This window comes from Tachypleus tridentatus, chromosome 10 (genome assembly GCF_004210375.1).
Source record: "Tachypleus tridentatus isolate NWPU-2018 chromosome 10, ASM421037v1, whole genome shotgun sequence".
NCBI lineage: Eukaryota > Metazoa > Arthropoda > Merostomata > Xiphosura > Limulidae > Tachypleus > Tachypleus tridentatus.
The window spans coordinates 143325373-143469551 of NC_134834.1; the positions used below are offsets into that span (position 1 = coordinate 143325373).

Here is a 144179-nt window from a genome sequence, read left to right on the forward strand (position 1 = left end):
TCATAAATTATACATTTGTTTTAGTAAATTATATTCTCTATTAACACAAATAGCTGCAAAGTTGAATTCAACAACTGAATACAATATTACAAGCTTCATGTATAATATTAGTATGAACAGAACCTAAACTAAACTAAACTAACGTGGCAGGGGTTCAGTTTAGAGAGAGAGAAATCCGAAGAGTTCTCTCTCCAACTGGGGTGTTCAGGAACTTTGTAGTTCCTCTTCGTCCCCTTTCGTGAATTGTTATTAGGATTAAGTGGTGGTTTTTTTTTTTTATTATTATTATTTTAATAAATTAATTATCGTTATTATTCTTGACTTTTTGGGTGGGGAATGTCTCACTAAATGGTCTTTTGGGTGGAGGCAAAGGTAGCAGTGGAAAGAAGGAGAGGTCGGGACCTGTCTCGAAAAGAAAAAGTTGGGTAGATGTGAACATGAATGTAATTCATTCAAGTTCAGATCAAATCAAACGGCCCGATTCTGGGTCGGGCAAAAAGGTTGCCTGGGCTGGGATCTAGAAATCCAATGCCTGAAGATTTTGATGTGGGGGGAAACGGGAGTACCCCGAGAAACCCACTTTCACACGACAGGCGCCGAAAGTTTTGCCTGTCGTGTGCCCTGTACCTGAAAAAAAAAAAAGGAATTCATGTTAATAACATAGTTTTATGTATTTAGACTCTTTGTTGATTGATTGTGATTCTTGAAATATGTTGTATGGTGATATGTATTTTGTTGGTGCACTTGATAATTTGTGTAGTGATGCCGTTAGTTTGTTTCTGTTTTCTGCTTTTCGATAATATTTCATAGAAAGTTCTGTTATTCTATCTCTTATAGTTGGTAAATTACTAATTTGGTGTAGATAATTTGTTGGTGTAAAAGATGGTAAACTGAATGCGGATTTTAATATTTTGTTTTGTTGCACTTGGATTTTTTGGAGTGTGTTGTTTGACATGTTGTATAGTTACTTGACATCCGTACTCTATTAGTGGACGGATGTAAGCCTTGTATATTTGTATAATGGTGTTCGGTGCGCATTTTGATTGTTTACCAGTTATAGTCTTTAGATATGAAATCCTTTTCTTATTGATGAGTGTATATTGTTTATGTGTTTTTTTCCATGTTAGTTTTGTGTCGAAAGTGACGCCAAGGAATGTGATGTTTTTGCTCATGTTGATGGTTGTGTTTCCAAGTGATAGATTTATTTTTCTAGATTTTTCTTTGCTTCTTTAGTTTTCTATAGAAGGTGATTGCTTGTGTTTTGTCGGATTTAACACGACCCTCCACTTGTTGCTCCATGTTGAGACGTTGTTTAGTGATTCTTGTACGCGAGACATGGCCATTACTGGGTTTCTGGAGGTGCTCCAGATTGCGATGTCGTCTGCGTATTGTGAATTGTGTGTGTATGTTAGATTTGGAAAAGGTATGTCACTGACGAAAATTATGTAAAGAAGTGGAGAGAGGACTGATCCTTGGGGCACTCCTGCCGTTATATTAAACAATTTGGATATGGTTTTATTGACTTTTACTTGTGCTGTTCTATTGGTTAAAAAATTTGAAATCCATTTGACTATCGTAGGATTTATTTGTAGGTGGTTTAGTTTGTATATGATGGCATTGTGCCAAACGCTGTCGAATGCTTTTTTTGACATCTAGGAATACCCCGATGGTTACTTGATTGTTGTTGTAAGCTTTGTATATTGATTCGGTGAGTCGTGTGAGGTGATCTGTTGTTTGTCTATTTTTCTGGAGGCATTTTGAGATTCTGGAAGGATGTTGTTTGATTCGCAAAATGGAGGAGACGGTTGGAGATAATTCTCTCCATCAGTTTGCCAAGGCAGCTTAACAGACTGATGGGGCGGAAATTATCTGGATTTGTTCTGTTAGTTTGTTTCTTGGGGATCGTTGTTATGATGGCTTTTTCCATGTGTCAGGGTAATACCCTGTCGCTAATGAAATGTTCATGATGTTTGTGAGGTGTTGTAGTAGGAGAGTGGAACTTTTTTTGAGAATAATATTTGGTATTTGGTCATGTCCGGGGGAAGTGTTCTTCAAGTTTTTGATATTAATCTTTAGTTCGGTTATGGTTATTTTTCTATTGATTGAATTTGAGTATGCTTCTAGTGTCTCTCCGGGAAATCCTGGTGAGAATGAAGCTTGGTTTGCATTTATGTAGTTGTTGACATGGTGTTGGTGTTGTGTGTCGAAATCTACTGAGTTTAAATCGCTAAAAGCGGATTTGTAATAGTCAGCTAATAAGTCAGCTTTCTCTTCGTCCGTCCTTGCGATTTTATTGTTGTGTGTGATGTGTTGTAACATGTGATTTGTGTTTTTGTCTGAACAGAACCTGCAGGGCCATATTTTTTTATAGCTGACTAGGCACTTAGGCTTAAATCCACCCCTGGATCCTGGAGTGTGAAAAGATGTGAAAATAGATTAATACTTGGTAAAAAAGATTTTTCCTTAGGTTTTATAGACAGCACTTATGTTTCAGGTGAACTTGAGAAATCCATCAACTGGATAAAATAGTTATATAAATAATCTCAGTAAATAATATTGTTTGTTATCTGTTGTCATTATTTGTAGTTTAATTGTTCTGTAATCTTAAACAATTCTACAGTAAACAAATACCAAGGTGGATTTACTTTAGGCTCAACACTCGTGTATTTGTTTTTATCACTGTATTAGTCATAGCAAACTTGTTTAAAAACATAATATTTATCATTTAGTTTTTCTCAATGAAACTATGAAATTCCCATAAAATATATTTTTACAGTGGAATTGAGAAGCAATATCAAGCCTTGTAGTCTTCCTCAAAATATAAGTGATTATATCATTCTTTGAAACTGCAATTTGTAGCTATATATATATACACTAAATTTTAGATGGATAAGATGCTGTAAATGCATCACCTCTTCAACAAGGGATGGGTAAGAGTCCAGCAAAACTTGATTGTAAATTCAGACATACAGACAGAAACTTGACTGTATCTTTGATGACACAATATGCTACAGAAATGACAGTAAAATCCTACTAGTGTAGGCTGAATGAACTCCTATTTTCTTTCGCTTGATGCACAAAATTGGTACAAATAGTGTCTACCAGGTAGTTTTTTTAAGTTGATTAAGCACTTAGGTTTAAGTCCACCCTTTGAAACTTGGGTGCGAGTGTCAAAAGATATGAAAATGGATCAATACTTAGTAAACAAGATTTTATTAAAAACCTTGAACCATCTATTCTGTAAAAATATATAAACTGTTATAATAAATGACAGTATAAAACTGTATACCTTAATTAAAATGATTAAATGATAGCTAAACTATACAGACAGGAAAATGCAACATCTGTAAAAAAAAACATTTTAAAGAATTTTAGAGGATTTTAGAAACAGAAACTAATTATCTGATTGTATATGTTTTCAAAACATTAGTCTTAATAATAAAAGATGTTCTCATTAAAAAACAAAACCAGTTCTACAAACATGTTCTCACCTCTTTATAATGGATAATAACATTTCATAATATACAGAAGGAACACAGCTTAATACCTTGTTCTTCATCATTAATTTATCTTTATTTTTCTATATTTCAACCTAGGCCCTTGAAGCCACATGGCTGGCACTATGCCACAAGTTTCAGTGTCTTGGATTTCAGAAAAGTATTTTAATTACTGGTAATACAAAATACAAGCCACACACCATCTTAAAATTTACAACATAAACACGTCTTCATGAACAAAGTCATGTCCTGATGAACAACACCAGTAGAAATTGCCCCCTCAAGTGGTAAATCTTTGGATTTACAATACTAAAATCAGGGGTTCAATTCCCCTCGTGGACACAGCAGGTAGCTTGATGTAGCTTTGCTAAAAACACACACACATACACACACAAAATAAAAAAAATATAAAGTCGTGTCTTGATCAGCAATAATGGACAGTACACTCACTTTACAATATTCAACACATAAAGTCATATCTTGATATGTAATGCTAGAAAACTTGCCACCTAAAAACATACAATAAAAAGTCATGTCTTAATGAGCAACTCTGGGCAATACACCCACTTTAAAATGAAATAAAACATATTTTTATGTCACATCTACGTAGTTTAGTATCAAATGTCATCATATTCGGTGAATAAATAACAAAGTTTAAAATTAAAAGCCACAAAGTTAGTAGCAAAACTCACCATATTTAGTAAATAAATAACTTTAAGTTTAAAATCAAGAACCACAAAGTAAACTGGCATGTCACCATATTTGGTGAAATAACAAAATTTATGTATTTTCAAAGCCAAAGTAGTTGCTAGAATCACTGAAATAACTGAAACCTGTTATTTAGTTTTGTTCTTGTATAAAGCCAAATATTTAACAATTCGTTTGTTTCTTTGCAATGTTCAGGTAGTATATTTTTGTAACAATTTCAATTTTTGCTGAATTTGAATGTTTTAAATAGAAAAAAATAGAAAACTTTGGTTATTGCATCACAATAGCATTAAATCTTGTTGTAAGTTTACTAATTTTAATTAATTTAGCCTTTCAGTTAATTGTTAACCAAAAAACAAACTTTATTCAGAACACATACAAGTTTCCTTGAAAATACACAAAGTATCTTAATTTCTTTTGAAAGACACTGAAACATGCAGCTTTCAAAAACACATACAAATTACATCTTCAACATTAATTAATTTGGAGTATTGTTTGTGAGTTGAGTTTTGCCTTTTGTTCTGATAGCTGTGTGGACATTTTTCAACAATGGTCAATAGAAATTTGTTGATGTAAATGAAGGAATGTTTTATAGAGTTGGTTTGTTCATCTATGTGGTCAGTTGTGCAGTCTTACAGCCATGTCTGCTTTTTAATGCATTCATTTTTTTTTGTTAGATTCATGGGCAAAATTCCAGTGAATGAAAAGAACCCTGGGTGAGTGATTTCAGTTTTAACTATGTGTTGGAGCTAATAATGTTGAAGTTAGGAAAGAATAGCTGTTTGTTACTTTCATGTTCGATAGTGAATTTATTGTTAGTATTAATGGAGTTCTTATATTCATAAAGTGTGCGTGTGTGTGCATCTCAGAAGGGCTGGTATGGGTATCAACACTTTTATTGATAAGGAGAGAACATTTCAACCCTCCTAGGCCATTTTCAGGTTAAGAAAGAGAAAGTTTGGATGTAACCTATGACAGACACGTCTTAGAGCCAAGAGTATAAATGGGTATCATGTTGTAGGGATCGTTGCAGATGGATGTTAGGTTATTAATAAGTATAGGTATAAAGGTGTTCCTTTATATTGGTTTAATTTTGGTTTTAATTGTTGTATATGTGGGGTTTCTTTGATTTTGCATTTATACTTGTTTCCCTACTTAATGTCTGGGTGTTTTCTATGGTTATGTTGTTTATTTGATTTGCAGTGTTCAAAAACGTGTGAAGGTGTTTATGTGTGTGTGTGTGTGTGTGTGTGTGTGTTTCTCTAAATCTAGTTTCCATTTTTCTACTTGTTTCTCCAAAATAGAAGTCATAGCAGTTGTTGCATTGTATTTTATAAATTGTGTTTATCAGTGTAGTTTTTACATAGTATGGACATTAGTTTTGTGCCTGGTTTTTGAATAAATTTAGCGTTTACTGGAATGTTGTGTTTTAAGTTTTTTTTCCAAATGTTGGTTATTTTTTCGTAGATGTCGAGAACATATGGTATGCAGCAGTATAAGGTTTTGTAGTTTGTTGTATCTTGAGGTTTATTGTTGTTTGTTTGTTGTTGGTATAAGTGTATAATTTTTTCCACATTTCTTTTGAGGTTTATGTTGATGAAGTGTTGTTTTATTTTAGGAACTTAAATAAAAAAAATCATCAATAGAAGAAATGACATTTATTTCATCCAACAGTGAAGAAACAAAAAACTATTCCCTAATTTTGTGAAGATAAAACTTTCAAAGAATTTTACCCAGTGTACAAACATTATCCATAATTTACATGTTAAGCTTGAAATATAAAGACTAAATGACTTACAGAAAAAATAACAAAAAAACTAGACTATCAACTGGCCTGCTGCATTCAACCAGACATTTATGGACTCATACAATGCAACATCAATCAACTCAATGGTAAGAACGACAAAGAAAAGGTCTGCCACCACAAGAAACTAAATAAATTAAGGTGCCAACAACAAAAATGATGCCAACATAACAAACCACCAACAAACCTTGTAATTAACAAATCCAATTAAAAATTAAGCAATGAAGAAATACATCTACTCAAGAAAGGACTCAACTTTGCAGCAACACCTAGAAAATTCCATCTATTGAAATGAAAGCCTGCCTGGTAGACCTAGCTAGAAGACTGGTGATTCACTCTACACAAACTAAAAACACCAACAAAACAATGAAAAACAACCACCAGAAAGAAGGCACATTTGACAACAATTCCACTGACAACCAACAACCTATCTTTCCAGGTAGAACTAAAAACATCTATTTCCCTGAAACACCTCAAAACAGTATCTTTAACAACTTTTTCAGAGAAAAACTATCACACAAAACTATCAACATAATTTCACAGAAAAGAAATCTAAAAAACAACCTCACACAAAAATATATGAATTCTATAAACAACTTAAAACAAGACAACAACATCAAAATTCTAAAAGCAGATAAAGGCAATGCTATAGTTATAATGAACACAAATGATTACATTCAAAAAATGAACATCTTATCAGATATACACAAATTTAAACTACTAAACACAAATCCAACAAAAACACATGAAGACTAGTTAAACAAAATACTACTAGAAATGAATAAAACCAACATAACCTCGGAAAACATTTATTCTTACCAACAAAAGACCGACCCATGCACATCACAACTATACAGCACCCCCAAACCTCACAAACCTGATTGCCCATTATGATCCATAATGTTGAGTACGAATTATTTAACTACAACCTTGGTAAATATATATCATGGGCATTTTTTAAATATGCAACATCAGCCAGCTCCTTTTTCAAAGACTCTTTTAACTTTAAATATATTCTTAATCAACAATATCATAAAGCCTTAAAGGCCAGTTTTAATGTAATCTCCCTCTTCACAGAAGTCCCAACAACTGAAGCCTGCAGGATAGCTTTATAACTTTATATCCAAGACCCCAACTCACTGATACACATCCCAAGCAACCAATTAGAAACCCTTATAGAATTCACTACCACCAAAAGTAACTTTATGTTCAATAACCAAAACTACTACAAATAAATGGCCTATCTATGGGGAATCCTGTGTCACCAGTTCTAGCCAACATTTTTATGACACAGACTGAATCACAAGCAATCAATTCAGCCTTACACCCAACACTATACTGGTACAGGAATGTTGATGATAAATAGGGTAGAGGCTGGCTTGTTTGTTATGGATATTAATGCATCTGTGAGGGAAGTTTTTAAACTATGACTAAACATTAGCAAGGGCCAGGAAAAACAAAAGCATAAAAAGTGACAGAGAAAAGTTCACCATAGGAAATAAGAATGGAAATAGTTATATGGGTGTTGATTAATTGTTACTATTGTAATGCTAGAAGTATAAGAAATAAAATAGATAAATTTAAGAGTACCGTTAGGAATGGGGAATTTAATATGATTGGAATAACTAAAACATAGTTAAACGTAGATGATTTTGTTGACAAATGTCTTTGAAATAGGAGGTTACAGGCAATATAATAGGGTTAGATTAGTAAAGCCTGGAGAAGTGGCTTTATATGTGAAATGTGAGTTACATCATGTTGAAGTTAAGGACATTAAAGATAATAGCAACAATATTGAATCTATTTGGGTTTCTGTTAGCAATTATAAAGTGAAAAAGGCTTTTAGTTGAAATTTGTTAAGACCACCAAATGACATTGATGAAATTATGGAGAAAATTTACAAGGACATTAAGATTTCACCTCTTAATGAAGTCATAATTATGAGGATTTTAATTTCAGGTACATAGACTGCAAAATGTTAAAGTGAAAGTGTGAAGGAGAAAGGTTTCTAGAAACTATTCATGACAGCTTTCTTCACCAATTAGTGAAGGAATCTACTAGAAACAATGATATTTTATATTTATTGTTAACTTTAAATGCAATAATGGTTCAGATGGAACCATTTGGAAATTGGGGAACATCTGGGTGCAAATAATTACTGCTCTATTAGATTAAGTTTTGCTGCATATGGAGATAAGAAATAATTATATTTTGATTACAAATATAAAAAATGCACATTTTGAAGGTATGCAACAAGAATTATCTGTTATAAACTGAGTAACTGAGTTTTTGGAAATACCAATAGGATGTGGAAATTTTTTTACTATTCAAGGTAAGCATATTCTTTATGGAAAGAAAAGAGTGGCAACAATTAAAAAAAAACAGGTTGATTCACAAAGAGTATAAGAGATGAAATTGAAGAAAAGCATCTTAAATTCGAGAAATTTAAATTTACTAGTATGACAGGAGACTTAGAAAAAGATTATAGAAGATCATGAAAGTTGGTGAAACTACAACATTAAAAAGGATGTATGAGAAAACGTTGGCTGAAAAAGTAAAAATTAACAACAAGGATTTCTTTAAATACATTATGGGAAAGCAAAATGTGAGAAATGGGTAAGGACCCTTGAGGGATGATAAAGGAAGGCTCATATTTAATGATTATGGGATGGCTGGGTTATTAAATTTTGCCTTTTCTTTAATTTATTTTAATGGATATTTACACAGTATTCCCTATCTTGAAGAGTTGATAGATGGAAACAAGATTACTTGACTGATTCTGAGCTGGCTAAGAAAAAAATTGAGAAGTTTGAAGGATGTTAAGGCTCCTTGATAAAATATTTCCCAAAGGTTTTGAATAAAACAGTAAAACATTCTCAGTATAAAACAAACCCAGTTCAATGATCATGCTTTCAGTCCTCTGTAATGAATTCCAAGAGTTCATTACCTTGTTCTTCACTTATTTTATCTGCAGGTGAAATTAATCTATAATGACTAACTTTAACTACATAAATAAATTAGATCATCTTTATATGTATATGTATACATATTAGAAGTACAAAGGAATTTAAAGTGAATTATTGCCATCTTTATTTAATAGAAAAATTAAAACTTCATCTGAAAAATCTGTTTCTTATAAAATGAACAACTGGAAGGCTGAATTCAACATTTGAACACAATATGACATGTTCAAACCATATACACTGTGGTATTTAATGGCACTGGTTGTAAGGATGAAAGGGTTTTGGCAACACTTGCATATTACATCATCTCTGTATTGATTATCTGCAGGAATCAATGGTTATGTTACTATGAAAATCTGTACCAACAATAGTTTCTCAATACACACTATGGAAACTATTCTGACTTTTATTCTCTTATTCATGGTCATTCATCAGAAATAAACCATAGATGTCCTTCTTAACTTTGTCACTGAGGGTAATTAAGATGACCTTGCAGAAGAACCAGATACTTTGATCCTTACGTAAAATGTACATTTTTTTGCAAGACTCCACCCTTGGCATATACCTAGAAGAAATGTTATGAATAGGTCAACTACAATATCAGGATACTCAAATACTGACTCGCAAATCTTTTGATATTCTTTTAAAAGATTACTGCATATGTAGATGAAGATAAGGGTGTAGCATATAAGATATGGTGTATCTGGACTTTTGGAAAGCACATGACAAGGAGCCACTTACAAGGCTTGTAAAAAATATATCTCCATTGGGGAGGGGATTAAGTTAGCAAATTGGATAGAAGAAAATAGAAGGTTGTTACAAATGGGGTTCAGCCAAACTGGACTGATGTCACAAGTGAGGTGCTTCATAGCTCAATCTCAAGATTTTTGCTCTTTTGATTTACATCAGTGACATATGTGAAAGAATGGTCAATAAATTACTTACGTTTGCAGATGATATTAAGGTCTTGGATTTTGCCAGCTGTGAAGAAGATACTGTTGATTTACAAAAGGATCAGTTAGTAAGGTAGGCAAATAAATTGCAAATGGGTTTTAATTATAATCAATGTAACATAATGCACGTGAGTTATCACAACTGAAAATATAAGGATAATTTGAATAAGAATAACATTAACAATGTTATGAAAGAAGGGGATTGTGTCATAATGTTAGATCAGTCTCTAAAGCTATCCAAGCAGTGTTGTTGTTGTTGTTGTTAGTGATAGGGCAAACAGAATTTTAGATTCTATCTACAGAAATATTGAATACAAGTCAAGAGATATTATAATTTCATTATGTAGGTGACTGGTTGGGCCACATTTAGAATACTTTGTTCAGCCTTAGGCTCCTTACCTTCAGAAAGCCATTGAATTGTTGAAAAGTATTGCAAGTTACTAGAATGATGGCCGAAATGGAGGGAATGTCAAAGAAAGAGAGGTTGAAATCTCTAAAATTGTTTTTTATTGAAAAAATAAAGAGTTAAGGAGAATCTAATTATGAAGATATTTGATAGTGTTAATGCATCACCTTTTTCAAAAGTGAGAATAGTAGGAACACAAATGTACATTTTGGCAGGATAGGAGTTATCTTCAGCTCAGTTTCATTTTTCTAGAGAAAGTTTGAAAACTATATGAAGTATAAGGGCTGGTTTTAAAATTTGGTAAATTTATTTACTGATAGTTTTAGTTTAGAAGCTGGAACAGCTGAATGAACCAATGGGTTGGTCCCATGTTGTTTCATTATAAGCACAATGTGATGTCATTTTTGACTTTCTTAATTAAATGCTTCATAACAGGATAATCATACTACTTTCATACATCAACACCAAACACCAGTAAATTATACAAGTTATTCAGTTAGAATATTTTTAAAAAATTATACAAAGTTAAATATATTTCACTACATTAAAATTATAACTAAATTAATTTGCTTATTATTTCAAAATATGTGTATTATGTAGTAGAACTGAAATAATCTTGTCAGTCCTCAACACACACACACACACAAAATATCATTACAAACCATAGTTCTATAATAGGGTTTATTCCAGATACCTTTATTTTAAGTACTTCTTTACTTTGATATAAGGAAAAAATAACTTATGAATATGAACAAAAACTTTCTGAATAGTGTTATCTTTAACCTCATTGGAATTAAATAAACTGATGTTTTAAATAGTTTGTTGCCTTACCTAGTTATGAAGCAGCAAAACTGCATGCAGTTCCTACTGCACAAACAGCAGCTAACATTTCACTAGTTCTAGAGTCATTCTAGAGAGACAAGACATAACTTTGTTGGAAAATATTAATCATATATACTCTCAACTATCACAGTTATGCTTATTTATACATTAAACTGCATGGGTAAACAATAACCATAACAAACTCACAAATTCCTCATGTGGTTGTGTTGGGGATGAAATGGTTCTAATTAAGCTAATGTTGTAGTTTGATTATATAACCAATCATGTATAACTTTGTTGACATGAATTTTAAATATTTCTTGTTAGTTTATCAAACAAGAGTTTAGATCTTACAAGCAGTAAATTTGGTTTATTATGTAAGCCACATATTTCATCAACAGTATTTATCATTACTTTTGAACTAAATTTTTATTTTTTGTATATAAAAAGTAAGCTTTGTGATTAGAATTAAGTACGATATACCTTCTCTGAAGCAGTAAACAATTTCATAAGAAAGCACAACTATTCCATATTCCATTTCTTCTAAAGATCATGTAATCTTATTAACACTTGATTAGATTGTTTTATAACACACAATCTGCATTGGAAATGTATTACCTTAGGCAGGTTATTTTCAGTTAATTTAAATTATTACTTTGTTATTAGATCACACAACTGAATTTCACAAAAATTCTGCAAGCATTTTATTTTTTCTCATATGATCTTTCATTAAGAGGTTACTGCTTTCAATACAGGCAAAATGTGAGTTGTTTTCTGAAAAAAAAATTAATTTGACATCTAAAAAATATTTTTTATTCCCTAATAATATACATCTATTAACAAAAAAAGCTTAAAAAACTTTTGAGTTTTATTATTACTTCCAAGTGATATACCATCATATATTACTTAAAAATTCCTCATGATTTGTAGACTCACTTAGTTAACATGTATTATATAAATTAATCAAATTATATTTTTAATTTGTTTTGTAGTGTGTAAAAATGTAAGTGAAGAAAGCAATACAATTAAAATTATTAAAATGGTTTACTTTTCAAACATTAAAAGCAAACAATAACATAAATACATTTTTAAAGTTCATGATGTTATATTAATGTTACTTCCATAAAACTTGTGTTCCAAAAACAAAACCATGCAAACTAATTTCATAGATACCTTTGAAGGAAGTCGCAAGTTTACTAAGTAATGTGGCCAAGTGCTTGCTACATGTACAAATGGTCCCTGTAAGTTGACAAGCACAGCAAAATTACATAAATATATACAAAAATGGATGTTGTATTCAACTGATAATAAAATGGAATTATTTTCTAGCACAATTACAACAAAATTTATAATTCAGACTCAATCAAAGTGAAATGTACAAATTTAATGTCAGCATTTAAAATCACATAAATAAAATAACATTACCTTTAAAGATGTTATAATTCCATTGTACAGAATACTGTTTTGGCTTCAATTGGAGTACTGTGTTCAGTCTTGGGATACTTACCTCAAACAGAACATTTTCTAACAAAATTGTTGGCCTTGGAATTAGTTGCCTTTATAAGTAGTATGTGTAGTTAATTTAAGGGAGTAGTTTCCAGGAAAGTTTGTAAGACAAGGGCTGGTTTTGAGTTGTTGGTTTTCCAATTAATAGTTTGGTGGATAGGATGGCCCAGATGACCAAAAGATCCTTTGTTGTCCTTAAATGTTATTTTAATAAAATAATTCTAAACAAACACAAAGCTCTTTGTTTTAAAATAAACATGTACTTAGATATGTACCAAATAAGACACTGTTACTATGTTAGTATACAGCATTCTTTATCTGGGAATTATCTTCACCTTATAAAAGTTTAAGAACTATGTATAAGATTATTAACCAAATCAACAGTTTATTAACTTTCTGTGGAACAATAAGTATTAAACTGTTAGTTTGAACAACTAACTAATGGTGAAATGAAATTAAGGGCAATATTGATTGTGTTAATTGTGAAGATATTAAGTGTAATAATTAACATTTATATCAAATATCTAACATAATCTGATCCCTTTCTCCCTATTTACCTCACAGACTATTCTTCCCACAAGCCTTGTTAACGAACCACTTATAACTAACCTCCTTATCATACACATCCTTCTCTAAACCTTTTGTTTTTTACCTCCAGTAGTTTATGTGCAGAAGCCAAGAGCCAAAAATTGTTGCTCAATCAGTGTGATATTTAATTGACATACATCCTAGCTAATTCTGTGTTAAAAGTTTTTAATAGAAACACTAAAAGTATAAAACTAAAGGATGAAAAAATAAAATATGAATTATTTCTTCTTGATATTTTATATATTATCAACATTAGGAACAGTCAATATGACATATGCTTATCTGTAGTTTTGTAGGTATGTGTAAGTTTATCTTCTAATGCCATACATTGTATCGTTATTGAGTACAGGTTTTGTGGCTGTTTGCTGATAAACTACTAATATCTACTCTGATCTATTCTTCAAAGTCCTTTTCAACTAATAGATTTTTGTAATTGCTACTGTTACTTTTGTCTCTGTACCATAACTAAAATACATTTTTATTTCCTTGTGTTGATAAGACGAGGAAAGTTATTTTCACACATGGGTTAAACTAATTGCTTAAAAATATATAAAATAACATGTACGTAAAAGTAACAATTATATTAAATTAAAAACATACACAGTAATAGTGGCCAGGGTAGTAGTAATCAGTAGGAATCCAATGTTTTAGACTTATCTGAGACTTTTCTTCAGGTGTTCCGGGTTATTTCAGCCTTCAGCAAGGTTGTAATGGAATATTACGACCAAAGCAACAACGCAGAGACAAGCAAAGAGTACCTTAGAGAAAAATACAAAATGTTATCATTAGACTTTCAGATATTAAAACTACAAAGTTCTATTCTGTACATTTATACAAAGAATTACAATCAATGAGAAAATAAAATGTTATAAATTAATAAAAATGATAAAATGCCAATCAAATTATGGAGAAAGTCAATATTGGAATTTATACAGGTAAATTAACATATCAGTTTGTTTAGTTTGTAATAATAATGTCAGAAGATTTTAAAGATAGAAATTCCTTCCGTCTTCAGAATAATACTAAATAAACGATAAGTTGTGATTTTAAAATCAAACCAGTATCAAGGTCAGCTCAGACTCTTACGTAATGAAGAAGGGCAACATTTGATTTAATTCTATAAAACCATAATAAAAACCAGTACAATGTATTAATACTCTCGTAATACTTCACCAACATTTCATGGAGTGTGTGTGTTTCTTATAGCAAAGCTACACCGGGCTATCTGCTGAGCCCACCGAGGGGAATCGAACCCCTGATTTTAGCGTTGTAAATCCGTAGACATACCGCTGTACTAGCGAGGGGCCATTTCATGGAATTAATTTACTTAAGGAATTGGAACATATTTCTCTATGTGTGTGTGTGTGTGTATATATATATATATTAGTAGTACTATTTCATTTTGAAATGAAGGATACAAACCAAATCTTTGTCGTTAGAAATAAGTTAAATAAGTTTAGGAGATGGTTTTCCTTTCACTCTGAATAATTGGAATGTTGAATTCAACATTTGAACAAAACATGACAAATTTAAAACATATATACTGTGATATCTATAACAATAATAATTGCTGGAATCAAAGGGTTTTGACAACACTTACCAATCGCATCCAATGTGGTTCCTTAGAAGGATGCTAAAAATATCATGGACTGAAAGAAAAACAAATGTGGAAGTCATGGAACTGGCAGGATACAAAAGGTCCCTCATAAAAACTATAAGAAAGAGACAAATGGAATTTCTAGGACACATCTGTAGGAAGAATGGGATAGAGAAACAGATGCTATGTGGAAAAATAGAAGGGAGGAAAAGTAGAGGGTGTCAAAGAACTAAATATATCGACAGCCTCAATAACTATGTCACCAAGAACTCAATGAGCAACATCGAGTTGATAAGGAGGATTGACAACAGAAAAGTCTGGCATGCCATGGTCGTCGATGTCTGCCGCAGATTTGACACATGAAGAAGAAGGCCAATCATATCATCTTTGTAGTGATTGTATGTAGAATCAACAGCTAAATTAACAAAGAAATCTGTACCAACAACAGTACCTCGATACCCACTATTCCAGCTTTTATACTCTCTCGTTGACGGTTGTTTTGCAGATGTAAACCATAGATGTCCTTTCAGCCTTGGTCATCGAGGGTCATTAAGGAAGATTAAGTTACATAAAAACAAACATTCCAAACTTAAGTCATCCTATTCGTTTTATTTTTCCCAGGTCTCCACCTGATGGGATTTTTCATGGATACACTTTTTTAAAATATCAGAGCCAATTAATCATAGTTTAGCCTGATGTTCTAGAAGCCATATGTATTAATACAAAGTTTGCTAATTATTTTAAACTGCATGGATAGACCAAGCACAGAAAAGGTTTTGCTTGATTGGTTATTACAACACTACGTCATTAAATTGCTGTGTTTCTTTTACAGATTTCACTAAGCTTTGTTTGTTTTGAATTTCGGGCGCGAGAGCTACACGAGGGCTAGCGCAGATAGCTGCCTTCCCTCTAGCCATCACCACCCACCGCTAACTCTTGGGCTACTCTTTTACCAACGAATAGTGGGATTGACCGGAACATTATACACCCCCACGGCTGGGAGGGCGAGCATGTTTAGCGCGACGCGGGCGCGAACCCGAACTTTATGTAATAACGAACATATATGTTTGTTTGAGAAAAATAAACAAATAATGTAGAAATAAGTGAACTTATTTATATATTTGTGGTGTATGAACTCAAAAAGAAATAACAGTTTTATCTTATGGTTATTATTCAATACAATTTCTAATTTATTTACAATAGACTAATTAAAATGTGTCTTTTATACCGTTCTCTGAAATACCAATCGCCTATTAACTCTCTATGTATATATTAAAATTTTCAACTTAATGGCTCAACAAAATCTTAGCCAGTGTCATACAATTTGTCGCTAGTAGTAAAAAAAGTGTGACAGCCAACAAACAAGTTTCTTACCTAGGCCACAAGTAGTAAAAATCGAACGTACAAAATGTGAAACCTTATAGGAACCTCGGTTGCGACTTCTGCTCTTTAAGTGAACTAAGCTATTAGAAAAGTGGGGTTAAAACTTTTATTTTTCACTCATTCGCCAAAATTTGTCTACCATCAAAGTTTTGAGTACTTTATGCTATAACATATAAAATTGTTTTTCCTTCTTGTATAAATTTTGGTTTTAATATTAGGATGAACCTGTTTTGGAATTTCGCACAAAGCTACTCGAGGGCTATCTGTGCTAGCCGTCCCTAATTTAGCAGTGTAAGACTAGAGGGAAGGCAACTAGTCATCACCACCCACCGCCAACTCTTGGGCTACTCTTTTACCAACGAATAGTGGGATTGACCGTCACATTATACACCCCCACGGCTGGGAGGGCGAGCATGTTTAGCGCGACGCGGGCGCGAACCCGCGACCCTCGGATTACGAGTCGCACGCCTTACGCGCTAGGCCATGCCAGGCCAGGATGAACCACTTTAATTTGTAACTGACAATAAATTATACATAGTATTGCTTAATTCGAATAAACCTGCAAATTAAACTTTATACAATTTTACAGATTTGCTACAGCAAGTATCCTAATAATCCTTACATCATAATCATGTTGTTAAACATAAGAAATAACAGTGTATTTATGGTTTCTTATTTATCGAACTCTCTGCTACGTATCGAGAGAACTTTTAATAAATTGTTCCTAGTTTTAGAGTGAGCCACGCCTTCACCTCTGGTGATGTGTCATTTCTCTTCCATGATTATGCAGATAAAAAAAATTAAATAAATGGGTTCGAAACTTATTTCTTGCTAAACTGCACCTAGATGGCCTTGCAGTTTGGAATCTTTAAATGACGCACTGTCAGTCATTTCTTAATCATAATTATAACTTGTTGGACTAGCCAAGTACACCAACATTTTGTTGTTGATCATTGTAACAAAAAACGAACTTTTCTTGTGTTTCAGTTAAATTAAAAGATAAATGCATTATAAGATATGTTCGTAATAGTGATTATTAGTTGATTTCACGTACGAAGTTTGGTTTTAACTTTATATATTATTACATTTAAACTAATTAAATTTACTTACTACACAAATTGAGTAATATTATATTATAACACTATTTTTAATAATATATACACCTAACCCAATAGTTTCGCTGCAATATTCTTTGCATTGCATAACATTAAAATATTCCAACAAAAATATGAAAAATATCTAGTTGGCTGTGATATATTTTGTATGGAGACAACTAAATAAATTTGTTGGATCGCATTGTTACCAAACCGCATTGGCTTTTCTATGTATAGTAGATGTTGTTATATAAGGAACCACTTGTTTTCTATGTGGTTTAAAAAGGTTTGCCAGCGATTAACATGAAGCACTGCAACGGTAAAAAATTCAAATAGATTCTGATAAAATGTGATAGACATTTGTGATATCAAATATAAATGTGAGATATTTAATGCAGTGATAAAGTTCTTCGATAATAAATAATTCCTAATTTACTGTGCTTTATTTACTGCTTTTTTATGTTTCTTTTATCGTACAATAGGTTCAGAAAACACACACTAACATAATCATATAGATTCCAGAAGGTAACCTGAAGATTACCTAAGAAGGTCGAAACGTTGTTTTGTAATTTATTTTAATTAAAGTTTTTACCAATACCAGTAGTCTTGAGATTACAGATTCTAGAATATATAAACCTAATAGCCCCCCCGGTAGGGAAGCGATAATTTTACAGTCTTAAAAGATAATATCAAGGGATTGATTTCCCGAGGTGGACACAAGCCATAATCCAATGTGGCGTTGTTCTAAAACAAACAGACAAAAAGAAAGTTTGCCTCCAAGTACAAAGTCACACTATGGGCCATTTGCATCACACTCAAAATTGGTAACGAACCCTGAATTTTTGTGTTATATTACCTTAAGCTTATGAGTGAGTCACTGAGGGATGATTCGCTACTTGTGATCACCTATTAGTTAGGACTCATCATCGCGCTATTAAAAACAATGAGATGACTTATGTTACGATTTACTTAAGTGAGGGTTGTAAACTTCAACAAGAGATGTGGCTTTTCTAGATCAATTAGTCGACACATTATTTTAAAAGTTTTAGTTGTAAAGTTGTTGTTTTATAGCCCCTAAGTACTCTGGTAATACGTAACACAAAATACAAAAATAATAATAATAAAATCTCGAAAAGCAAACTCCACTGTTCTACGTTACTTATCAGGACAATCTGTTTTCTAATAATGAGACACTTCTGAGTCTCGTGAACTGATTGTTTTTCTGTTATTTCAAGTATTCTCCAGCTAGATGTCACAAACCTAGAAACTTTCTCATATCTTGTCCAGTTTGTCAAACAATCTAAGTACTTCATTGTTTCACTTTGGTTCTGTCTTAGTTTACCCTTTAAAAAACAAACCAGTATTATGGTCCTCTGAAACTCTTACTTTGTACAATGTATTATGTCATAACAATACCCAGAGCGAAGCTGGGTACTTTTATCATACTTTTATATATACTAGTAAAAGTATGTATATATAATTTTTTACATCTTAAATTGTGAACAATTTCAGGTGAAAATATCTTTATTTCACATGGTTGCTCTGTAAATGATTAATTATGTTGTTACTAGGTGGGAATGACTATGATGTATTTACAGATGTAGTGATTCATTAATACTCAACCATGGTTAAGAGACTATGATGTACTTAGTAATAGTTAGTGCATGCGAAATGTTAAAACATAAGTGTTTTGTAGAATATTCTTTCCTAAATCAATCAAGTATTTACACACCAAAACTTGTTGTCAGTCTAAGATTACAGGTACAAAAGAGAAACACTAAAGGTGATACTGTTTTGTTATGAGTGTGTTTTTGTCCATTTTGTTATGGCAAAGTCACATTGGGCTATCTGCTGAGTCCACCGAGGGGAACCGAACCTCTTATTTTAGCGTTGTAAATCCAAAGACTTACCGCTGTACCAGCGTGGGACTTTGTTATGTGACGTTTATCGTAGATAAACTCAAGATTTGACATGATATGAAAACACAATATAAACTCAAGATTTGACATGATATGAAAACACAATAAATGTTCCAGGCTTTTATGATAATACATTGCATTAAACGGGTTCGAATCTTCGTCACACCAAACATGTTCGCCCTTTCAGCCGTGGGGGACGTTATTATACGACGGTCAATCACACTATGTGTTGGTTAAAGAGTAGCTCAATAGTTTGCGGTGGGTGGTGATTACTTGCTGCCTTTCCTCTAGTGAGTCTAGTATTACACTGCTAAATTAGGGACGACTAGCGCAGATAGCCTTCGGGTAGCTTTGCGTGAAATTCAAAAAGCAATATTATATGTATCTGTGTGTTTCTAAAAACCTACGTTTTCTATGTACGCCTATAAATCTTTTTTTTCTTTCTATAACAGAAGAAATGAAAAAAGGACTTGCGACTGATATAAGGATAAGATTTTTGTGGATTTACATTATAGACATTTATGAACTTTAACGATGAAATATATCTACCAGCTTCATAAACCGGTACAAGTTACAAGACAAATTTGTTCAGTAATAACAATGCTCTTTATTTACAGTTTTGTTATGTTATTGTTAAACAATTATTTCGTAATTAGGAACAGTTAACACGTATAGTTCTTGAGCACTTTGTGTGAACTTTAACAATAACGTACACACGATTTCTTTAAAACTTCGCTTGTACCGGCGCTGTTCCTATTTCATCTCTAAATTGTTCGCATGACGAATAATTCGGATTACAGGCCGTGGAAAGCAGTTCAAAATGGTTACAATGTAAGTCGATAACATAAGCGAACAACAAAACTTTTCATTTCGCTTTCATCTTGTGATTTTAAAAGACATACGTACTCTTGAAAGTAGCGATTAGCCAAGATTCCCATAAATTATGATAGAAACAGTGACGAAGCTTACCAAAACTTTACTGTAGTTTTTCAGAGCAGTAAACCCTTGTATGTTCCAAAACCGATACATAACACTGTTTTCGCTGAAAATTATTTATGGGCAGAACTGTTTTGTTTTTGAATTTCGCGCAATGCTACAAGAGAGCTATCTGCGCTAGTCGTCCCTAATTTAGCAGTGTAAGACTAGTAGGAAGGCAGCTAGTCAACACCACCCACCGCCAACTTTTGGGCTACTCTTTTACCAATGAACAGTGGGATTGACCGTTCTTGTTACTTCTTTCTGGATAGCAGAATATCCAGCCTTCATGAAATCAAGACAATTAATTCTTGGTACAAATTAAAAATAAGATAGGATTTTGGTAATCCTTATTTTTCTTCCTTTTCACATGTACTGAAAGTGACAATATTTTCTTTTATTGAGGTTCCACAAGTCTACTTTCATTCTTTAATTGGTTACTCTCCAAGTTATTAATTCTATTATGTTATCCAGGAGTATATTTCAGTAAATTTAATTTTCAGATTTCCCAATTATTTTTCTCCCGTTTACTATCGGAGAGAGTTCACATTTTGTTATCATTTGTTTTGTTTCGGATATGAGATCAAAACTACGCAAAGGGTATTCACCCTTAACTATTTGTATACTCTAATCAAACACTAGGATTTCATCACTACATTCATAATTCACACACTGCCAGAAAATGTGGAGCGTCTTTTTTGTATATTATTTTTCACAAAGGAACAGGGCCCGGCATGGCCAGGTGGGTTAAGGCGTGTGACTCGTAATCTGAGGGTCACGGGCTTGCATCGTCATTGCACCAAACAAGCTCGCCTTTTCATCCGTGGGGGCGTTATAATGTGACGATCAATCTCACTATTCGTTGGTAGAAGAGTAGCCCAAGAGTTGGCAGTGGGTGGTGATGACTAGCTGTCTTGTCTCTAGTCTTACACTGCTAAATTAGGGACGGCTAGCGCAGATAGCCCTCGAGTAGCTTTGCGCAAAATTCAAAAACAAACAAACAAACAAAGGAACCTCAATGTAATAAACTAAGCAGAAAATTAATGCAACTCATTTTATAGTTTAAAATTTCTAGAAGGCTACGAGATTTACCAATCATATTAATTCCTTTATTAATGGTGTGTTTTATAATTCAAAATTCTTATTGTGTTACTTCTTATTTCGCATATTTTACTGTTATGTTGCCAAAGAATGACAATTGCATCATCATATTGGGGGTTGTCTATCAATTAATATAAGATATTTTTGCATAATCGCTCGATTGCGATCTAGCTTCGGCAGGGCTAGATAGCACACGATATATTATATATCCTTCCTCTAGGAAAATATCTGAAGAATCATTGAAATAATAAAATACGGAATTTAAGAATGTTATTGTTACTCAGGATTTCTGACTGGCCTCTCATCTTTTATGTTATAGTCGTGAGCTCTTGCATAGATCCCAAAAACTATCTTCTACAACATAATTAAACGGCAGGTGGTTAGAGTGTCGCAGGTTTGAATTCCCGTCACAACAAACATGCTCGCCCTTTCAGTTGTAGAGACGTTATAATGTCCCGGTCAATTTTACTATTTGTTGGTAAAGGGGTATCCCAAGAGTTGCCTGTGGTGGTCCTGACTAGCTGCTTTCCTTCTAGTCTTACACTGAAAAATTAACCAAATAAACCAAACCTAATTCTTGTATCAAAATTCGGTTTCTAGCACTCTCTTTAGAATATTAAGAGTTAGTACGTGTGGTAATACCACAATGATTAGCCTATACTCTATTGAAAGTCAGCTACGTAATGTTCTGTCTTAATGTAAATAAATATCATAAACAGTCTGATATCAAACTGCTACAGGATCTGTGATATCTTCAGGTTATGTGATTTCAGCCTTTTCAAGCGTAATCATAATTCTGGTTCATTCAAAGTGAAAACAAAAACATAGTTTGAAGGCCATGGAGAAACACGTCCAAACTAGAACCATATTTTTGAAACAAAATTATGGTTCTAGTTTGAACGTGTTTCTCCATGACCTTCAAGCAGAGATCTCGGCTCATAAACAAAACAAAATGCGGTCAGTTAAATATAGACGTAATAAAGATTACATTTTATTTATTTATTTGTGTGACTTGTTTTTCTTTAATGTCCGTGTTCAGAATATGAACCTGCTTCACTTAGATACCTGTTAGAGATCAGTGTTCCTGTTTTCACACATTTACACATAAATTATGTAAGTTACTCTACATATTAAAATAAACGGTAGGTTTCACAGCATTATCTACACTAGCTTATTAAACAACCATTCGAATTATTCCAAGTATGATATAGCTCATTGTTACAGTTTAGTATCCCCCCATTGAAGACCTAAACACTCAAAACTGTGTTTCGTCAACCATTAGACACCACATAGTTAGATTGTTAGCCCAATGCTTAACTTTTTGTTTAAGAACAAATAAACTGTAGTTAATAAGTGAAATTCAATGAAACTTATATAAATATTTAAAATGTATTAAAGTACTCAGTAATTAACATTCTATAATATATAATTTAAATTTTATTTAAAAACCGATCAAAATGAGATTTTAATTCTATATTATATACAGTTGATCATTATGTATTTTAATACATCTTAAAGGAGTTATATTTTGCTGTGTTTTTTTTCTAGGTCTATTGTGGCGTGCTGGAACACAGCACAAACAGTTGTATATAAATAATTCGTAACAATTATTATACCAACTCGTTGTTCTTATTACAAAAGACACGAAACTTGTGGTAATATTTTTCTGTCACTTTTTCAAGTTATTAAAAATTATTATTGTGTGTACCTTGGAAATCAAAGCTCACGCTCGTGTCTTACTAATACTTATTTCATTTCCTTTATTTCGTTGTAAGACTGATAATAATACGAAAACCAAGAACTATGTACTCAGACTTTATAGTTTTTAATTACGTGTCTTAAGGTACTAATACATATTTCATTTCCTTTATTTCGATGTAGTTGTTGGTCTTTTGAATTAAGCACAAAGCTACACAATGGGCTCTCTGTGCTCTGCCCAACACGGGTATCGAAACCCGGTTTTTAGCGTTGTAAGTTCGCAGACATACCGCTGAGCCACTGGGGGGCATTTCGATGTAAGATTGATAATAATACGGAAACCAAGAACTGTGTACTCAGACTTTATAGTTTTTAATTACGTGTCTTAGGGTACTAATATATATTTTATTTCCTTTATTTCAAAGTAAGACTGATAATAATAGGAAAACCAAGAACTGTGTACTCAGACTTTATAATTTTTAATTACAAAGCCACACTCAATACCCTAAGAATGACAGACTCACTAGTGGCAGAACACTAATCTGATGGCAATATACTTTCTAACTAGTATTACGTAGAAAACGTATGGGCATGGGATTAGCAGTGTGATTCTTCAAAGACACAGAACCAATAGATACAAAAATTCTAAATTCCTCCCTAACTACATCAATACTTTTGTCAGTGGCTAAATCAACAAAATGAGGTGGCCTGGTGAAACTACGTCCTAATGTGGACATTGACGCACTGGATGTTATCTCCTTTTATATTTGTTTTTCAAACACCAACAACCAGGCATAACATGACCAGGTTTTTTACATAAATGCGAGACAGGTTTCGATGAAGTTTACGCTGACTGTCCGAAGATTTCAAACTAGAGGAGCAGGAATTTTTAGAAGAATCATCAACTTTGTGGATTGAATATATATACAGGTTTTTGTTTTGTTTTTCTGCTGAGGTGACGCGAATTTCTTTTTATGAAAAGTTATTTTATGTATTAAAATGTAATCATCAGAAAGAGCAGCTGCTTCCCGTAGTGTTTCAACTTTCTTTTCATCCAAATAAGTTTTGGGTCGTCACTTGTACAGCGTTTAAATTCCTCAATTAGACGTAATTGTTTTATTTTGTCGAAATTGTTGCCATTATGAGTAGAATTACACCATCGATCAATATAAACCTCTGTTTCTCTGGCGAAGTTCATATAAGTTTGACTATCTTGCTTATTGTAACTTCGAAACTTTTAGCGATAAGCCTCTAGTACTAATTCTTCGGAACCACATACGATTGAAAACTAAATTGGAATAAACATATAAATGATGTCAAAAACAAAGCAAAGAACTGTGTAAATTATATTAAGAATCTGACAGGACATAACAAAGGTACATTATCAAAAACATTCTTAAAATCTATACGATATATGTTAGATTAATACTGGAATGCCCTTGTACATCCTTGTACGATGCTACGTATTATCATTTATTTCGGACAAGTGGCCGATTTATTATGTCATGTGCGTTACATATCACTATTTCAATTTAAAATTTTAATTTGAATTCAGTAGGTAATTAAATGTTAATATGTATCAAGTTTATAATATTTGGAAATATGATTCATACACAATTTTCTTTTTTAATATACGAACAAAAAGAACACAATTTATAATAACGGTTATTAGTAAAAGTTATTACAAATGATGGTTTATATACAGGAGGTTTACAAGCTTACAAACAATACTGAGTCTTATATCCAGTCTAGAACTGAATATTTTATCAACGATTAATTCTGAGTTGATATTTTCATACCTCGCTTCAACTAAAGACATCTTCTCTCGGCTAACCTTACATGCTTACTCCTTCCGGCGAAGATATTTAATGTCCTATTAGAAATAATAACGTCCGAAGTAATTCACTGCAGTTGAATGGTTTGTAATATTCGAAATCTATAAATATTTCTGGTCCAATTCTGTAGTTTTCGATTAATAGGCGTTAATTACAGTTATAACTTCCTAGGCCTACAGCACACTAACTGTAGCTAATAATAATAATAATAATCTTTGTCTCTCGGCACGTCAGTTTTTATATGCTACTCACATGAAGCTCTAGAACATTCACCAAAGTTCGCTTCTCGATTGTACTGTCAATCACTAGTATTACATATATACCTGGTACATTGTTGATTCTTATTCAAGGGTCTTCTACAAATTTCGAGAACAGGTGGGACTTTCGCAATACACAGTCAATAATATAGGTCATATGCCAAAAAATAATGAAACAAGCGTAGGCACTAGAATAAACGTATAACGGCAAATATGTTACAACAATTATATTACAGAATATAATCAAAATAAACAGTAATCTACATAAAACAAAATACCAGTTTCAGCATACCGCTTACCAAGAAGCACAGCAGCAAACTTTCTTCACAAATATTCAAACATACCGTACACAACTGAGAGATTTCAGCATATGAAAAGGTTTTTATTTCCATAAACATCCAAACAAGAATAATCTGTTGACAGATTACTTGATGGAATAATACCTCTTTCTGTTAAACAACTGCATTAACTATAATAAATAAGCCACTAGTACTTACAATATCTCATTATAATAAAATATTATGTCTGTGTTGAAGGGTATACATGTAAATACACTACAAGTAAGTTAAACCAGTGAAAAGTGCGCGATTAAATATGGAACTGTTAGAAAGTGTGCAGGACAATAGGACTGATCTGGTTGTTAATGACGTGTTATTCACGTACAGGTGTTAAAAGTGGCCCTATGAAAATGTCCAATGAAGCATACCAATGCATACCCGGCCCTCGTATAAACACATTGGCATTTACTGAACCGAAAACAAACAACTCGACACGAGAGGGTAAATGGTCAAAAATGTACCTAATTCACTGAAAGGTAGTGATTGAAATAACAACAAAGACTTTGATTGACTGATGTTGCCGGCCCGGCATGGCCAAGTGGATTAAGGCGTTCGACTTGTAATCTTTCTGGACGTCTGCTTTTCTAGAAGGAAAGCAACAGAAACTTTGGGAAATATCTGTTTAAGGTGATCATTCCGTTGTAAAAGATGAAAATGCTTTGTTTTTCAGAATGCGCGAAACGTTTCTGAGTTTAAAGTGATAGGTAATAACAAAAGGAATTATATTTGAAACTTTAGTGTTACCCTGTTTTAGAACGTTTTCCCGCCAAGTGTCGTCAGCTTTCTTTATCTATATGTTAGTTTCAGTATCTTTATATCCGCTTTGCAAAACGGTTTGTTTTCGATTGTTGGTGTGTTTTCTGTAAGCTGTTTCATCTGAATAGATCTTCTTTGTGGTCGTATTGAAAAACCAGCTTTTACAACTAATCCCTGTAAAACCTCATACGTAGAAACGTTGTGTAGATAGAATATATTTTTCATTTGGACAGCCGGTTTTGAATCAGTTAAAGAATTTATCTGATATTCAAATACTTTTTTGCAAAACAATCAATTTTACCTTTAATTACTCTTATCTAGTAAAGGATGTGTGCTTGGGTGTTTTTCTTATAGCAAAGCCACATTGGGGAATCGAACTCTCGATTTTAGCGTTGCAAATCCGTAGGCTAAGAACAGAAAATCGGAAGATCAAAGACCTTAGAATGAAGGAAATCTGTTCAGATGAAACTATTTACACATTCATTCTGAATGATTATAATAAATCCCAACATGGCAATCAGAGTTAATATCCTTGTGCTGATTGTCAATTTAAAAAATCAGTTTAGACAGACCAATTTGTCTCTGTGTGTGTGTGTGTGTATGTGTATATAGACAGGCCAGTTTGACAATACATTTTTAAATAGACCAGTTTGACAGTATATTTTTTAGATAAGCCAGTTTGACAATATTTTTATACATAGATGAGTTCGACAGCAGTTTTATACATAGGTGCGTTTGACAGAATATATATATATATAAGTAGATTATTTATATGCAAAAACGGCTCGTTTGGGTTAGTTGGACAATATATTTTCTTCCCTCTAAAAATTATATCCATCGGAACGATGATAAGCCCAAGGATTTACAACTGTAAAATAAGGGATTCGATTCCCCTCGGTGGACACAGCAGATAGTGCGATGTAGCCTTCATATAAGAAAACAAATACACAAACCCATTATGATAAAAATTTAGTGTAATGGAACTTATTTCAGGGCATTTCTTGGCTCATGGAAATACTTAGTAATGTCACGCATAATCCTTTTATCTAATTAAATCCACCATCAAAATATTTCGGACATGGGGTAGATGGTCTCCTTAAAATCCTGATATATATTGCAATATGTTTGCCCAACGATAATGTATCAAACCTAGTCATACCCCTGCCAGAATATTAGTGTTATTAAAGTGCAATATCGGTGAAGCGACCGACATGTGAGATTTGCTTCTTACTTCCTTACCGTGCAGAGGGACTATGAACAAATTAACCTTCAATTCAAAGTAGTGGAGACGTTAGGCTAAGAGAGTTTGCAACTGACAATCAAAATACTAAAATTATTTATAAAATTAATGAAACAACTGTCACGACTTCTATATTGGAAAACAAACAGAAAATTGAAACTAGATTCAAAGAACCAAATAAATCGCACATTTTTACTTCAAATCAAATAAGCACAGCATAACCATACAAAACACCTAGATACTGAGTGAGGAAACAAATATAAACAAATGCAAAATCAAAAACCTCTACTTATACAACAACTCAAACCAATATAAGGGAACAGCTTTATACCTATATTAATTAATAGCCTAACATCTAACTGTAACGCCCCTTCATTCTCTTACATGTTTACATTCTCGTCCCTAATACATGTGCCCAGCAACGATCAGTTGTCACCTGAAGATGGCCCAAGAAAATTGAAACGTATTTCTGTGCTTTGTTTTAATTAAAGTTTTAATACCCATACCAGTCGTCTTTAGAATATACTATTTAGTTCATTTTGTGACTTAATATTTAGCGATTGTTTAGTTTTTGAGACAGGAATGTTAAGACGAATTGTTCTAAAAATGCAAGTTGTTAAAATTTTCGTTACGCCATTTGTACAAATTGTAGCTTTTCTTTGTAATTGCATCGTTGCCTAAAATTTACTAATATTGTTTATTCCAATTTTTACTTATTATCTCAACTCCCGGGGAGGCGTGAAACATTCGGCATAAAAACTTTTTTAATTCATTCATCTGATGAATTGCAGACAAAAGTCTTAACAGATCTATGCCAAACCAGCATTTTACTCTCCTGTAATACTTTCTGCAAAATTCTTTGACATCTTTCATGAAATGGCTCAATCCACTGTTTATTATCGTGCCATTCAAGTCTTTATATTTATCTGTTGCCTTACCATTTGTAACTCGCCAACTGCTTTGAAGAAACTACTCAAAAAATTCACAGGCAAATACTTTAAGTAGCACAATCAGCAACGAAATAATTCGATCACTCATGATTATGTAAGGATGGTTATTCTGTTATACCCATACAATCTCTGTTTTCCTTGTTTAAAAATATCCAACCAATTAATAATTGTCACTTCCATCTGGTTTGTCTTTACAAGTTCAATAACTGGGCAGAAAGAACTTTTACGTTTGTATATCTGTTGCGATGGATTACGCATAACTACAGAATAATAGAAGTATTCCTTTTTCTCTTCTTTCCATACCACCAATCCAACGGATCAATACAGACTTTAATAGGTGGTGCAAGAGACATATACCAACATCTGTGGATGACACAACATAGCTCAGCAGAACACATATTTGTCTACCTTGTCTGCTAAAGTGATTTTTCTGCTTTAGCTTTAGACTTGTAGATATTTCTTTATTGCTCTGCCTTCACAGCTTACCTGTTTAAAAACTATCTCATCTACACACACATTAGTGAACTATTCACTTACGAATACCTTAGAATCTATCTTCTTTAAGTTCGATGTGTGTCATCTTGATGGGCAGTTTCCATAGTTAATCTTTTAAGTTTTTCCTATCATTAGCACGAATATGTCATTTTAGTGTTACACTTTCTTTACGTTTTATTTTCCCCACCTACTGCATATGAACGTCAGATTGGAATCGACAGACAGTGTTACCATTACTATATACTCTTCTGAGGAATATTAGATTCTACCATAAAAAGCTTAGATATTTTCTTTTGTCTCCATTTCTTGGACACTGTGTCTCGTGAACATCAATATAAAGTGGTGATTAAACTTGTAGAGACTTTTGTAATGTAGTGGTAACCATGTACCCTGTTAGTACTCTCTAAGGTGGATCTAGTCTGCTTCTTCTTTTTAAAACATCACCAAGTAGTATATGGTGGCAATGAAACTAAATTTTTCAACATTTCTGCTTGAAGCTGTTCACGTGTTCATATGTCACGGCCCGGCATGGCCAAGCGTATTAAGGCGTGCGACTCGTAATCTGAGGGTCACGGGTTCGCATCCCCGTCGCGCCAAACATGCTCGCCCTTTCAGCCGTGGGGGCGTTATAATGTGACGGTCAATCCCACTATTCATTGGTAAAAGAGTAGCCCAAGAGTTGGCGGTGGGTGGTGAAGACTAGCTGCCTTCCCTCTAGTCTTACACTGCTAAATTAGGGACGGCTAGCACAGATAGCCCTCGAGTAGCTTTGTGCGAAATTCCAAAAACAAAACAAAACAAACAAACATATGTCACATGTGTTTCTGACGTCCCTCTTTCCTAAAATAAAATAATTCATGCCAGATTCTTTCTCTAACCACCTGTTTTGAGGCACCATTTCGCCAAATGGAACAAAACCAGCAGCATCATTCATCCCTAAAGTCGTACTTGGTGTGTTGACAGCGGGGCACAAGTGGTAAAATGACAACATTTTATTATTCGCTTTTTCTGTGGTTGAGGACGAGACTGATGTTTTTCACAATCTGGTCATCGAATTCAGTTACGTGATTTCCCTTAAAAATGTAAGCAATGTAATGCTTTACAGTCATATCCTTTGTGGACAATGGTAGATACCACCTAATACTGAAAAGTTATACATTTCTTTGCGGTTAAAACTTCTTCCAGATCACCAAAGTTTTGCAGATCCTTCAACTGGATATGAGCATTCCTTCCTACAATCATCGTTTTATTTAAAAAAATAACTTAGCATATTATCCATTCCACAGCTGTATCCCTTCAGTTGCTTGTTCGTGAAGCGATCACAGTCAATGGATGTTGTCCTTGACAGAATCTTCAAATTGCTTACGAATGTTTTTAACTGCATCAGACTCATTAAGGGTAATCGTTACTAATGGAATGTTTTGTTGACATCTCTGCTGGTCCCCACACCGAAAACATGTAATGACCTCAGGGGTGTACATTGTGATGATTGGGATCGCGGTACTGTCCATTCCTTGAGTGTTAAAATTCGCTTCTATGAACTGTGAGTAAAATTCGCTAGCATTCTGTTGACAAGCAGTGTATAGGAAGAAGACCCCAACTTTCGTCAATCACCTTAGTGGTCCAATGAATACTGTCAATTGGTTCTGTTACGTTTGAATCAGGGATGTTGAAAAACCTATTCAGAACTTCAAACGTTTCAATATTTCTCCAACATAAGTGACTTTCACTGCTTGTACAAGAGATGAAAACCACCAATAATGTTTAATGTTGGGGATCCCACGCTTTGAAAGTGGCTGACAAGTGTTGCAAATAAACTTTTGGTCCTCTATCGACTGCTTTCTGTCGAGTGATGCTAGGTAACTGAAGTGCTTTAAATAAAGATCATTCTTAGCATTCGTTACATTGAACTTAAGTAACACTGCCGTTTTCCTCTTTGCAAATGCAAAACATTTCATTTTAAGGCGATGTCGACATGGATCTCTTCAATACTATGCCCAGTTAATGAAGACTTAAACAGTACTCCTCACTTTGATCCTTAGATTGGGAGTTGAGCACCCTAACCAACTGGCTATGCCGGGCCGAATTTAATAGAAAGGATTGAACTGAAGTCTAATAGTAATAGTAACATTCGCGCATCTCCATCGATCATTTCACTTCATGAACGTAAAAGTAGTTTATAATATGTTTAAACATATTTGTTGTTGTTTTTTTTAACTTCGCGCAAAGCTACACGAGGGCTGTCTGCACTGGCCGTTCCTAATTTAGCAGTGCAAGACTAGAGGAAAGATAGCTAGTCATCACCACCCACCGTCAACTCTTGGGTTACTTTTTTACCAACGAATAGTGGTATTGACCGTCACATTATAACGCCCCCACAGCTGAAAGAGCAAGCATATTTGGTGTGACGGGGATTCGAACCCGCAACCTTCGGATTACGAGTCAAGTGCCTTGACCCTTGGCCATGCCGGGCTCTTAAGTATTTTTATTACTCAAACTAAAAACTTAACATTCCACCCTTTATTCAAGTCTTATTTATAATAATATCTTTGAAGTGTCAGTGTTAAGCAACTATTGCATTGAAGACAGGCATGCATGTAATACTTTCATCAGTATCTGGTAGTGAAGTAACTGAAAACAGTATATAAGGAATGAAGTAATAAGTCAGTAGAAGTATGTTATGTAAGGCATTGTTTTAACTTTCAAGCATTTTAAATAGTGTTAATTAACTTGGAAAAAGATCCAATTTAGTGGGTGCAGCTTAACATTATTGAAAAATGGTATTGTAACACCCCCCCATTTATCTATAAAGTGTGAAATTGAAAAACATAAGTTTCGAATAAAGAGAAAATTTGAAGAACAACTTCATCTTAAAATAAGGTATTTGTTTCAAGTGAAAATATGATATTTATTGGGGAAACTTGCCAGCCACTTTATATGCAAGATTCATCACTATCAAACACTTAAATTTATAATTTTTAATGTTGTAGCAAATGAAAAATGCTATTTGATTTTTAAAGTTTAGCTTTTAGAAGAACATTCCATTTAAGTATTCATACCGACATAATAATGAAACAAAATGTTTTCTTTTTTTTTTCATTTTTTGTCACTGGCTATAAAACCAACTATATCTATACTTACAGCTAACCGACAGAGAGATGCGAACCTATATTAAAATTCTTTCTGAAGTACCATGTTCCAGTACAAGCAGGAACTTGTTTCATGAAAAGCGATTACATTGAAAGAAGGTAAGTTAATGAGAAAAATTGCTTGAGACGGTGAGATACAAAAATATCCATAAGGGTAAACTCATCAAGAAGATAAAAGAGCAAGGCTTAAACAAAAGTGAATATGAATCCATCAGAAACGATTTTTTTTCATGGTTTCATGGAACTTTTGATAAAAGACACACCTGAGAATTAAAGAAGTGACACAACGTAGTATACATTATTCAAAGAGGTAAATAGTTGTCTATGACCATTTATTTTTGTCCACAAAAACTTACAGATACCTGAATCAGATGATTGGACTGCCTCATTCTTCATAACTATATCCTTGGAAGAACCTGTGTAAAAGTGTGAATCAAATCTTTTGAAGGAAAATAAAATGTTTTAACTTGTGACAAAGGAAAAAGGTAACAGTAAAATCAGACATGAAATATTGTACAGTAATTGATTCAGTCCGTAGCTTTGCAAATGCAAATTGATTTGGATATTGCTATAAGAAATACTTTGGTTTTATAGATTATGGTGGAACTATACTTGATCAGGTTGAAGAGCTTGTTTCAGAAGCACTTGTCTTTCTAATTGTTGGTTTGACTGCTTACTCTTTGTTGTTAAAATATATAGTAAGGTTTAAAGTTAACTTGTTACAATATCATTAAACTTGCACGATATGTTACATGTGATGGAGTTTGAGGTAGTATTTCCAAGCTAAGAATCTTGGCTTGTAAGCTTAGAAATTCTGCAAAAGATACTGATGGGTCATTCCTTCATCTTCGGAAAGGATATATATCTTAAAATTGTGTGGAAATGCTCTATAAGAATAAATATCATTCACAAAGCAAGAAATAAAAACTGAATGAAAGTATTTGGAAAGTTTGTGAAATAATAAAGACTCAATTTCAGTGACAAATGAAGTCTCAGGCATATCAGTTAGACAAAAAGCCAAAGCTTCTCTTGAATACTATAAATTTATATCCTCAGTGATTCGGGCTATTCATTTTTTTAGGGTATGATTTTAAACGTCTATATTTTTATATGTATTTACTAACGGAAATTCAAATAGTTTTATCTATTTTATTACTGATACTATAACATGATTTATTGACTAAGCATATATATATATTTCAATTTTCTTATCTGCAAACACTTAGTTCCTTGTTTTTTACTGTACAGTTTGCTGAGTTTCCCATAAATATCTCTTTCTTTTTCGTTTGAGAGCTTTGTTTTAATTTTAATTATTACAGTTAATTTTTACCAATGTATTTCAAATGTCTCAATTTGAAAATTGTGTGTTGTTTCATTTAACCTTGTTTTTGTAGCAAGTATTTGGTGCAAAGTTACTGTTCAATATATAGCACATTTCTGTCAACACGAGCGTTTTATAGCTCTATTAACGTTAGATGTTTCTTTCTGTAATGACTTTTATTGTATGTAAACTATTTGTTCATAATTTTCAAATATGCTTCGAATTTATTTCATGTTTGCCCCCACACAATTCGTCAGTTATTTTTGACATTGGTGGTTTTTCATTTTACTGACAACTCCCTACATATGGTTATTAAATGGTCGATACTTTTAATTTACCGTTATAATTCAAACAATACTTTGGAAATAATATGTAATTAAAATTCTTAATTTCGAATGAAATGGAAACTGACTTAGGCACTGCATACTCGATAGATAACAGAACTTCATGCTGTCAGTTTGAGAACTTACGTTAAAAACGTTATGAAAAGGTATTATCTTCCATTGATCTATATTATTGAATGAACGTCATGTGGCGTTAAATTCTTATTTATTTAGCTTCGGAAAATTTGTTCTAAATTATTAGCATATTTTCTAAAACGATTAACCATATTATAATAACATATAATAAAATCAAACTTTATCTTTTCCCCAGAATTTCACAAAAACATTTTTTGTATATATTCTAGTATCAGTTGCAAGTGACCCTTGATTAGAATTTGAAATTATACATATTATGTTCAAATCTACTTCTTGATAAAGCCGTAAACAGTTCATCACGTGAAACTTTGGTTGTGGAAGAAATGTTCCTACTCTGTCAAATCCCTGACCACACTATTTATTAATATTGTTGGCAAAGAAATGGAGGGCTAGGGACAAGTCCATACATGTATAACATTTTATAACATTTCATAAAAACTGCTAACAAAAGTTTTTACCAAATGAAAAAAAACAAAAAAAACTTTATCTCTCGATGTGTCGTCAAGAAGTTTACGAACTCACAATGCTAAAATGCGGGGTTCAATTTTCCGTGGTGTGCATAGAAAATAGTCCACTGGACTTTGCTTTAAAACAAGCAGAATATCATATTGCACTCTATCTAGTAGTTTGTAAATATATTTAAGTTTCGTTTTACATAGATGGAAACTGGTATTTATAGGTTGGGTTATTCCTTATTAGTAATAGTTATAAATTCACTGCCTTTCCGATTGTTACTATATACAATTTTGAATATTCGTGACGTTGTCTTGACAACTCGGCATTAGACATGTGCTATACATCTATATTTTTTAATTACAAATGAACAACACTTTATAAAAATCATAAAATGTAAAAGTGAAAATTTGGATATATTTGTGCACATTACGATTACGTACGATTATTCTTTAACTAGGTCCCTCAGGGGCCAAGGGCTGTCTTTACACTATAATTTGTTGAATATTAAAAGTAAGATCTATCCGGAAACTCCCAAGGAAATTTGCTTTGAACGCATCTCATGTAGAAAATTTTTCTGTTGTTAATTTATTGATAATTTTTAAAGTTAAATACAGCATCTTCAAATCTCCATACTAGCCAGTACTAAGGTCTACCCGCTGGAAGTAAATTCAGTATATATCAATAAAGCCACATTCTCAGCATTATTAATTAATTAAGCAGTTATCAACCTTTTATGCAGCTGCTATCACTTTTTGAATGTTTAGGGTCCTATTGAAATACGAACGATTTCACTTGCGATTCGATAGGGAAGATCGAAGGAAGCATCATGAGAGTCAGGAGTAGGATAAGTAAACAGCAACACTTTGAAAGTAGCTACAGGTATAATACTGTACTCAACTTGCTGATAATATCTACCTCCAAAAGAAAAAAATTATCACAAGAGGAAACAGTAAATATAATAATGGAAGCTAATATATTTTTGCATATAGGCGTATGTGTGTGTGTTCTAATGGCAAAGCCACATCGAGCTATCTGCTGAGCCCATCGAGGGGAATCGAACCACATGATTTTAACGTTGTAAATCCGTAGACTTACCGTTGTACTAGCGGGGTGCTACTTATAGGCACCGTAGCGAATTTCCAAAGAGATAAGAAATCTTATCCTACTACAAAATAAAATTAAAATATGCCGTGTTTGCAGTATTTTTGTACACGAGATATTTTTTCTTTGCATGATTTTAAAATTGTATATATGGAACATTTTTATCTCCAACATAACAGAATTATTACAGATCAACTGCGATAACTAAATGCAAGTAAACAGCAAGTTCAGTAGGTTTGTTTGCACTTCACATTAGTTTTCGAAATAAAAATTTTCTTGGGTGATTTTTGTAGTGCAAACTTTGAAAACTAACTTACTTTTGCATATAGACACAATGACGTATTTGCAAAGCAATAACAGTCATACTCTAATATAACTATAATATGGCTTACAATGTACTGAATGTCTGCATTACTATTGTGTATTTTTAACGTAGATACTTTTGTTTTGGGATGATTATGAAATTATATATATGGAGGCCCGGCATGGCAAAGCGTGTTAAGGCGTGCGACTCATAATCTGAGGGTCGCGGGTTCGCATCTCCGTCGCGCCAAACATGCTCGCCCTTTCAGCCGTGGGGGCGTTATAATGTTACGATCAATCCCACTATTCGTTGGTAAAAGAGTATCCCAAGAGTTGGCGGTGGGTGGTGATGACTAGTTGCCTTCCCTTTAGTCTTACACTACTAAATTAGGGACGGCTAGCACAGATAGCCCTCGAGTAGCTTTGTGCGAAATTCAAAACAAACAAAGAAATAATATATATGGAATACTTTAAATCTACAACAACACAACAGAATTATTATAGATCAATTATAACAATTTGCAAGTAATAAATCAGCTTCAGTATATCTATATCTGTTTGCACATAAATTCATTCTAGAAAATAAAAACATTTTCTTGCGCGATTTTTGGAGACCAAATTTACTGATGATATTCTCAAATTATGAGGTATGAAGTTTATCACTCTAAATGTATATAATGCTCAGGGTAGATAGCCTTTCTTAAAACATTTTTTCTCCAGTTTATTCTTGATGACTCTTAGTCCTGAGAATCACCTAACTGTTTGTTTCTATTGGACTCGCAAATAGCCACAGTATTGTTTCTTCACAAGCAAGTAGCAATCGAATCTTGTCTCAAATGATAACTTGACAGAGGTCCTGATGTTTTAAGTGCCCTTTATTTCCCCATCTAGGTTAATATAAACATCTTCAGGATAGTCTTTCATCAGGAACTTTACACTTTCACACAGTTGAATTTTCTGAGGAACTTCCTTACAAGACTTTTTTTATATGGTTGCTTTTTTCTGCAAATTGGTTTCAAATACATTCATCATGGGAATATAGAAGTTCACCCAAATTTGTCTCTTGAGAAAAGTGTTTCACCAACATAAGAAGCATCACGATCATTAATTTCTTTCTGCTTTTTTCAAATTGTTTCCGTTTGTTTACACATTTGTATTCTACCCGAAGTAGGGTTTATTTTGTTTTTAGTACATACATGCCAAGATATGCAAGTTTCTTTTAAAAAATGACACAAAGGTGTGTAAAGTATTGAATACGTAATAAGAGCAATCTTATCATCTTTTAGGGCTTTGCTGGTCTGGTGTAACTGGTTCAACAGACGATTTAACAGTTATAACCATGAACACAAACTTTAATTATTCCATTTTCTTGTGCAGAATGCCAACCTCTCTCCTGATATCACCAATTTCACTGTCATCATCATGAAGATAATTACGAACATTAATAATCAACCATAACTCTCTACAACAGCTGAGATAGCCTTTCCATGTGCTTTCCTTCTAGTGTCAGAGACGTGTTTTAGTGCAGTGGCATTCGGATATAAAAATAATTTCAGAATTGCCCAGAATTTTGTAGGGGTAAAGGAAAATGTATAAGTTTGGTTTACAAAAGCAAAGAAAATTGATTGCATCTAGGTAACAACCAACTGTAGTATAACCAACAAATCTCAGTGAATGTGTGGCACATAGAATATATACAGTATACTTATTTTTTCCACCACCACCCCAGGGGACACAGCGTTAGAATCCGGGTTTCGATATCCGTGATGGGCAAAGCACATATAGCCCATTGTGCTTTGTGCTTAAATTCAAACAAACGAACTTATTTTCCAAAGGTTTTTGATGCATGTCATTGTATTTTCCAGCCATGTTAGTTGTGTTATCGTATGATCGTCCTCCACACTCAATGAAGTCAACTTTTCAATGATTTCTTAAATAATTCACCACCATGTTATCCAAATAGTCATCACTGTGGTTTTCTGCTTCAAGACTGGTTGGTTTGAATTTCACGCAAAGTTACACGAGGGCTATCTGCGCTAGCCGTCCCTAAGTTAGCAGTGTAAGACTAGAGAGACGGCTAGTCATCACCACCCAGTGCCAACTTTTGGGTTACTCTTTATCAACGAATAGTGGGATTGAACGTAACGTCCCCACGACTGAAAGGTCGAGCGTGTTTGGTGTGACGGGGATTCGAACTCGCGACCCTCAGATTACGAGTTTCTAGTTATTATACTTGTAATAAGACATTAGCTTAGGCCTACTACGTTATTGTATATTTAGATTTTTTTATCTAGTCCCTTATGGATTTCCAAGAATTATAAGTGCATAATAATAACAGTACGGATTTCAGCTACAGTATAGTGGGTATAGAAATGGTGAATGTCTTACCATATGATTAATTACAATCATATTTCGCTAGCTTCTAAAAACGGTGTTCACATCAAAATGTACTAGAACATATTAATTTATTCATGTTATGCCACCCATCCACTGCAGTGGCACAGCGGCATGTCTGCAGACGTATAACGTTAAAAATCGGGTTCGATAACTGTGGTGGGCAGAGCACTGATAGCCTTTTGTAGCTTTGTGCTTAAATTTTTCAAATAACTATATTATGCTAATTACGACCACTAGAGTTATCTCTAAAATATTATTGTGCGCGTGACTATTTTGAGTACTGAAATGCTGTTATTACCCTTTATATTTTAAAATTTAAACGGTATGTATAAATATAATTCAATTGTAAAGTTTTTATTAAACTTTCACTTTTTAGTTTACAGTGAATTTAACATATTTCTTAAAATATCAAAGGCAAAACAAACATGACTTGAACCTAGTTTAATATTTAATTTTGTCTCATATTAATTCTAACGGTGACACTTAATCACACCCTTCTTTTCTCAGGAGGAAATATTTTAAATTTAGCTTATTCTCGTAAGATAAGCTTCCACAACAAAACTTGTAGACAGTAGATTTCAGAAAACAATTTCAGAGATCTTAACCTGTTTGGGTGTGACAACCTTTCTATTTCTATTACGGAAAACCCATCACTCATGAGAAAATTAGTGAGTGGTGTTAAGATTATGTGGTTAATGAGGGTAAATTAGGATTGCGTTTGATGGGTTTTAAGTAAGTTTGTTAAAATGCATAATTTCATTGTTGAGTAGTGCGCTTATAATGCTGAAAACATAATAAGATGTGTGATTACAAGTTTATACATTGCTCTAAAGATACCCAGTTTCAATATGTGGTCTGAGGACAAAAATGTATTTATGTTTCTGAGTCCTGAAAAGTAATCCATCCAGTTTGCTTCTGATAAAGAAGAGTCCATCTCTCAATCACTTTAAAAAATATTTTAGAAAGTTTTATCAATAACAGCAAAGCCAATTCTAAAGCACTCACTGAAATCATGTAAACCAAATGAATTATTAATGAGTTGTGTGTATGTGTACTTTTTACCATTGTCTTTTTTTTTCTTTTTTTGTCATTATTTCTATAAAAACAACCCAGAATTCTGTTTGCTCTAACACTAGCAATAACATACTGCTTGGGTGGCTAAGGCTGATGTGCCAATTACCAGTGTCCTTTTCATTCATAACTGTCAAGTTTAGCCCCATCAAATTCATACTTGTTTGAATTATATTAACACACATGATTACTTTGCATTTATCATAAGTAAAAGCTATTTGCTATTTATTTGCTCAATTTCAAAATAACCTAAATCCTTTTATAAAGCAGCAATAGCATCTTCACAGCAAAGAATGGCTAAGACCAACTTAGAGACCTTTCCTTCATAACATACTACTGACATGCAAATCATTACATTTTTAAGGTGATCTGGGAGAGCATATCCCCCTAAAAATTTGGGAAAATTTAATCCTGTGAGATTGAATCTTCAACCATGTGAACTACAAATACTGTATATGCACTAGAAAATGTATTGAATTAAAATAAGTTTTAATCCATACACTGTAACCATACTTGCCATGGCAAAAAGTAATCAGGCCATGGCCTTACTGCTTTCTATGGCATGTCCTAACACTTATTTTTGTGATACTCAACTTGTGATATTAATACAGATAAACTAAGACATCAAATATCTGCTTTCTTACATCGAGACACATTTCTATCCAATAAAACATCTTATGTAAAGCTATTAGAAAATTAAGATAAAACAAATCAACATATTTATAATACCCTCATCTGCAGAAGCAATGACTTCTTCAAATAATGTGAAAAACATTCACTAAGTGAAGGTTTTCACCTAGTGAAACCATGTTGATTATCTAACAAAAACTTTGGTAATTCACTTTGTAGAGTATCTTTCATTGGGGTTTAAAAACATCTTCCCAGTGTTGATTACCATAACAAATTATAACTTCTGCTAGCAATAACATTATTCTTTATTGAGATAATTTATAACTGTGTTAGAATTAATATTTCATGTGTGTAATGAATATGAATATATCATAGTTCCATGTATATGTGGCATTGTATGTAACATATCAAAATAATATACTACAATGTTCTGCAAAGACTAGATGACATAAGTGAAGTTGGGTGGACCCTTTTCTGATTGCCTTGGTAACCAATTAAATAAGTCAAAGCTGCTATTTTTAACTGCTGACCCATTTTCTGATACCTAGCCTAAATGTTAAGATTAATATGCACTGTTATTTGGTATAAATAATTGTAAACATTTTTTTTTCTTGTCTTTTTTTTTCTTATTTGTTAGTTAAGCACAAAGTTTCACAATAGGCTATGACTTTGCCTGTCACCAGTATTGAAAACATTGTTTCTAACATGGTAATTCTGCAGTGGAACTTTATCTGTAATAGAATATTTACTGTGCAAAAGTATTTAATATATGTCCTTATTTTATGTTCATATAAACCATGTTATTTTACTTCAGTATATGAATAATTATTAATAGAAGAATTAGTACATTATTTTTGTAGAACAAAGTATGGAGAAGTGGAACAAAGGATTCAGACAAATAAGCACAGATGTAAGACCACCAGCAGAACTTCTATGTCCCCTTCAAGTGCCACATATGCTTCTGATGGGTCCTGGGCCTTCTAACACTAGCACCCGTGTGTTAGCTGCAGCTTCTCAGCCTCTAATGGGTCATCTGCATCCAGAAATTCTGAAGGTAGAGATTCAAAGAGTATATATATAACACCATTTTAGTACTTTTATTTTGAGATTTTGTATTGCAAAATTACATGAAAGATAACATTGGATATTGAGTCTTTCAAGGATACTGGTGGCAAAGTTTTTTGTTGAAAACTTTGAGATGTGTGATATTTTAAATGATTCTTTCTCTCTGTATTTGCAAAAGATGATGTTGGCAACATTCTTGACCCAGAGCTTCCTATGAGAAGTATTGGAAATGACCTGATTTATTTAGATACTAATCCCTTGGTGGTTACTATGAAGGTTGAATGAGTAAAAATAAATAACAGAGTTGAGGGAAAAAAACAAAGTTGTATTTTTCCCAAAAGTATCAATTATAAAAAGTAAAAATAAATCACTAGATGCAGAAAGTGTTTTTCTCAAAGTTTTAAGAAATGTTAAAGATCAGATATACAAGCCTTTTATTTCTGATAGGTAAATTTTGAACAGGTGCCTGAGGATTGGAAGACTGCAAATGTTAACCCAATTATTAAAGGGTAATAACAATAATTCCCTCTTAAAATTATTAACCAATAGTATTACTTTTGTAGCAGGAAAAATTCTAGATGGTGCAATAAAAAGATCTGCAAAATCTTTATAAGAAATTCAATGCAGATTCATCAAAGAGCACCTTGCTTGCTTGCTTGTGTTTTTTTTCGTTGATGTTTTTTGAATTTTACACAAAGCTACTCGAGGGTTTTCTGCACACCTTGCTTGTTACCAATCTGTTATCTTTTTTTTTAAGGACTTACTTGTTACCTGAATGGTAAAAAAAAAGTGAGGATTTGATGTACTTGCATTTATAATATTTTTGACCAATTGCCACACAGTAGACAAGCCAAGAAGATTGCATCATTAATTACAAGCTATTTAACAAATAGACAACAAAGAATAATTTGGTTCTTCAGGGCCATCCCTTCATAACTACCCTTGAGAAAGGTAAAAATCAAAACACGTTTTATTTTTCACAAAATAATCAACTCCCTTCTTAAATTGTTGTGAAGTTCCAACCTTTACTACTACTGGTAGTAATTCATTACATAAGCCAATTGCCATCTTATAAAAACTGTGTTAATTAACTCTTCTATCCCTGGAATCATCCCAGTAGCCCTTATCTGAACTCTTTAATGGCATGAATGAGTTATCCACTGCAATGCCAAAATCTTTTACTTCAGTTATTCTGTTGAATTTGTTTCCCATTTACAACAGATGTGTGGCAAGGATAAGTATCTATATGATTCAGGTCAATTCCACTATTTCTTATTGAATACTTTTTTGTTAAAACAGAAGTAAGCATCTGAAAGCTCAACTTTCTCACAATGTTCCACAAAAACCTTGTCATCAGCAGGGTCTAAATCTATACATTCTGAGATTTTGCCTATCTTCAACATGCTTAAAAACTGCTTGTTGTTAGTTTCAAACCATCAGCCATCTGTTTCTCACATGCCATTTTTAATCAAATTCCTAATTTTTCTGTTGTTCTGTAAGTGTTAGGTTTAAACTGCTTAAACTTAAGGCACTTGCATATCCTTTTCTCTTTAATGACCTTCTTAAACCAAGTTACCTTTAATTCTCTTCTATTCTTGTTAGTAACATGATTATCGTGAATAAAAGTATTTTTATCAAATGTTTTTACAATACTTTTCAACTCATTATCCCCATTTCTCTAATAATAAATCTTGTCACATGAACTCTAAACTGGCTTTCAGAAAATTGGAACTAAAATTTCATTTACTTTTATCTTTGCATGTAGTAAAACTTCAAACCTGATTATGTTATGATCAAACTATTTCTTCCTCCTCAACTTGTAAATCCACATCATTATTAATGGTTAACAAATAATCTAGAAATTTATTTTCTCTGGTTGGATCTTTTATCATTTGGTATTGAATAAGTTCAAGAAATCCCTGTAATTCACTACTTCACTCCATACAATCCCAGTCACTGTTTCTGAAGTTAACTTTTTCAATAATTATTATATCAAGATATTTATTAGTAGCAACCTGATCTCATTACATGTTTTCTCAACTGTTTGATTAGCAGATCTATAAAAACTGCCAGTTAAAATTATTCTACTTTTCAAACTCATGACTAACATTTATTTGTTTCTTCATTCACAATTGGGGTGTAGTTCAACTCTTATATAACAAGCTAATGCATTTCCTTCCAAAAAAACATATCATTGTTACATAATTTGTACTACAGACTTTCAAAATAATTTCTATAATTAATATCTTTCAAACTTGTTTAAACGAGTTTCAGTAATCCCTATTATATCACTCTCTTCCATTTTAACTGGAGTCCTGAATTTATCTATGTGGTTTCTGATACTCATAGCATCAGAATAACAGCAACCAAGCTCATTCTTAAATATTATAGACCTCTCTCTAAAACTATTATATTACTGGTAATGATTTACAGTAATTTGTTTTTCCAATATCCTTACTTTCCTAGACATCCTATTTACTTAATTACTTGTAATTTTTCCACCCCTATACCAACTAAGTTTAAATTTTCTTTAAAAAATTTCTTCAAAGCTTCACTGGTAATCTTCTTTTATCTGAACTGCTCAAGTGGAATCTAACTCTAGTGTATAATTCATCCTTATCTTGAAAACTATCCCTCAAATCATACCAGCCCACTTGTTGCTTTAAGTATGACTCTGATAATCTTTCACTTAAGCTTTGAAACCCACTAATTAATTTATTTCTGTACCTATTCCATGAGAATACCCCAATAAAGGATCTTGTGTCTTATTTCTGTCCCTAAAATCTAAAGGAGTTCTTTATACTTTAACATCTGTATATGATTTACTACAACTAACATTATTAACTCCTAAATGTACTACAAAACAAGACCCTTCATAACAGCACCAAAACTGTTAACATACACTGTAATAGTGTCTACCTTACCACATTGAAAGCAGGTTTTAGCCCCAGTCTTTCTGTTTTGCACACTATGTACTATGGTATATGAATAAATCATACATTTCTAATTTCTTGTAATATTATAGTATTTATTCTGAATTTCTTCTTTATTCTATATATGCAGGTTTAACATAGTGTGATAGATAAAGTTGATAAACTGATTTTGTACTCTGTTCCTTTGTTATTTTTTAGTAAATAGTACCTGTTCTACTCTAGGGTATATTACTGCAATATTGCATATTGTGCAAGGATGTCATAGCAGTACCCTTCAAATGATAGCTTGGGTGACATCTGGAGGTTACAGTCTTACTTATCTTCAACTGAGAATGACCATTCACATGGTAGCACTAGTTGCTTTTGGTAAATACAACAGTTCTTGTGAAATAAAGAATGTTGAATTTAGTTAGTGTGATACGTGGCTTCTACTTTAACAATAGAATATAGAAGATGTTGTAGATGCAATTGTTCCATGTCAGAAACAAGTATACAGCACTGAATTTGTGTTTTAAGTCTGATATAAATAACTGCTGTTAATTTCATGCTCCATTTTGAGTCCAGTTTCTTTATTTCACTCAATTTCTTGACTCAGTTACTCAGACATGTAGAAGTGCATAATTGGTATTTTGACTGAATCTCCTTGTCTTAAGCAGACCTATTCAATTGTTCTGAAGTTAATTCAGTTTTACCTGGAAATACTGCAACACATCCTTTGAATGATCATCTTCCTCATTGCAAACAGTCAAAGGTTTAAGTCTGTTAGAAACTGACACCTCAATACTAGCTAAACCTGCCTCTGTAGCTAATTGTTTTTACTACTAAACACTTCTGTAAATTTATTTATCTCCTCCTCACCTTCTATCAAAACAACCTCAGCCCTAGCTCTAATGATATCTCATCTTGCTTTCTTAGTTTCTGCTCCTATCCTGTTATTTTCTTCCTCTGATTGTACAGTCTTCTCCAAAGCTGTCTCTAACTGATCCTTAAGCAAGCACGTTCTTCAAAGATAGTGTACTATATCTTTCTGAGCCTTTTGAAAGATACATTTCGTTATCATAACCCAATTAAACATCTAAAATATCCATTTACCCCTGAACAAAATGCATGTACCACGCATCATTGAAATAAAGGAAAATATGCAAAATAATACAGTAAATCTCAAATGTAAAATTCATAATAACTTCTCTTTTAAAAAAAAAGAAAATTTATCAGTCAACTTGTCACAGCAAAACCTAATTATTAACTAGAATTACATACAGAATTAATAAACAGTTTATTGCACCAATACAAACAAGAATAGGTAATAAAGGTTCTGAATAACTATTAATAGAATAATATATTAATAGAATATAAAAATATAAATAAAATATAAAATTCAGTTCATCACTTCTCAGGAATATCTTTTTTTTTCAGATTATGTCTGACATTAAGACAGGGATACGTTATATTTTTCAAACAACAAATCCTTATACATTAGCTATAAGTGGCACGGGTCACTGTGCTATCGAAGCAGCTGTGTTCAACCTACTACAACCAGGAGAAAAACTTTTGGTAGCTGTACATGGCATCTGGGGCCAAAGAGTTGCTGATGTTGCAGAAAGATGTGGTATTAAAACTTTAATTTATTACTACACTTGGCCTAGTATTTATTTTATCATGATACTCATTCTGATCATAATGAAGAGAGGGTGCCTATAAGATAAGGATGTTTAAATGTATCTCGTATTATATAAGAATGTTTCTTCCACTAAATACACTCATTTTGCTAATGGATAAAACAGTGATATCAACAGGGCAACTTATATCACTATTGTAACCAGTTACAGTGCTGGGTGAGTAGTGGTATTTGCTGATTGATTAATTCATTATGTTAGCTTGATAGATTAGTGCATGCACCTCTATACAAATATACACACCTGTGCAAGCAGAAACAATGAGTGTGCAATAGATTCATAATGTTTTCAAATACTGCATTCTTCTATCATACTATGACATATTTCTGCCAAAAAAAACATTTTTGTGTAAAAATATCATATTGACCCGAATTTAAGATAATTTTTTTCTTTTAGGTAAGACTCGAAAAATACAACTTGTATTATCTTATTTTCACAGAACGAACTTCAAGCTGGCATGTTCAGTATTGGCTGTTGCAAAACAGCAAAAGTACATATCCAGTTTAATTCTATGTACATTACGGACTGAACCTCTACTGGAGATCTAATGGTTAATATAATTCATGAAATTTGAGAGTCTTATGGTAAACATGCAAAGCATGTTGTACCATCTGTAACTGAAAGGCATTTTAAGACTGATCCAGCCTTGACTTTACCAAATATAATCTAGAATTTAGCTGACCAGCTTAAAATCAACCAATCTATAAACAAATGGACTATGATTGGAAGGTACCAAGGAATAATATAAAGCGAGTTCTAAATCATTTCCAAATGAAACAAGTGTAACCGTGAACGACAAACCATTTATCTTTGGGCTCATTTAAAAGAACTAGCCTTAACTGAATGAAATAACCTTCCAGCTGAGAATTATAACAATTTGAATCAGTGGTAGCTGCCTCATTTGATATTTGGAATAAAGTACCAGAAAAAAGCACCCAGGGCAAAGTTCTGGAACAGGGTACAGAAAAAAGAAAAGAGACCTCAATCAAACCTGCAGAAAACTTGGAAAGGCTTGCTAAGTTATTTTACCTAGACATTTTTTGTAAAATGATGGACTCATTAGCACATGACCACTTTACAGACACCACAGAAAAACAAGAAGAATATACAAATCAGATTGAAGCAGCAAAGTAGATGTACACCCTTAATTGAAACTGTGGAGTTGGCAGTGGAATTAGAATCCATTGAGGTTGCAGATAAACAACTAAAAATACCATCTTGATGATACTGAATCATCAGATTGAGTAATATTTAAAACATCATCTCACACTGATGAAAGATTTGTTTGACAACTGGTTACACCGAATAGAAGAAATAGACCACAAAACAGTAAGTGTTTCAAGTGAAAATGAAATATTACCAAGAGCTGCATACAAAAGCTAGTAGAAAATAAGAACTCTTAAAGGATACCAGAGGGAATTTTTATAGGTGAGGGAAACCTGACCATTACAGTTGAGACCATAAGGAATTAGCCACCATTTTAATGGTGGAAACAGTACCCTAAGGATGAGTATTTGAGTTCATCTGCTCAAAAGAACAACAAAGGGTTGATCAGACATTGGGAAAAATGAATTGGCTGGACTTGTAGTGCAAAGTTTAGCTGAGAGTACTCCATCTGCCTCAAATGAGATTTATTAGTTGTTTAGATATGCCAGTCCATGGTCATATTGATGGTAAGATTTGCAAGATGTTCTTCAGTGGTATAGTTCCAATAGTTCATCCAATTTCTTAATGAAAGGTGAGAAACTATCTTCAAATATGAAGAAAGAAGGCATAATTTCAAAAGCAAGTAGACAAAAAGAGGAAACTTGGAAATTTCTTGTTGAGTTTTATATTATCAGATGTGTTAGCTATTGCACATTATACCAGGAAGCCAATTTTTTATTTTAATAGATAGTGTTTTTGTAGGTATACGTTTACAAAATGTATAAGTAAGAAAGAAATTAATTTGTTATTGTGATCTGGAGTGTACATTAAATTATTTTCACCAGATAATTTAAAAGCACCCACTAACAAATGACCAAAATTTCAACACTATCATACATGCAATCCAATTGCATTGTTTAATATAATTAGAAACAATATGATATTTACTTACTTATCAGTACTGTGCATAGTTTTTCAAACTTTTTATTCCAAAGAATTAATTATTCTCTTACTTGTTTATAATTATGTATGTTCACGACAATGTTGGGGTGTCATTTTGTTTATTTATTAGACAAATGAATACTTACCTAGAGAATTCTTTGATATCTTCAAGTAGCCTAAATTTACAGTAAGAAAATATTGAAATTAGAAAAGCATGGACTTATTTCATAAAATGAAACTTTTGATAGTTAAAGAAAGTAGTATCTCAGAAAGTTTGAAAATCAGTGGGGAAGGAATAAGATAATACTGTATTGTTGCATTAACAAGTAACAACAGTGTTTAACTTCTTCAAATCAGCTACAATAATATTTCGTTTTTACAATGATAGTGTTACAACAATTAACTTTTAAGAATTTAGTGGTGTAACACTGTAGCCAAATGTTCAAATCGCAAGGCACATACCTTCCTCTCCTATTATGTAGCTTTTTGCTTAACAACAAACAAATATGATAGTATGACAATATTTTGATTATACTGATAGTTAGAATAATCAAAAGCTGTAAATAGTTAAAAATCCTAATTTTGATTAGTTTAGGATTTTCATTACAATAAATTTAATTGCTATTTTGACTAGTTGATTAATTTTGTTACAGTTGACATAATCATGATTAATTGATTGTTGGAATAACCCAAAACTCTTAATACAAATCAGTTATTTTCATGACATTAATTTATTAGTTCATGACACATTAATTGATTAAAAGCTAATTATACCTTTTGGTTCTATCTTTTGTGGTTCCATAGATTTTAGCAAGACATGGGACTTGAGACTAGAAAGACGTACTTCATAAATAAATAGAAACTGTTGCTGAAACAATACTAATATTAGTATAATCTATCAAAGACAAGATAAAAAGGATAGAAAAGTCCCTGATGTAGTACCATTTTCAATACTTTAGAGACTACACTTGCATATTTTTACTTTTTGCAATGTATTTTGAACTTGAAGCGTTCAGAATTTGGGTGCAGAAGATGTCCTTGCAGACAGGATATTTCAGCATGTCTCTCAAAAAAAGTTGGTTTAGCAAAGAAATCAGCTGAAGAAGATAATAGAGATATAAAGATGGTCTAGGAAGTGTGCAATTTGAACCTAAATAGATACAGTTTAACAACTTTACATGCTTATCCAAGATATATTTTACCACTGGGGTATGCCACTTGAGACAAAGGATGTCATTTACTCTAGAGCATGTAAATAATGAGAGTTCTTATGATATGTGTGTACATACCAGGAGCAAAAAAGATTTTGAAGACTCAAATATGATCTGAGTGCATGTATTTTCAGACATGTAATTTTAATTTAGTCTTCAATCTGTCACTAGTTGGTTCTGTCAGGGAAATGCTGTGCACATGTTTATAGCATCATATATATTACACTAGAAACAAAGGTCAAACTTTTGCTTGTCCATCCTACACCTTGATACCACATATCACTGATATCACAAAAATGGCATAAACAGTTCTGATGAGAAGTAGCACTATATTAGGTATATGTGGATCAATGCTAATATATAGTCTGTATTATACATGTTGTTTTATCCTGCCTTTCAAAGTAGATTGTTATAGAAATGTAGAGTGTAGTCAAAACACACATTTTGTTCCTTAGCACCCTAATCCATCAAATAGTTCATAAGATAGTGTATTCAATGAAACAAAACGTGTATTTGTATTTTGAGCTACTTTTGTTAAAAGTGTGTAGTATGAAACATATGTTTAGTCTTTATTTTGGTGGTAACAAATTTATTTGATTTTTATATTGAGATTGTTTTTATTTATGAAAAATTATTACTCCTATAGGAGCAAATACATTCAAGGTTTTTGTCCCTCTTGGAGAAGTATTTTCTCTAGAAGAGCTTGAAAAAGTAAGTACAATACTGCAAGACTTTAATAAGTATATGTTTACACTTTAGGTAACATAAATTTTATTTCAATATAGCAAATCAGTATTTCAAAAAAATGCTATCAGTTTGTGAACAGTGCAGTTATACAATTAACGGCCACTTTATACGACTATCACTGAAACTTGTGTAGAACACTCCAATTAATTTCACATAAGGAGAAGATTGGTAGTGTTGTGTGATAAGCATTTACTTGGACCCTATAAGTGTAGAGACTTACTTACTCATGTTATAAATATGGTGCAAGACTGAATAAAAGTCAGTATTTTTTTGATGATAAAAAAAGGGATGATAGTAGGTGACCACAAAAAAGAACATCATTAACAAAGATTATTTGTATTTAAATACATTTGTGAACAGAATCTATCAACAGTAGCAATCAGAAAGGAATAAAGGAAGTGTGACTATCACCGAGTTGATGATGACGGGGTGTGTTAGAAAATTATAAATAAACTTAAAAGATGTATACAATGTCCCAGTTAATCACTTCCTTGGTAATTAATTAATTGTCTCTAACTTTAACATCTAAAAGGATAGTGCAACAACTATCATATGTGGCAGATATCATATGATATCATATCATATCTAAGAAGCAAAGAGAAAAACTTGGTTTCAGTATTGCACAGTGATATGCGTAATGGTTTTTCAAACTGATACATGTATCACTGGTGGTCATGTAGCTGTAATGTCAGTAGTACGTGAAAAAAATTAATGCAATAATTACACAATTCCTAATGAAACCCATTTGAGGTTCTCATGTAGAAACCCACCCATAATTTCTCTCAGTCACATACATATTAATCTTCCACATTTCTAGCCTCTTCCCTTTTGAGATTATTCCAGAAATTGTGGCTGATATTGAAGAATATTGTAGTTAAACAACTTTAGGAATATTATCCTGATATTTGCTCTGAACAGAGGATTACTCATTCCTTCTCCATAAGAACTTAAGAATATCCTGTACACTTTTTAATGAAAAAAAAGAAAACTTAAATGAGTTTTGAAATGTGTTTTTCAGAATTTCTTTCAATTTTTAACAGTTTTTTAGTTGAAAGATAGAGAATAGATCAATTAGCTAGTATTGATTTAAAATCTTTACAGCTTCATGCCTCTGTGAAAATGCATTCTTAACTGTGTGTTATTCTTCCAGTTTTCATGAACCCCAAATATTTTTTTTAAACATCAGTGCCAGCAGATGGAAGCATGTATGTGTTTGTTCTCAACAGCTTCAGTATTCGGCCAGTTTGTGTTAATTGTTACACTTAGGTGGTATAAAAGAAACAACTTGCAATATTCAATATTCATTGGTTGATTAAGAAAGGAAAAGATACGAGTGTTAGTGTTGTCAAAATAATAGTTTATTATTATTTAAATATTTAAAAATTAAATTTTTATGATTGAGTCTAACCAGACTGCAGAAAAAAGTGTATGGAATTTTTTTACAAAAGACTATGTTAGTGTCAATAAAACTAACTAGAGATGAATGCCGAATGTAACTCAATTAAAATAGACAAAAATCACACAAGGTGTCCTTCATCTCATTTGTGTCAGAAAAGCATTCACATCCTTCCCATTGAATAGGGAAATGTAAAATATATTAACTTTTTAACTGCATCACATTTACAGACATGTCTAGTAAAAATAATTAACACAACTTTTATAAAGTAATTTTTGCTACCAATTTTTTTTAATTAACTCATTGTGGTACTGCAGAAAAAATTCTAATGAAAAGTGATATGCAGGCTTGAAAAACTTAAGAACCTTTTTAAAGATGACTAAATATAGATTGGACCTAAATTATTCTTCACAGTCATGTCCACTCAGACAGTGCTGCATTTCTATCCTGATGGACAGTTTTATTTTTCTAAAACAATAATGCAACAATGATTCCCACTGATACTAGTTTGAAATTGATTCTAAGAACATGACAATGTAATCAGTCACTTTCTCTGGCCAAAATAACCAATGTTTAAATCTCAGTGCTCATGCCATAAGACATTAGAATTAGGCATATTACCTTTTTAATCACTACAATCTTAATCTAGGCCATTAGGGATTTTCAAGAATCAGAAATGTGTATAACAATAGTATTGCAATCATTCTTTATTTCTTTTATCCTTGCTACCTTCATGTTTCGCTCAGTTCACAGTTCTTCTAGCTGGCTTGGGTACAACAAATACAGCAATGGTTGGAACACTCTATATATAAGTTATTTGATACAGCAATAACTGTCATGGTGTGGACACCTTTCACAAACTGATAAAGAATGACTATAATTTGTTGTATGACAAATATAATATTAACATTTTTGAGTCAGCTAGTAAAAGACATTGACACCACCTGGATCTTTTCATTATTTCTTGCAACTGATGTGAATTTCATATTCATCTCAACAGTCCTCTGTAAGCAATTGTGAACACTTTTCAGACCAAGCTTGACAGTGAATAAGCTCTCCCTGAACAAGACAGCTTGTGGCATCTTGTGAAATTTGTCATTTTAAGTATGGGCTGTTAATGCTGCTGCAAAATGTGATCTAACTTTGATAAATGGCCAGTCTGGGTACATTGTTTAGTGTTTTTTGAGAATTACCTGTTTTATTTGAAACTTTTGAAATAACTGTTCAATAATACTTGATTAATGGTTTCAGGATTTACTATTTGAAACAATTATGGTGCCATTTATTTTGTTCTTTTATTTTGAAAGACTTGTGTTTTAATATACAGGTGTTGGTGAAAATGTTAGAACTGACTCGTGTTTCATGGAAATCATTTTTTTTTCTTTAATCTGTAGGCACTGATTCAGTATCATCCCAATGTACTGAGTATTTGTCATGGAGATTCTAGTACAGGAACCCTACAGCCATTAGAAAACTTGGGAGAGTTATGCCACAAGTAATATAAATGGAATGCTTCTACTGTTATTTTATGACTTGGTGCTATTGTTTTTCTTTGATAAAGTGAGACATTACAAAAATGATTATGTAATAACTTCTTATTAAAAAACAAAATTCTTCTATTTATAAATAAAAAAAACTGATTATATCTAATTAGTTTTAAATAATCAGTATTCTGATGAAGAACATTATATAAATAATAATGGTAAGGTCAGTATGAATTACTATAGTAAATCCAATTAGGACTTTCATATTTTTGTAAATAAACAGATAAGTTTAGGGAGAGGAGGGCAGAATTGTTAAGGCTACTGAAATGAAATTTTTGCAATAATTTTGTTATCCAAGCAAAGATAAAATGGTAAACTAACACGTTTATTCTCCCTTCACAAGCTCAGTCAATTTCACCAACCATGTAACCTCTCTGTACTTGTTTATATAGTCTTTATAGTTTTAATACTTCTAACTTTCAATATAATGTGTACATCTTCACAAAATTTCTCAGTCTTTCAGTTAACATTATAAGTATTTCACATACAAAAAAATTCTTATTTTTAGTCAAGCATTTTTAATAAACTAAAATAAAGATTTGTTCATTTTAAATGGTCCATATGCAAAGTAATTTTTATGTTAAGATTAAAAGTACTTTTCCTCATCTCAAAAATCTCAAATTTCCTTTGTAACCCTAAAAACCTCTTAAATTCATTTCAAACCTTCTCAGTAAAAATTTATATTTTGAGAGTCTTTGCACTATATCTCATTGTTAGAATATAAAAGAAAATATGTTTAAACTGGCATCATGATATGTTATATGTTTTTTAGTTTAATGACGTACAGAAATGTAAACATTTCATATTGTGGAAATGTTTAGTTAAAAGTTATTTATTTTTTACAATTTTTAACATTGTATTTTTATATACTACAATGACATCAGCAACTCTTAAGAAGTTGTTACATACACGACATTTTTGTGATAAATTCTGAAAATGATGTATTATTTATAAATAAGTAAGATTGTATTTATTTGGAGTTTCGTTCAGCAAAATACTGGTAAATTATGACTTTTGTTTTTTTATTGAGGAATTCAAAATATACTCCATGAGTTAATTATCTAGTAAATTTCTTTTCAGGCAGTAATACTAATGAGAATGTTTAGGTAAAAATACAGATTAAATTATAATATATTAGAATCAAACATATTGTGAACAATTAAAGAAACTTAAATTTTATGAATATTATGTTTTGGAAGCTTAGTTTTGTAAGAGTTGAAAACAGGGATAAACAATCTGTTACTTCTGTACAATAACAACACTGTTGGTATTGAATGTAAAAATACAGTGATCTCAGTCATTGGACTTTTAAGCATCAGTTTCAAAGATGTGGACTCATACCTGATGAAGTGATTGATAAAGTTTTTTTTTTTTTTTCCAGCAAATTGTGCTTGGATCACAAGTAAATGAGCTGAGAAGAATGTTAAATGTTAAGAAGAACCTCAAGATATTTATCCACATACTTCAACTGAATGTATCTTTCCTTGGCCTTTCTGTTGAATGTAAATGTTTGATAATTTATAGTTTCCCATTTTTTATTTTCTTTTTTGTAGGTATGAATGTCTTCTCATGGTTGATGCTGTTGCTTCACTTGGGGGTACTCCCATCTTTATGGACAAGTGGGGTAAGTACATCACTAATGTTTTATTTTAAAATGTTTATTAGCAATCACTCACATTTGCACATTGATTGATAGAATAAACTTTGTTTACTTACATTTTGTGCCATCTTTACAATCAAGGAGAATCTTCTCATAAGTTAACCAGATCAAAGTTTGCCTTCTTCATTCAACCTAAATTCTATCTAGCTTTCACTCACGTTACCTCTTTAACACGTTCGCTACTATTTACGAGTTACCTTGTAGTTGGCAAAGAGGTTGACAATGCCAAGCATCTTATTTTCTTTTAGGCACTGAGGGTTAACATTTATATTTGAGGCTAGCGATCTTGGTTTGGTTTGGTTTATTTTGAATTTCGCACAAAGCTACACAGGGGCTATCTGCACTAACTGTCCCTAATTTTGCACTGTAAGACTAGAGGGAAAGCAGCTAGTTATAACCACCTACTGCCAACTCTTGGGCTACTCTTTTACCAATGAATAGTTGGATTAACCATCACAATATAATGTCCCCATGGCTCAAAAAGCAAATTTAGTGTGACTTGGATTCGAACCCATGACCCATAGATTGTGAGTTAAGCATCCTAACCACCTAGCCATGCCAGGCTTTCATTTAAAATGAGTAAGTACATGGTGAAGCAGGAGTTACCTGACATTAATAGGTAAATTATAAATACTGTAGTTAGAACCTCATTGTATTTATCACAAACTTCTAAATACAACCTTCCAATGTCTGTACAGACATTGAATTATTAAAACAACAAGCAAAGAAGTAAAGAAAAATCTTCAAAAAGGAAATAAATGTAGGGATGGCTAATACCAGTCCTTCAAAAAACAATGCAAACAAGATAGTAGGGTTGGTATTTGTATCATTTCTACATGATGTCACCGTCATACAGTGTAGTAGAATGTTAACAGACAAAACTAGGATGTATTAAACCTGATTGTGATCAAACTGTCACAAATATTACCATGTGTTTATTCTTGCACAGTAATGTGTATTATATCGTAAATACTCCTACTGTCTTGGTTTAATACATCTGCAAATTTTCTATATAAAATCACGTAGCTTTAATATAAAGTCTATTACTTGATATGGTTATTATACAAACTTGGATTAGCTGGTAGTTAAAGTGCCTTTAATGTTGTTAAAGGCTGGGGTCCACAATTGTTATTATACAGATTTTACAGTTCCAGTTATCTTTTTATTATATTACTACAGGTATAGATGTTCTATACAGTGGATCACAAAAGGTACTAGGAGCTCCACCTGGCATTTCTCCCATTAGCTTCAGTCCTAAAGCAGTGTAAGTTATATTGTTATGTTTTAAAAAAAAGAAAATAGAACAGTGATCAATTATTAAGGTCCTTTGGTGAGATAGTAGTAATTATATGATCTCACAATGCTGAAACCAGTGCTCTAAAACAAACACCATTTTTAGGTCCATAGAGGTTGGTAACTTAACAGTTTACATTTCTGCAATAAATACAAATGTTTTTGTATACTTGCTTGTTAAAGAATGATCAGAATTGAAGGCATTATTGTAAAACAAGCAAAAGTGCCTGTCCCCAGTGATAGAAAATTGTTTAAGTTAATCTATCAATTTAAATTATTTCATGGACTTTAGAAAGGTTAACTGTGTTGCACTCTTGGTTTTACTTAGTGGCAAAGCTCTGAATTACTTATATTGCCCACCACCAAACAATAATAAATTGTTGAACATTTCAGTCATGCTAAAAATGCTCAACAACTTCACACAGCAAATTTAAATGTTTATTGAGTTACGTCACACTTTGAACTTGGAATGGTAATGTGATTATTCCATAACAATTTAGTGTAGAATATCCTGCTTGTAAAATAAAATTTGGTATCAGCATTAGTCATGCCTGTTCTCTCATCATTTCAAAATTGAATGTTGAGTTTTACCTGTGTGCACTCCTTTACAAACGGAAGACAGAGGAATTCTTGGTCAGACAACATGGCTTGCAAAGATATATATACATATAAGGTTACTGTCAATAAGAGTTTATTTCAAACAGATTACATATGTAATCTTTTGGTGTAGTTTTTTGGCTTTAAATTTAAGAAACATGGTTATTTAGTTGCAAATACTTTTTAAGATTTTGCTTACATTTTGTACATTGTCACATCTTTTAAGTTATACATTTTCATATGCTTTGTGAAGCTCATTGTTCATCTCTCTATTGTTCAATAAAAGCACATAAACAAATACCCATTACAGGTTATATTTATTATTTAAAATAGAGTTGACCATTGATGCATCTCTAGAGTTTGTTTCATTTCTCTACTTCTACAAAGCTAGTATTAAATGCTTGATGCAATTTTTGCCTTTGTTTTTATCTTTATTTTTAAGTGTTTATTAAGCATGCAAGGTCTCTGCATGGTATATATGTATAGTAGTAGTCATACAGATGTCTTTTATCAGTGACCTCTAGTTTGGAGTGGCATTCCTTTTTGTGTAAGACTATGTGCAGTATATTTTAGAGGAAATAGAAACAACATGAGCATAGTATTAAGAGAGGTGAGAAAAGGCTTTGTATTTACAAAAAGTTAAAAAAAAAAAAAACCTTGTTATTCAGTAACTCACTTTCTGGGTAATTATTATGAATTTTGTTTTAGGAGAGTCATTACATATAGGGCATGCTGATCTTGAGATTAGATAGCAAGTTTGATTAATATTTACAAAGTGATCCTTAAGTTCTATGTACCCTGAAGGTTTCACACTCGAATGATAAGGCAGATTTTGATAACGGTTTCAAGTACACTGGTTTCTTTGTTACGTTTCAATATTCATGGGGTTACTACCCTAAAAATGTAATGAATATATGGTAAATGTTATGAGAGAAAATGCTACGTAACACTAATTTCTCATTGACAATATAATATCACTAGAAGAGAAAAAAATAGGTTTGTAATGTTTAGTCCTATAAGGAATAGTGAAAAACAAATAGAGCACAAGGGTTAAAACTTGTGTCAGAAAACAAAATTTTATCACTCATTGTTGCTTGTTCTTAGGTACATAAACTCTTTTAAACTGATCACATGTGAGAAGATATTTAAGCTTTTAGTAAGCAACATGTGATGATTTGCCACTTTCAGTTGAGAAAAACATTTACTATTTATACATAAAGAAGGAACTCTGTGAACTTTTATTACAGCAATATGAATGTTAACTCAAAAAAATTATTTTTATACCCAGCTTTAAGTGATGCTGTCATAGCTGTTTATAAGATTACATTTCACTTACAAGAATTTACTGTGTTCATACACATGCAGATGTATGAGTGCCTGTTTAAGGTTCTGTAGAATGTAGTTTTTCTACCAGTAATCCAGGACTTTTAAGTTGGTGGTAAAGTTTACACCAAGAAATGATAGGTTTTAATGTTTGAACTTTAATATATTTATGATGCTAAAAAGATTTAAAATGTAATTAGTTGTTAGCTTGCAGCTTTGTGTTCAAATGATATATTTTCATATTTTTAAGTCTTTAAAATCCCTTTAGTATTCATATATGTTATCCATTTGTGTATAAAATTATTTTGTTCTATAGATCAAAAATTTCTTCTCGGCAGTCACTTGTGCAATCATTTTATCTTGATCTGTTACATCTAGCCAACTACTGGGGATGTACGTCTGATCCTCCAAGGTACAAGAAATGTGGATATGTAATGATTATTAAAATGAGTTCATAAATATGAGGTATTGTTTTGCTATAAGATTCGATTTAAATGGTACAAAATGAATACTTTATTTAATAGTTTCATCAAGAAAATCATTATGTAAGGATATCAGAGTTTTTTTGGGTTTTTTTGTGGATGAAAACTGTGTAACATAAAACTTGTGATATTACATTATAATTCCAAAATGGGGGTATACAAATGTCAGAATAAGATATTTAGAGAAGTAAAAATTGTGCATTTTCCTTCATAATTGAAGAAACAAAATTTTTATGAACTTTGTTTCATGCTTAGAATTTGTGTGAAAGAGTCATATTTTGGTCTAAGTTATCGTAGGTACAGCAAGGATATCACTAGTGGGAAAAACCTTCATATTTCACAAAAGAAAAATTAATCCAGGACAATGTCTCTCCTCCATAACCACTGACTCTCATTTTAAAACTAACTTATGATGTTGCATTCCTGTTTGTAACGAGAAATTTGCAAAAATTTGATGTTACTTTGATAAAGCATAAGATGCATACTTTGTGAATAATTATAACTATTAGACTTGAATGCAGTTGGTAATCCAACAAAATCGACCACAAATATTTATAAAAATTAGAGAAATTTTTAAGAATTCTTTGAATGATGTTTCAGTTGTGGGCAGTTGTTCTAAGTTTTTCTTTCCATGAATTGTATTGTCATATTTCTTTTTTTTTGTATTCAGATAAAATTGTTTTTTTTATATATATTTTGTATTTCTCTAATCATTTTTTGAAAACTTGTAGTTTCTTCTATTCAGTTGAAAAATGTTTGACCATTGTTTTATTAAAATAGAACTATTTCTTTCTAATGAGATGCCAATTTTATGCAACTAAGTGCCAATTGTTTTTTGCAACAATGTGCAATTTCTCATCTTGGAAAATGCAGGCTATAATTACCAAATCACCTACCTAATTAGATTTTCACTTGGAAACAAACACTCTTTTGAAGTAATTTTCCTGCCATAGTTAAGTTCTCACTTTGAAACAAACAAACTTAAAATTGCAGACAAACAATCTTTCAAAATGTTTTCAAAGAAGTAATAAAAAATAAATAAAAAGGTGGAATATATAAAAATTATTTGGGTGAAACATTGTCATTTTTTCCCAAGACCTGGTGAGACATTGTCCACATTCAAAGAAAAATATTCACAACACTAGACGATATGTGTATCTAATGTTCTCGTTTCTGCTTAGTTAAATGCTGTATCTATAATACTCATTAAACCTAACTCAGCTTCTCTGTCATAGAATAAGATCTCTGTAACTTTTAAACAGATAAATTAAGAAACAAACAAAACATTTTCAGGGATTAAAAATATGTGTAAAGAAATTATAATAAAACAAATATCTGTATCTTATTTATTGCTTATGAATCTTATACCTTAATACCATAAAATATCAGATAAAGCACACAATGTAAAGATTTAGAATCACTTGTACAATTCTGTTAACTTGTTTTATAACCTATTTCATCAGTTTTCTTTAGTTTTGCTTTAAATGGTATATATCAGTTTAACTGGTTGGGAAAACATATTTTTCCTTTCTTTTTTTTAAGCAAGTCATCCCAACATAAAACAATAATTTTAATACTTGTTGGTCAAGACACTGTGCTATTATCCAAACATACTATGCATGATACACCAGTTTGTTAATTCACTCAAGTATTAAATTTTGATTGATTTTTATCTTGTACATAATATGGCGCTATTGTATAATTAGGTAATCAGTATTTAATATTTCACCCTGTCTTTCTATAATTTATTAGTGCAATGCTGCCTACAGTAATGTAGACCTAAATAACTTTTTATTACATTTGGAAGAATTGAGAAGGGAAAAAAACTGTTTAACATTTTTATAAATTTCACTTTATTTCTTTGTAGTTGTAGTACAAGTAATTACAGTTTTCTTTGTGATTTATATACCATCATGACAGTTATAAATTTTTAACTTTAGGTATCACCACACAGCCCCTATCACTGGTTTATATACTTTGCGAGAAGCTGTGGCTCAGATAGTAGAAGAAGGACTAGAAAACTGTTGGCAGCGTCACCAACAATGTGCTGACTTGTTGTATGAAGGATTAGAAAACTTAGGATTAGAGTTACTTGTCACAAAAAAGGTTGCATCTTTTAGAATATTAGAATATAAATCCAAATATAAGATATCATTCAGATGTATACAAGGAGTCATCAATATGTGTCAGATTTAGGGCTTGAAAAGTTGCAGCTTATAATGAAATGATGTATAAATGAAACATTCCCCCATAAGAAGAAAGGAAAATGGGGCAATAGGGGCTGTAAAAGTGTAAACATCGTTTAGGTGGTGCAATGTGTAACAGTTTCTCCTACAAGAAATAATGAAATATGGACCATAACTTAAAAACAAAATCTCATAGCCTTCAGTTTTGTTTAGTTATAGAGCTATCAAATAGAAAATCAGACCTCTCCTGTCACATTCTCTGTTTCAAGAATTGTCAACAGTTCTCTCTTACATTTTATTATAATCAATAGAAAGTTATGGTTTCCTTAAATCAAATGATGTATTATATAATACTGCATTCTGAACAGATAAGTATCAATTTCACATATAATACACAGTTCATTTCTATGAGAAAGTTAACCAGATTGGATGAATTTGTAACAGCTCTTATCACATAATTAGAAAGCCAGAAACATTTTGAGAGTTAGAGGAAACTGTTTACTACTTTTTTTATGTTATTAGTGTAGGTTCTCTGATGCATTATTTAACTAAATAAAAATTATTTAGTGCATTACTGCCATTAACATAAAGAAAATTAGGGCTAAGTGTCATAAACACTTAAAAAATATTATTTTTTGTACGTGAAAGACTTAAATGTTCACTGAAAGACTGCAACATTTCATGGCAATATACACACTATGTTGCAGTTTAAAAGTATTAAATTTATAAAGCTTGAAATGAGTACAAAGTGGTCACATGATTGGTCAAATTGACTGAACCCATATTAAGAGAGATAAGCTGAAGCAAGTCAAAAACTGAGTGACATGTGCAGGAAATTGTATGTTTTTTTTCCTTGAGAAGCCAGCAATGTACATCACAATTATCAGTTATGCATAAAGAGGACTCCTTGTGCTGAGTGATTTCTTGTGTGTGTTTTCAGAAAGAAGAAAATTTTTTTAACATCTTTAGAAACTCATTAATGATCAGTATGGTTTTGGAGTAACTGCCTTCAAGAGTTGACATTTTTAAACTTTTTTTAATATAATTGGTCATTCAAGTGAGGTTATTATAAGCCAATTGATGAACCTTTGATTAGCATTTTTAAAAATTTTTATGACAGGTGACTTGTACTATTAATTATTAATTAGTCATCAAAGCTAAACCATTAATCCCTAAATGCTGGGTAAATTAGATTAAACTTTTAAGTATCAAATGTGTGTTAGTATTCATACAGTTAATAAAAGTTCTAAGCATTGTGATTAAAACCACATCGCTTTGACCTGATGAAAATATTAAGTTTTTGGTAATTAGTATACAAGGTAGCTATGGCCAATGTTAAATAGCTAGTTGATTTCACTGTGGCTTGTATGAGCCAAACAATAATGAATACTTTAAATGAGCAATAGTAAACACAAAATTTTAATTTTGTGAATGCTTTAAGTTTTGTGTTTGTGTAAGTACTGTGATTTTTAGGCCTATTTAACTTATCCTGTATGAAATATTTTTATTTTTTTCAGGAGAAGAGATTGCCAACTGTGACAACTGTAAAAATTCCATGTGGCATCAGTGGAAAAAGGTGATAGATTTTGTATGAAAGAGTAAGTTTTTGTTTCTGTTGTTTTTGTTCTTCTCAGAATTATATTTAAGTTTACTTGGCCTAATGTTGAAAAAACTATGAGTTGTTAATGATTTTATAAGTTAATTTTAAATATCACAAATTCATGCAAAATATTAAACAGTAATACAATATATTGGCTTTTTTTTTTGTAGGAACTTAGAATAGAATAGTTTTTAGTACAAGTTTCATTAAATATGTCAAAATAACAGTAACAAATATAATTTTATACTCTTTTAGGTATAGCTTGGAAATAGCTGGTGGGCTTGGGCCTACAGCTGGCAAGGTCTGGAGAATTGGTTTGATGGGAAATAACTCTAAGCCACAGAATGTCAATTTTGTGTTGGCTGTTTTAAAGCAAGCTTTAGTTGAGGGTGGATTTCCTTCAAGCAAGTTATAAAGTGAAAGCACACTTCATAATATATGAAAACATATATGTACTGATTGTAATACTTGTAACAAATTATGTTTTATGCTCAATAGCCATACATTATTGTACTTTTACACTGCTTTTTACTCATCACAGTGTTCCTGCTTATAACAGTATCTCCACTACAGTTGTGGTTTCTATCGAGTTTCACTTATGCTTTGTCTCATCCATTTAAGAATTTCTTTGTTACCTTTAAAAAATTATATTGCATAAGCTGATGGTTACTAAATTTTTCTATGTTGTAAAACTTTTATTGGATTTACTAGCATTACCTAATACTATACTTTTTGTTTTCATTATCCTTCATTTTCAAATATTTGGCATGGGCTCTTTCATGTGACTGTATAGCCCAAGCTCCATGTGCAAAATGCCTTTATGTGGACATGTATATCTTATTAACTGCAATTAATATTTAATTTCCTATAGTTTTTTTTTCTCCTGATGACAGTGTTTTTGTTCGTTTTACAATATTTTGTACCCTTTCTCACATCAGTTTGCCAGGATGTGAATCTCATCAAGCATTTGTCGATGTTGTTTTGTCTTTGTACATCCATAATCATCCCAGCTATTCACACAGATTATAACTTTTTACAGCATTCTAATTACCAAGCAAAAGTTAATTTTTAATCATGTACTTGTGCCTTATTGTGTGATTTTTAAGATTTAAAATACAAAAAAAAAATCTTATTAATTTTAGACAATTTTCATTCCATATCTACCAATATTAAAATTCATAACAATAGAATGAAACTGATATATTATAGGGTATTTGATATATATATTTTTGTGGTCCATTTTAATATCTATTGATATATAAGTTACAGATCTAACCAATAATTTTCAGAACACAAAGGGATCCTCTGATGAGACAGCAGTAAGCCTCCAGGTTGACTTGGCGATGGTACAAGATGCACAAAAAGTACTCACATACTGACCAATAGTCAGTTGTATATTTTAATTAATGTTTGCATTCCATAGGATGTTCAAAAAAAATATATCTAAACTTGTTAGTCCCATCTATCTTACTTGCTTATTGACAAAACCTGTATTTTAATTAGTATCATAGAAATTGTAATGTTATGTTTTCAGATTTTGTACATTATGAGTTGTGGGTTGCTTAATAATACAGCATATGTTGATGTCACACACAAGACATATAACCTGTGGAATTACATTAAAGTGTAATTTGTGTATAATACACACACACACTTACATATATTAATATGGCCTACAAGTGCACAAAGCTGGATGTGTAACCGAAACTTATTTCTAGGGAATTTAAAATCTGCATTGGAAAACAATTCATTTATCATCAGGTTAAAGTTGAATGCTCTGTTTTTTTATCATTGTTTTTCTAGTTAACACTATTTAGTTTAGGAAAAGAATAATTAATGTTACAAAAAGTTCAGCTACCAAAGATTTAAAGCCAGTTCAAAAAAAAAAATTTCTTTCAGATACATAAATTATATTAACAGGTATTTTATCTATACTCTCCCTCTCTCAGTTCATTATCTTACTATTAAAATATTTCAAGCAAGGCTTTGATTTATTTCTTCTAATTTCTCATATAAAGACAAAAAAAGAAATTCAACGTACCAGCAACTAGCTTCAACCAATTATTGATACTTTGCAATTGCTCTTGTAATACACTGTTCACTAATAAAGTAAATAGGTAAGGTTTTGAAATAACCAACAATAGTCACTAACGAAACAAGTGAAAAAGATTTTGAAACAACTTACAATAAATAATGACACTCCAGTCGTTACCATGTTACATTGTTAGATTGCTTCCATTTTCTAGATATATACGTTTACTCCTGTATAATAAAATGAAAACACTAACACATAGAAAGAGATAGTTAGCATATGTATATATCCATATTAAAATGTAACTAGGTTTACAGTGGAAGCTAATAGAAGGTTGGACAATTGTATTTTACTTGGAATACCTGTTTGAGAAGTATGGAGGGCCAAATTTAGAGTACAATATCAATAATTAGCTGACAAAAACTTTCACTGCCATCAGTTTTAGCTTCATTAACACTTGTTTTTACAATTTACATTAAAATCCAGCATTTTATTTTAAACTTGCTTACCTAGTTATGGGGATATGTCAATAAAAAGTGACATTTCACAGAAATGCTGTTACCTTCTCCATTCTTGCTTTGGTTACTCATCCATGTTTTGTATTATTGGTAATTACCTATTTAACTTTCCAGTACCATTGATACACCTGGATTTGTCTTGTCGGTGTGAAAATAGTAAACCAATTAAATGAAAATTAGAACAAACTTATTAAGTTTGGGCTTTAAATATTATTTTTTTTTTACATTTTGTTATTATTTGGTTGTTTTGGAAACGTTTTAATAATACTTACTCTGAATGGTCATAATGAAATTCCACTTCATACATCCAGTTAGTTGCATTTCAACTTGAATGATATTCACTGACGAACTTGTTTTGATACTTTGACAACTGCAATAGCCATTATTTCTGGTTATAGATAATTTAAAATACACAATTTAAAAGTCAAAATTATCAGTAACATTATATTTCAAAATAACAATAGGTCAGACAAGGTAACAGTATTCTTTGTCAAAATCAACTGATGTTTGCTGCGTATATGTTCTTTTCAACAGATAAGTTCGTTTATGTATACTCGTTGGAATTACAATAACTAATATTCAACAGACTTGAGTAGTACTATTTAAACCTAATTAGGCTTAACGGGTATCACAGAAAACAAATTTCTATAGAGTTCGAACAAATATAACTTACAACATTTTTTGGAATAAAATCAGTATCAGCATACATATATAATATCGCTAGATCTATGGTTTATTCCTATCTTTATATATATAAAAACGGCACGTTCGGGTTGAGAAAAATTTTTACGTAGAGGAGTCGAAACGTTGTTCACTCCTCTACGTAAAAAATTTCTCAACCCAAACGTACCGTTTTTACATATATATTTCTCTACAGGTGGGTTTTCTTGACATCACTGATTATTATTCCTATCTTTGATAAACTTTACACTATATTCTGTTGTTCTTCCCACATATTCATAAATTACTTATCGCAGCTCCATATTTATTCTAAATAGTTTGCAATCTGCTTTGTCCAATGGTATTTAGGGTTTACTTGTAGCTGTTTTGAGAAGTCAATTTCGTTAATAGTTGTTCAATCACATGCTATGATGTTATAAAAGGGTGAAGGACGAGAAGTTGCAGTAACAGTGAAGGAGAACATAAATCGCCTATGAAACATAATTTTTAGAATTATATTCTCAAGATATGATAGTTTCTTAGTTATTATAAACCCCTCATTTAAGAGGAGCACAAAATTTACAACAAAATTACAAGTATATGCAAGACTGGATATTAGCACTAGGTTTTTCAATTTATAGATGCCCCTTTGATACAGAACCTGTAGGTGTAATACGCTTATAGCTTAAAACCATATAATTAGTGTAAGGCCCTGGACTTCAGCTCGGCAAGCTCATACCTTATAAATCCGAGGTTGAATATAAGTGATTTTAGGAAAAAAAATATATGTTCAAAAATCAGTTGAACAGAAAAACGCGAAAATATATAAAATTCCCGAAGCTCGGGTTATGGAGTGCTTTTCTTTATCTTGCATGTATAAGTGTTGTTTATAAACGAAACTCATAGGAGTTGTACGGAAATGCGAGTTTAAATATTTTTTATTTTCCTTTACGAATTATGTTAACCAAATGTACAAGACATGAAAATATTAATTTTCAAATATTTTGAGTCAAGGTTGTTGATGTAAAGTTAAAATTATAATGCTAAACATGCTCGCCCTCCCAGCTGTGGGGGTGTATAATGTGACGGTCAATCCCACTATTCGTTGGTAAAAGAGTAGCCCAAGAGTTGGCGGTGGGTGGTGATGACTAGCTGCCTTCCCTCTAGTCTTACACTACTAAATTAGGGACGGCTAGCACAGATAGCCCTCGAGTAGCTTTGTGCGAAATTCCAAAACAAACAAACAAACAAAGCATGGCACTGTCATAGAGGGACTAACTACATAAATTGTGCAATAGGCAGATGTTATTTTCCTGACTGATTCTGGTTGCGAGACGTCTGGCAATAAAATGGAACCTATGGGAGAATTGCTTAGTTTCCTAGAATCCATGCAAGACCAACAGCAGCATCAAAATCTTGTCAATTGCATGTTCTCCACTTTTGTAGACATGTCAAAGGATTTCTTCGGTATAATGTACTCCGCATTTGTAGACATAATAGAATATAGAGGATTTTGTCAATATAATGTCCTCCAGTTTTGTAGATATAATAAAGGATTTTCTCAGGATAATGTTCTCCACTTTTGTAGGCTCTATCAGCTCAGACAAGCTGAAAGGTTCTATAGGGTTGTCACTTCTTTAATCATTGAACAAATGTTGTCTTTCACGTGAAAATAGAAGTATTCAATCAACAAAATAAACCTATGCAAAGCTTCTGTCATGTCCAGTAGAAAACAAAATAGCCCATAGATGAGTGATAAACTAGATTCTGATTGGTGAGAAGTTCAGCTGAAAATGTGGTTTAAATGTTGTGATCCAGACAAAGCTATTAATCAATGCCCTATATAAGTGTCAGTTTTTCAAGTTTACATGTGTACGTCTCGTGTATATAAAAAATTACATCTTTGGATAATCCAATCCATCAAACGCTGTTAGGTCACGCGCATAGCCAGCTCTGAACATTAACGAAAGTATCAACTGCACTGTATCTTCCAATAGCGTATCACAGATTAGATCAAACACGTGTTTACGCACATAAAAATACATTTCTACATGACTATTGCCATATACATATATTTTAATAATAAGTATCATAATATATACTAGCAATATTAGATGGGCTGTCTCTAGTTCATTTGATTTATCATGATTAATAAAAAGATACTTTAGTTTTTATTGATAACTGTAGTGCTGTCACTTAGTAGTTGATAAACTTTATATCTTCTTTCTTCTTCAAAGCAATGCATACATTTCATTGTGTAACATCATTTGATAGCTCAGAAAGTAAGAAACACTACTTATTTCCAGTCATTGGTTTGTTTTACAATTAAGTAGTTATTATAATTGCTGTTATACCAGTTAATTCGAGCCATGCTAATCTAGAAATCATTGTTGGTATTTTGGTTAATCATTCGTTGTGACACACGGATCGTCTACTGAAACTTTATTGTCTAGTTCTTCATGGGCAGCTAGCTAGCCATGTGATTCTAGCATCTTACTACTCATCAGTTGTGTGGAGGTTATACATAACACTATTCCAATATCATCTGGCTTGTCACAATCTAATCTGCTGATTCCTGACCTAGACAGCGAGAGATTCAGCAGTAATGCATGGTCTTGGCCTGACAATATTTTCAATGCACTTAAGTAATGTCTACCAGCTGCCACACATAAATGGATAAGCCAATATGACGGAGAATGAGATAGAACCTGTCCAGTCACAACTGAGTTGCTTCATTTATCCTGGCGCATAACAGACCAATTCACAGTCTCCATTCTTGAACATTAATTCCCTAACTGTTTTTCACAACATAAATCCAGTATAGAAGACATTCTTAGCTCTTGATACAAAAAATTATGAGCATACCAGTACACATCCATTCTGAAAGGGAGATTGTATTTCTTGTTCAAACATATGTATTATCACCATCATAACATATGTCAAATGATCATTGCAGTCATTTCTGTCAAGATTATTAAAAACTTTAAATACATCCACATATTAGTTAGTTTAGTTCATTCTTATAAACTATCAGACTGGGATTTATAAGGCAAAATGTGCATATCCGCCATATCCAACATTCTACACAACTCAGAGAATAGATGGTTGTTGAACTTAGCTTCTTGTATTGTGTGAATTTTGTCAAAGAAGTTTAATTATTGAATTTACCGCACCACCAATACACCTCTCTCTTTCTTTGTGAACCTGACGACGACCGAAGAAGGTCGAAACGTTGTTCACTCCTCTACATAAAAAAATTTTTCTCAACCCAAACGAGCCGTTTTTACATATATATATTTCTACAAGTGGGTTTTCTTGACATCACTGAACGTCAGCTTGTTGATTTTCTATGCCAACACAAAGAGGATTATTGAACAACTCTATCCTGCTTCTTAGCATTTCAAATTCTTCGAATCTTGTGTTAAACGCATCTATGATACCTTCAATATTTACATAAAATTCTAAAAAATCAAGTGGCTCGTCATCTTTGAACTGTTATGTTAATTTATGACAACTTGGAAAGTGAGCCAAGTCGATGTTTTCTAAACAAACTTTGAAAATTCTTAACTTATTTCGAAACCTTTTTATGTTTCCCATTAAATCTGATACCATCTGGTTTCGTCCCTGGAGTTTCAGGTTGAGATTCTTAAGGTGAGTGGTGATTCTGTGAGAAAAGCCAGTTTTTTCAAAAATCCTTACTTTTGAGTTCTTCATCCATTTATGTTGTATCTGATGAAATAAACTGATCGAGGAATGCAGGGATTTCTTTCATTATTCCAAAGAATCATTCAAGACACTTTTCGACGCTGAGCCATCTTATTGGTTGTAAAGAGCAAAATCCCCATATTCTGCCTCCATATCCTCCAAAAACTGCTTAAGCTGCCGATGTAAAAGAGCTTTGTTTCACTGATTTCCCATACAAAGCTCCTTGATGAATAACACAATGAAATGTTGGACAAGTTACTTCATTTTCTGTAAGAAAACCAATAAAGCCTAATTTTTTCCAATCATCGCAGGTGCGCCATCTGTCACTATTGCTTAACACTTATTAAAACTTCCGATTTTATCAACTAAATCTTTCAATGCCTCGAAAATATCCTTTCCTTTTGTGGTCCCACGAAGGGCACATACATTCAATAATTTCTCTTTTGTTGAAAAATCTTCATGAATAATGCATACAAATATTAACAGTTGATTTACATCTGCTTGATCAGTACTTTCGTCAAGACAAAGCAAGAAATCAGCACTTTTTTCAACCAACCCAACAAGTTGGTTTTCTAATTGTTCTCCCATATTAGTGACCCTTCTTTGTATGGTTTGGTTGGAAGGTGGCACTGATTCAAATTTCTCAGCAATTTTGGCATCCCTAAACACCTCTGCCATTTGAAGAACACATTTTTTTATTAAAGTGCCATCAATAAAAGGTTTCTTTGCTCTTGCAAGTTCCAAAGAAACGATGTACGAAGCATTCAAAGCAGATGTCTGGCTTTCTGACAACTTGCTAAACATACTCGTTTCTTGTTTTAATCTCTTGCTGAAAACTGCAATCTGAACTTTTCTAGTTTCTCCTTCATATTTTTGATACTTTCCTTCAATCATTGTTGAATAATGCCTTTTCACATTAAATTCTTTGGACACTGATATAATTTGCATACAAACCAAACACTGCAACTTGCCGTTATTATTTGTAATTAAATAATCAAGTTCCCAACGTTTCTGGTACACTATATTTTCATAGTCAATCTTACGTTTCTTAAAAACTTTGCCCATGTTCATATTTACCACGGAACTGAACAGTGATAATTTACAACACGTCAACCTCCACAACAGCAAACGGACAGACTGGCAACAGCCACCAGCCAGGCGAGTTCACTTTGTCTAGCAGATGGGAGGGAGCATATAGCTGAGCGAGTGCACTTTGTCTATCATGGTATAATACGCCGAGTTGTATGTGATATAATTTAAAAGCTATTACTATCAAGTTATTACTGTAAAATTATAAAGGCATAAATAATAAATATATCGGTGCAGACAAAATAAATTATAAAATTTCATTAGTGAATATCAGTTAGAGTATTCATGCATTTTACCTCGCAAGTCAGAATTTTTCATTTCTTCACTACAAAATAAATTATAGAAGTAGGTTATTTTTCAATGGACCTTCGCGGACCACATAAAACCATACTGCAGGCCGCCTGTTGGAAATCCCTGATGTATAATATCAGGAATACAGAGAAAGGACATAGACTAGATGTTGGACACGCCCTTGTAAAATGTTTTGTTTGTTTGTTTAGAATTAAGCACAAAGCTACTAAATGGGCTATCTGTGCTCTGCCCAGCACGGGTATCGAAACCCGGTTTTAGTGTGTAAGTCCGCAGACATACCACTGTGCCACTGGGGGGGGCATTGTAAGATTGTACAGAGGAAGTTTCATTACAACATGCTCATTCCTACCTTGTTTGCTCGCTTTTTGTTCACCCATTCTTACCCATTTAATTTTTTAAATCTTTTTCTGCTTGTACTCTTTTTTTCATATAACGTGGCATGATTTATTCATCGTTCACTCATTCATGTTGATATTCTGTATATATGTCATTAGTATGGGTGTGCACAACAATATTACGGTACGTGAAAATAATGGTCTAGGTATGTGTGGTGTGTATTCTCTTCACTTACAGTGCGTGTACACTTTGTGAATGTGCGTGTGTGCTCTACGTGTGATAACACACACTCTATATTGTATAATGTCATTCGGTTGATATAGTGTGAGTTGTGGTTGTGTGTATATCCTAAGGGTTATTAAGTTAATTTAAATAACTACTTCAGCTATCACTAATAAGTGGTCTCTGTGCTATAGTTCTATTTGATGCACCGGTGGCCATGGTTAGTCTGTTTGTTGCACAGCTTGAAATATTAAGCATTATCAATCAATTAAGGTTAACGAGAAATTTATGGTTTTGTATAATTTCTGTGTCTGCTCTGTTCAGTTTCTCAAGTAGTTCTATGACTTGTAATTTTGTATGTAGTTTATTATATTTCATATTATTTTGAAGATTTGTTATTCGGTTGTTAAAGGTGTATATGAGTAAACAGTGTGCACTGCATGTATCGCCCCATTCATATACTTGTATGTTAGAACTAAAACAAAGTAACTGAAAATGTTTAACATTGTAAAATTTGTCACGTGTCGACAGTCCGGAGCTTTCTACGTCCGCAGGTGTGCAGATCGTCGAGTCTAGTAGTCTGTAGCTGCTCAAAGACCAGTGTTAATGTCTTTATCACTGCTGTACCAGTGACATCAACGTCTGTATCACTGCTATACCAGTGGCATTAATGTTTGTATCTTTGTTCTGTCAGCAGCATTAGTGCCTGTATTCTTACTTTATCAGTACCCTTAATGTGTGTATTCTTACTCTATCAGTAGCCTTAATGTGTGTATTCTTACTCTATCAGTAGCCTTAATATAGAGCATGGCCAGGCTTCTTTAGAACGTTCGAGTCGTAATCTAAGGGTTGCGGGTTCGAATCCTTGTTACCCCAAACATGCTAGTCCTTTCAGCCGTGGAGGCGTTATGTGGGACAGTCAATTTACTGTCCATTGGTGAAAAAATAGCCCCAAAATTGGCAGTGGGTGGTGATAACTACATTATCTGCCTTCCCTCTAGTCTTACACTGCTAAATTAGGCACGGCTAGTTAGAGTTTATATGAAGTCTACCTGACCTTTATATCTGACGGTTAACCGTAAACTTGATAAAAAGAAGACAAATCCATTAGCCTGAACTATTGCTAGTATCCTTGTCAAATAAGCCTACAAATAAATGTTCTTAAAAAATTTCGTAACGTCGTGTAACTAATCATAACGTCTACTAATCTCGTATTCCTCTACCTGTAGGTATGTCTTTGAATTTGCAAATCAGCCAGTTTGTAGAGTTGAGGTTGGTAGTTATAACTGCATGTTGACTTTGTTTAGCGTTTCATGGATATTATAATAACTCCGAAAATTGATTACTTTCGGAAAGGACATTTAACAACTTTTTTGGACATAAAATATTCGTACATTCAGAGCATAACGACTTTTTTCAGAATTTCCAAGTGAGAACATACCTTGCGCTTGATGTATTTGAAAACAGATAAATATATATCAAGTCTATGGATTTATCTATGATTATATTATTGAAATGAATGCTACGAAACCGTCGTTTTCATACGCTATATTGGCTTACGGTAAGAAAGCCGGGAGGAATAATATGATGTGGGCATGACAGTTTTAAGATGGAGGTTTTCTGATGTTATGAAGATGCACGATCGTCAGATTGAGCAGGACCTGAACTGAAGACACGTACTGTAACGACCTGGTGAATATAAAATATTGTTTCAATATTATGTACTCGATCCATGTAGTTTAGTGCAACGAAGCTTATGGGAGTTACGTATGATTTGTTTTTTATTGAATTTCGCGCAAAGTTATTCGAGGGCTATCTATGCTATTTCTCATTAATGTAGAGGTGGTAGATTAGAGGAAAGAAAGCTAATTGATATGTCCATAAGACAACTCTACGTCTATACTTTACAAATGAGATATGGAATTATAACGCCCATACAACTGATACGACGAAAATTTGCGTGACTGGATTCGAATCCGTGACCCGCATGTTGCAAGTGGCGTTCCCTAACCAAAATGACATGCTTGGCCCTTACACAAGTAAGCCATCTCTACTGAGAACAAGCTGTCCTCTGCCAAAAAGGTAGTATTAAACTAAGTTTGTTACTCTGGTATTTTAATAAAACTATTTTTAAAGACAGCAGAAACAAAACTATGTGAAACAACTACGTTTCAGAGGTTTACATGTAAATTAAGACACAAGAGAGACACTTTACGTTTCGTATTATATTTTACTTTATTTACATTTTCTGATTGCGATACTTTCAAGACATCAAGATATTAACAAAATTTGATAAATTCGACAAAACAGAATATATCTAAACAAAATCATAACATCGCTTTAACAATTGATACCCTGTACTTGTAGTCTATAGCAGTTGTATACCAGCAAAGATCTAAATGTGTGTAATCCACAATCTTGAACCCAATAAATGACAGTTGTAACTGCCCCAGTTAGAGCTATAAATCATCAGTACAATACATACAACAAAATATATTTATAGTTTATACATATCAATCTTAAAACGAATTACCTCAAACCTATCCTAACATTGGTTGCTAGCTTCTTATAGTGGTCGTTTTGGACCTTATTCGACGCTACATCAACCAAGTATTTAGTTTATAATCTAATATAGATTCTAAAAGTAAAATACAAATCTCCTTTTCCTTTCAATAGCCACACGTCCAGTTTAGCTTCTGGTACGATCACTACAAACTTGTTTCATTGTTTTAGTTCTTATCTCTACCAGTAAAACATTGTTTTATTGTATTCAACTGTTAATTAAGTAAAGGAAATTAAACGCGATATAAGAAAAACACGAAACAATAAACCGATTTTTAATAAAAAAGTTCATTAGTGCTTCAAAAAACAAGTAATTGCCGTAATGATTTCCTTATCTTAAATAGATAAATTTTTATCTAATTTTATCACTTTTATAATTTGGTTTAGACCTTATAAAGAAGTGGTTCAAACATACCTTAATGTAGTGAAAACATACCAATAAAAATTGTTTCATTGAACTTCCTTTTTTAATACTTAATCATAAGAGATGTACAGAGTATTCGGAAAGTCACTGTGCACTTATATGTTTATTAACAGACAAAACTGCTCAGTGACTTTCCGAACACCCTGTACTTGTTTATTAATGGTTATACAAAGAACTAGGCTTTGAGTATAGATATAAACTCCCACTATCTTTTAATAAACACAAGTAACTTGTATCAAACAAAATATTATTATAAAACGAAAAGTTGTTAGAATTTATATATATCGAGTTAAAACTCCTTACTTAATTATCAATTCTATCACAATATTACGATACTGGAAAGACTTTATACGCATGCATCAAGAATGCTTTAAGTCAAGTTTAGCAGACTTTACACATGCTAGTATTAAATGTTCTCTAATGCTACTTTACAGGAGTCTTTACAAACTTTTCAACAGCAACTAATTTTACAAATATACAATGGTATAACAGCCCTATTTCATACATTTTTAACAAATACAAAATAATTTACAAATATTCTACTGATAATGACGATGAATTGGCATAATATCTCAATGAAATACACAATTTATTCTATGTAAAGTTTCTAATAAAATATAGTTGGATCAAAATTAAATTATGAAATGGTTTTAGTGCGAAGGAAGATTTCATATATGATATTTCGAACCAACAACAAATTTTAAAAATTATATTTGCATGTAACAATTTAAGTGTATTAAAGTACTTAAATCATTTTGTTTCTATAACACATTATTTAGTTAATAGTTACAGTAGGCTATGAAATACACAAACACCATAGTCATCATGTAAGTGAAGATAACCTAGTACCTATGTAGACTTCCCGGTTTCACAGTATGTTAATGTCATCTCTATACCTTATGCTTTTTATTTGAATTCTCGCAAAAGATTATGTTAAACTTGTAGGATCAGTTGATAAGTTTTTAGGCCCTTCAAATGCAGCTTTGTTAATCTCATCAACGTTTCGTTTTCTGAATACATAATCTCTGAATTTAGAAAATCTTTCATTTCGCACCTTATTGAGTTTGTCAAATATACGTTTTCCAAAATCGTTAAATCCAGAACGGTCAATTTCATCAAAATTTCGTTTACCGAAGTGCTTCAACCAAAGTGGATCTATTTTCTGAAAATTTTTGTTACTAAAGTCCGTAAGCTCGGATCGACCAATTTCATCAGAATTTCTTTTTCCGAAGTCCTTAGGTTCAGATCGATCCATTTCATCAAAATGTCTTTTACCGAAGTCCGTAAACGCAGATCGGTCAATTTCGTCAAAATTTTTTTTTTCAAAGTCCTTAAATCCAGATCGGTCAATTTCATCAAAATTTCTTTTTCCAAAGTCCTTAAGTCCAGATCGGTCAATTTCATCAAAATTTCTTTTTCCAAAGTCTTTAAATCCAGATCGATCAATTTCATCGAAATTTCTTTTTCCAAAGTCCTTAAATCCAGATCGGTCAATTTCATCGAAATTTCTTTTTTCAAAGTCTTTAAATCCAGATCGGTCAATTTCATCAAAATTTCTTTTCCAAAATCCTTAAGTCCAGATCGGTCAATTTCATCAAAATTTCTTTTTCCAAAATCCTTAAGTCCAGATCGGTCAATTTCATCAAAATTTCTTTTTCCAAAGTCCTTAAGTCCAGATCGGTCAATTTCATCAAAATTTCTTTTTCCAAAGTCTTTAAATCCAGATCGGTCAATTTCATCAAAATTTCTTTTTCCAAAATCTTTTAATCCAGATCGATCAATTCCATCAAAATTTCTTTTTCCAATATCTTTAAATCCAGATCGATCAATTTCATCAAAATTCGTTTTACCAAAGTCAGTTTTTTCATAATTACGCTTACCCAAATCATCAAATCCACTGCGATCAATTTCGTCAAAATTTCGTTTACGAAATCCTTCAAATGCACTTCGTTTCATTTCACCAAAGTTGCGTTTTTTAAACCTGTCAACTCCAGCTGTATCAATTTCAGCAAAGTTGCGCTTCTTGAATCCACCGAATCCAGCTTTATCAATTTTATCAAAGTTGTTTTTGTTAAGTCCACTAAAACCGGATTGATCTATTTCATCAAAATAACGTTTCTTGAGCCCAGTTTTATCAGTGATATGAAAAATGTGTTTTATGTGACTCATAAACTCATGGTTGAGTGCCTTTTGTTTTATCTTGTCCGTGTTCTTGTCTTGAACTAGATTTTCTTTTACGTTTGTGTTCACCTTGACATCCTAAAATACAAAAATATTTTGTTATTAGAAACCCCTGACACAAAAAGTTGCACAGTTGCATATTTAATTACATGTTTGATCGAATTCTTTGTTTGTTTATTTTGAATTTCACGCAAAGCTATACGAGGGCTATCTGTGATAGCCGTCCCTAATTTTACAGTGTAAGACTAGAGGGAAGGCAGCTAGTCATCACCACCCATCGCCAGCTCTTGGGCTACTTTTTTACCAACGAATAATGGGATTGACCTTTACATTATAACGCCCCACTGAAAGGGCGAGCATGTTTTGATAAGACGGGGGATTTGAACCCGTGACCCTCAGATTGCGAGTAAAGCACTCTAACCACCAGACCATATCAGATCCGATTTATTAACCTTTTTTACTATACGTGTTGTTTTTTCTATGATGAATATTTAACTAGTTATAGTCCTTTAAAGGAGTACTATTTAATTTCTTCTATTGGCTAAATCAATTAACTAAACATAGTTACTCAATGTCCACATAACTCCATCTTTTCAGTTATTTTCTGCAACATTTTTTACTCGTTCTAGTGTATATTAAAATAAGTAAATAACCAAAGTTTTCCAAGATAAATCTGAAATTTAAGTTATCAATACAAGACCGAGATGGTCGTGAAAGATAATAAAATTTTAATAAATTGTTATTACACAGTATCGATAGATGGGGCTGTCCATTGTGAGAAGCCGAACACTCGGATGTTTGTGTAACAAATCCGTAAATGTATTTTTAACCAATACGAGAATGATAAATAATGTTAATTTATGTTGTTGTTTGCGACAGACAGTGTAAAATGTCGCAAATTAATCCTAAAGGCGTCGAATTAATTTAAGAGAATAAAAAAAACGGTCTCATCGGTTTAGCAGAGATCATCTTCGAGCGGTATTGTACGAATTTCAATGCATAAACTCATTGTTCTTCCTCACGTTTTACTCCAAAAGAAAACAACAACTGTTAACCTGATGTTGTGTACTTCCTTACATGTTTCTAACAACATGACTGGTTTGAAATTCGCACAAAGCTACACGAGAGCTATCTGTGATAGTCGTCCCTAATTTAACAGTTAAAAACTAGAGGAAATGCAACCACCAACTCTTGGGCTACTCCTCTACTGACGAGGACTGGTATGGCCAGATGGTTAGAGTGCTTGACTCGTAATCCGAATGTCGGGAGTTTGAATTCTTCGTCACCGAACATGCTGTGTGGCCGTTATAATGTGACAGTCAACTTCACTTTTCGTTTATAAAAGAGTAGTTAAGAGTTAGAGATGGGTGATGATAACTAGCTGCTTTCCCAATAGTCTGTCTCTGCTAAATTAGGGAAGGCTAACGCAGGTATCCCTTGTGTAGCTTTGCGTGAAATTCCAAACAAATAAATTACTTTTAATGTTATGAAATAAACAGACTGACTTCTCCCTAGATGTGTCACATGAAAATCAAATCTTGAAGTTTACTCAATCGGTGAATCATGTCACAAAACACAGAAATATCGCAAAAAATTATGTTCGCAACTTTTGATTAACAACGACTTGCGTACAACAGGTGGGCACTAATTGTTGTAACTAGAAATTGTTGTCGCTGTTGGAGCGAAACACATCGAAAAATTATTAATTTGTTTATCTTAGAGCAAAGCCACATCAGGCCTATCCGTTGTGTCCAATGTGGGAATCAAGCCCTGGCTTTTAACCTTGGAAGTCCATGAGCTTACCACTCTTCCATCGCCCATAAAAGGAGGGAGGGGACGAAAAAAATTGTAACACGTAGCAACGTTAATTTTCTGTGAGCTGTGAACGCATTTTATGATTAATTATCCACACCCATGATTACTACGAACACTTGATAGGAGTCATTCTTCTTACAAAAGTTACGATACAAATAGACTTATAAATTGTACAGAAATAAAAAAAACGGGTTTTAGTTACTAGGTAATTCTGGCACCTAATAGCAACTTGTTAAGTCTTAGGTTACCCGGAGAAAGTGATGAAATTACTTCCTTTCCAGTTGAGTGTTTTATATTTTTCGTAATATTACGTTGTTGTAGGTTGCGTATAAAATGAAGTCAGTTCGTGGACTATTGTGACAGCTTAGATTTTGTCAGTGACTAACATGTAAAATAAAAATATTTTAATTACTTTATATAAAATGAGGTCGAAGTTAGGATGTTGGAATGTTTCACCAAACTTTGAGATTTCTGTCTGATTAAACACGCTTTTTTGTTTGTTTGCATTGAATTTCGCACAAAGCTACACATAGGCTATCTGCGTTAACCGTCTCTGATTTAGTAATGTAAGAATAAAGGGAAGGCAGTTAGTCATCACCACCCACTACCAAGTCTTGGATACTCTTTTACCAATGAATAGTGGAATTGATCGTCGCACTATAACCTCCCACGACTGAAAGAGGCGAACATGTTTGGTGTGACAGGGATTCGAATCCGCGAGCTTCAAATTACCAGTCGAAAGCCTAACAACCTGCCGGGCCTGAACGCGTTTTTAACAAGTTACTGTATAAGTTAAGAGTTTGAATATCAAAAAGACTCCTAGCAAGGTGTAACTTGTAGTTGCTGTTTTTTCTGTGTGTCGGGAAATTGTGTCTTTGATTTTATTATCTTATCTGTAAAAACATATTCTATTTGATAAACACAAGCTGTACAATGGGATATCTGTGCTGTGTTCACTCAGGAATCGAGTTCCAAATTTTTGTGGTATAAGGCCCTAAGATTTTTGCTGACCCACGAGGAATTAATACAGGTGGGACGGTGTATAAAGTGTTAATAAAGCAAAGAGGAAAAAATATGAATCATTTCGGTATAAGAATAAAATATCTTACGGTGGTAGTATACCAATTACGAATAACTTGTGGTCTTAGTATAATAATCATAAATAATGTTCGGTAAAGTATAGTTTGTTTGTTTTTTAATTTCGCGCAAAGCTACACGAGGGCTATCGGCGCTAGCCGTCCCTAATTTAAAGTGTAAGCCTGAAGTGAAGGTAGCTAGTCATCATCACTCATTGCAACTCTTAGGCTATTCTTTTACCAACGAATAATAGGATTGACTATCACATTATAACGCCCCATTGTTGAAAGGGCGAGCATAGGATGGGGGGGGATTTGAACCCGCTAACCTCAGAATACGATTCGAGTACCTTAACCACTTAACCATGCCAGGCCTGGCGTATAGGAATCATACATAATTATATATATAATATTCGTATAACATCTTAATGTACTCTTTCATACGTATAACTTTAACATAACATTTTATTATACTGATGTAAACTGGAATGGACCTCAACTGGCTTTATAAAAAAGCACAGGTGTAGAGAATGGCGTTTCGAAAGTCTTCTCTTCTATGTCTTCAGGTCCAGTCATAAACTCTACCTAAATAACGTATCAAAGAACCTTACTATACGTTTCACACGTATAACTTTAAAATTATCGGATGACCTAAGTTGCTTGTTGTCGTTATAACCTTGTACACAGGTACACGTATCTTTACAGAAAATTTATGTATATTAAATAATTATCGTTTCCATGAGTTGTTGTAGATTTTTTGTAGAACGATTACAAGATTAAGTTTATACATTTTTACTTCAAGTGGGTTTCTCGTCATCAAAAAAGGTCAGAAACATTACTCACCCTAAAGGATTCTCCAGCTATTTGTCTGAGAACCAGACACCACAGAAGAACAGACTTTAAGATGTGACCTTTCATGATTTTAGCTCTTGGATGACTTCTAACAGAAAGTCTTAGCAGAATGCTCAATCAGTGAGGCTTTCCTTCTGCCTTTATTCAATTCTGGGGATATGTTGCAGATCTCATGCTATGCGCTAAACCTATGAAAATCCTTACGACCATACGCATGTAGGTATCGAATTTCGTTCAAGATTGGCTGAAGCAGTAAGTAAAACCAGCGAATAGGAGCAGTCTGTAACAGGAACTTCACGCCAACCGCATCACACCACCAGAACACACTACGGTACGTTATTGTTACAACTGATTCATTAACCGAGGCTGTAAAGGCCATTCTCACTATTCGTTGTTCATCATTTATAATCTTACGTTTATTACATAACATTTACAACCTATTGCTTTTAAATTAATGTATTTGAAAATGTAGAACTGTGAATCGTACCTTACTGTTTTCTTCAATCTTTCTGTGATGTTTGTAAGTAAAACGTAGCATTTTTTTCCCAGTGAAATGTTTTCACTATTTTACTTCTTTGTTTATGAAATATAATTTTTAGAAAGTTTTTAGCTTAAGTTATTTTATTTTATTTAAAACTTGCATACAAAATACGCATTACATCGTTTCAAGTCACAGTTTCACTTATCCACGTTAAGTTGTAGGAACATGTGTAAACAGTTGAAACGTTTGTGGGTTCTCAACTTGTCGGTTAAAATATTTAGTGTGAGTTTATTGTGTTTGGTAATTCCTAAAATGTAGCTTTTTGCAAACTCACTTAGCCGTCAACGAAAGATGTGCATTATTAAATAAAACAATCTTCTAATGTAAGTTACATGTTGTTTCACCTGGTGCTGGTGATAAGCGAACAATAAATTTAATGCACGTAAATATATATATATATATATACTTACTGTAAACTGGGATACAGTAAGTAAAACAAACGAGCAAATGTAAACGAAAACTTCTGAATGATTTTATTTAAACAAAACAGTTTGTGAAATGAAATGTAATAAAATATGGTGTTTCATTTGTTTCTAAACTAAAGAAAACTGACTTTATTTTTAACCGCCTTAAAGTAGGAATATAAACTGCTACACAATGCAAAAAAATTAATATGGTTTCACTAATGATTCGACTTACAAGGTTTAAGCTGAGCATGAACCTTCAGAGATTTAACGAAATAAATGTCAAAACATGGCAATCCATTAGATCCACGTTATTAGTCCATAGAAATAAGAAAATCCACTGACATTTTGTTGTAGATGTTTACTTACCAAACCGTATCACTGATTTATAATGAAGACAACTAGCTAGAAATAATCAACTGTACAATACGTAGGACGGCATTATGCTAGTATTACACAGGCGAAACGGTAATCTGTAGTACTTGAACATGTGTGTAACGAAGAATGGAAAAGTTGTTTTTAGATTTTTGGTTCAAATAACTTGTGTATGAAAGGCTACTTTGGAGCTCTCGACGCTAAACTTGCACTCTTACACCATTTTTAGATACCTAGTTGAAGGTTGTGTCACTATAATTAAAAGGAGGGGTGATATTCTTTGACTTTAAGGTGCCCAGTGCTTGTTTTGAATTTCACGTAAAGCTACAAATATAATAATACATAAATACTTATGTTTGTTTTTTGAATTTTGTGCAAAGCTACATGAGGGCTATCTGCGCTAGCCGTCCCTAATTTAGCAGTGTAAGACTAAAGGGAAAGCAGCTAATCATCACCATTTATCGCTAACTCTTAGGCTACTCTTTTACCGATAAATAGTAGGATTGATCGTAACATTATAATGCCCCCACGGATGAAAGGGCGAACATGTTTGGTGTGGCGGGGATTCGAATCCGCGACCCTCGGATTTCTAGTCAAGTGCGTTAACCACCTGGTCATGTGGGGCCAAATACGTATGTTGCATCCAATACCACGATTAGGTCGTTGACCTAAAAGAAATTAGTATTTGACGATTTAAGTATTTTCGAAATTATCAAAGACCGAAATGTAATGATATCTTGGTGCTTATGCAAATTATTTCACTCAAACTTTGAGACGTAAAGTACCAAAGAAACAAAGAAATAAATAAAAAGATACTTGTTTGATGAATAAATTTTGCGCAAAGCTACACGAAGCTTATCTGCGCTAGCCATCCCTAATTTGGCAATGAAAGACTAGAGGGAAGAAAGCTTATCATGAGCATCCACCGCCAACTCCTGGGCTAATCTTTTACCAACGAATAGTGAGATTAACCGCACATTATAACTCCCCCACGACTGAAAGGGCGAACATATGTGTTGTAACGGAGATTCGAACCCATGATCTTCGAATTACCAGTCGAGCGTCCTAACCATCTGGCCATGGCGGGCCCGATACACACTCCGAGATAGCGTTTAGTCACCTATTTAAATACTGTTAGACACACGGGGTGACATGTTTTAACCTTGAGGTGGTTTGAGTATTGTAACAATTAAACACATCTCACCAACATCATTGTGATCTTCAGTATTAAGAAGAAAGTCCAGCAGTTTCCCAAAGAAGCTTTCTTGGATTGCAAAAGTGTAAAGCAGAAAAGGCATAGATATGGGGTGACGTCAGTATGATTTGTAAATACAAAGTATTTAAGAAATACTAGGATATTCGTTTTATCAAGAAATATTCGCAATTTTCAAAGGCTCTAATAAATTAATTAATATTATTTTATATGTGCTCATGCTGATTTTAATTTTTTCCCCAATTTATTAATTTATATTTTTTAAGAAACTCTTAGTTACAGGAACCACATTTTTACTTCCCTCTTTCAGTCGTCAATTACGATTACTATACGAATCAAATAATCATCTAAACCAAATGTGTGTATTATAGAATACATTTGATGGTAAATCTAACAAGTGTCTAAAAAGCATAAACCAATACTGTCGTATAATCGTCACATTATAAAACTCTCCAACACAATTGCAATGATATACTTGGTAGAGGTTGTCGTTCTGAGCTGTATACCATTTTCATCTCCAATAAATGCTAAATAATAAAAGGAGTCGTAGTCGTACAGTTGTTATTATGCCAATACATTGTAGCCTGTCTTTGCTTGCATAACTGGTACCGAAGTTCTGACAAAGGTGATTTGTGCGATTTTGTTTGTTTGAAAGATTTAACTGGCTGATAAAAGCTGGAAAGCTGTGGAATGCCTTTCCTAATAATATCTCCTGAATGGCTCCGTCGTGGTTTCTAAGCGACGAGCGAGACATCCCACACGTCAACATTTTCATTGAAACCAAGTTTAGCTCATCGTTGCACTAAGTATTATCCTTCTGAAGAAAAAAAAAAAACAGTTTGCCTTAAAACTCAGCCTTGATCCCGAAACTAGCCAACTGACAAAAAACTCAGCTCTGGCCCAGCATATTTGCTAGTTGTCCAGAAAATTCTGTTTATGGTCCCAACACTGGCAAATTGATAAGAAGACAAAATCATGATTTCAACATTAGCCAGTTGACCAAAATTGACGTATTAACTACAAAACCTCACTATGACCTCCGAATTAACAAACTTACCACAAGCCACTTCCGTGGTTCTCATATTGGTTAAGAATGCAGGAAGCTCCACTTTGGCCCCTACTGGTTACATATGCAGGATACTCCACCATTGCCCCCAAAATATCAAATGACCAGAATAATCTTATGCAGGAAACTCCACTTTGGCCCCCTACATTGTCTGTCAATTGACCAGAAAGTTGGCTGTTAATCAGAAAACACTGCTGTGGCACAGTGAACATTTCGAGAGTTTTGTATAACTATGGGCATTAGACATACAGCCATAACATTTAATCTTATGTTGGACAGTACAACAGAACAATTAAGATAGGACTGTTTATCGGTCCTTTTTAACCAGTTTGTTTGTCACAAAGTTCTCGCCCTTTTAACCTTGGAGGCGTTATAATGTAACAGTCAATCCCATTATTCTTTGGTAAAAAAGTAGTCCAAGAGTTGCTTTCTCTTTAGTCAGTTGCCTTCTCTTCGTTATCGAGGTTACAAATAAGAAATATGCATGCATACTTTGTATCTATAAGTTCCCTTTTCAGGAATTTCGAAAAGTAAACAGTATGATAAATGTCTTCTGTAATTATTGTTTCAACACCATATCTTGTTGAAGAAGTGACCGCACACATCATGAAATACAATGTAATATGATAACTGGATGAAACAGCAAGAACATTACGAAATACAATATAACTTGATTACTAGAATAAAGAATACAGTGTAACTTGGTTATTGGATGAAACAGTAAACACATTGTGAAATACATCTTCACAAATGGAAGAAATAGTAAACACATTATGAAATACAATACAACTTGATAACTGAATGAAATAATAAGCTCATTGTGAAAAATAATATATCTTCATAACTGGATGAAAGAGTAAACACATTGTGAAATATAATATAGCTTGACAACTGGATGAAATAGTAAACAAATTATGAAATACAATGTAACTAGATAACTAGGTGAAATAATAAAAACATTATGACAGACAGTATAACTCGATAACTGGATAAAATAGTAAACACATCGTGGAATAGATACTAACCTTCATACTTAGTTAAAGCAGTTAATCGATTAATGATGAAATAGACGTTAAGTTTGTGTCTAGATAAAAAATGATATATATATACTAAGCATTCATAATTGGTTATGAAAAGTGATTATATACAATATGAAATATACCTTCACTTGAAAACTGGTTAAGTTTTCAAGTGAAGCTACCCTATGATTCCAGTTCTAATTTTGAACTGATAGACTAGACAAAAGGCAACTATGGTTAACAGCAGCCATCGCCAAATTTTGGGCTATTATAATCAAATAATATGATTTGACTGTTACTCTTTAATACACTCGCAGTCCTTTAAGTTAGGGGACGATTTTCTATCAACGGAACGCAAGCCTAAATCTTCAGGTTTAGAGCCTAGCACGTTAAACACCAGGCCAAACTCGAAGCAATTTTTAAAGAGTGGAAAGGTATACTGTGAAGCTTACATTGCTGAAAAAGTTGAAACGTGCGTAGTTAACTATTCATTAACGTTAATAACAGTTAAAATAAACAGTTGCATTATTGGACTGGCTTCATAAATGATGACTAGGTGAAGATATACGATATGAAATTAGCTTTGAGACCCTCTTTATATGCATACTGAACTGCAGAAATTATTTTTAAGAAAGTGCCCCACCCCCTCACAAGCGACACAGCGTTAAGTCTGGGAACTAATAATGCTAGAACCTATGTTTCGATACCTATTGCGGACACACCATAAATAGTCCATTGTAGAGCTTTGTACTTAACTAAAAGCAATCAAACAAAATTAAGAAAGCTTTATGTAGGCTATAGTTTAGAATGGAAAGAAGCGTTCATTAATTATTATAGTTCATTAAACGTTTCAGATGAAACGTTCGGATTTTATAAATAATAGTTGATTTTTATGATCAATGCTGAGTTAAATATAAATATTTTTCGTAGTATTCCATGTCAAGCCAACGAGATCTATTCACTTGTGACTGTACTAATTTATTTTACTAAATATAAAATCAGTTTTATTTTACAGCATTTCCTTTCACTCTAGTTAATTATCTTCCAAGTCTTTTCACGAATGATCACCTGTTTCATAAATCACTATGTCTCAAACAGGTTTTATATTTGTTACGAAGTTATACAGAATTACTGTTGACAAAAAGGCAGTAAGTTAGTAGATAATTTTGGGTACATTAATATATATATATATTGTTGTCAATACATGTATGTGTGAGAAAGAGTAACTTTTATGAAAATTAAAATAAATAAATCAAGTCTATCACAGCACTCTGTTTTTGTTTTTTTCCTGATTTTCTCAGCATTTCAAAGTCTCATTTTTGATTCATGGCTTTCACACATTTAGAACCTGGTCAGTAAATGACACTTTATCAAATCTGTCAAAGAGATGAAAATAGCTCAAATGATGAAGCTCTATTTTTATCAGCTGATACGACTCGTTTCGCAACCAATTCGTTTATCACTCAAAATCCCATAAGAACGACTTATAAAAGATAACACTGCCACAGTGAGCGACATTGTGTGACAGTGTTTTTTGAAACCACCATTCTGAAGACGTATAATTGAAATACGAATCTTCATGTCAAGGTATTCAAAATGGCGCAGTGGTTGTGACAGAGTGGTTAGATAAGAGATAAACGACAGGACGATGTAAATCTTGCTTAAAGCTCTCGGTTTCCTTGTCACTTATCATTCGGTTTTAAGTCGAAATATTTAAATATGTGATATTATTATAGTTGACATTCATTTATGCATGGATTATTTTCTAATATCTTCAAATGTGGAGTATCATAGAGTCTTAAACTTTATATTTAACACTTTTTGATAAACGTTGCATAATTTTAACTTGTTATTGTTTCTTAGCAATTTCTATTTTCCGTTTATGTGTTTTAGCTAATTATAACACATTTAGTAGTTCCCTTTATTTTAATATTTCATCTAAATATAATATACGAGGTATGATCGAAACATTCTAAGACTTCCAGCGTTCCTGCCATTTTCGGAAGCAGTCTTCAACTGTTACGCGACTACGTTTTGCTTTCACATAATTATGGATGGTTGAAAAGTCATAAAATCTCTTTCTTTTCAAGTTACTTTTGATTTTTGGGAACAGCAAACAATCACACGGAGCAAAATATCGGGAGAATGGGGAGTTATCACAGGAACGGTTTTTCTGCCAAAAATTCTTGAACAGACACAGCAGTGTGTGAAGGCGTGTTGTCAACAGCCTTGGAACAAGTTTTGCAGAAACTTGACAGATATTTTTCAGTTAAAATCACCTGACCTGATCCAGAAGAAATGTCCAGTTCATCAGTTATTTCGCGGATAGTTAATTCGATCACCTCAATTTTTTCTTTCACCTCAGCGACCGTTTCATCAGTGGATGATGTCGATGATCGCCCAGAACGTGGATCATCTTTGACTGTTTCCCGGCCATCTTGGAAGTGTTTTATCCACTAATAAACGGCAGCCTAACTTAAGCTGTCATCATCAAAGGCAGTTCTTAACATTTCGAGGATTTCTGTTCCTCCTTTACTATTTTTCACACAAAACTTGATGCAAACATGTTGCTCTTCTTTTCTGTCAATTTTTTATTACGACAGGAGCAAGAGATATGTCTGTCTTTGAACACGTTTGTTTCGCAACACGGGTATAATGTCTGGAGAAATGGCTTGTTCGTGGAGCAGTTCACTATTTGTACTTTGTACACACCTCAGTGCAACTAACTGTCTCTGTATTGGCACCTGTAACAGAAGAAGTCTTAGAACTTTTTGATCAGATCTCGTACGTCACCTGTTAGTATAGCTGATAGTCACCTGTTAGTATGGTTAGTATTATAGCTATACTATAATATTAGAACAATTATAATAGTTTATATACTATTAAACCCACGTTACAACAGACAGAAGAAATAGATCATTACAGGCAGTTTTGTAATTTAACATGCTCGTCCATTTAGCCGTGGTGGCGTTATAATGTGTCGGTGAATCCCACTGTTCGTTGGTAAAAGAGTAACCCGAGAGTTGGCAGTGGGTGGTGATGACTAGCTGCTTTCCATCTGGTCTTACACTGCTAAATTAAAGACGGCTAGCGCAGATAGCCCTCGTGTAGCTTTGCGCGAAATTCGAAAACAAACAAATAAACAACTATTCTAACATTAAACAGTTGTGTATATTAATCTTGAGGAAGCCGCAAAAGCAAGACATCGGTTAAAATAATCAAATTATATGTATATCTGAAGTGTAAGGTTATTACTTTATCTCATTTACTTAAAACCGAATAAATTCTTAATATATTGTCTCCCTAAACAGTCGTACTGAATGAGAGCGCCTCCTTACCTCAATCATTTAAGTATGATTGAATTTTAATATTCAGTGGATGGAAACAAATGTCCAAAACGAAGGTGTCACTTTATCGAAATTATTTTAATCTGTGATTAAAGTTTTGTTTTCAGTGGGTGTAAAGAAAGGAAATTAATGAAAGTGTTGATTTATCTAAATCGCTTAAAACTATCAGTAGAGATTTGTTTCGTATGAACTAGTGCAAAACTTTACAGAATGAAATTTCCGTCATTGTTAAAGTTTTGAAAACTGTGTTAATAAATTTTAACTTTTGACACTAAACGAAGCTTCTTTCACGATTCTATATCTATTATAAATATAATTTAAACTTTATGATGGTCTTACTTCGACTTTCTTTATTTAGATATATTCCTGTTTCTTTTTATCCTGTTCAATATTGAAATTTTCAGTCTTTGTGTAACAGTTGCGCTAAACGCGTAGATCAGCAATAGCCATTCTCGTAGCTCAGAGGTAGGACTAAGGGCTTATAAGGCTAAAATTCTCATCTTAATACTCGAAGTGGGAAGATCACATGCAATTCATTGCTTATCATGTACTCACTAAAAAACAAAGTAGCACTACAAACAAAAGGTAGACTAGCCATTCAGCAACACTCGCCGCTGAAAGCTTTCTCGCACATTTGAACTAAGTCTCAAGCCTGCTTTTCACTCTCGTTAGGAGCCAACAGCTGAAAGTGCGCGATATGTTCAGCGGCATTACTTCTCGAACCTTGGACCCTTCAATTCATAGTCCGACACATTAGCCATTAGCCCAAGCTTATCAATATTCATTAGTGTCATAAAGTATTTCCAGAATGTCATCTAATTTTTTTTACAGGAACGTAGTTCTATAAATAGAAAAATCCGGATCGGTTGTGTACTAGGTTAATGTTTCTTAGGTTCCTTGCCTATTACCGCAGATATCTTAAAAATTTCTCTTTATAGAACAATTCCTTCGTGAATAGCAAGAGTTTGCAGATACAAGTGCATTATTACCTTCAGAAGCTGTCTCAATAAAACAGTGAGACATAACGAGCATTGTATGTATCGTGCGAGTGCCGATGATGGAAGAAGCTTAATGAGGGATGAATAGCACTTTAGTGTCTTCCTGGTCCTAACTCTATAGAACAAGTTCTTAACGATTGAAGTACTAACGATAAAAATGTGAAAACGGTTTCTGTGTTTTTCTATCATATATGAGAAAATTAATATCTACGTTTAATTTGAACAACAAACTAATACTATATTTAATCTAAATAATAAAGCAATATTTCTTTTAATCTGTAGCGAAAAATTATACCTCGTTAAAGTTATACCTCTATTAACCTGAAGAGTAAAGATATACCTCTATCAACCTGAAGATTATAGTTATGCCTCCATCAATCCGAAGATAAAAGTTATCCCTTTATCAACCTGAAGATTAAAGTTATACCTCTATTAACCTGAAGAGTAAAGATATAACTCTTCCAATAAGAAATATGAAGCAATATCTTTGTTAACCTAAAAGCATTTGTATTCCTGAAAAATTAATATTCCATAATGATACGCCCCTCGTTAGTACAGCGGTAAGTCTACGGATTTACAACATTAAAATCAGGAGTTCGATTCCCCTTTGTGAGCTCAGCAGATAGCCCGATGTGGCACTGCTGTAAGAAAAATACACAAATACAAACCTAATGATAAAAAACCCTTCTGTCAATCTGAAGAGCAAATTAATATTTTCGTACCTTTACTACGCATCTTACCTATTCTTACAAAATATTATCTAATATAATTATTCCTATTGAAACAATTAGGTAGTCATTAACCTGCTGAAACTCAGAAAGACAAACAATGGATTAAACAACTACTGATACTCAGAAAGACAAACAATGGATTAAACAACTACTGATACTCATACAATTAGGTAGTAATTAACCTGCTAAAACCCAGAAAGACAAACAGTGGATTAAAGAAATACTGATACTCATATAATAGATAAAGTCATAATTAAACTTATGTTATAAATATTATTCATGCTTTAATTTCTTGATACTGAATTTATTTCCTAAGTCCTGCGTCATATTTTCAATTTCTCTATTTCCCACCACATATTGGTATTACTTTCACTTCTTCTTTGGATGTTTTTGTCTTCTTCCCGATAGGTTGTTATTTTCTCTTCCGTTTTATTAAACTGTTCACCACAAATAGATGGTTTTTATCACACAGTAAGTTAACCTCTATTATATGCGGATATGCGCAGTTAGTACTTTTAAAGTTTTGCGCAAAAAGTCTGGAGGAAGTAAAGAAATAAGAGCGACTATTGTGAAACTAGTTAAAAGTGTTTTTACAGTGTTATCCACTACCTGCTCCCATTCTTTGTCATTAATCTAATGTAACTCTGTACATTATGTCGATTTTTTAAATATATCATTAGTACGTAATAACTAGACATGAACATGCATATCATTAGTATCCGAGACAGTCGTGTTATTTTTGCGGGTTTACTAATGAGTTATTTTCTATGCATTGTATTTGTAAGTGAGATGGGAATATTTAAACAGCCTAGAAATTACATAGCAAATAAGGCTTAAATTGATGACGCTCTATTCTTTTCATTTATTGGAGCTGCAAACAACTGGAGGTTTGGCAGGAAAAAACGGACTGAAATACGTATGTGACGAAAAAGAAGAAACAATGCAATTAGGTTCCATACAATATTTTATTGCATATTTAATACAACAAAAATACAATGAACAGTTAAACAAAGAAACTGAAGTTACAACAGAAAAAAAAGTTGTTAAACTTCAAATTAAGAATATGCGCAATAAGCTCGTCCCGTATATGATGCTAGTTGACTAAACGAACAATATCAAGACCAAATGAGAAATGTTATAACTATCTATATTTCTACCAAAGGACAGTGATTACGTTGTCTTCTTACCCACCATATTTTTAGAATCTTCATTTATTCTCTTTTCGTAATAGCTTGTGCTCCACTTTCAAAAAATAATCGATCTTTCTATCAGCAGGTTCTGTTCATATTCTGTTTTAATAGAATAAAGAAAATGAGTTAAGATAAAGTAGGCAAGAACCCGTTATACATAAAATGGCTTTCGATTAATATAATTGTAAAGAGAGTTACTAAAATCTCATCTGAAAGTGTGGTAACTTTATTCATCTACGTCATTGTGGAATAAAAAGATACGTATTCTGATAACGTGGATGTTTTTTTGTTTTGTTACATATTATAATTTATTTTGGACGAATTTCTGATTTATTATGTTATGTACGTTACGTATTACGATTTCAATTAACCGGAAATTGGAATTTCAATTTAGAAATTAATTAAATGTTCATATGTATCAAATTTACATTTACCAACAAGATTTTTTCAACAGAAATATATTCTAATACACAAAAAAGTACTATTTGTAATAACGGTTATTACTTATAACCAGTTTAGAACAGAATATTTTATTTACGTTCACAGAGAGCAAATTAATTCTTTTTTGGTACACATGTACATTTCCTTTGACAGCTAGCTAGCTTGAAGCACCTATATGATTTCTCCGGCGACAGTATCTACAGTCCTCGTAGAAATATACTAACGTCCAAAGTAATTCACTAAAGTTGAACGGTTTGTAATGTTCGAAGTCTATAATGTTCTGGTCAAATTCTGTAGTTTTTCTATTAATAAGCGTTAATCACAATTATAGTTTCCGTCGCCTAAAGCACACTGACTGTAGCTGACTAATAACACACTTCTATTACTGTCTCTCTGCTTGCTGCTTTTATACGGCTCACGCGAGTTTGTGGAAGTTTCAACAACGTTCGAAAACGACCTAGCGTTTCCGTGAAAGGAATATTGTGATTCTTACTCTCAAGAATCTTCTACAAATTTAGAGAACAGGTAGGCTTGCACAATACACAGCCAACAGTATACTTCACATGCAAAAAAGAAAACTGCATTGACACAAGCATAGGTATTAAAATAAGCATATAACGATAAATATGTTACATTTTTTGTTTATTTTTTGCTACAACACTGTGTAAAGGACTGATTAAGTCAATGAAATAATATGTATAAGAGGTACGAAATAATATGTATATTAAAAATTATGTTGGAAATGAGCACACAAAATAAATACGTGTCTCCTAATGAAATGGCAACTATCAACCTGAAAATCATTCACATGTTATCAGATCTTTAAAGTAACAAAATATTGAGAAACTACGACATTATAAATTATGATGAAGCTATAGCCACATTAGTTTTTCCATAAAAATAACTAATTTACTTCTTAACTCCCAAAGCCATACAATGTCGCGGTACACTCATTACGTTTTGTTTGTTTTGCTAGAAACTGTAAACTATCCTTAGTATTTCACGATTTAAATATTTTCGAAATTATCAAAGATCAAAATGTAATGTCATCTTGGTGTTTATGCAAATTATTTTGCTCAAACTTTGAGACGTAAAATACCGAATAAACAAAGAACGAAATAAAAAGATTCTGTTTGTTTTATAAGTTTTGCGCAAAGCTACACAAGAGCTATCTGCGCTTAGACGTCCCTAATTTAGAAGCATAAGACTGGATGGTAGCAGCTAGTCACCATCACCCACCGCCAACACTTGGGCTACTCTTTTATAAACGAATAGTGTGATTGACCGTAATATTATAACGCACCCAAGGCTGAAAGGGCGAGTTTGTTTGGTGTGACGGGGATTCGAACTCGCAACCTGCTAAATTAAGGACGGTTAGCGTAGGTAGCCCTTGTGAAGCTTTGCGCGAAATTCAAAAACAAATAAACAAACAAATACTTAGATCGTAACCGTATTTACATTGGAGTTACAGTAAGCAACATATGACCTCAAACATTAAATTTCAAGCACGTTTAAAATAATTTTTGTAATTTCGCGACTTGTTATTTATAAAATTCAGTTTTTTGTTAAAGAGGAAATTTTACACCATTTTTCAGCTGTAAAGTTAGTAATCTTTTTTATTTTGTGTGCCAGGAAAACAAGACATTAAATGTCCTACAGAAAGTTGCATGAAAGAAGCTAAGAACAGTTTTAAAATGTATTATATACTTTCACAAAGTTTTTGCCCACAGAGAAGTTTGAAGGCGTGTTTGCTAGTAATGAAATCCAAATAGTGTGCAATAGACAGTCTCAAAGTTTAATACAGTTGTAATCAAGGGAATGTTTTAAAGAAAATGGATAAACAGTAAGTCATTCGTTTATTATTTTTATTGTAGCAAAATGAATCAAACCGAATGTTAAAATATGTAAAGAAAAATGTTTTTAACATGATTAAGTGGCAATAAAGAAAATTTTCATTTTCATTAAATCCTAAAAAAGTCGAAAAACAATGACGACACGTTTGAAGCGAAGAAATCATAGCCACCAAGTCCTGTCGCCATTAAAATTAAAAGTTCATTTTGCATATAGCTTTTCTTCAAAGTAATCAGTAGGCTTACAACGCTAAAATCCAGAATTCAATTTCCTGCAACGTACAGAGGACAGATAGCCAGTTGATAAATTTTGACCTAGCAAAATGTTGTGTAGAGACTGTAATACACAAACAGTTGCAATTAGCGCATTTATCTGTAAGATTTTCAATGCATATTTTATACTTAGAAAAACCTTATCGGATATTGTACTATATCTTTCACTACTGCTACAGTATAAAGAAATGTTACGCTGTTAAAAAGAACAACGAGAGTATTTCTGTCAAATTTCGCGAACAGCTATTTAATGGTTGGTTATCTGCGCAAACGCATCCCTAATTTTGAAGTGATGGACAAAATAAAACAGCTCGTTAACACCTATAACTTGTCAGCTACTCTAATCGGATGGCGAGATTTGACCATCACTCTTATAACGCACGCAGAACTCAACGTGCAGAGTGCGATTTCTTTTCTTTTTATGATGATAAAACACAAACAAAGGAACCTCGGGTTCCAGTCCAAGTTTATACAATTTCACTTCAAAATATACCTTAAATACCAAAATTGCTGACTGATAATAATCAGTTAAGGCTGTTTCAGTATAATCATCAACTGAATATTCAATTATTTTGTTTTTTAGGGGTTAAAATTCTGGGCTGTAAATGTGAGGGTCAAAGGCTCAAGCCTCGAAAGTTTATTGGATACGCTTCGTATTTTCAGTTGTAGGGCATTATAAGAGTGACAGCTATTCCCATTACTTGGTTATGAGTAAACAATTTGTCACTAGTTACCCTTCCTCTGATCAGCTGTTCTAATCTGGAAGTGACTATATCAGATCCATGGGGTCTATGACCTGACCGTTTTGAACATCTGAAGTTTAAGTTGAAAACACGCTTGAACTACCAAAGAAATGCTGATGTGTTTAAAACAGTTTAGACTGAACACCACATATCTGTTTGAAATTGCTTTCTCTAATACCAATCAAAAGACGGTCTTTGTATAAAACAACTTATACAGTAAAAACATGTCATTAAATTGGGTTTAAGGTTCTTAATAAGGTTATAATCATCTTGCAAGAACAAATCTTTTGTGCATAATTAATACTGAATAGATGGAGAGAAAGAAGCTGTTATTTATTGTTGCACCCACACACAAGATATCCAGGTCAGTTAACAATCGTTACATAAGAAATAACAGAGGAATTATATGATGATCTGTTGTTTGTTTTAGTGATTTTCATATTGCTACGATATTGTAACTAACAGAGAAAATTTCACAATTTTTGCGTCATCAGTGCATCGCTGTTTAAGCTTTCTTAAGCTTCAGGATATTTGCCAATCATTTTCTGCCCCACAATACTTGTGACATCATAAAATGTAACCTTGGAAAAATACTACAAAGAGCAATTAACAATAATTGTCGCCCTTTTTATATGTACAATAATTATATTGCAAGCTACCTAGTAAGATCTTTTACGCCTGATTTTCATTTTATTTTTAACTAATACATTAATTTTAATTTATACACTTGAGTCTTTGAAAGATATATGTACGTTTGACAAGCGAAAAATATAATTGTTTATTTGTTGTTATTTTTGTTCTCTGGCCAATTTATTTCGGATTCTCATCCCAAGCTATAAGAGGACTATCCGCGTTTATCAATCCATGATTTTATGATAATGGCCCAGAGGGAAAGTAGCGCCGACAGCGAGTAAAGACATTTAAGATTTTAAGAGTTAGATTAAGGAGGTGGTAAGTTCTTATGGAGGTTGCCCTCTGGACACTTTGTTTGTTAGTTTATTTGAAAGTGAGCACAAGGGTACACAATAGGTTAAATATAGTCTGCTCACCACGAGCATTAGTTTCAGACCTAGTGTTATCAATTTGCAGACATGTCGCTGTACCACTAGGGGGTCTGTAGAAGCTCTTCGAAAGTAAAAATGCTTATGATATGTGACGTAACTTTGAAATTTCTGTAATCTTATGGAACATACAATAAAAGCGTAAAACTGGTGCGTTATTACGAGATATTTCTAATCTTTTGTGGACATACGTTTCCTAATGAAATTTAAAATAGATAATAAAAATATCGTCTTCACCCTTAAGATACTCATTTTTAGTATGTGTTTGGCGACAAACTGTTTCTTAAGTGTGCTAAAAAAATATCATTAAAAACCAGGGCGCTGTGTTGTAAATCCAGAGTCCTGTACAAATCCACGAATTTATTGTAATAAGAAAACCAGAAAATCTCGCATACGTAACACGTGTACATGATGGCAAATAAGATACCTTACACTGTCTAAAGCTTTGTACAAGTAGTAAGTACCTTCGCTGGTACAAACAGGAGCTATCTTTAAAAACGTTCTATATTCTTAAGTTCCCGGCAAACATATAGAGAAGCAACGCTAATTAACTGCTCAACAACTTACTTGAAACGACGTCTTAAACTTTAGAGTTAAACTTATGGCAAGCGTGAGTGGTGTACAAACAGGCTAATTGCTACTTATAACAACAAACGATTAACTACGAAATCCTGACTCATTAAGATAATGACTTAAACTATACGCAGTGTAGAAATGGACTAACAGTGCTTTCAACAAAACAAGCTATATTAATTCATCGTTTAAACAATCAGCTAAATTAACCCAACACACCAACTGCACACGTACATATTTGCGCATCATAGGTGGACACTAGCCTCGTCCCAGGATCTAGTTACAAACAGGGATTTTCTAAATATTAATTCGTTACGTGAAAATACATCTTAGGGGAGTTTTGTTATGGGATTTATCGTTAAAAATAAATTTAACTTAAATACATTATACGTAACCTGAAAAAATACAATAGATTTCAATAATTATTAGTTATATTTCCTGCGTCGATATATAACGTGTTTATAAAAGTTAGATATAGTATTTATACTCGAGGGTCAGAATGTTATTTGTGAAATACAGGACGAAACCTTTTTTAACGCTTACATTACAAGAAAAACTTGTTAGGTATTTACTGTTGAAAGAAAAATTTGTTTCAAATTTCGCACAAAGCTACACGAGGGCTATCTGCGCTAGCCGTCCCTAATTTAGCAATGAAAGACTAGAGGAAAGGCACCTAGTTATCACCACCCACTGCCAGCTCTTGGACTACTCTTTTATCAACGCATAGTGGCATTGAACTTTACATTGTAACGCTCCCACGACTGAAAAGAGTGAACATATTTGGTGGAACAAGGATTCGAACCCGAGACCCTCAGTTTGTGTATCAAGTGCCCTAACCACCTGGCCATGCAAGGTCAAGTGCATGGAGATGTGCTGTTGCTCAACACACTTATCACTTTCAGCTGTGGAAGTGTCATAAAAATGACAGTAAATCCCGTTAGTTAATCCCGTGAAAGGAACAATCATTGTGTGACGTCGAGTGCTGCAAGCCATCTTTCTTGTGGTACGTAGTTCAAAAGGGACAGCTACGCATCAATTCTATTTCGCCCACGCGTTTGCAAAGTGACATGCAAATAAAAGAGAAAGCTCCAGTTATTAAGTTTCAATTTACTTTCATTACGTCCTTAAATGCAAAACATGAGGTAGGTATTTTCTTTGTTTTATTTGTTTTATACAAGCACAAAGCTATATTGTGGGTTTTTCAAGCTGTTCCCACTGCAGATATCAAACACCGATTTCAGCGTAATAAGCCCTCAAGCTTACCACTGAATCACCTGGGGAAGGTGTTTTGGTTCTTACTGTTTGTGATATAACAGATCTAAAATATCGTGCAGAAAGTTCACTGAAACAGTGTAACCCTCCACCAATTTTATCAATAGGGTTATATAATCACATAGCAACGTTGTTTGTCATGCGTCGATCAAGAATCGTTCTTGTACAATACTGACATTCATATTTGGTCTATACCTTAGCCCTTACTCACAAAACATCTCATAATAAAAAAAATTATGTTGCATTACCTCGCCAGTTCATGTTCTCCTAATTAATATATATTGCACATACAATTTCAACAGCTTAATAACAACACTCATCTGAAGTCACGTATATTCCTCTCTTTTTTATTTTACTTCAATTGAAGCTGGTAATATTGAATCACAAAGAATGTTGTGTAATGGTTTAACATTACGAAATAAATTTATTTAAGTGTATCATATTTCAAAAATTGTTTATTACATGCGTCACCAGAGGTATTATCCGCAATGCGGTGAAACTAAATACAAACTTATTATTATTCAAATCTAGAACAATTTAATACAAATTGGAAGCTTGTTGTTAACGTGGTGTCAAATATTTAATCTCACACCGTTCTGTGTTTATTCGGAACGACGAGCTTATCACAGGTTATTCTGTTCAAGAAGTTTTCAACACTAAAATTTGAGCTTCGATAGATTACATTTGTGTGTGTGTTTCTTATAGTAAAGCCTCATCAGACTGTCTGCTGAGTCCACCAAGAGGAATCGTATCCCTGATTTTAGCGTTGTAAATCCGTAGACTTACCACTGTACTAACGGGGGACAACAGATTACTGTTTTTTGTTTTTGAATTGCGCACAAAGCTACTTGAGGGCTATCTGTGCTAGCCGTCCCTAATTTAGCAGTGTAAGACTAGAGGGAAGGCAGCTAGTCATCACCACCCACCGCCAACTCTTGGGCTACTCTTTTACCAACGAATAGTGGGATTGACCGTCACATTATAATGACCCCACGGCTAGGAGGGCGAGCATGTTTAGCGCGACGCGGGCGCGAACATGCGACCCTCGGATTACGAGTCGCACGCCTTACGCGCTTGGCCATGCCAGGCCTGACAACAGATTACATAAAGTCCTTTGCGAAGCTTTCCTTTTAGAATTATTTCTTTTTATAGAATTTTGTGCAAAGTTTATAGAAGGTTATCTGCGCAAACAGTTCCTAATTTTCAAGTGATAGAGTAGACAAAAGACAGCTAATCAACAGCGAGGGTTATCTGCGCTAACAGTTTCTCATTTTCAAGCGATAGTGTAGACGAAAGGTGGTTGGCTAATCAACAGCGCCCACCTCTAACTCTTCGGTTACTGGGATTGACTTTAATAGCATAGCGCCCCACGTCTGACAAGAAGAAGTATGTTTGGTGTGGGAGTCGATCACGCCACCCGCAAATTGCTGTTCGAATACTTTAACCATCAGAGCATGTCACTCGTTCTTAAAAATAAAAAGTGTAAACTTTTTTTGCTAAATATTAGTAATACTAAGACATTGAAATTGCCATTTGGTTGGTGAAGTGAGGTAGTTTTATTTATTTAATGATCAATGACTATCAGTTATATCTATATTGTTGTGTATTGAAAAGACTATGTAGCATCGCAGCAAAGTAAGTCAGTCTGTGACAAACAGTACAATAAAGAAAGATTATGTTAATCTTGCGGTGCACAACAATGATTTCAACTATATGGTGATTACACTTAAATGTGTCCAATAACGCAAGGCCTGGCATAGCCAGGTGGTTAGGGCGCTTGGCTCGCCATTCGAGGGTTGCGGGTTCGAATATCAGTCCCACTAAAAAATATTCGCCCTTTCAGCTGTGGGAGCGTCATAATGTAAAGGTTAATCACACTATTTGATGGAAAAGGAATAGACCAAGTGTTGGCGGTATTAACTAGCTGCTTTCCCTCTAATCTTTCACTGCTAATTTAGGTCTTTAGATAGACCTCGTGTAGCTTTTTGCGAAATTAAACGAATCAACAATCAGAAAATTAAGGTTTAATAACATTGTTATTATACTTCTAGTATACATATATTATGTCTGCTGATACAAGTTGAACAATGCTACAAAGAACGAGTACATACTTGTCAAATGGAAGAACACTTTGGGCTAACTTAAGAAATGATGCAGCACAGGATGAGTACATTACAAACAATGGTTGTAAAACAAGTGCATGACATGAGCAACAATAAAAATAAATGTGTGGCTCATGTTCGTTATGTTTTACTTGACAACAACAACGTACGCACGAATATAATAAGTTCTACTCTTTGCGTAGATTTTGTAATTTTAAAAATAAGTTCTTTGTATTCTTGTTCAGTAATAGAAAAGTTAATCTCATTTATCATAATAGCTCAGATTACAGGATAATTCAAAAAAAGGTTTACGTTATCAGCTCGTCATAAACGTTTGCATGCCATCACTTATTCAGAACCAATAAAAAACTATAATTTATCAAATATGTACATCTATATATTTCCATTTGTTTGTCTGTTGGCAGTTTTAATTTCTGTGGCAATGGGTTACAAGATAAAAGCGTAGTTAATTTCGAGGAGTTAGCTTCAATGAACTGATTATTCAGAATTCCTTTAAGAAGATAAAACTTTATTTTGTTATTAAGCACAAAGGTGCACAATGTGCTGTGTTAAATGGTAAGTCTGAAGAATAAAAACGTAAAAGACCGGGCTTTGATATTCATAGTGAGCATAGCGTATTGGGTAACTTCGTGTTTAACACACGAGAAAAGTTTGTTTTCCTAGTGATACAAAAAACGAAACCAGTAGAACAGAAACACTTTTAAGTAACCAAAATTTTGTTATAAGCGTTCAATAAAATATTTTGAGCATATCACAAACCTATACTCAAAACTAGAGTGTGTTTTTTATATATGAGTTCTATGCAAATTATTTCAATGTCTCAAAGATCAATATGGAGCTGATAACAAATAGAACACTGAAACATATGAATGAAATTAGTCGAATTATAAGAAATGGTTGCTTATTGTATACAACTTGATGAAACCTTTACTACTTTGTGAAGCAAAGTGTCTGTATTTTGGCCTTTACTACTTCGTATTGTAGATTATCCGTATTTTTACCATTACTACTTTGTAATGATGTATTTTTCGTATTTAGTAGGTATCATTTGAGTTTTGTGCATAAATCACAACGTTTATTATTATATTGAAAATGGCAAACGCTATTCGCAGAACTGGCATGCGTTAATTTAAAATTATATTTTTTTCGATATATTATTAATATGTATATACAAATTAAATTATGCCACAATACAATTCAAAACTACCCTAGCAGCTTATAACTCACCCGAGTTACTGTCAATAATTAAATAGTATTTTATCTAATAACGTAACAATAATAATAATTCTTTTTATTACCTTCAGAAAATTGTCTGTATTTTTATTGTTAATTAAACATTTTCTTTCAAGTATCTTAGGTTTTACGAACATACCCGAAGCTTAGTTTGTCATTCGATTTACGATTTGTCTACGTTATAACAGTGTAGAACAATTCCGCCCCTCGTCAGTGGAGCAAATGTTGAGAACAAATCTTAGATTCATATATCGGTGAAGTGTATATTACCTTCACAATGTTTTGAAACGTATTTTAGTGAAGCCAAATCAACACTGTGTAAGTAAACAAAAAGTTTCAAAACAGTTGTTATATTATTTTCATGGTTTATCATTAAACCTAAATTATTAAATAATTTTAGTGATAATTGATTCAAATGTTTATCCGTAATCTTCGTTTAATAATTAGAATTTTGTTTTAATCCCTGCCTCCCACTCGGATAAACATCGTTTATTTTATCTATAAATGACAAAGTTTATTGTTTATAAATAATAATATTTTATACGTATTAACATGTTTATAGGAGGAGCTGCTCGTTTGCCATAGCCAGGTGGTTAGGGCTCTCGACTCCCAATTTGAGGTTCTTAGCTTCGAATTCCCGTCCCCTTTAAGCGTGGGGATATTATAATCACTAACCTTTGGTAAAAGAGTGGTCCAAAAGTTGACGGTGGATGGTGATGACTAACTGCCTTCCCTGTGTAAACTTTATTTTTCAATTGATAGAGTTTAATTAACTTAAATCTTACTTTTATCCCTAATCTTTAAGATGTTTTTCAAATTTAAATTGTTAATTTTTCAAATACATAGTAAGCAATATTGGAGGCTGTCATTTGTATCATGCTATCTTCTTCACTTAAAAACTTCTTTGACCAAATATTCTTTACAAACTTAAATTGCTAAATACATAGAGATCTCCGCGTAATAAACTATGAAATGTAATTCAAAAAAAGGATTGAAATTTTTGTGATTTTACTTCCTTAATATGAACTGTTACTGTAAGTATGACATTTAGACTTCATGGTCGATACAGAGCTTGAGCCCCATTATTTCGGAGCCTTTTTTTTTTTGTCCTGCTCTGGCAAATATTCTATTCACTATCAGGCAGTTGCAAATTAACACGCCTAAACTTATGGTAATCAAAACAGATATTACCAACATTCTAATAGGTCCGCGTTTCATACCTAATCAAATTCGAATACTCAGTCTTCTCAATCCTCATTACTGCTGTAAGACTTACTATATCCACGACGCTTAAAAACATTTTCTTCCTTATTCTAAGTTCGTTCTTGCTAAAAAAGAAATAAAAATCCCCGAAATAATGAAAACGATGCAAGTTTGTTGAAATGTTGTAACTGAGATAATCCTACCAAAGCAGACTTTCGCTAAAACTATAAATTAGGCATGGTTTTAAAATTCTAGTGTAACCATTAAAGCGTAAAAAAATCAACCAAAAATGTCAAAAGAAATCTACCTTAAATCAGGATAGATAGTGCTTTATTATGAAAAAAAAATCAAGGTAAAACGGGACTTTCTTCAATTTTAGATTATTTTAAACATAATTTGGTAAAAAAATTCTTAGCAAAATATTCCATATATTCTGTATATTACCTCAAAATGAATTAATAGGTACACAAAAAATAGTTTCACTTTCAAATAATTAGCTGTAGCCTTGAGCTCACGATGATTTAGGCCTAGTTAAAAAAAATTAATAATTTATGGAAATTATTTTGATAACAGTAAACCACACCATCTACCGGTATGTATAAAATAATGATTCTCCCTTGTATAACGTTGATTCTGATAAAGATGTGAGAGTATTTTATGTTCTAAAATAATACTAAATATTATAAACAAGCTACTTAGAATCTTATTATATTACACAGAAGTGCTTCTTCAGGTGATTTGGGACTGGTTCATTTTACCACACGTAACCAATATACGACGTTTAGGGTCTGTTTCCTTTTAAAACACATACCCACCCATAAAAGGTTTGGAACAGGCTTATGTCAAAACACTTTGTGTTTAGGAGTGTCAGATTAAAAAACTACAATAGTTTCCCCGTTTTCTTTACATTCTAGTCAAAACTTGCAGATTTTAACGGCATCTAATTGCTCTAAAAATAATGAAATTTAACTGAGAGAATCGAAGTTTATATAATTATGAAACAGAATTATAATCCTAGTGGCAAAAGAGAGACCTTTTCATTGTTACACATGTAACCATGGTAGTTTGAACTTACCTTTGACACTGAAGGTACTCATCTGCCTAGGTCTTCATAACTGATAGAAATCAGGAATGATGTATAGTTGGTCTTCATAACTGATAGAAATCAGGAATGACGTATATTTGTTTTAATTGCATCAGTGTAGTTAATTTCATTCCGCAATTTACGATGCAGAAATTGTAGCGAGGAAACTAACATAGTTATCTATAGTTTCTTTAATAAGTGAACGTGAAATGTTAAACAAGCTTAAACGTTTAAGTATCGAATATTTGCCAATTACCCGAAAAAATTGAACGGGTGGAAAAAGAAATCATGGTAATTACGGAAATTGTCACTTGTTTTCTCGTTAACGTCACACTTTCCTCATAACATAAAACACTTAAGATTTGTGGACGCCTTATGATTTTGAACATTTTTCAGCACGAATCACTTAACGATTGTGTAACTGATTTAATGTTTGCTAATTAAAAACTTGTTGCGACGAATTTACTACCTCAACCAACTCTTTCGCTACTCGCTTTTCGAACAGATGATTCTCGTTCAATAAACTTTCAATTTATTAGTTCCACCGCTATGTTAATTGTTATTAGTTCAGTAAATATTACATTTATTGTTTAATAATTGAAAAAAATTTCAACATGCGGTGCACCTCGATCTTTAACTGAGAATCCCGAGTAAATTATCAGTTCAGAAAATTCAATTTTTCTACGGCGTTTGAATAGTATCCAAGCGTGTAAATTAGTAAAGCTAACCGAAAGATGTTCCATAGTAAACCTGCTCAACCGGAATTTACTGTCACATTCCAATTTTACAGTTGCTAAAGTAGAACGACTAAATAGTTAACGGTTGACAATAAAGACCTATCTTTCACAGATGAATTTACAAATGAATAACAAGTACTAAAGCTAGGATCACATCTCTAACAAGCTTGCGTCTTAAACCTGAAAACATAACAGCAATCTTTTTAAGGTGTTACTTAAACATATTATGAGAAGTTAATTTAAAATCCGGTTTACGTTTCATGTAATACTTTATTTTCCATATTTCTCTGCTGTTCAACGTTTTGCTTTATTCGTTTGGTTGGTTTTGGATTTTGCAGAAAGCTACATGAGGGCTATCTGCGCTAGTCGTCCCTAATTTAAGTGAAAAACTAGAGGGAAGGCAGCTAGCTATCACTACCCATCGCCAAGTCTTGAGCTACTCTTTTACCAACAAATAGTGGGATTGACTGTCACATTATAACGGTTTCACGGTTGAAAGGGCGAGCAGGTTTGGTGCGAGGGGGATTCGAACCCGCGACCCTAAGAATACGAGTGGAGTGCCTTAACCACCTGGCCATGCAACGTTTTCGTGCGTAAACCAGTTGTATTTTATGATCGTTTGATACTGATAAATGGTGAATGTACGTGGTGTAGAAATAAAACCGTAACAAAACAATATCGTACGGAGTTTTGAACCAAAGTTCGTAGTGTTCCTGTTAAGAGGTAATTCTCCTCCTGTCCCCCGAAATATAATTGAAAAATCTAATAGTTCGTTAGTGTAATATCATAAAATTAAAACAGAAAGCTATGTTATCAGCTAAGGCTTTGCAATTCACGCTTCATCAAGTCTGTAAATGTAATTATTAGCATTACGTTTAATATGGCAAGTAAAACATCACTTGGACATATAATCTTTACAAAACACAGGTTGCTAGTATTGTGATGCGTAGTTATTTTACAGCATTTTAAAACACTGAGGAGACCATGTCGTGTGAGTAGTTTCGAAAAGTTTTACTATTGTGTTATGTCTTCAGTATGTTTTGTTTCAGGTAATCTTGTTACACTATTTATGTGATTCCGAGAGAAGGTGGCTTTGATTGATTATCTAATATTGGCTCTTACCTAATAAAACCTATAAAGTGATTTGAACGTTTACCTGGTGAATATCGGTAATACAGACCACAGTGGCACATTATTTTACAAGAAAGTGGATCACTAAGATTTTAAGTTGTTGTACAAACTGGTAAGATATCTAAATGATGTCACCAATGGGATATCATGTACCTTGACAGAAAGGGGAAAAACTGAAAAGAGTTTCCACTTGCTACTTGGTTTGTTTGTTTTAAAATTAAGCATAAAGCTACAAAATGGGTTATCCGTGGTCTGCCCACCATTGGTATCGAAATCCGGTTTTTAGCGATAGGAGTTCGCAGTTGAAAGACTGTAGTAAAGAGTGTAAAAATATGAAAGTTAAATGAATGGGAAAGTGTATAGGAAAGACAATGATACTTAAATCAAATTAAACTGGACGTGAACACTAAGAGGACGTTGAGGAGATTAGGGAAAGGAGAATAACCAGTGTAATGACCTTCAAGGTAATAAAAACAGTTAAAGTACCAGTATTAGGATTGTCTTATCAATATTGGATATCTGGCGTTGAATGCATATATGTACTAAAATAAATGCCAACAAAATAATTAACAACAACAATAATAAAGTGAAATGTGTATGTGATTACTATTGGTGGTTAGGAATTAAAGATGAAACATGCTACCTAGATTGTGCAGTTAGGAATTAGAGATGGCAACATGCTACCTGGATTGTGCACTAACAAAGATGTTGCGTCCCGACCCTACAGCTGATGGAACAAAACCTGTTAATTGACCAATTTGTAAATAAATGATAAATCAAACAACTTATTTTTATCAGGATTAAGAACAAATTCCTTTTGTGAAAGGAGAAAAATGTAAGATTTAAAGGAAGAAAGGTTATTTCTCCTAACATTTTTGGTTGAAGAAGTTGAAATATTGGAAACCTACACCATTTAAAGACATTTAATAAACACTAATTTTCTCCATTTGTATAGTTACACGAGGTAACAAAAGGGTCTCGAATGAATTCGAATTCCTTTTATTCCTGATTCAACAAAAGAATAGCATAGGTTAGCACGTTTTAATAAAATGTTTTATTTCTTAGTGTATTTCACTTTTTATCAGAAATTCACTTTTTACATTTGCTTCTATATTTTTAAATACTTTTTTATTATAAAAGGCTGTCACACTTTTGATATAAACTTGAAAAACGATATAGATTTTATTTTCCAAAGTGCAAATTTACAATGATTCATACCCTATTTATAAACAATCATAAAACAGTTTTTTCAAATACATAAAAAATGTGGTATTAATTAGTTATTTCTTGCTCATCTCAAATTTAAGAAAATGGTAATTTTCTAAAATGTCACGCAGATAATTATGTTCTCACACTACGAGAAGCATAGCCAGGCTAAGGCACTCGTAATCTGAGGGTCGTGGGTTTGAATCCCCGTCACACCAAACATGCTCGCCTCTTTCAGTTGTGGAGACGCTATAATGCGAAGGTTAATTCCACTATTCGTTCGTAAAAGACTAGCCCAAGAGTTGACAATGGATGGTGATGATTAGCTGCCTTCTCTCTAGTCTTACACTGCTAAATTAGGGACGGCTAACGCAGATAGCCCTCATGTAGCTTTGCGCAAAATAAAAAAAAACCAAAGCATTACAGGAAATATTAAATAAAACAATTATTCGTGCATTTATTTCCAAAATATGACAACGATTCGACCATTTGCATATTAATGTCTGTGATACTTTAATGAATTATAAAATTATTGTATTTACTGCATCGTTATTTCTCAGAATTTTTACTTCTTTTTACAAAAGGTGTTTCATGTGTCTCATATAAGTATCTGCTTGTAGCGGTGCTTCTTTCGTTAACACATGACTTGTCTCTTTATTAATACGTTTATTTCGAGTAACGTGATTATTTAAGGTACTTGTCTCTTTTGTCGAAACAAATTTAAAAACGGCATTCTTTCTTCGTCAATACGTTTATTTGGAGTAATTTCATAATTTAAATATGACCCGTCTTTCTTTCTGAACAGTTCCCTGCTGGTACAGCTGTAAGTCTACGAATTTACAATGCTAAAATCAGGGGTTCCATTCCCCTCGGTGAACTCGGTAGATAGCTCTATGTGGCTTTGCTGTGAGAAAACACATACATTCATGATGACAAGAAAACCTCTTGTAGAGAAAATTATATACAGAAGGTCGAAACGTTGTTCGCTCCTCTATTAGTGCCTTCTCTATCCATACCAGCCGTTTTTAAATATAACACACACACATTTTTTCTCAACGCGTTTATTTCGGAAAATTTGATTATTTAAATGTTACTTATCTTTCATAATGAAGATGTTTATTTCGGGTAATTTAAGAATTTAAAAATCACTTGTCTCTCTTCAACAGCAAAATCACAGGTGGACTAAAGTTTAGAGTGCAAGGACTGTGGTTCTAAAGACTCAGATACGAGGTTCATTGCAGCCCAAACGCGTTATTCAGTTTGAGATTGTGGGTGTGTTATACAAGCAATAATTAAATCCCACTATTCGCTCACACAAGAGCATCTTAAAACACAGCTTTCCCCTTGTCTAAAATTTAATAATTAAAAAATAGTGCTATATGCAGCTCTGCGCGAAAATTTCCAATAAACAAAATCTTCCTTATGGGAAGTAATTAGCGCCAAGTGTGGCCAAGCGTTTAGTGTGCCGGTTAATGGATTTGCTTCCCTTATTATCATAAATAATCGTGCTCTACGGTGTAGGACCGTAACTGCGCTTTGTACGTGGCAGACGTCTCAACATTCGATCATACAAAAGTATCTCCATAGTTGGCGGCGAGCGCGATTAATTAGCTGCCATCCATGTATTCTATCGCTTCAAAATTAAAGATGGTTAGCGCAGAGAGCACTCTAATAGCAATACGCGAAATTCAACAAATAAACAATGAGCGATAAGTATGTGTATCATCCACAAGTGTCACTGAAAATACGATAGAAATTACGTCTTCCGCTGTGACAGCGATAAGTCTACGGATTTACATCGATAAATAAATAAATATGATAAAAATTACATTTAATTACTGCAAAAAATATTAGCATAACTTATATTCACTCACTGTGTGTTCCTCTAACTACCAGACTGTACTATTGACAGCACAGGTACTTAAAAAAAAGTCCATCTCACTCCTGTAAAACATACGAGGGCTGTTCAAAAAATACGCGGACTGACGTCATAAAACAAAAAGTACTTTATTTAAAAGTTACAGGTCTGGGACCCCTTCAAAGTACTCTCCTCCCCAACGCACACACTTATCCCAACGGTGTTTTCACTTGTTGAAACAGTCCTGATACGCTTCTTTTGTAATGTCCTCCAGCTCCTTCGTCGCATTTGCCTTAATCTCGGGAATCGTCTCAAATCTTCTTCCTTTCAAGGGTCTTTTGAGTTTGGGGAACAAGAAAAAATCGCAAGGAGCAAGGTCAGGTGAGTAGGGGTGGTGGGGAAGAACAGTGATCGAGTGTTTGGCCAAAAACTCACGAGTTCTGAGGGCTGAATTTCGCAGCAACGCGGTGCATCTTCAATTTTTCGGTCAAAATCTCGTAACAAAATCCAACTGATATTCCACACTCTTCAGCAAGCTCCCTGACAGTCAGACGTCGATTTGCCCGCACCAAGGTGTTGATTTTGTCGACGTGTGGGTCGTCAATTGACGTGGAAGGACGTCCAGGACGCTCATCATCTTCAATGGACTGTCGACCATCCTTAAAACGTTCATGCCACTTGAAAGATGCCGTACGCTTTATAGCAACATCACCGTAAGCCGTGTTAAGCATAGCAAAAAGTCGCAGATTTTCCAAGTTTAACACAAAATTTCACAGCAAATCGTTGCTCCTTCAGGTCATTCATTGTGAAATCCGCCAAACGAAAAAATCGCACTTCACTTAAAACCGCGTAGCTAATACACAAATAAAGATATCTGCAATCGGGAAATGGCGTCGTAATCAGCTGATCTGTACGAACCTAGCGACACCAAGCGGATTCTCCTGGAACCAACTGGAGCCGCGCAATTCAAACAGTCCGCGTATTTTTTGAACAGCCCTCGTAGACTATAAATGTTGAAACTTTGTAGAATGAACGGCAGCTGTTTCACTTCTGATAAGCGAGAGATTTTAGCGTTAATATCATTGTTACAATTATCCCGTTTCACTCCTGATGAGCAAGAAGTTTTAGCGTTAATATCATTGCCACAGGTAGTTTGTTTTACTCCTGAAAAATAAGATCTGTTAATGGTGGTATAAATATTCTACAGATTTTTCGAATCGTGAATATAAGTTGCATTTACGTTTGCTTTCGAAATATATGACGCTGATAAGCGCTTTATAATCCTAAAGAAACAGTTCATGCTGATCTTTACTATTTAACCTGTACTGTCAGTCGCCTCAAACTGACATCCAAGAGTATACCTTGATTTGTGAAAAGTTAAACACAAAGCTACACAGTGTGATACTCACCACAGGAATCGAATCTAGATTTCTAGCGTTTTAAGTCCGTAGACATACCGCTGTGTCACTTGAAGAGGATGAAGGGGTAGCAACACTGAAAAAAGCCCTAAAAAATATAACAGAAATAACAATTATCTTCAGATTAGCTGATATCCACAATTGTTCTTAAAGCTTATAAATTATTTTATAATATTTACAGCTAAATTATGCAAGCACTTTATGAATTGGCAAGTTGTGTAAAAACTACCAAATAACATACACGTATTATTTTTTTAATCACCACAGTGAACCTAGTTTATAGTGGAATAGCGAACCCGTCGGCCCATATTTTCAGGGCCGTTGTAATACAAACTTAATACTTTAGCTACTATCTTACACTTTTTGTCAACTTAATGACCGTAGCCTTTATAATGCAAAAACTAATTTCTTTAACCCAGTAATGAGCGATGATTGGTAGTACTTAATTACTTGCTTTAATCTCATTCAATGCCTATCGTGCACCTTTGAGCTCAAACATCAAACAAAACAAACCCGTTTATCAACTACTCTTTTATTACTTTCCTTTGTTTGCTTTAGCGCAGAGCTACACAGTGTGCTGCCAGTGAAATGGAATCTTGATTTTTAACATTATAATTCTTTCATTTATTATTGATCCATCGGGAGAAATGTAGTTCAACATCTGTGAAATAAATTCACACAATATTCTTCAGAGAATGAGTTACAATCAAGCAGAATAATGGTCCAAGTTGAGACCAAGAGGTTATACTAGTAAAGAGGTCATATATTTTTATGAGAGGTAATCCTAGTAGAGTGACCAATCAGTACATATTTGTTCCAGCATGACAAGGTGGTTAGGACGCTGGACTTGTGATCTGAGGGTAGAAGGTTCAAATCCCCGTCGCATCAAACATGCTCGCTCTTCCAGCCGTGGGGGCGTTATACGTGAAGGTCAATCAAACTATTCGTTGGTAAAAGAGTAAACCAAAGATTGCCGGTAGGTGATAATGACTAGCTACCTTCCATTGCTTACATTGCTAAATTGGGGTCGACTAGCGCAGGTAGCTCTCGTGTAGCTTTAAACGAAATTCAAAACAAACAAACAGTACGTGTTTATAAAGAGAGAATCCTTGTAAAGTGGCCAATCAGTACATATCTATCAAAAAGGAATTCCAGTAAAGTGGCCAATCAGTACATAGTTAGACATGAGAAAGAAATTTAATGGGTCTTGCATGGTCTCATGATCAAGACGCTAGACCCCCAACCTAAGGGTCGCGGGTTTGAATTTCCGTCACCGAACATGCTCGGCCTTTCAGCTGTGGTGGGGAGGAGTTATAGTGTGATGTTGGTAAAAAGAACTGACAATTGATTGTGATAACTAGCTGCCTTCCTTCTAGTGTATCACTGCTAAATTAGAGATGTATTTTTGTAGTTAAACACAAACCTACATAATGGGCTTCCGTTCTCTACCCACCACGTGGATCAAAACTCGGTTTTTAGCACTGTAAGTCCGCAGATATGCCGTTATGTTACTGGCGCTAAATCAGATAACTCTCGTGTAGCTCTGAGCGTAATTTGAAACAAATCTTAACTACTGAAAGAAAAGCCTGTATCAAATTTTTGATCGAATAAAAACAACAGAAAAATATGACATGACATTTTAAAATACATTAAACAAATCACATGGTCTACTAGTGAAAATATTCAGGTAAAACTTACAATCCGTAAGTATAATCCCGAAGTTTACAAAATAACCGTGAAACATGAAACGCCTTTGATCTAATAACTTAGATGTTGAATATAACGTGTATACAAACTGTCTGTTATACGAATAAAAGTAAAATTGGCAAACAACAAAGACTGACATTTTCAGTATGAGTACTCAAAGTGAACATAAAGTGATGAAGCAACTAGACAATATGCGTTCATGAGTCTTCAGTATGACTAGAGTTGAGAAAGTTCATAGAGGCTGTTGTGAGTTAAAAGCTATCTTGTCAAGTGTCTCTAATGAAGGTATTTCATAAGACATTCGTTAAAACTTTAAAGTAGCTTGGACGTCCTTTCGTGTGCCGAACGTAAGAAGATGCAATGTAGGCCTCCTTTAGGGTAAAACGTTCTGTCGTGTGTCTTACAAGTATTTTTAACCATTTAGAAGTTTTATGAAATAATAGAACATTCTGAAGTATTCTCTCGTGAATGAATATGTGCGTAAATGGATATTCTCTCTTTCTATCGTGAAAAATAAATATAAAACACTATAAACTTTGTCCATAATCAGCGAAATAGTAAATGTTTCAAGTTAACAGCTGACGTACGAAACTGATGTAAAACTGAAATATAACCGAAAAACAATGTAACGACTGTAAAGCTGAGACATACCGACAAAAATGTTAACTGCTCTAAACTCGAGATATAATCAAGGAATATGTTAATAATTATAAAAACGAGACATAACGAACAAAAGTTTTAATAACTGTAAATTCTAAACATAACCAACGAAATTTCCAATTATTGTAGACTAGAAACATAAACAAAAGTGTTAATATCTGTAAACTCGAGACATAACAAATGTTAATAAATGAAACTAGAGAAATAACCTAGCAAGAACAATTGGTCATGTAATCCTTTCCTTTTATCAAATGGACATGGTGAAATAATTGTGATATTGGTCAAACAAGTAATATAGTACCTAAATGTAAGACCGACAAGGCCAGGTAGGGAAGACACTCGACTCATAATCCGAGGGTTGGGGTTCGAATACCCATCACACTAAACATGTTCGCTCTTTCAGCCGTGTGGACGTTATAATGTGCGGTCCATCCCTTTATTATATAAATCCATATAAAACAGTTGCCCAAGAGTTGGCGGTAGCCAATGAAGACTATCTGCCTTCCCTCTAGTCTTACACTGCTAAATTAGGGACGACTAGCGCAGATAGCCCTCGTGTGGCTTTGCGCGAAATAAAAAAAAATCAAATCTGAGTGTAAAGAATCACGTTATTCATTTTCTTTCATATCCGCCAGTCAAATACAAAAAAAGTCTTGAAATCCCTAAAGCAGTGGTTCTCAACCTTTTCTGACTTGCGGCACACTACGACAATCTGAAAATTTTGGCGGCACACCTGGAAAGCCTTAACGAGTTTTTTAGGTACATGTTATTCAGCAAGCGCTAAAAGCCTTAGAACGATTGTTTGTTTGTTTGTTTGTTTTGGAATTTCACACAAAGATAAAAGTGTTAATACCCATACCAGTATTCTAGCTTCGTATAGGTCTATTTATCGTGTGTCCCCAAAAAATGTAAACATTTTAATGTAGCCCTGGAAAAAGTACCAAATAATAAACACATTTATTTAAAGTAAAATGGCGAATGTTTATATTCCCATAATATCTTTCCACGCCTAGTATTCAGTATAGGATACACGACTACCGATAACAGTGTGTATTTGGACTGCCATGCTGTTCATCACTTGATAAAATGTTTGCAGGGGTGTTTCATATATTTCGGTAGATATTGTTTTTAAGCTCATGAATAGTTCGAGATTTGGGGCTAGCTTAAGTTCTGTCTGTTAGATAACCCCGTAAAAAGAAGTCTAGATATGATAAATCAAGTGGATATGGAGGCTGTTACACATGGAAACTGTACAGGCAAACCTTAAAATTATAAAAACTCTTAGATAAGACATAATCTACTAATATAAACTAGTAATTTACGGAAAATGTACGAGCAAACCTAAAAATTAAAACAAACAATTCCCTAATAAGTCATAACTTAGCATATAAACAAGTTATTTATGGAAAATGTACGAGCAAACCTAAAAATTAAAACAAAAAATTCTCCAATAAGTCATAACCTAGCATATAAACTAGTAATTTATGGAAAATGTACGAGCAAACCTAAAAATTAAAACAAACAATTCTTCAATAAGTCATAACTTAGCATATAAACTAGTAATTTATGGAAAATGTACGAGTAAACCTAAAAATTAAAACAAAAAATTATCCAATAAGTCATAACTTAGCATATAAACTAGTAATTTATGGAAACAGTTCGGACAAATTCGAAAACACAAAAAATGTTGATTTATATGCACTTCTATTTTGTATTTTCACAGTTTTTGAAAAGTTGCATGACAAGCCATATCTACGTAGATGTGGCTAAATCTCCAATATTAAGGTCAGCAGTTTAATATCCATAGGAACGATTTAAAGCAACATATGCGTATGTTAATATCATCAGAAATGGTGTGACTAGATAGTAAAACGTGTGGACATAAGCAGCACTAAAATGGATAAAATTACCGTTAACACATAAAGGTAATCCAATCAATTAGTTTACTGCATTTTATACCACATCTTTATGAGACTGGGAATGAGACCACTTTGGGCTTGTTTAATTGGCGCCATCTTTAGTAGTTCTTTGCAAACTTCAGCTATTACTTTTAGCAATAAAGTAAACCGTAAATGTTGCAATAATTATATTACTCGTTTTTTTTTCTTGTTTTAGATAAATTAGAAAAGTCAAAGTGTTTTAGATGAGCTATATATCTATGGCCACAAGGAAAAGCGGATAAAAATTCGAACCGTGCGGAACCTTAAAAAAAAGTCAAAACTCGTACAGTAATTTCTTCAAAAAAATGTAACCCATTTCGCCATTGATTATTAATCCCTTTAGGCCTAAGACGAAATGATTTTGTTTTTTAATTTTGTAAACCTCTGAACTGAGTGTATTTAGGACATAATACAGCAATGAAAAGTAAGCCTTGATAAGTTGTTGTAATTAATCGTGACTGAGGAATTAAATAAAATTTACTTTTTCATAAAACTTATACCACTGCATGATATTAAGTCTGAACAAGTGTTTTTATCGTACGTTTACTATTTTAACTACATCTCCAACTATACCTTTCTGTTATTCGAAATGTTTCACAGTGTGATAAAAAAAAATTATTTTATTGCAATAATCGCATGTGTCACTAGCTTATCCTTGTAAAATATCCTCAAATAAAAGTAATTTAAAACGAGATTGGTATGTATAGTTGGAGGCGAGCATTGGACCGTGGACTTGACGCGTAATCATACCTAAATATCTTTTGTTTTTGTATATCTTAATGATTCTTCACAAAGGCCCCATCTATTAACTTCAAAAATACAAACAAATCATGAACATAAGCCTAAAATGGAGTTTAACCCTACTGTCTTACTGGAAACACCTCCCAGTAATACCTCCAACATCTCCAGTGACACAGCTGGTACTCCTCTTAGAATACTCGTATACCAATCTTGTGTTTTTGAACGGCTGGTAGGTGTATTGCTCGATGATATAAATGAAACGCACATTTTCCTATATTTGCGGTGTTCCAGTAGCTCAGTAATACATCTGCTGAATTACTACTCTAAACATTAGGTTTTGATACCCGTGGCGAGTACAAGACAGATAGCCAATTGTACAGCTTTGAACTTAACAACAAATTAATCAACCTATAATTGCGGTGGGTACAGCACAGATAGCTCATTGTATGGCTTTAAGCTTAACAGCAACCAACCAACCAAGCGATATTTACGTTACATATAAAATGAGCAAGCTTGAATACTATACACTTGTGAGCATTCTGTGACACAGTATACACTACAGTCAATTCTGTGTTATAATACACACTACTGTCCATTCTGTGTTATAGTATACGCTACTGCCCATTCTGTGTTATAGTATACACTACTATCCATTCTATGTTATAGTATACGCTACCGTCTATTCTGTGTTATAGTATACGCTGCTGTCCATTCTATGTTATAATATACACTACTGTCCATTATGTGTTGTTTGTGGTTGGCGTGAGATCATTTTATAACTATCTGTTGATAAACCTTGAGCCTCAGAAATACTCAAACTACTGATGTGGAATAAAACCTGTGGGTTTTCGACCAATACGTATTTTACTGCATGTATTTTATCTTTTCGGTTAAAAGGTATAAAAAAACACTTATATGTAACTATACAATATTAATTCGAGATAAATTATTACACGTTGTAGAGCGAATACACTTAAATAATGGAATATCGAAAATATTGAATAGATATTTGGATTGTCATCTTTCAACATGTATATTTTAAAAGGAAGGAAAATATTGTTTTATAAAGGAAGACTCAAGATAAAACAACTGTTTTGATTATTAGGAGGATGGAACTATATCAGAACACATGCATTTTGGAGCTATAAACGCGAGAAACCAATATTAGATATGATATTTTCGTAGCTAGGTTACACTTTTTGAAATATTCTTATTGGATGGTGAAATCCTTATCTAGTGCGTGTGATATAGGTTTTAAACGATAAGGTCGAGAAACTGAAAAAAAAAAATCAACTTTCAACTTTATCTTTAAAAACATAAAAAAATCAAAGTCACTTTTGAAATAATTGCGTTTTCATTGCGAAATCCTTATTAATTGAAATTATAAGAAATGATAAGTCAAAATAAAAAAGTAACATGTCGACCAAGGTACATCAAGTACTTCACAGTATTTCGCCTATTCTAAGACTCATCAGGCCGGATGGAATAAAAGAGATGAAAGTTTTATGTTATTTATATTATTAAACCGCATGAACAAGTGTGATAGTGTAAATTATATTAAGTTGGTAAAATGTAATATTTATCAATAATATATGAATCATTATATTCTGAACTAGGGTAAGGATTAGTAATATAACCAAAGTGGTCCTAAGTTATCTTTCTTATTTTAATATTTAATAACTAACAAAGGAAACACAATCATGTAGTTTTGAACATCTTGTAGCATAAATGAAACAGTTTCTATTAACGTGTCAGTAGACATTTAAGAGCGCACCATTAATGTCTCTCAATACACCTAGCGCCCCAATGACACAGCGGTATGTCTGCGGACTTACATTGCTTGAATCAGGGTTTTGATACTTCTGGTGGATAGAGTATAGACAGCCCATTGTGTTGTTTTGTGCTTAGTGACAAACAACAACTCAGTACGTCTAACTGATATTCGATTTCAGTCCACGTTTGTTGCAACATGCCCACAGTTAGAGGGGCGATGGCGTCCTTTATCCTGATTTTTAGCTCCGTAGTGTTTGTTAAAATATTCGATATACAATATCCCTAACATACCACCACAACCCTTTCCCAAAGCAGGTAAAGCAATCACAAATACTGATGCCAGCATAATTGTTAAAGCATAGAACTTACTACTTATTATATTATTTCGCTTATTTACTTGTTTATTTTATATGAAATCTACAAATTTTAAAGATTAAGGTTAAATGAAAATAACCGTAACTGAAAGACAACATCCACAGCTATTATATAGAGGATTTGTTTAACCAGAAACTGAGTTTTAAAACTTCAGAAAAGAGTGAATATTCTGATTCAAAAATAAACATGTACAACAACGACAACTGACAAATTCTTGTTTGTTTTAAAGCACAGTTAGATAAAACTATCTGCTGTGTCAACTGCAAGAAATCGAAGTCCATAATTTACGCTTGTAAGTCCGTACATTTACAGATCAGAGGCTAATGTGTTGGACAGTGTATCCGAGATTTCAGTATAAGAACGGTAATCAAATTCCATTATTCGATAACAGTAACCCAATAATACTTATCAATGGGTGTTTTTGACTATCACTTCAGAATTAGGAACTGGTAACATAAATAGTGGTTTTGTGCAAAATTCAATAAACAGCGCTAATTTACATGCCATTAGATATTAATATAGTGGCTTAACTGTAAAAGATCATCCTCCTCCTGCATATGAAGTAAACCACTCCCCTCTCCTCTACACAATTGCGAGGGCTGTGGCGTCATACGTACGCTACTGACTATTAGGCTTATATTATCTCTTAACATTACATGTCGTATTTAATCTCTTTGTAATTTTCAAGAGTTTGTTTGTTTTTGTTTCCAATTTCGTACAAAGGTATACAATGGCTATCTGCGCTAACCGACCATAATTTAGCAGTGTACGTTAGGTTAGAGGGAAGGCACTTATTCATCATCACCCACCGCCAATTCTTGTGCTACTTTTTTACCAACGAATAGTGGGATTGGCCATAAGATTATAGCACCCCCACGGCTGAAAGGGCAAGCATGTTTGGTGTGACCAAGATTCGAACCTTCAGATTACGAGTCGATCACGCTAACTACCAGGCCATGCCGGGCCTTCACGATTTAAACCACTACTGTGTTTGTTGTATCATAACCTGCATAATAAACTCCAGATTGAGCGAAACATTTCTTCGGTAATGCATACGGTGAACATAGTATATCAGTATTCTTAGCTCTGTCCCACATTAATGGCATAAGCATCCACAGAAATTTATCTGGAGGTGGGGAAAAATCTAATTCAAGGGGCGATAGACACACCTTTAAAGTTATGTCAAATGCCTTAAAGGCAACTAATATCATTTTCCAGGGAGCAAATGCCCCCCCCCCTGCGGACGTCCATGGTCCAGTGTTTATCATATATCCAGCCAATAGCGATTCATTAATTTTTCTGTTTGTTGATAGCCGCTTCAAGTTTTTTCAACATAAATATCAGATAACTATAGAATTTTTTCCTATATAAACGTAACCACAGTATTTCAAAACAGTTTCATGTGTTACCAAATTTATCATTTTAATATGCTTTATCTTTTATTCTACTCGTCAAATTACCTGTTTTAAAAGCAAGTGTAAGATATCTGACATTTAATACGGTTTTTAAAATAATCGCTGTTTTTGCCCTCCATTGGCACAGTGGTATGTCTGCGAACTTACAAAGCTAGAAACCAGGTTCCGATACCCTTGGTGGACAGAGTACAGATAGCCCATTGTGTAGTCAGTTTCACGCTTCTTAACAAACAGTCGTAATTTTCGCTGAGATTGACTGTACCTGCAGTATGTAAATTCTCTTCTCTGCTTGACTCATGTAAGATATTAACGTAGTGCACATTGCAATTCCTAGAGACTTGCGAAATTTCCTTTAACAGCTACGTATAATGTTGTGATTACAGTCTTTATCAATAGTAGTTTGTTTTAAAACATTTACCTCAAATAACAAATTTTCCTCATACGTGTGACATAAATAGCTCAATAAATGGAGACGTACAGTCATGTGAAAATGTTAGGACACCCTATGAAAGCCTGTGTATTTTTGTAACATTTTTGGATATATAGATATTTAATCTCAATTTTAAAAATACTGAGAGATTATGGGAATATAACTAAACAATTAAAACTGAAGAAAAGACTCTTCAAGATCTTCTGTAAATGTAATTCTACAAAAATGCATATTCTAACTGAGGAAAAATTAGGACACCCTACCCCCTAATAGCTAGTGTTACCCCCTTTGGTGGCCCGGCATGGCCAAGCGTGTTAAGGCGTGCGACTCGTAATCTGAGGGCCGCGGGTTCGCATCCCGTCGCGCCAAACATGCTCGCCCTTTCAGCCGTGGGGGCGTATAATGTGACGGTCAATCCCACTATTCGTTGGTAAAAGAGTAGCCCAAGAGTTGGCGGTGGGTGGTGATGACTAGTTGCCTTCCCTCTAGTCTTACACTGCTAAATTAGGGACGGCTAGCACAAATAGCCCTCGAGTAGCTTTGTGCGAAATTCAAAACAAACAAACAAAACAAAATACCCCCTTTGGCTGAAATAACTGCAGTGAGACGCTTCTTGTAGCCATCTACCAGTCTCTGACATCGGTCTGAAGAAAGGCCCTACTCCTCAATGCAGAATTCTTTCAGCTGTGAGATGTTTGAGGGGTTTCTTGCATGTACAGCCCGTTTCAAGTCACCCCACAGCATCTCAATGGGATTAAGATCTGGGCTTTGACTCGGCCATTCCAGGACTCTCCATTTCTTAGTTTTCAGTCAGTCCTTGGCGGATTTACTGGTATGTTTTGGTTCATTGTCGTGTTGCAGGGTCCAGTTTCGCTTCAGCTTTAATTTTCGTACAGATGGTCTCACATGATCTTCAAGCACCCTCTGATACACAGTAGGATTCATGGTGGATTCTATTATTGTGAGCTGTCTAGGTCCTGCTGCAACAAAGCAGTCCCAAACCATGACACTTCCACTTCCATGCTTCACAGTTGATATAAGGTTCTTTTCCTGGAATGCTGTATTTGGTTTACGCCAAACATGTCTTCTGTTCTGGTGTCCAAATAATTCAATTTTGGACTCATCTGTCCAAAGAACATTATTCCAGACGTCCTGGTCTTTGTCTACATTCTCGCTGGCAAACTTCAGTCTGGCCTTGATGTTTCTCTTAGAGAGCAAAGGTTTCCTCCTTGCACACCTCCCATGCAAGTTAAACTTGTGCAGTCTCTTTCTGATTGTAGAGGCATGCACTTTCACATCAACAATAGCCAGAGCCTGCTGTAGGTCCCGTTATGACACGTTAGAGTGTTTGGAGACCTCTTTTAGCATCTCGAGGTGAACTTACTAGGACGACCAGACCTGGGCATATTGACAGTTGTTTTGAAAGCCCTCCACTTGTTGACTATTTTCCGAACAGTGGAATGGCTGATTTCAAAATCTTTTGTGATCTTTTCAAATCCATTACCAGACTCATAAGCTGCTACAATTTTTTTTCTGAAGGCCTCAGACAGCTCTTTTGCTCTCGCTACGGTGCTCACTCTCACTTCAACAGTCAGAAGCACACCAAACTAAATGTCTGAGGTTTAAATGGAGCAAGCTTCATTCAAAACGCTGAGTAACGATCTTCTAATCATGTGCACCTGTGTGTGAGTTGAGCCATTTTAAGTGGGAATAAATGTGGGGTGTCCTAACTTTTTCCTCAGTTAGAATATGCATTTTTGTAGAATTACATTTACAGAAGATCTTGAAAAGTCTTTTCTTCAGTTTTAACTGTTTAGTTATATTCCTATAATCTCTCAGTATTTTTAAAATTGAGATTAAATATCTATATATCCAAAAATGTTACAAAAATACACAGGCTTTCATAGGGTATCCTAACTTTTCCACATGACTGTACGTCTCCGTTTAAGGTGGCAAACAGCCAGTCACGTAAACAAAACGATTCCCTTCGCAAACGAGTGTGAGAAGATGAAAGAGGTCGTATTAGAAACTTACCTTCATCCCCTTTCTCATGCCTCTAGAGATTCGATGTTAAACTCAAGGGCTTATAATTATAAAATTTGGGGCTCGATCCCTGTAGGTAATATAGCATATATAATTCATTTTATGACTTCGCGATTAGAAAATGAAACTTTTTCATAAAGAACAAAGATATGTCAACTGAGGTTAACCTCCCAGCATCGTAAACAACTGTTGTTTGTTTTGTTATTGTTTTTTTCACGACGAAATCACAGCACTTTCTGGAGAGCAAAAGTCTGTTCTGTGTACGTGACCTTCCAGAAATAACGGAAATGGGTAGAGAAGACTGAAGCAATAATAATTAGACACCACGGTCCAGGAAAGTGATACAGAGAAAAGTGAACTGCAGCTGTTTAAAGTAATTAAGCAACAATGAAAGATTGTTACTGACAGTTCACGGATTGAACACGAAACAGCTTTTGCTTGAACTTAAGAAGGTTCGTGAACGTAACTTTCAACTCATGAAGTGCCCAACAACCTATTATTATCCCCACTTATCACCAACCAGTTGATTTAATTTAGCGTATCTAATGTTATCACACTTATTGTACGAAACCTCAAAAACAGAATTAAACTTTGTTTTAAACTTCGCCAACTAAGATAAGTTTGGTTTATTTATTATTTATCTTCTCTAGTTGCTGGATTATAATCAATTATAAATTTTCACAGATACTACTTGTGCAATAATCGGATTTAAACCGTTGTTTTCAAGGATTATCTCTCGTTTTACATGAAATTTTAAAGTGTATCTCACTAAGAGTGTGAAAATGACCAATAATGGTAAAAAAAAATACAAGACACCAGAATACTTTTTTTTTTTATAATGTACAGTTATATGCACTCTGATCACCCGCAGGACTGGTACCCCAGCTTCTACAGTTGTACTTTCATAACCTAACCGCTGGCGCTCTGAAAGACATACCAGAAAGTAAATTGTTTGTTTGTTTTGAATTTCGCGCAAAGCTACACGAAGGCTACCTTCGCTAACGGTCCCTAATTTAGCAGTGTAAGATTAATAGAAAGACAGCTACTCATCGCGACCCACCACCAACTCTTGGGTTACTCTTACCCAATACTTTTATAAATACAGGATTTCTAGATGAATACAAAATATTCTAGTCGCGAACATCGAACTCTATGAGCCCACTAGTATTAAGCCTAACATTAGTTACACCTTTATCAAGTTCGACCTGTGTTCGGTAAAGAGATAAGTTAATATAGTAGTTTGTATGTTCTTTGCTTTAGTTGAGTTAGGGCTAAACTATCCTGTGAGTAATACTATAAATAAATAAAATGATATTACTACATCAATTGTTAACTGAAATATATTTGCACTTACCATTCGTTTACATCCGTTGAAGTGGGCGTACATGCGCATTTAGATATTAACGTCGCCAACACTTTCTTAACAGACAAAAACTGTGTATTATTATTATAGATATACATTTAATTATTTGAAATTAGATTTTTCATTATCTTCATGAGGTAACAATATACTTAATTAGAATATGAGACACTATTCAACACTAATGAATTCATCTCTTTCCACAGGAGCACTTCCCGCACCACTGCAATACCACTAACGATACACGATGTTGGAAAAGCACAAGTACGGTTAAATACTTCACGTGAAGAAAATCATAACGTGCAAAGGAAAACGAATCTGTCAGTTGAAAGACAAACTGATGTCTCTTATAGTTTATCCAATCATACTTATGTACAGCCAATCATCAGAAAATTATGTCAGTCGCCATCTATTCCAAGTTATTGGTCTATGATATTAAATGGCTTCAAAAGCTGGTCAGCGTAACACCGAGGATGGAAATAGTCTTCATACATAACCATGATTGTTGGAAAGTTGGGAATACCCATTGTCTCAAAAACTAATTATTACATTAACACGTCTCTATAGGCGCATGCAACCATTTGAACGATTATATGGTCAATCTAGTAACTGTCTGTAAATAAAAAGGTCATTTTTATCTCTGTATTATTTAATGACTTCTTTGTATAAATATTCTCCATTCAAAAACATCTGTGGTATATCCACCAGCCACAAGTTCCTCGGACGCATTGCATTGTTCGATAGTTAAGAGGTTGCTGTGAACTAAATGTGTAGGCATTCCACGATAAAAATATAATGTCTGTAGAACACAAACACAAGTAATAATACGTCGTACCTGTTTCACAGTTATAAAAGCTGTAGCTTGTAATAAAATAATGTTTATAATATGGTGTGAACGTTTTATTTCATGTCACCACATATTTATTTGTGACAACTCGTCACTGTATTAAGGTATACATGTTGTTGTTGTTGTTTATACATGTGCATATATTTAACCGTACTAACACCTATATAGTGGTAATTGTGTAATTTTTCCTTTTCTTTAAAGCATAATAATACGTTTATCCTAGAGTACTACATCAAATATCATAATATAACTGAACACCCAATGTATTCCTCCCCTCAAGAAAACAAGTAACAAAGATATACAGGTTACAAATTACCAAAATGTTATTATGTTATTAATTAAATTATGACGTTTAGAGCAACTGCACTTACGCAGATCAAAATACAAAATCATTTACAATAATTAAAGGCAGGAAAAAACACGAGGTATGCCAGAAAACATTTGGTTTGAATTTCACTCAAAGCCAAACGAGGACTAACTGCGATGGCTGTTCCTAATTTATCAGTGTGAGACTAGAGGGAAGGTAGCTAGTCATTATCTATCACTGCCAACTCTTGAACTACTCTTTTACCAACAAACAGTAAAAGTGACCGTAACATTATAACGTTACTACGACCAAAAGGGTAAAAAGCAAAACATACTTCATACGTAAAGTAGTAAACTAGAATATGTTCAACTTTCCCCAGTGAACAAGGTAAACTTAGTAAAAGAATTAAATGTCTTTTGTAGTTTAAATTTAATTCTAAGACTTCTTGTATCATGGAATACAATAACTTTTTGTATCATGGAATACAATAACTTTTTGTATCATGGAATACAATAACTTCTTGTATCATGGAATACAATAACTTTTGTTTCGTAGATTAAGGTTTTACTCCCGCTTCACCCCTTATTGAATTTGATTTCTGTTAACAACTTTCTTTACAAACGGCCTAGCATAGCCAGGTGGTTAAAGCACTCCACTCATAATCTTAGGGGCGCGGGTTCGAATCCCCGTCCCACCAAACATACTCACCCTTTCAGCCGTCGGAGCGTTATAATGTGATCGTGAATCCCACTATTCCTTGGTAAAAGAGTAGCCCAAGAGTTGGCGGTGGGTGGTGATGACTAGCTGCCTTCCCTCTAGTCTTACACTGCTAAATTAGGGACGGCTAGCGCAGATAGCCCTCATGTAGCTTTGTGCGAAATTAAACAAATAACAACCTTTACAAATTAATACTAATCGCCAACTGCGAGGGAAGTCGAAAATCTTGACCATTTCGTTCAGAAATGTGGAAATGACAATAGAGAACTACATCTGATTTGTGAAACTAATTACACAAACAGTACTCATAAAAAAACATTTAGCTTTAAATTTCTTACGACAGATTTTATTAAACTCATGGATAAAGGCAGGGTAATCATTATGTGGTCTAAAGACCTCTGTATAAGTTGAGCGCTACATTACTTTCACAACATACGCCAACATGTTTATCCTTACCTGTTAATAACTTGTTCACATTTGCGACGTGTTCTAGTAATTAAAAATATTGCGTGAGCGAGAAAATCACAAAATGTTAAGTAAAAGATAATAATGGCGAAAAGATTGCCAAATTAAAATTATTTTGTTGGTGAACACGAAAACAACGTTTCAGGCAACAGCCCTTCATCAAGTTTCTTGTGAAAATAAAATGGTTAATAAATAAGTGAGGGTTAAAAAACAAATAACACTTGACTCAAAGACTCTTGAAAAATTCTTGAGCTGCAAACGGTGTAAGAAATGTTGCATACAAATAACAATATTACTAGTAAGCTTTTTGGTAAAGTGTAAAATATATGAATATATATTAAATTAACGTGAACGAGCTGAACTATCCGGTCTTTGTCCGAAGTATGAACTTAATAAAAACAATTTTAGTATTGATAACACATCAAACATGCTCACCCTTTCAGCCGTGGGGGCATTATAATAAGTGACGGTCAATCCCATTATTTGTTGTTAAAATAGTATGCCAAGAGTTGGTGGTGGGTGGTGATGACTAGCTGCCTTCCCCCTAATCTTGCACTTCTAAATTAGGGACGGCTAGAGCAGACAGCCCTCGTGTAGCTTTGCGTAAAATTCCAAAATACCAAAAACCAAACCAAGCATTGATGGCATAATAAATAACACGAATATCTTAACTTTCACACAATTTATTTATAACATAACTTATAATTATTACAGTATTCATTAGATTACCCAAACTTTTGTTTGAACTTTGATAACTTACTGCATTATACATGGCATACACTGCGATGGTTAGGATGACTTTACACGAAGAAGTAGTATTCAAAGTAATGGAGGTAGGAGTGACTCGCTTTCAGCTTCCAGCTCATAATATCCTTCCACCATGTTTCACGTTATTAATTAATAGACAGTCACTGGTTGCAGAAATGTCTTGGGAATGAAGATTGAAGGTCATGGGTCAAAGTAAGAAGTATGTATAACTGAAGAAACAGCTCTCTGTATCAACGTTATGATGGTCGTTATGGTATAAACTTCATCATTTACATAATGTGTCATCCCCTACACTGTTTGAATCTTATGCTATAGAAATTTAGTTTATTGTAAGAAAGTGACGTCATTTGTGAATGTATTTATCGTTAACTTCCATCAAAGATAGTAACTGCTCAATAACATTAGTAATGGATTAGAGTGGTTGCTTACCCTCATTTACATGTCCTTTGTTTCAAACTGTCATCCCACAAAGTTTGGTTAAGATTAGCCTACTAATCTAAAAGTAGTTATATAACAGACAAACAGACAGACATATATTTTTTAGCTTTATATATATATAGATAACCTAAATGAAACAGAATGCAATACATGAAAAACAAAACAAAATCAAGTGTAATTAACTAAACGATTTCTAGCAGAACGTTATTTGACTGTAACCTCTGTGATTTTTCGAATGAGCTGTTCTATTATATAGAGCTGTTAAGGAATGTGTATATATTTGTTTAACGGGTAGGAACTTCGTTTCCGTTAAGATGATAACAATAAAAAACTGACCTGCATTACATGTATTTTATGTTAACCTTACTGTTCATTTGAAGGTACAACATTCCACCATACTTTGTAGCAAAAGTAATGAGCTTTCATTTTTCCCTACGCGAAATAAACGATATTATAAGTTATTGCATACTGGCTTTATAAAAATATTACCATAACGTTTCTTATTCAAAGTGTCGAGAGAATGCTTTGAAATATGTGCCAAGAATTTCCAAAGCTGCCCCTTTCTCTTCTGAAAAAGTCTTTCCGACGCCGTTGCCAAAGAAATACTGGGTGGGAAAATGACCATGAAAGAAATGCAGAAGAATATTTAAGAGATTTAAATATTAAACAAGTTGTTTGAATTGGTTACGACCGAGAGTAGGACGAAAACAAGCATTACGACAAGAAAGAACGTACCAAAATAACATAAACAAGCAAAATGCAGGCCCGTATGCAGAATGTTTGAAAGGGTATTTAATTTGTGAGATTAAAATCTAATATATATTATGCAAAGCATAATCAACATGCAAAACATGCTAATTCTATAGGGTTCTGGGGGCATGCACCTCAGAAAAAATTTTATTAAATAGGTAAGGTACGAGTTTCTTCTGAATTTCGCACAAAGCTATACGAGGGCGATCTGTGCTAACCGTTCCTAATTTAGCAGTGAATGACTAGAGGGAAGGCAGCTAGTCCTCATCGTCCACAGCCAACCTTTGGGCTACTGTTTTACCAGCGATTAGTGGGATAGACCGTCACATTATAACGCTCCCCTAGCTGAAAGGGCAAGCATGTTTGATGTGACAGGGATTCGAACCCGCGTCCCTCGGATTACGAGACGAGTACCTTAACCACCTAGCCATGCCGGGACTGATATAAACAGGACCTTTCTAATTTTCAATATTCTCAACCCATTGTGTAATGCACACATTGAAGAAGACATAATTAAGCTGCGACGTGCTGGATATCTTTTTGATAGATTGTCTTTAGTAGTTCCCTGCATCAAGGTGAGAATTTAATCCAATTGGTTACTCCTTTAATTAATATGATCGATACAATTTCGTATTGGCGGAATTGAATATGAATTTACTATAACAATATTAAGTTAGTGACCCACGCAAGAGTGTACGAGTATAAGACCTTGCTTTGCATATCTTGATTTTTTTTTTTTTGGACTCCAGATCTTTCACCAACTATGATGGGTGGCTCATCATATCTTTGACCATACAATTAATTTAGAGATAATCCAAAATTAGTCAATATCCTTGTAACTCCACAAACAAGTTATGTTGCTCTGACCCTCTGTAGCTTATTAAAGTCAGTAAATTGGTATCTAATTTCACGGTTTTCATCTACAAAGCAGAGACATATTTATAGATATTCCACATTATAAGAAGACACCTACATAAACGCCTAAATTTAAAATCCATAATTACTTTATAGTTTTATTTCGTTAAGACAACGAAGCTTCTTTGTGCTTAAAGCTACGTGTACTTTTATCTACACAAAACTGTTTTCGTTTAAAATTACTGTGAGCAATATGATTTAGATAGTTTATATAACGTGGATGTTATACTTGTTTATTTTTAGAAGCGAGAGTTTATGGTAAAATTGTTTATATTTCAGTCTTAATAGATAGTGATAGTTGCATCATGTTCGTAGAACCTTCTAATTTTTCTTGATGTTGTAATTGAGAATCATTGCATCAGAATATCTGGTGTGGAGTGAAATGTTCTAGACTTCTGTCGGGCTATACACACGTCGAAACATTATTAGTTAACTCTAGGCTGCGTTATTGCGAGTTTAGTGATAAAGGTAAAGAATATATACTGGCGATTTTTAAACTAAATTATCACAAAATGTATAGTAATAACGGAGCAAGCAAAATAATTCATCTTTTCAATTACGATCTAAAGTTATTGAAACAGAATATTTAGACTTTGGCGAAAATTATTCAAAGCACTGTATAAAACTGTGATGACCAAGAATCTAAAGAATGCATGACTTCTTTTATTATACTGTTTTAAAACAAGTGATCTGTGTTGCTATTTTTTTATTGTTTAAATGTATTGTTAACAAGTCACAGACACCTGCTGTAATGAATCCGACCTTCTAATCTTGACGATAGCAATAAGGCTTCGAGATTCCAGTTATAAAGTGTCAACAAAAGCCATTGTATGAGACCATTTCAACACAAAAATGTTAATGCTTTATCGAAAGACTGTAGACTATGTGTAAAACGTTAAATATCATAAGAGAAGTGAGCCATAACTATATAAGCATTTTTTTTTTGGCGCTGTTGTAAACCTTTGGATTTCAAAGCTGATATTCTGAATTTAAATCCATCCTTTTAATATAGCCCAGCATGTCCAGATGGGTAAGGCACTCAATTCGTAATCTGATGGTCGCGGGTTTGAATCCCCGTCACATCAAGGACGCACGCCCTTTCAGCCATGGGGGCATTATAATGTTACGGTCAATCCCACTATTCGTTGGTAAAAGAGTATCCCAAGAGTTGGTGGTGGATGGTGATGACTAGCTGTCTTCCCTCTAGTCTTCTACTGTTAAATTAGGAACGGCTAGTGCAGATAGCCCTCGAGTGTCTTTGCGAGGAGTTTAAAAAAACAAGAAGTTTTATCAAGCTGTGATGTCAGTTTATCAAATAGTAGATTCTTTAATGTTCGTCTCCAGTACATTAGTTTTAATCAGCCAAATTGCTTGTATGTTTATGGCCATGATAAATATTAAAATATTTGTTGCCAGTAGCGAATTTAAGGAGGGTGGATGGCCACTCCTTTTGATACTATTTAAATAATTTACGTTACATTTTTTTAAAGCAATATAACAATGGGATGGCTAGCTACCCCTAAATCAGCCACTGGTTACAAACATGATTAAAATGATACAAATAATTCATCTTGAACTACTATTATCTGATCGAACAGTGGGATTTGACATTCACTCTTATAACACACCGGTGGCCATAAAGTACGAAGATCGTTGAGGCAACAGCGCCATACATCCTTGAATTCACAGTCCTAACACACTAACTACTAGGCTATTGTCTGTCACATTTATCGTTTGCCAGATGCCAATATTTTATTTTTAATGTCCACAAAAGCATAAATATAATAATATTTGCTTATTTTGCCACAATCTTACACAATATGAACATGAAAGATTTTAGCACAGACAGTCTTTAAAATTATCGCTGACCCATAGTACAACTGGGCCTGGAATCCCGTTATTACAACAATGAATAGCAATCTTTTTTTCTTCTTTTTTCCCTGTCACCTTAGTTGGTTTGTTGCTTTGAAATGATTTTTCAGCAGCTCATATGTGTCAACAAAAGTTAGGTACCGTATGGAATATACTATAAATTACTAGAACGTAACAGTGGCCAGTCGTGGCTCAGGTGGTTAAGGCTCTCGACTCGCAATCTGAGGATCGCGGATTCGAATCCCTGTCCTATCAAAACATGCTCCCCTGTTTCAGCTGTGAGGGCGTTATAATGCGACAGTCAATTCCACTATTCTTTGACAAAAGAATAACCCAAGAGTTGGCAGTGGGTAGTGATGACTAGTTGCCTTCCCGCTAGTCGTCCCTAATTTTGTAGTGTAAGATAGTGGGAAGGTTCTAGACATCACAAACACGTAAGCTGTTACACCAATCTTTTTTAACTTTCCTATTATTTAAGTCTATTACTAACGTTAACAATTCAAAATTTTCTGAAACAAATTATTATAAAATTGAGTTAAACAGTCTTTTGATGACGTCAAACATGATATGTCTTTTTGGAATTGTGTGATTAAGCTTATTTGAGGTATTTTCGCTGTCACTTTATGTACCAAAATGCCACTTAAAGTTCGCGTATTTCTTTAAATACTAGAAAACTGATCTACTGCATATTTGTTTGGTATACTGCTTAGATAATACCTGTAAATTATCCAAGATATATTTAATTGTTTTATTTTGTTATGTAATAAAGTACAGTAGCTCATAGCCCTGCGTAGAATAGAGTTTTAGTAGTCACAGCTAACGTGTTTTTGATATCTCGAACCAAATGAAATTTAACCCTAAAGTTGCGTAGGCTAACTAATACTTATTTACAATTAAAATTAATACTTGTTACCTATTACAACTTACCTCGGACGAGTCTCCAATTTATTATACTACGTATTACGATTTCAAATATCTGGAAATTGTCATTTGAATTTGAAGTTAATTGAATGATAATATGTATCAAATTTATGGTACGCGCCACATGGCTAATACACGCAATTTTCTTTTTTAACACAAATATATTTTAATATGCAACAACAATACAATTTATAATAACGATTATTACAAATAATAATTCATATACAAACATTTTATAAACTTATAAACAATACTGAGTTTTCAATCTGGTCTCGAACCGAATATTTTATCGACGGTTCACGAAGTTTGAATTCTGTGTTGATAATCTTACACTTCTCTTAATGTCTAGCCTCACGCCGTTTACAAGATGACTTTTCTTCGACGTAGATATCTAATGTCCTAGCATCCGAAGTTAAACGGTTTATAATGTTTGAAATCTACAGACATTTCTGGTCAAATATCTGTAGTTTTCTAATTAAGCATTTATCACAGTTACAGCTTCCGAGGTTTACAAAATACTAATTGTAGCAAACCAACAATATTATACTGTCTCTACGCGATGATTAACTTTTATAAGCTTGAAGGGTGATTTTCTAGAAATTTCTGCTAAGGTAACAATACTTGTATTTTACATACACACATAGTACATTGTTGATTCTTACGCTCAAGAATCTTCTACAAATGTATATAATAGGCGGGACTTTCAGAATACACATTTAACAAAATACGTTATACGCATTTCTAAATACATATTTAATTAAAACAACCATCAATATTAAAATAACTATACATTATAGTAAACCGATACATGTTTGTTTGTTACTATGTGCAAATCTAAACATTTAAATATGCTCATCGCTGCTCTCTCGCTATTTTTAAACAACTATGACGCGTGAAACAGCAGATGAAGTCAACGGAAAACTTATTCCCAGCGTTCAATGCTCTGTTTAAATCTTCCATAGAGAGAATAACTGAAAACTGAAACAGTGCTACATAAGACCGCACGTCTTTCGCGAACTCACTTGTTCGTTATATCATTCTCTTAGGGCATAATCATTTTGTATATTTTACTTTCAAAAGGCTATTATATTATTAATTAATGGAAGGGTGTTATTTAGTACCCGCGATTACTTTGCCTCTTGGCCCGGCATGGCCAGGTGTTTTAAAGCGTTCGACTCGTAATCTGAGGGTCACGGGTGCGAATCCCCGTTGCACCAAACATGCTCGCCTTTCAGCCGTGGAGGCGTTATAATGTGACGGTCAATCCCTCTATTCGCTGGTAAAAGAGTCACCCAAGATTTGGCGGTGGGTGGTAATGACTAGCTACCTTTTCTCTAGTCATACACTGGTGAATTAAAGATGGCTAGCCCAGATAGCCTTCATGTAGCTTTGCGCGAAATTCGAAAACAAACAAACTTTGCCTCGTGGTAGACAGCTCGTGAAACATCTATCAAGTGTCGATATCTTTTGTTGTTAATTTCAATTCATTCAAGGAATTTTCCTGAACGATAAAATATAGGTTAATTAATATAGTCAGAATTTTAGATCTCAAAAGTTATTGTCATTATCAAATGGACGCTTTTTCTTTTTAAATAAATAATTAAATCAGTATTATATATCAAATGAAGTATTATTTCAATGTCTTCTGGTGGATCAGCGGTAAGTAAACATCCATGGTTTCATTCCCCTCGAAAGACAACCAGTTGTGTCGTTCTATGCTCATAAAATGACTATTATACGAATATGGAACACAGACTAGTTCATCTTATTTGTGTATCTACATTTAATTATATTCAAATGAAGGTTATGCAGGGGCGTGCGCATAAATTTAAACATTGTTTGTTTTAAATTTCGCGCAAAGCTACACAAGGGCTATCTGTGATAGCCGTCCCTAATTTACCAGTGTGAGACTAGAGGGAAGGCAGCTAGTCATCAACACCCACCGCCGACTGTTGAGCTACTCTTTTACCAACGAATAGTGATATTAATCGTCGCATTATACGCCCCCACGGCTGAAAGGGTGAGCATGTTTCTTGTGACAAAGATTCGAACCCGCGAATCTCAGTTTACTACTCCAGCACCATAACCACCTGGTCATTTAAGCATTACCACTCATGTTGGACACATATACACATACCCATATATACAAGCCATATCAACGCAAGCGCTTATATCATACGCTTGGTAACAAACAGAATTATATTCAACAAAATAACCGAGCCCGCAAACATAGAGTTTTAGGGGTTGGGGGTGGAAAACGATGCTCTTCTTCTTCCCTCCCTTCTGCACGCCTTTAAGTGTATGTAAGCGTTGTAATCATATAAGTTGTTTTGTTTTGTTATTTGAATAATTGTGTAAAATAACAAAATTACTCTTTTAACTTGGCATAAAGAAGGTTTCGACTTTCCTGCTCCTAGCATAGCTTTGAAAAGTGATTTAAAATAATTATTTAAAAAACGGGGAAGACACGATATCTTATAATTATGGCCATTTATTAATTTGAGGATGTATATCAATAAGCTCAATTGTAAATATGTACATCTTCAAAATTACTGCAATTTGTGGACTTTCGCTGGAAACGACCAAACTTTCACTATTTTGTCATTCGATAATCTTAACAGTGTAGTAATCTCAGTTTTATATAGTTACTACTGCAGCTCTATTTACTCGACCTTTGCATTATTTCTTTCTTTAAACGATTTCGAAACCATAAATTTTGCAGATTCTGGTTGGTTGGTTTATTGGCATAAAGCAACTAGTACATCTGCGCCAAACAACCGGTAAGAAATTAAAAATAAAAATTAAATTATTAAAATGCAAATTATGAAAACGAGGAGGGACTATAATAATTCATAATAAAAAAAAACATGATACGAAATACTGTAATTATGTTTAACATACTAGCAACACACATTTTTGTTTTCATTATTTTCTGTACACCAACAAATGTGCCCGGCATGGCCAAGCGTGTTAAGGCGTGCGACTCCTAATCTGAGGGTCGCGGGTTCGCATTCCCATCACACCAAACATGCTCGCCCATTCAGCCGTGGGGACGTCATAATGTGACGGTCAATCCCACTATTCGTTGGTAAAAGAGTAGCCCAAGAGTTGGCGGTGGGTGGTGATGACTAGCTGCCTTCCCTCTTGTCTTACACTGCTAAATTAGGGACGGCTAGCACAGATAGCCCTCGAGTAGCTTTGTACGAAATTCAAAAAAACAAACAAACAAAACACCAACAAATATTTATTATTTACACCAGTAATAATAATTATGTGAAACTAATAAACCCTCAACTTGTAGCGTCAAAAAGACCAACTAAAAGCATCACAAAGCACTGAAACATGGATCCTTGTGCCCCAAATCCCCAGCTGGTGTCTTGAAAAATTAGAATAGGAAAACCATGATTGATATCATACAACAGCACTAATGATGATAGAAAAAAACGATTTCGACCATAAGAAGGAAGACAGCGACAACATATCTGTTCTGCTGAACACTCGAGAACCGTTAAAGGATGTAATACAAACAATATCAGGTAGAGAGCAGCACTAGTTAAGTAGGAATATCAATTTGAAATTTTGTCATCAATCATTCTGACCTTATTCTTCAGGTTAAGTGTTAAAATAAATACAAGTGCGTAATATAAATGTAATACATAAATAAAATTGTAACAGTAAAAACATAAATATTGTAAAATGTGAGAGCTTGTTTGTAAGTGTGATATTTAGGTCGCGTGTAGTTTAGATTTCGTCATATTTATTATTCAAACACTTTTTTGGATCGGAACGTACTTTAAATTAGATTGATCCAATGGAATATATGAATACTCAAGTCCAATGATATTTCTAATAATTAATCTCCATCACCGCGATTGGCTCAGCGGTACCAGTAGGGGCTCACGCAATTAAAAACTGGGTTTCTATACTCTTAGTGTTCGCAGGACATTGTGATATTTTGAGATTAAAAACAAACGAACAAATTAAAACCAGAAAGACAAATTAAGGGTGTAAAATACTACATCAGCCTAAAACCAGTGATTAACAGATTAACAGTATCTTTAAGAAACAGGAGTTAAAAGCTGCAGAAATAATGTACAGTTTATGACTTGTGATTAAATTACTGCGATAATAGGATGAGATCTGTCCCACATACTCGGTTGAAGTTTTGACCAGTAAACTTAATCTGACCTTAAATTGTAAGTTGGACTTTTTAAAGATAAGAATGCAGTTTGGATACGTCTGCTTTCTTTCTTCTTTTTTTTAACTATCTAACGGTACTACCAAATTATACGACCAGTGTAATTACAGATCATCATGAGGAGACACCAGTTTGGTTAAAGATACCGGTCGAAACAGCACAGCTAATTGTCAGCCTTTTCATCAGTCAATTGGCAAAACAGATGCTGGACACAAAGCTTGGGATCTGCCAACATGAGTCATGAAAGCTAAAACTCAGGAATTCCACCAACAGAAAGGTGCAACGCCACGTCGTTGTGTGAGCCATGTAAATAAATAAATAAATATATATATATATAATGTGAATTATCTTTATTTTTTTAATTTGGTTATTTTCTTCAATGTATAAATGTTGATATTTTAATGGAATATTTGATTGATTGATTGGAATTAAGCCCAAAACTACACAATGGATCATCTGTGTTCTGCTCGCCACCGAATCGAAACCGGTTCCGAAGACATCTTTTGTGCCACTAGGGGGCTTAATGGAAGGTTCTAAAATATTGTTGTTTTTACAGATCCTACGGTGAAACATCGGTAAATTTTCGGACTTACAAGGCTAAAATCAGGAGCTCGATTTCCCCCGGTAGACAGCAAATAGCCCGTTAGTTTGAAGACAAATAGCTGATGATCTATTCTCTGTTCTATGTACACAAGCACACACACTATTTTGTTGTAAAATAAAGATTGTTTTCACTCTCCATCAAAATTATCTTATTTGTTTATTTCTCACATGCACTAAGATAACTCACTTAAGTTATAAAATTCAAAATTGATGTTCTGATTGAATTTACTGCTATTAATTAATGTAATTATACGGCAGTCGTGGATAAATAAGTTTTTATTTGAAACTGTCATAGCGCTAGGGACCAACGGCTTTGAGTGAGGTCATCAGTTTAGCCCACCACGACAATCTCGCTAACACTGTTCATTTCGTTTCTTTTCGTGATTAAAACATCTTTTGGAATTTCTTTGAAAATACTCGGTCATTTGGTGTGTGAATGTTATTCTTTCAGTCTATAGCTTATTTGTAACATCACCTTTGTCAGAGAACTGGATATCCCGTCATGATCTCATCCACATCTTTTGATCTGGTAACATTCTGAACAATTTGAATCTTTGTCGACAGTTTAGCTTCGAAACTGTCACATCTGATATTTGTAGAAAGTTTGAAATGACTACTAAAAGCGTTTATGAAAGACAGCATTGTATGTTCTTAATGAAATCACATTAGAGCAACTGATGGCCAGAAGCCAATTTTGAGAAAAAAAGTTCATTTCCATTTACTCTTAAAAAACGGTCAATGTATTGTCTTGAGTACTTCTCTCTTTCAAGATTACTCAACACATTGCATTCAGATAAAGTTGCAGGAAATACAATATAACGGAATTAACTGTAAGTTTGTTTGTTTCTACTTTCTCCTATTCTAAATATAGTGGTTCTGTTGTAGAAATTCACAAAGTGCTTGCTGGAATGTAATATATTTTGTTGTTGTTTTTTAATATATCAATATTTTTCAGTCTTAAAATGCCTCCTAAGAAAACATAACATCTATTCTTGTTATACATATTAATTAGGCACACATATTTGATTGCTATAATAAAACTTCTTAATTGGTCCTCATAGAAACCCTATTCAAAAGAAATCATTTAAATTCACCATGTGGAAATCATAGTGCAATTATGGTCATGATCACATATACTACAATTGATATTTCAAATAAGGAATAAAAGACTCTTCCCTGGATCCACGATACGTCTGTAGACTTACTTTGTTCATTCTCTGCGGCGTACCGAGCACAAACAGTTCATTGTGAAGCTTTACTCTAAAGCAAGGATTATCTATCTTTTTTACTTATGCTACAATGTAAACTGCCTGGTTGTCTACTTAAACACATGGTTGAAAAATAAATAAATAAGATAGTAGTGATAACAGAATACTCATTTGTAATATATTCCATCTTCCAAAATTATTCTTTTATAATTTATTACAATATTATTCAAACCTTTGCGTCCTCTCGAAAGGCCTGACACTCTTCCACAAAGATAAAATAATAAAAATTGCATCGCCACCAAACCTGACAACATAACCAAGGTCAAAGATTTGCATGCACACATTAAAGCCCACAAAAGAAATTACCCCAAAACATTAAGTAATTAAAAAAAAACGGTCATTTTTTATCATCAGAAGTTTTTACTGAAACAAAGAAATCCGAAGTTCAAAAACGATCGAAATTTTTGGTTTATAAAAAGTTCGTTGCAATCGATGATTATAAATAATCTTACTTCAATAAAAACCCACGTGTTAGTTGTTCTTTGTTATTAAGCATAAAGGTACCCAAAGGGACTCTGCCCACAAGGGGTATTCAACCCCGGTTTCTACCAGTATAAGTCCGCAAACATATCTCTGTGCCACAAGAGGTGGGTGCATGTCTTAATGAATAATTTATCAAGATACAGTTAAACAAATGAAAATTTCAAGTAACTTGTAATTAGTAGTTGTTTTGAATTTTATGCAAAGCTACACGAGGGCTATCTGCGCTAGCCGTCCCTACTTTAACAACGTTAGACTAGAGGGAAGGTAGTCCTCTAGTCATCACCACCCACCGCCAACTCTTGGGCTTCTCTTTTACCAACGAATAGTAGGATTGATTGTCACATTATAACGCCCCCACGGCTGAAAGGGGTGAGCATGTTTGGTATGATAGGGATTCGAACCCGCGACCCTCAGATTACGAGTCAAGTGCCTTAACCACCTGTCCATGCCGGGCCTATTAAAAGATGATTAAAAATGAGAAATTTAGAACTTAGTTTGGCCTGAAAAAACACACGCTCATTTATCTAACTACATTTTTCACTGATCCGGAAATATTGTATCCGGGGTTTCATCCCCCCTTGGTGGTGCGTGCTTTTTTATTATTGCAAAGCCACATCAGGTTATCTGCTGAGTCCACCAGAGGCAATCGAACCTCTGATTTTAGCGTTGTAAATTCGTATGCTTACCGCTGTATCAGCGAGGGACTCCTCGCGGTGCACATAGCAGATTAGCCCACTTTTTGGTTGTTGTATACACCGCGAGAAATCGAATCCCAGATTTAAGCGTTATAAGTTCGTAAACATACCGCTGTCGTTGGATAGTCTACCTTGTCGATGAACTTCTACCAGTACGTTTCTTAATATATCAAAAAGTAAAAGAATATTTTTACTCACTAATTTAACCTCTGTTATCCTCAGCTACTCTTGTCGCGTGTTTTGTGCTTTATGAACACATTATAGTGCATAGCAGTGACTGGATTATTTTCTGAGATATTTATTAGAATTATATGCGAAACAGTGAATCTTATGGCATCATAAATGTAATTAGATTTCTTGTACGTCTTGGTCTCGTCTGCCATCGTTTTACGGAATAGCGGCAGAATATAAGACCGCCGTATTTAGAAGATGAAATCATTCAATAACTCATCCCTAAAAAAATAAAAAAACTATAATAACCAAATTTTTCGCATAACAACTTAATTTACATATCGTTTGTATGCACGAGATTAAGAAAAATTATTCGTTTCCAAACTTTACGGATTTCTGTCGCATATAAATTACAAACAACTAAAAACTACCACAAATAGGCCTAGGGAAGCGATGCTAATTATTCGGCAAGAGAAATCAGGTCTTGAAGAATAATACGAGTATGTATTTTAGGTTCTATCTGTGTTGGAAGATAATCAAGAAACTAAAACTTTACTACTCGTGCTTAACAGAACTTTCCACAGGGTTTACAGCAAGTATTTTACGACTTACTCTAATAAGTGTTACATGTAAACTTGAGCAAACTTAATCTTCTAATGGAGTACGCTTACTTCCTTGTCCGAATTCAACTGCTGGCCCTTACTGGAAGGAAACTGATTTCTCAAATGAAGTTTCAAAGAAAGCATTCATAATGACCTCGAGTAAGAGCGAGGAAGCCACTGCGCTTTGAGAAGGAAAGTTGTTTTGATCCGTCACATTACAGTGAATAGAAATTCTAGAAACTTTTCATCTGCTAATAAGAAAGAACTAAACTTATGAATAAATGCACATTACCTATACTTGGTTTTGCTACTTTGATTGTGCTTTGTGTATTGTTTTTCTATTTGGAACCAGGCGTGATCTGCTGGTTAGGCACCCCAGTGGCACAGCAGTATTATGAGGGCTCACACTACTAGAAACCGGGTTTCGATACCCATGGTGAGTAAAGCACAGATCGCCCATTGTGTAGCTTTGTGCCTAATTCTAAACAAGCAAACAAACTAGTGATTAGAGTGAGCCCGAAGTAAATCCAAAGACTCGCAGTTCGTAACCTGTTTTCCTCGAAAACGCAATCTACACTTTCAGTAAGTGTGTGTGTGATAAAAGTGATAATGAATTCCTTTATTCGGTCCAAAGGGTCAGACAGAATGGTAGGTGTTACTAACTGGTTTCTTCCAGTCAGTACTTCAAACTTTGAGAGAGTCATTCCTGAAACTTGAGATTGGCTGATTAGCCCAATAATACCATTCTACGACATCATAATTTTCAACTAGAACAGTAATTATAGGCATTGATAAATGAACGAATTTCATTTTACTAAAATCATGCTCGGATAATTTTCCTTCCATTATCCTGAGGGTTAGTTTTAAATTGAGGGCCTGACAATGGATGCTTGGTGGCGCTTGACTCGTAATCTGCAAGTCGCATGATCAAAACTCATCACCGAACGTCCTCGCTGTTTCAGCAGTGGAGACGTAATAATTTAACAGTCAATCCTACTGTTGTTAGGCAAAAGAGTGGCCCAAGAGCTGGCGGTGTGTGGTGTTGACTAGCTGCCATTTCTCTAGGTTCTATCACTTCGAAATTAAACTAGATAGCTCTCGAGTAACTTTGCGTAAAGGTTCGTTAAATACATAATGTTAATTTTTTGCAAATTTATTTAAACACGACTCCTCGCTGTGGCTAGTACATTTGTGTTGAGACACATACTACTATGTGATAAAACCTCGGACTTTCTTGGCTCAATAATAAATCTGAAATCTTATTATGCTAAAATACCGGGTTTCTATACCCACGTTAGGCATAGCACAGACAGTCCATTGTGTAGCTTTGCACTTAACAACAAACAAACAATGTAAGGAAAAAATAGTTCATTTCACCTCCAACAACCTCAGTTGTTACTGTATAACGGAAAACTAATTACAAGCACACTATTAATAAACGGTTATTTATGATGTGTAGGGCAAAACGTTATTGAGTTTGTGTGTGCACACAAAAAAAAGATTTGTGACTTACATAAAGAAATACAGTATTATATTACATGTATTATTACGAACTACTTCATTAGGTACTGAGTAATCACATTGATGGGAGAACTGAATCATGACAGTAACTTTACGAATATTCTTTTTTTAAATTGCCGTTGGTTTCAGGAATAAAATATTTTGAAGAACTTAAAGGTGATTGAAAATATTAAGTAAGTTTATAAACACAGGTTTATTTCATGTACTTTAAAGCACGTTTTTTGTCTACAAATCTTATTTTCGCATCATCATGCCAGAAGACAGAGATAGCAGCTTATCTTTTAGCCTACTCTTTTAATAACGAATAGTGGAATTGAGCGACACATAATAACGTCCCCACGGTTAAAAGAGCGAGCATGTTCGATGGATGGTAGTATTTGATGATATCTTGTACCGTACAAACCGTTTGATGGATTTCCTTAACCAATCGTTATATTTGTTTGTTTGTTGTACAGCACAAAGCTACACGATTGGCTATTTGTGTTGTGCCTACCTCAACTACTGGTACCCGAATTTTGACATTTTACGCCATTTGACTTACCGGTGAGAGGAGGTCGTTTGTTTTAATGAGCTTCTTTCTTCGTCGAGGCATAGAGAATCATGAAACGGCTCTAAAGTTTTTTTTCAAATATTAACTTTTAGCTCAAAGCTTCATCTCTTGGTCAATTTAAAATCTTGTTACATCCGCGGCTATTAAGGATTCTCTCTTGTTTAAGTAGGTTATACAATATTTCTATAAACCCTAATATTTCTTACAGTACTTTTAAGCAACATATCACGTGCCTGGCTTGTTGCGTTAAGTACGATTATTCAATGCAGTCGTACGAAACGTCTTTCAAAGGCTACCATATCATGAAGTTTTGTATATTCACAAAACGTTTTCGTAAACTTTCATCGATTTTAAAATGTTTGGTTAGACTGACCAGATATTACACAGAATATTTTGGTTTAACGTAGTGGAATATTTAGACGCTGTAACTGCTATGTCAATCTTCAAATAAATGAGGTCTGACATGACCAGGTGGGCAGGGCGCTCAACCAGCAATCTGGGGGTAGCGATTTCGAATCCCCCTCCGACTACACATGCTTGCTCTTTCAGCCGTGGGAGAGTTAAAATGTGACACAGATAGCCCTCGTTTAGCTTTACGAGGAATTCAAAACAAACAAACAAATAAATTCCTAATGAAATTAAGAAATTAAATATTATACAAATAAAGAAAACAACGTTTCAAAAACCGAACCAAATATTACACTATCCTGTCAGATAAGAGTAACTCAAGAGTCTGGCGACAGATGCTCTTGAATAACATTTTTTTATTTAATCTTTCAGTTTGAAATTAGGTACAGCTACACGCAGGTAGCCCTTGAGCAGCAGTGTGAACTGCTGTAAGCAGTGTAAGCTTCTCGAGGGCTATCTGTGCTAGCCGTCCCTAATTTAGCAGTGTAAGACTAGAGGGAAGGCAGCTAGTCATCACCACCCACCGCCAACTCTTGGACTACTCTTTTACCAACGAATAGTGGGATTGACCGTCACATTATAACGCCCCCACGACTGAAAGGGCGAGCATGTTTGGCGCGACGGGGATACGAACCCGCGACCCTCAGATTAGGAGTCGCACGCCTTAACACGCTTGGCCATGCCGGGCCATATTCTAGAAAGAAAGACACAAAAAGCACAAAAAATAGAATGTTTGTATTAATACTAGAAACAAACATGACTTTATAACACCAAAATGTTTTTATTTAATTGGATACTCAACGTTTCGCTTTACAGCTTCTTCAGGAGTTTTTACTAAAACACAAACTTTAAGTATCAAGTGGATTGTAACAAAGATTTGGACAATCTCAATATCACACTCTGCCCTTGATAACGTGAAATCAACAAGCAGCAATGTGAAAACTAATGATTTGTTTACCTGACTGTATTACCAACTGCACTCCATAACTGTATATTGCCATTTCTACTTTAATGATCTGCAACTTGAATAGTTATAGTTGCCACGCCAAAAGTAACTGAACTGTTTTGATCAGTTCTGTCTGCGCAGAAGCCCATGTCTTCTGCAATCGCCATCTTACCAATGTGGAATTCAGCAAAAAGACCAATATGTCTTCATTTTCTGAAGTAGGCAGGAAATGGCACTGTCTGTACTTCTGATTCTTGTATTGTGTCCTTTCTTGTTTGTAGCACAGTGATTAGCATACAGAACTTTAGATTGATATCTCCTGCTTTTGAGTCACAATATACTTATTAATACACCCTACACTCTCAAATGTAGGAACACTATAGCTGCAACAACCAATTCTGCTATTCAGTTAGGAGACGAAGTGTAGTTCGTGTGTACTGCCAACTGGTCACTGTCCTTCTGGTCTGCAGTTCTAAATTATCAATAGCTGTTCTTGTGCATTGTGTTTTCCGACTTGACTGTTTAACTCTCGTATCACATAAGATGCCCTTCAGATATGAAAACATGAAATACATTTCCCTTCTGAAGTTGTTTTTCTGGATCAGAACGTTGCAATGGTGGCAAACATCCATGTTTTCAAACTTCGATAACTTCTAAAACCGATTTTATAAAACTTATGAAAATGTCTTTTAAACAAAATACTACCAAAGGGGTTGTAACTGTGGGGTGATAATGCAGGCATAGGCGACTTACAGAATCACTCACAAGAAATGTTAATTGCCAACTTCTGTGCTACAGCTGCTGATAGGCATCATAGCGTAGCCACCATGGGTCCCTAAGGAGCAATAGAACTTTCTTGAGCAAGTGTCCATGGTTATGCTACAAAAAAACCAAGGCTAGACTCCGAAAGAAACCAAGATCACAAAGGAATGACTTTCATTGCGACTTAACTACTAATTGACTTCGTGGCTGTTCATGCCCTCTTACAGACAGAATCAAAGGAACTATATATTATTTCAGACCAGTACTTCAATAAGTACAGAAAGGTCGACAATGACCAATGAGCACTGCAGCAACTTCTAGCTTGAACTAGTATATTTTGACTTTAATATGGTTGTCAACTTACCCAAGTACAGTAACACATTTGTACTTAAAGTTACAATAGCTGGTTCAGACAGACATTTACTTTATATCACATGATATGTGTCAGTGTAACACAAGGTTGACTTTTAGTGGCTACTGGTACAGCTAGAACCTTACTCGACTTTGCTGTGTATCAGGCATTTCATGATAAGTCATTATTTTGACAAGTAAGCACAAACTTTATTATGGCAAATATAACAAGGTAAATGTAAGTGCTTAAATGTGCCTTCAACTTTGCCTTTGTAATCTTGCATGCTGAAGAAAGGCAATTATTTCTTATCTAGATTCAGGCGTTGGTATTTTATTGACGGATATACTGTAGAAATTGTTTGTCAAATTTTAGTATGCAGCATGTGAGCTAAAAGGTATTCAGTTGTTATATGACCAAATGGCCTATCTGGCCAGTTGAACAAAAATAACATGTCATCACATAAACAAAGGTCATAAGTACCTAATAAAACAATTGCAATGCATATTTCCTTTGGAGCACCAGGGCGATGGCCAGTGTTAAAATCATATGTATGCTGAAGGATGGTATAAAAGAATCACTGGAGAAAACACAGTTATCTAAAGTGGTGATTGTCAAACAGAAGAAAATAATGCAGAGTTTCTGTATAGACTTTTAAAGAAATAATGCATTAAACATGTTGAAACATTTTCTTTACTGCATATATATCAATATCCAGATCCTGGTGCACTCTTATATATACAAATATATTTATTGTTTTAGTATATTAGACCTAGCATCTGAATATTAGCAAGTCGAACTATACAATAAAAACAGCCCTAAAACCAATTTCATCACTACAGAAAGACTATGTGATGGAGCTGATACTAAGAGGATTTAAACTGGAAATATGGTTTTAACTTTCTATGTTTTACACCATATTCTTGGTGATTTATGACAAATGTATCCAACAGAGCACTACTATTTACATTTACTAAGATCGATGTGTACTTTTTATGTGCATGGAAATGGGAATGAATATTCCTGTCCTTGAAGTATACCTAGATAAAACAACAATTTTGACTTATTCTTTCAATGTTGACTATTCATTCTGAAATTGATATGGTTTTGCCACAAGTACCATACAGCAGGAGATCAGATACACCATTTATGTTCTGAGTGCTCTTGTGTGTCAGTAGTGTACAACAAAGAAACAACAGTTCACAGCTGTCATATATGCCAAGCATTACTACCACTACTTGCACGTTGGATAACATTTCTTCAAGAGTACAGCTTCATGGTACAACGCTGCACACGCCAGCAACATGGAAGCACCAATATGTTATTTCACGAACCAATAAGAGCTTGTTCATTCATTTAATGTTCAGATCCTGAATTTAGTACAATGATTAAAGCCGTTTCAGCACCAGTGATTATACAAGCAGTAACAATTCTGCACATGGAGAGACATCATAAATGATTAGCCAAGAGCTTCATGGAAAGTAACTAAAGTATTAAAACATAGCTTAGACAATGTTTAATTTATAGGGTGGTAGCGTACGTTCATCATATACCAGTCAATATAGTACTGATTTGTTTCTTTTATGGTCAGTTACATCTGCAATATAACGAGTTGTATCACCACTCTGAATCACCAACACATGGTATTAAACCTGTGATGCATCTAGTTGTCTGTAGAGCTCTAAGACAGGAAATACTTTAGGCTTTGCATAATTCAAGGACTGCATATCATCAGAGATGCATTTATGTCAAGATATTAAGGGATCGCGTAGGCATTTTAGCAGCCGTTTTGCTGAGCGGAAGATTGCGGGCACGTTTGAAAAACTTCCACCAGAGAGTTATATGTTTCATTTCAAGTGAATCACCCTACAATTATGTTTCCTACAGGGTATGATGTATAACCTTTCATCCATATGATTATATTTCAGATGATGAGGAGAAAGATATTTATAATACGCATTAGGATATTCAGAAAAAGTCAGATTCAAATCACAAGGCAGTCTGTTCTTAAGAGCAACCCAAGTGTCAAAAATGTTCTCCTAATTGTTATGGCTGGGACTAACTGCTTGATCAGTAGTTAGTACAATCAGATGGTTGAAAAGTTAAAGATGAAAAAAAGTGTCAGTTCTTGCTTGCCGAACTATCAAGATTTTTGTTGTTGTTTTATTTTTAATATGATATATGTGTGGTCCATATATGACAACTATATAATTATATTCAAGTTAGGTTCATTTGTTGATTGCAATTGACAGCCGGTAGAAAAGCTTTCTGCGATATATGATATTTCTTAGTAAAACATTGGTCAAATACTTTGTAATAATCTTTCTATGTATGTGGTGAGTTTTAGTGTTGTGTTTTTGTTGTTGTTTTTAAGCAGACTGTGTGAAATTCACTTGAGGCATAAAGCTAAGGTAGCTGAGATTGTTATATGAAAAACTTAGTAAAAGTTAATGATGGATTGAATTATCGATAATAACTATGCACTCTACCAAATCATATTACAGGACTTTGTGATTTTTGTTTTCTTAGCACTATGATTAATTTTTGTGATGAGTTTTCTTGAACATTTGACTGTAAAAACGTTCCTGCCAGGACTAATCAACCATAATCTTACAGATTAGCATGCACGATATTGTGTTAATTGTGTTTTTATGCAAGACTGTGCATGGTTGTCTGATTTGTATGTATTAGTCTTTTCAAAGTGAGGAAAGT

General features: G+C 33.5%; 3 protein-coding genes, 3 long non-coding RNA genes and 1 pseudogene across 21 annotated transcripts in view; 2 read left to right on the top strand and 5 right to left on the bottom strand.

The window, feature by feature from the left end:
• Window positions 1–14089, bottom strand: part of LOC143230501 (chloride channel protein clh-3-like) — a 15189-nt gene extending 1100 nt beyond the window's left edge. Inside the window, exons 1-5 of one of the 8 annotated variants that reach the window (XR_013016457.1) lie at window positions 13217–13833; window positions 12327–12392; window positions 11163–11241; window positions 9918–9967; window positions 3549–3864 (exon numbers count right to left, since the gene is read on the bottom strand). Coding sequence is in view for 3 of the 8 variants with exons in the window: in XM_076464177.1 (XP_076320292.1) it covers window positions 11167–11241; window positions 12327–12392; window positions 13217–13285 (210 nt within the window). In the remaining 5 variants the exon portion in view is untranslated. The other 7 variants (XR_013016459.1, XR_013016460.1, XR_013016458.1 and 4 more) reach the window with 7 other exon arrangements.
• On the top strand, window positions 2094–14024 carry LOC143230502 (uncharacterized). Its single transcript, XR_013016461.1, has 3 exons — window positions 2094–2446; window positions 4883–4921; window positions 13922–14024. It is a non-coding gene; the product is annotated as an uncharacterized LOC143230502 (long non-coding RNA).
• Window positions 14090–38429: 24340 nt separating the features above from the next.
• On the bottom strand, window positions 38430–65302 carry LOC143230506 (uncharacterized). 7 transcript variants are annotated; one of them, XR_013016465.1, is made up of 7 exons: window positions 64817–65300; window positions 64416–64513; window positions 63779–63855; window positions 48329–48384; window positions 47701–47730; window positions 44649–44823; window positions 38430–40840 (listed from the first exon to the last, which is right to left on the bottom strand). It is a non-coding gene; the product is annotated as an uncharacterized LOC143230506 (long non-coding RNA). The 7 variants fall into 7 exon arrangements; XR_013016463.1 differs by lacking the exon at window positions 63779–63855 and having other exon boundaries at window positions 64817–65302; XR_013016464.1 differs by lacking the exon at window positions 48329–48384 and having other exon boundaries at window positions 64817–65297.
• LOC143230505 (alanine--glyoxylate aminotransferase-like) lies at window positions 40661–62794 on the top strand. Its single transcript, XM_076464183.1, is given in 11 exon segments — window positions 40661–40846; window positions 45207–45399; window positions 49412–49476; window positions 52303–52403; window positions 54006–54076; window positions 55292–55376; window positions 57642–57737; window positions 59748–59913; window positions 61511–61569; window positions 61571–61591; window positions 61849–62794. Coding segments are annotated over 11 exon segments (1203 nt in total). The 3' UTR covers window positions 62009–62794.
• A 3539-nt stretch (window positions 65303–68841) lies between the features above and the next one.
• LOC143228527 (general transcription factor II-I repeat domain-containing protein 2-like) lies at window positions 68842–69573 on the bottom strand. Its single transcript, XM_076459772.1, has one exon. It carries the CDS (start codon window positions 69571–69573, stop codon window positions 68842–68844), a length of 732 nt encoding a protein of 243 aa, XP_076315887.1.
• A 3116-nt stretch (window positions 69574–72689) lies between these two features.
• Window positions 72690–79503, bottom strand: LOC143230507 (uncharacterized; annotated as a pseudogene). Its single transcript, XR_013016469.1, has 2 exons — window positions 79369–79503; window positions 72690–75712 (listed from the first exon to the last, which is right to left on the bottom strand). The product of XR_013016469.1 is annotated as an uncharacterized LOC143230507 (transcript).
• A 10520-nt stretch (window positions 79504–90023) lies between these two features.
• On the bottom strand, window positions 90024–121317 carry LOC143228231 (uncharacterized). 2 transcript variants are annotated; one of them, XR_013015277.1, is made up of 3 exons: window positions 120906–121317; window positions 108459–108555; window positions 90024–90360 (listed from the first exon to the last, which is right to left on the bottom strand). It is a non-coding gene; the product is annotated as an uncharacterized LOC143228231 (long non-coding RNA). The 2 variants fall into 2 exon arrangements; XR_013015278.1 differs by lacking the exon at window positions 120906–121317 and adding an exon at window positions 108709–108839.
• Window positions 121318–144179: the final 22862 nt, after the last annotated feature.

What these genes read in the sequence shown, in the direction of transcription:
- LOC143228527 (XM_076459772.1), bottom strand. Translation starts at nt 69,573, where the DNA reads ATGGGCAAAGTTTTTAAGAAACGTAAGATTGACTATGAAAATATAGTG.